Genomic DNA, 121,896 nt, shown 5'->3' on the forward strand with positions numbered 1-121,896 from the left:
TTCTAGCTGCTTGGATGAAGCACTACTCTCACAGAAACTGGAGATAAAAGCGGTGGATGGAGATGCTAGCTGGATTCTTGGGGTGCAGGATCGGTGGAGGAGAAGCTCTGTTGTGCCTACATCCGAGGAGCAAACATCAGATCTTTCTGAGATGTTGAAGAAAGACTGTTCAGATCATCAGATGCACGTGTCCTGGTTACGGTGAGGGCACAACAGGGCACGCAAGGTGTGGAGGGAGAGGAGACACCATGCCCTGGCTGCAGTCCCCCTGCAGGGCTGGTTTCTGCTACTCAGATGCTGGTCTTTTATGCGATACATGGTGATACATGCAGGTTTTAATCAGGAGATGTGTAACTGCATTTAATTAAGACCACTGCCTTCAGTAATAGAAAGCATGCAAACAGTAAATAGAGAAGTCAAGTGCAGATTGAACCTTGAGCTATTAAGTGGTGAAATGATTTAGTGGAGCACCAGCTTTAATAGGGATGCCTGCTGGATTTATAAGGCATTTAAAAGCAATTGTTTTCTGGCAGGGTAGGGGTGGGGGTTTAATGAGCTGCTCCTCAGCTGGAGCAGAGGCATCTCCACCTGCTTAGCGGTGTGGGTGATGGAGGTGCAGGTGCTGATTGGTGCTGTGATGGTACAAGTGCTGCAGCAGGAGCCTGCAGGCTTGATGAAAAGTGCTCCTCACGGGGGGCTGTGATTCAGCAGTTTGGGGGGGAGAGGCTGCCGCCGAGCGCTGGCATGGCTGGGGACGATTGCAGGCTTCAGCTTGCAGAATAAGAGCGTGCCTCGGGAAATCTCAGGTATGGCTTTATGTTTCTGTGTGTAAATTATCCTTCCTCTGCAGGGCTCCGCCTTTTGTGCCCAGTGAGAAGGAATCAAGGCAAAGGGAGGAAGGTCCCCGCCTCTGTAGCAGCGGGTGGGAGCTTTTGATAGTGCAGCAGCTGAGGAAATCCCCCAGCCTCTGGGAATGGGATCTCGCCTAGGAAGACAAATACTGAATGGTCCAGAAGGTACTGATAGCAGCGGACACACCATGTTGTGTGGTCGGAGACGGGATGCTGGGGAAGGAAGTGGTGGAGTATCTGTAACCCCTACAGAGCTCCCCTTGTGAAGAAGCCCCAGAAAAGGCTTTAGAAAAAATACCACCTTGCTTGCGCCCTTCCCCCTTGGTAAAGAAAAGACCCTGCCAGGAGCTGTGGAACTGGCTTTCCCTGAGGCTCCTGGCAGGAGAGATGTGCAGGGCACCCACAGGACCACCCTGCTGGGGGTCATGGCTCTGCCATGTGCCCGTGTGTGGGCAGGATCCTGCCTGTCCAGCCTTGCCTGAAGTGCTTAGTTGAAACAGTTTGTAACTTCACAGGCAGCGCATCTCGTGAGAGATTAAATGTGAAAGTGCCTTTGAAATCTGTGCTAGTAACTGGCATGCAATGGGGCCGAACCATGTGATTACCCTCCAGCCCCGGTGTGGGCTCTTGGGATCTGATGCACTGGGAGTAGGGGGAGAAATGGTAACTCTACTGAATTTTTCTATTTTCATGTGTACAACACTCTGATGTTAAGCAAATACTCTCCCGGTAATGATATGGAAGCCTTCTGAGGAAGCCCTAAAAGTTCCCTCTGGCACAGCAGTTCATATCTGTATTGCTTTTTTTTTTTTTTTTTTTAAGAAGATCTCTCTCAAAGGCTTTAAAACTTCAAATGTAACAGCACAAGTCCTGCAATTTGGGGGTAAAAGAAGTAGTGACAAGTGCCAAACCTGTCTTTAACCTGAAAGATTAAGTCCTTGGGGAAGAGATTATACTAGCACAAGTGGAACTGATAACACAAGGACTATATTTGTGCCTCAAAGAGGCACAAAACAACAGTTATACCAAACTCCCTCTTTGTCTATACTCTCAAAATGTCTTTTCTCACAGTGACAACTGGAAGCTAAGGCAGAACGAGCTTCAGTATTTTAGTGAAGTCTTGTGTGATGCGAACCTGCATGTTGCTTTCTTGAGTAGCTTGTCTTTCTGATAGGCGTAATGAAGACAATTAAGCCTGTTTTCTCCTTTTTTTGTTGTTGTTGTTGTTGCTCACAGTGTGGTGAGAGCATTTGAGCGGCTCCTGCAAACAAGCTCTTCAATCATGTTTATTGTTCCTTGACATTCTTTACAACATCTTAAAACTCGCAGCTGTGTAGCAATGCGGCTGCCCTGCATGTTGAGTCTCTAACGTGCATCAAGGGCTTTATGATGCTTGTATTAGAGCTCAGTGAGTTAATTACCACCATTAGCTGGGGACTTAAAACAGGCAAACAGCATAGCATGGTGGGTGGAGATGGGTGGTGATGCATGGGGAAAGATGGGGCAGAGAAAAGCATATGTGGGGTTTGGGGGCTAAAGATGGAGATCTGCAGTCAGACCTTCCCATCTGACCTAGCGCTGTGTCCCACCAGGCTGAACACCATCCCTGTGCCTTCCCTGGGGGTCCGTGTGACTCTGCTCCCCCGGCCCATGGTGGCAAAGCTGGTGGCTATGCACTTTGATGGGCAAAGGGGTCCATCTGCAAGTGGCTGTTGAGCAGGTTCTTCTGTGACTTAACAGACTTTGGAAAAACTGACTGCAGGGATATTTTTTTAACCTATTGTCAGCATTTGGCCTCAAGCAGAACTGCAAGGAGCTTGTCTGTACCTTTCTTTGCCTGACTTTATCACGGCTTCAAGTTCATGGTCCTCTGTACCAGCCATTTCTCGCGGGGATGCAAATGAAAACTTCAGAAAACTTTTGAAAACCTTGTTGTTGGCTATGACACTTCTATAAATTTTCTAATGCATTAAGTTGTTAGTGCTTTTACTGTGTATACCTTGAAGATGTATTTTAACAATGACTGTAAATCTCTGGAGCAGGTCAATGTTATTTTGAAATCTGGTGTCTTTGATGTATCGCTGTGTGATGGCATGGATGTTCCTTACAATACTAATGCACCGGCGTATCTAAGCGTGTTGCTCTTATTGAAGTTGATGAAAAATGACCTGTTGGTTGCAGTGGTGAAAGATACAGTCCCTAGAAAAGCAGACATTCTGGGGGGGAAATCTCCTTATTTCTGTGTTATAGTAGATGTCTAATATTTTATATACATATGAAAGAAACCTTGAATAGTTATTTACCCACACATGGCAACTGTGGGCAGGTATGTGGAGGTTCATTAAGCACAGCCTAATTACCTGTGTCTGAACCTGAAGAATCAACACACGCTGTGCCCTGTCCTGACACCCCCAGTGCCCCAGGCCTCTCAAACTGGAGAAAAGCATATGCACTCTTACCTACGGATCATCAGTTTTAGACCACAACAGATGTTATTTAAGAGAATTCTCAATGACAACATATGTAGATGTGACTGTGCAGGAAGTGTCTGCTGTAAAGAAGACCCAGCAATATATCTAGTGGGGGAAATAATGTAAAAACTTTACTAGTAAAATACCATATTCGGGCTTATAAATTCTTATAGTTTGAAGATCAGTGTTTAAACAATGGTTGTTACGTACACACTGAACAAGATGTACAGCATTGTGCAGCTTGGAACGGTACAGAGATGAAATAAGCGATGCTAAACAGTCTGCTGCTGCTCTTAAAAGATCTTTACTGTTCATTAAATTATCCGATGCTGTCATCTAATGTTTTGGGATCAATTGCATTCTGAACTGCATTTGTGCTGCTATTAGTTTTTGTTAGTGTTTCCTGTGAGTGAAATTTATACTTGTGCTACGTTAACACCATTCTGCCTGCTGCCCAGGGGCTTGGATCAATCAAATGAGAGCAGCCTTTGCTAGCCCATTGACTTTCATTTATCCAAGCCCATCTGTTTACTCTGTGGCCAGGTATGGGACTAGCACATGTTCAAGGTGTCCATGCTATAGGCTTGCTACTGTGACCAGGTACTAGCAATGTATATGTGATGGAAAATAAAAGCCCATAGAGTTTGTTTGGGTTCTTCTTAAAAAAAGAAAGTAAAAAATAATCAGGGTTACCCCAATTAAGAACTTGAGGGTTCAGTTTGGATCTCTTCATGCTGCGGGTTAGTCTGATGTGGCTGGCACCAAAGCTGTGTGCTCTGCAGCCCTGGTCTCCACCACCTTGCTCAGCACTTCAGCTTGGTGACCTGAAATGCAGGCAATAACCCAATCACAAAGCAGTTATTGTTGCTTAAAAAAAAAAAAAAAAACCAAAAAAAAAAAACCTGACCAAACCCACCATTGTCAAAGGAGGGTATTGTTTTCTTTCAGCTGGGTTGCATCTGTCCTTGGGCAGAAGCACTTTGAGACCAGGACTGGCCCTCTGTTGTAGAGCAAAGTGACTTTCTGGGTGCTGCGATGTCCCTCAGGAAACGCAGGACAGCTTCTCCAGTACAGGGTGTTGGACCCTTTTTTGGGGAGATGATGTGCATAGTCCAGGAGCTCCCTGGTGTGCAGACAGTTGCTCTCCCACCTCATTTGAAAGCTGCTTTACAGGGGAGCAGGGATGATGCTGAACCTGGTGTCATCTGGGGCCGTGAAGAGCTGTCTGTGCACGTCAGGGCAAGTGGGAGCCCTCTGGCTGGCTGTGCGGTTTGTGTGTCTGATAAGGAGCACTTGAACCATGGCTACCAAACCAGACCAAACTCCTCTCCCGTGAGGTGGTATTTCTGTAATTACTTGGTTCATCTCCCCTTCGATACAGATGTATTTATTATATGGGGCTTGGTTGTTTGATTGGGGTATTTTTTTTATATCCTTGAAAAGCTAGTAGTATGTATCTCTGGTCATAATATAAACTCAGATTTGGTGTAAGTGTCTGGCATCTCTGCAAGGGAGGAAATGAAATCGGGTCCCTCTAAAAGCAGAAAGAGCATCTGGTGACCTCCAGCCCACAACCATCATGCAAAGCAATCAAACTCGGAGAGCTAGCTGTGGCCTTCTGCCACTTTGCAGCTGCCCAGTATTTATTCACAGTATCTGTTCCACTGAAGTCTGTTGTTAATGTTGCGTTGATGGGGTTAGGGACCTCATCAGGGGACCCAGATTGTGTTAGCCTGTCTGGGGAAGCTGGACAGGTCTGTAACAGTGTGGGGTCTCTTCTTTTAAATGCACCATGATGCTTTTTCCTCCAAAGTATCGAACGCCATTTGACTTTCAGGGGCACCAACCTGGGTTTCTTGGGTCTAGATTACTCTGGATTCAAACCACCATGGGGGACCACAGCCTCTGCTCAGTGCTGGGCAAGTTCTCCCTCCCCAAAAAGACTTTTCTGATGCTAGGAGAGAGTTAGTGGCCATAGGTGCAAGTAGCTTGCCATGCAAAAGGTTCTGGAGCAAGTAAATGGAGGTCAGACAGGATAAATTCTCCATCAGATGTTTTAGTAACTTCTGCCCATCTCCGCAGGGTGAGGAGGTCTTGTGGGATCCTGTTGAGCAGGCAGTTATGTTGCTCCTGCCCTTCATCTTGGGGTCAGGATGCAGGGGCATTGGGCAAATGCCAGAGCCTGGCAAGCCAGTTGGAAAAGCCGGGAGAGCATCAGGCAGTGAGGTCTGACCTGTTGTGGGTGATCCTTGTAGGAAAAACCCTGCTTAGGTTGAACCCTGGCCTCATTTGGGGTCACCCCTGCAGTCTGGAGGAAGACATCCAAGTGTATCGTGTCTAAAATATCTGCTGGGGAGGGAAAGTTGGGGAAAGTACCTGGCTTAGATCATTGAAATAACCACTTATTTCAGGTAGTTTTAACAAAGAGATTTCACGTGTAATGTGGGCAGTGGGGCTCATGCAAGCTATAAACCTGCTAAAATGCTTTTCTGCCAGGTCTATGTCTGTCCCTGCCCGAGAGTGTGGCAGGGAACCGCTGGCATCACACCTGGCACCACAGGCTGGGCTGGATCACCAGCCATGGGCAGTGCCGGCCAAAGCACACTTGGCAGAAGACACTGGGAAAACTGGCCTTTCCCTCCCTGTGCTCTTATTGTGGGGTGTAATTACACAGTGAGCATGTGATTTGGAGGCTACGTTTCCCTGCAGTAAAAGGCTGTTGAAAGGTGGAAATTGAATAAAAGAAACTTTAGCCACACTGGGCTACATCTGCCCTTTCAACACAGCAATTTGGATTTGGGAGCTTTCATGGATTCTTTGGGAAGTCTGATCCATAACTTGCACATGTGTATTATGGATTGAGTCTAGAAAACGTACTTTATACCCTTTGATGGCTGCAGGATTCCAGTTCTTGAAGTCTGCACGTACTCGGTATTAGCTCACCTAGCTTTTTGTACTGTTATTTTTTTTCTTTCCCCTTGAACGTGGGAGTTTTAGGTACCTCCCAGGGATTAAAGCTTGCTTATTGCCATTCTTCAGAGCCCTCCGTGTTTAGGGGAAGTATGCACAAGGGAGGGTTGCACTCAGTGCCGCCAGGTACCCGTGCTGCCCACAGCTGGTAACTCAACCCAGAGCTGAAATCTCTCTATAGCTGTTCAGTCTTATCAATGGCACACTTGGCTTATTTTTGCCGTTCTTTATTACTAATACCTCTAGAAGAAAAATAATGATTGCAGCAAATTATAATTTTTATACCTCAGTTGCACTGAGATTTTATTAGGGCAAAGCCCTGTCCCTGCACCTTTCACGGGGCCATGTAACACAGCAGTCCTCTGCACAGCTCTTGGTGAGGGACTGCCAGGACAAGGATAAACATTGCCACAAGGTCTGATCTTAGTACCTGCTTTTTTTTGGCTTTCTTTAAAATAAAAAAAAAATAATAGAGCAGGTCTTGCTGAAGTAATTAGCATGCCTGTGATAGGCTCCGCTGCTGTTCTCGGTGCTCCCACGATGCTAGGGCTCATCTTGAATAAAAAAGCAATTTGGGGCTCAACTGTGTGTCTCAAGGGTGCCTTTTTGTACATGCTTATTACACTAGCTCAACAATTATGAATTTGGGCAACATTTTAATTGCATTCACTTCTCTGTAAGGAGTGTAGAATAAGCCATACCACTGATTAATTTTACAGTTTGATTAAACTGTGAAAATGCAACATTTTTATTTTAATCATGCTGCACATATATTTACATACATTCCTTTGGACCTTGCAGTAGGATTTCAGTAAAAATCCAACAAGAGAATGGCTTTTGAGGCTTCATATTTGTGATTAAAGAGGCTTAAAAAGGAGGTGATGGTGTAGAGATGTAGCTGAAAGTCAAAAGTGTCATAAGATTGTCATTACTGATAGTTCACCAAAGAATATGTGTTATAATTCATACCATGGGCATTGGGTAGTGTGCACTGAGGCGAGCTGCGTGCCATGGGATGTGGCCAGCTCCTTGCATCTTGCTTCTGAGCAGCACCAGGATCAGCTCAAGCCTTTGAGGATTTGGGGCACTGGCTGGGAGCAGGCATAGCTCCCTCGGATGAGAAACCCCAAGCTGAGGAATTAGGTGTCTGCACATCAGGTTTGCAGAACCCATAGCAATTAAGGAACCTACTTGAAAAGCACATTTTTAACCATTTTCCTCTTTTTTTTTTAAAACACAGCTATAGCTGTGTGAAGTGATGCTCTGCTATGAGGATCAGCAAGGTGGGGGAGCTATAAGCCCCAGCTCTGGGGCTGTCACACAACAGTTTCAACAGGATTTTTAATATCTCTGAAAAATCCTGCTAAAGCATTTTTGCAGCAGGGGAAGGGCATGCTACAGGTTTGCTTATTCACCATTCAGGTGGGGATGGCTGCAGTCTCTCCTGCATGCCCAGAAGTGCCCGCTCACCTGCACTAACAGAATTATGCCTGCAGAGAGGGGTAAAAATGTCTCTACATGTTGAAATTACTGACATCACACTGATGGATATGCCTTTAAAGGGAAAAAAAAAGAATGGTTCCAGAAGTTCAACTTGTTTTAAATTAGATCTACATAAGCAGATCAAGCAATTAGCTCTGTCTGCAGCTTCTCCGACACTGGCATTTTCTCACTTGCATCTCAAAATTTGCCTCGGGTAATTATTCCAAAGTAACAGGGAAAGCAAACCAGAGGCAATTAGCTTGCTCTCGGGTGTATTGTGGGGGATAGCACATGGAGAGGACAAAATACTGTTGTAGGACTGGGAATGAGAAACCAAGAAGGACAGCCAGTTCAGTGGTGGCTCCAGACGCAGGGGGTTGTCTCAAAAAGCAGGGGCTTACATGGGCAGAAAGGACTGAAGTCTTGATGGGCTGTTTAGTATTTCTCCTAAAAACAAAACACACACGAAAACATGCTGCCTGGATAACATAAGTAAAAATGCTACAGTAATTTGCATGGTCACTTTATTTCTGGCAAAGCCAGGAGAATTCCACAAAATCTGGCTGGTGGTGTTTATTGAAGCAGTCCATTTGCAGTTACAGTACTGGTTTTACCAGGATCTCCACTGAAAGGAGGATGTGTGGGTGGGGTGGTGGGTTTGGTTTTGGTGGTTTGTTTTTTTGTGATGGTGGGGTTGTTCAGGGGGTTTTGGGGTGGGGTTTTTTTGTTGTTGTTTGTTTGGGGATTTTTTACACCAATGTGTTCCCTGTTTTTCAGCTTTTCTATTCCCATGGGTGTGCTAACAGCCCTCTCCCCACCACGGTGGGTGTCACAGTGCCCAGTCCCCTCTGGGACTGGGGATGGCTGGCAGGATGCCTCACTGGGACCCTCCTGTCTCCAAGAGAGATGACAGGGATATCCCTGTCCCTCCCCTCCCCTGCAGAGCCAGCAGTGGGGAGCAGACCCTGGTCCCCCATGTGTGGCGTGAGGTTGAGGGGTGGTCTGTTAACCTGGCACATGTTTATTTTGCATGACTGATTTCTGCCTTGGAAATCAGCTGGATGGCAGCTGTGGTACCTGGTTACCTCCTTGAGCAACACCTTATGGCTGGTTCTGCTTCCCACCGTTAAGAGAAATCCCACCTGGGATGGACTCAGAGCTTTCCCTTAGCTCCAGGGTCTTTCAGCCGGACCCACCATCATTCCCATCGGACTCCTGCACGTTACAGCAGCTGCACAAGACACACTACAGTGAGTGTGGGTAGCACCATCCATACCAAGCACAGTACTATAGCTTGCCGTGACGAGTTCTCCAAGACTCGTGAATAAAACCGTAGGCTTGCTTTGTCAGTGCTGCTGAGTAATGTTGCCTGAAAAATGCAAATTAATGCATCTGCTGACTCTACTTTTTATAGTTGACTTGAGCTCACTGATCACCTGAGTTCACCAGCAAACTCAATATATCTATTTGCCTAAATCTAAGAATAGGTTGTTGTAGCATGAGGACAGAAGGGAATATGTGTTTACAGTAGGTATTTCTTTTGTACCTTACAGTGTGATAATTTAATATACTAGATGATAATCTCCTTGATTAGACTTGCATCATCTAAAATCAGTTGTTTCTTTCTGATTAAGTATCCTGATAAACACAAGATAGGTTGTAGAATAAATTAGGTTTAGGATCAGAATTTTATTGCCTTTAAATATTCAGTAGTCCTCCAGGTGCAAGCTGAATTTATCCTGCCTGTACGAAGTCGATGCCTGTATAAAATCACTGTGTATTTAAACATTATTTTTGTTGTCAACTAATTATTGTGAAGCAGGTTTTTGTGTTTTTTAAGTTGCTCTGTTTTGATCATGGGGGGGGGAAGGGTTCTGCTCCTAAAATTATATGAGAGAATTTAATAAGGCATGCATCAGTAGCAGAAAAATCACACAGCTACATGCTGCTTAGATAAGTTAGAGGTTTTGTTATGTTAATAACCTAGAAACTCCATAAAGGGTTTTCCTTTGCAGCACGTATCTTGCCTGAGCATCCACAGCCAGGTCCTGCTCCACAGGGATGTAGGTTATTACCAGCCTAAATGGCCTTTTCATGACTTGAATGGTTTTTCATGTACTCGTTAGCTGCAAGATAGAAATAATATGAGTCTCAGAGGCTCTTGCTTTGCCGGCATGCTGTTCTTCTCCAGGCACTGCCCAGAGCCTGCTGTGGAGACTGGATGTGGGTGGAAGGAGCAGCACTGATAGCTCTGGCAGGAGGCATGGCTGTCTCCTTGGCTCAATGTGAAGGTGACAGCTGTGGCTCAGTAAAAACACCTCCTGCGCCCCACTAACACATAACCAAGACAGTCTTCTGGGTGCATTATTCTTCCTTTTGAAGTTGGCCGTCGTATGCAGTGCTCAGGTAAACGGCTCCCAGTTCACCCTGTTTTCTGCTGGCCACCACTGTCCTGGCACTGGCCATGGCTCACCACTGCCCAGGACTGGGACCTCCCCTGAACCGGAGGCATTGCTGGCAAGCAGCCCAAGGGAGGCACGGTGTAGGCTCACGTGGGACTGAGCAGATGCAGCTTGTAACTCCCTTCCCTCCCAAGAGCTTGTCAGCCCTTTCAGAAAGGCAGTGACAGTTAGCTCTGTGGCGGTTTTCTATCCCTGCTTCCCAAGCAGGTGACCGGGCAGGTTAGAGGAAAGCCACGGAGCAGGAGGATTAGCTGAAGAGCTCCACACAAAGCTTTCACCTTTCTGAAGCTGGGCTACAGCAGTTCGTGGAGAACTGGACCCAGATCAGCAGAAAGTCTTCCTCTGTACCCGTTCCTCTGAAGACTTAACGCCTCTTTTTACATCCCTTGAGCCTTGCCTTGTGCTGTGCTAGCTCAGGCGTCTTGTGCCCCCCGTGCGTTCCCATGTAGCATCCCTGGCTGCTGTGCAACAGGGAACGGGCTGAACCCGCAAGCCCTGAGCTCCCAGAGCTGTGACAAAAACCAGTGTGCAAGTCACATCACTGGTGCTTCTGAAAAAATGGTCTCAAGGACTTGGATTAACTACTTGCAACATAAAATCATGTCACGATAGCATCTTCTTGCCAGGAGTTTTGCTAGGAGGGAAAACCAGAGTTTCAGAAAGCCTAATGCAATTAGGCTTTTTTCTTCCTTTATCCCACGGGTGCTGCAAATAAGGCAGGAAAAAAATAAAACTATGTCCTTCTAGACCAGAGGGACCATTAATTTTGAGTTGCACCAGTCTGAGGAAAGGGCAGAACAGCATCATGGAAGATGTAATTGAGAAATTTTCTAGCAGACCTGCCTGTGGTGGCTCTAACAGCCATGCCACTGGAGCTGTTGGCTCTTCTCAAAACTAGAGCAAAAACAAACAACTCCAACAATTTCTTGCAAACAGACCTAATTGCACTGACATACCTCGTAGCAGCAGTAAAAATCAATGTCATAAAGACAGTGAATTCAGACAGTCTGCCTCATAGGTGTGGCTCAAGATGGATTCTTTCTTCTTTTTTTCTCCCCCCCTGCAGTATTAATACCTATTAATTATCATCTTATGAGAAAAATGGTTTTCTAATCACTGAAGTTAGAGATTTTTAATTAAACATTCTGCTGGTCCAAGTGAATAGGATATATACCTCATGTGAGGGGATTAATGCAATACTTTATAGTGATCTACATACAAAAATTTCAAGTCTTGTATATATGAGGCTTTCTCTTATACTCAAAAATTTACTGAAAAAAACCCCAAACACAAACAACTGAGGTGTGAGTTTGGTTGTTTGCTTTTCCTTTCTTTTTTTTTTTTTCCTCAATTAAGTTACAAGCTCTAGGCATGCTTAGCAATTTGCATTTTTAAGGAAAGATAGACAATTAAGCCCAATATATCTTTGCAATTTGCCTATGGAAGCATTAGTGTGAATGCTACTAGGCAAGAAAGGATTTAGCAGATGGATATAGCCATGCATGGCGGTGGGATCCTGCCCAGTGGCTGCAGGTGTATGGCTTTGTGAAAGGAACCAGGACGTGCGCTGCTTCCTAGAACTGAGGTGGCTTCCTAAAATACACATTAAGAATTCATGTATAGGAAAAATCGGAGATACAAGGAAGTTTGGCAGGCAGGCAACCTGTTCTCTCCTCACACCTCCATTGACTCATGTGGTAAGGAAAGGAACATAATATAATTGGTCATTTAAATTCTTAAATGAACATATAAATAACCAACTTAAAATATCTGGGTCTTCGAAATTTTATGTCATATTTTCAGTGATTTTGGACAACAAAGCAGAGTTATAAACCCAGTGGCTGACATGCTGCTGTTTCCCTCCTGACCCCCCATGGTAAGATAACACTCTGTAGGAGTCGTACAGCTATGCCGAAACCCAGTTGTTTTAGATCAGTCTCAGTGTGTTTTGTTCAGCAAATGAAAAGTTGGATGGGAGCTGTCATTCAAAGAAACATCTTGGTTCATAAAGATAAAAGTTGAAGTGCAGAAAGTGTGAGCGAGCTGGATGCGATGACAGCGGCTCCGGTGCAAACACAAGCCGAGTGACGAGGCATCCACCTCGTAGGGAGAGAGACAAGGAGGACGTGGGCTTTGCTTTGGGTGGGTTTTAACCTTTTCAATGATTGCTGTCACATCCCTCGCTGCCGCATTGCTCCCTGGCACCCTGTTGCTTACAACTGGTGGCAAAGACTGTATGATATTCTGTCATCAAGTACTGCTGTGACAAATGAGTTCAAATGGGTTTTTCAGGTTCCCAAAGACAGTAGAGGTAGAGACCTCAGAAGATACTGTTTCCAAACTCTGTCTTAAAGTAAAGATAAAATTCCGATTTCCATATGCACTGTAAGCCGTGTTGACTGGGGAAGCATCACAGCAGGCTGCTGGGCAGTCCCAGGCACCTCCCCAGCAAAAAGGCTGGTGATCTGCTTCACCCGTTACTGAGCAGAGCAGGGAAAAAAATTATTCTGCCTCATGTCCACATTTCAAATGCAAAAGATGAATCTTCCAAGGGCTTTCATACGTGTTGTTTTTTCATCTGCATGTGTTCAGCAATAGAAGTCCAAGTCTACTTGCTGCTCTGAACAGATTTAATTTGATCACCAGGGAAGGTTAGAAGAGATTATTTTTTTGTTTAAGGGTACAAAGTGAATTGTGCTCGTTAAAACTCCAGCTGGTGTTTCCTCAGTCTGCATCTACCTTGTGGTCACCCTGGCAGAGGACAGAGCGATTCAGTGCGGTGGTGTGGCTGGGCTGGGCAGTCCTTGCGTGGCATCCCTAGGGATGCTGCCCTTGCAGGCAGGCTCTCTGCCAGTCCCGCTCCGGTCCCAGCAGCTGAATAGCTCTGGAGCAGTAAACACCAGCGTGCAGAAGGATGTTTGAACGCTGCGGCTGGAGTAGGTGCCTGCTGGTCCATCCTAACCTTACCCCTGCGCAAGCGGGTTCTGTGGAAGGGGCGCGGGTTGGTGTGGGGCTGCAACAGGGTACATCGGTAATGGAACAGTTCTCTAGGCAGGGCAGGCTTTTGAGTGACAGCAAGCAGCACACAGCAGTGCCGCGGGGTGCTGGAGGCGAAGTAGCCGTGAGACAGGAGGGGCACAGAGGCTGCTGACTGCCCTCCTGCTGCGGAGCCTCATCCAGGCTCCGAAAACTTGGGATGAGGAGCGGGCCAACGGCATCTGCAGTGGAACAGGGAGAGACAGCCGGAATCAAGCTTCTCCTCCTTACCAGAGGGTGAGTTCAGAGGAGATTTACATGGAATTAGCAGTTACCAGCTCTAAATATTAAAGCTTAATAGCAGAAACGGTGGGTAGTATTACTGCATGTGTGTAGTATTGCTACGTGTGGTAGTACTGCTGCATTCAAGTGATGCAGAGCACAAACCCAAAATAATTTACCTCTCGAGACAAATTATAAACTTTATCATTTTAGTGACCTACTCACATGCTGCTGTGGATCAAGGGAGATTATCCACATTACTGTGCAAACAAATTAGGGATTCATCTTCAGAAGAAAACTTAGGAAAGCACAACAGATAACTTATAATCAGAGGCATTAATATTAAAAGCTTTCTTTGATTTTTAGAAAAGGGGAAAATCTGTCATATCAGAACAACTGCTTTACCGAGATGGATTTGGGCCAGGCCCAGGTTTTGTCAGGAATGGAAGATCGGGATTTTTTCATTTGTGCAATCCCTGAGGTAGGTGCCCAGAGCAGTGTACGGGCAGAGCTTCTGTGGATGTGTCAACCACAGCTTCCCACAGCTCTTGGTTTGTTTCACTCCCTTTAAGTGCTTTGTTTTATCAGCTCTTGCTCAATAGTGTAGAAAATAGACCTGTTTGGAAGCTGTACCTGGGAGTTACTGTAACACACACTGACGCCATTTCATCTGTGGAAGCCACAATTTATTGCACTGAGCATGTAGCGTTGACAAAGAAGCGACGATGCATTTAACAACTCCACGCTTGATTATATCAGGGAATTACTGTGGGAACACGGAGTGCGGCGCTGCCTGCTGCTACTTCCCTGTGTGTGCTCTTGGGGTCTTGTTGTATGAACATGTCAGTGGAGCAGCCTCTGTCCCTGGATAGTAGTATAGTTCTGGTCTGGAAAAATTGGTCTCCCGGTATTAGTGTAAAACATTTTTATCCTGGTTAGAGAATTAAGCTGTTTGCATTTCCCATTTGAGATGTTCTCTGCTTACCAAGAGGGAGGTGGCTCCAAACAGTCTGTCTGCTGGGGCTGACTCGCATGCCCAGGTGGGCCTGTTTGCCCTGTTTTATAGCTGCGCTATCAAAACAAAAGTTAAAAAAATAAAAATCAATTAAATGCAAACACAAATGGAGGTAAATCCTTAGCTGAGGCTTATGCATTTTGAACAAATGCTGGTGGAAACTTTCTAGTGATTCCCTGGGATCTGCTTGTTTGGAAAGTGCCCATCAGATGATGGAAATGGCTCCTAAAAAACCTCCTCTCCTCTCTCCCCATTTGGTTTCACGTTCCCACAGGCTGTGATAAGTTACAGTAACGGAGCAGGTCTGCAGGAGCCAGGTCCCTGCCCCTTAAGGACTCGGTCCGAGCGCTGGTTTACTCCTCACGCAGTGCCGCGGGCCGGGCAGCCCCCACAGCCGCGGGATGCAGGGCTGAAGCCATCCCCGCCGGATGCTCCCCGGACCCGAGTGCTGCCACCCCCCTCTTCCCTCGGGATCCTTGGACTTCCCTGTCCCTAAGATTTATTCCTGCCTCGTGCACATCGAGCAGGGCTCAAGCTGATGCAATTAGAGTAGATTTAATGAAGGAGCCATCTGCACAAAGACGACTGGCATGTCATTTCTTTTGCCTGGAAGGATCTGTGCTGTGCGTTCACCTTTCTGGCCTCACCTGTCCACCGCCGGCGACCTGTGTCCTCCCTCTGCGCTGCCCCAGCCGTCAGGGTGCTGGGACGAGCAGCACCCCTGCCGTAAGGAGTGCTGCCTCGTTACAGCTGGGCGCTTAATTGCAAATAGAGCAGTGGTCCAGGGGATCCGTGTGGGTGCCCCTTTATCTCCCACCCACCATGCCCAACCGTGAGCTAGTGGCACAGCCCTGCAAGCTGTGGTTTGTCACATGAGCCGCTGTCTCACACCTGCGATGCAGGTGACGAGTGCTTTAAGAAAAAAAAGGGAGGGGGAGGGGGATATAACTTGTATAAACATTTGCATTTTAATTTTCTTTTAATTTCATGAGGCCCGTTATGTGTTTATCAAGGCATGTAACAGCTTTGTGTTAACAACGCAACAATGCACCATTAAACATGTACCAGCTGCTCCTACCCTGGTTTCCGTTACCGACAGCCCTCAACAGCTCCTGTCAAGGGGAGAAAAAAATACATGCTTTGCTTTAATAACTAACACTAACACTGCAAAACAAGAAGCAATAACAGAAAGGCCCTGACATGTTTCTTTGATGAAATACTGCCTGGGAACTCATTAGCTGAGCGTGCGGAGGATGCAGAGGAGCGCCTGATCCAGAGCACATGGCAATTTGGAAAGAAAGGTTAATCCCAGGGATCAAATTATGGATGTTATTTCTGATGACAAGTTTATTGATGTCTTACAAATCCCAGCTCCAAAGAAAGTAATTTGCATTATAGTGAACGCTTTCTGCAAAAAAAAAAAAAAAAAAAAAAAAACCCACAAAGGTTTAGCAAACCTGTGCTAGGTACCGGGATACCACTGGGAGCTGGGAGAGACCCTGAGGCAGCTGCAGGGAGGCTGTGTGCTCCAGTGTCACCTGGGCGGGGGGGGGGGGGGGGAGCCCAGGTCTTGGCTGCAGGAGTTGACTCCAAGGTGGCCTCAGGACCACCTCTGTAAGAGATCTGCTTGGCGAATCTGGGCTCTGCTGGCACATGATACTTCATTCCTGCTTGTTTTGGTTTTTTAAGCTAAAAAAAAAAAAAAAGCACCTATTTTTATGGTATACCTCTGAATTTGTTGAAGAGCACAAAACCACATTTTTATGTCAACATCGGTTTGCTAGTTTGCACGCATCAATGCTGTAACAAAGTGGGCAGGTCTCTGAGCAGAAATCTGTCTTTCCTCGTGCTCTCAAAGCGCAGAGAAAGCAGGCTGTGCCCTGGCACACCTCTTGTACCCACCTGTGGGCTGGGGGAAGGTCACGCTGCCCACCCCTGGCTGAGGACCACCAGGTGCACCAGGGAAGCACCGCCTGAAGCCATGAGCCCCTCTCTGGGTGGCAGCCCCATGCCAGCACCTGCCCAGGGGGCTGGTGGGTGCTGGCTCCTCCCAGGGCTCCCTTACAGCAGATGCTGAATATTTGCCTCTTCCCTGTGGGCTTTCCCGTGTGGTCCAAGAGCTAAGTGGGCTTGAACTCTTGCAAGAAGCTGACATAGGAGATTTGTTGGGGATATTAAGGAGCCTTACCTCTGTTTGATGCCAGCCTCTGCTGACAGGAAGGCTCTAGCCCATTTATTTGGGGTGGCATCAGGCAACCAGATGATGCTAAATTAACAGGTAGGAAAAATTACCTTGTTGTCATGGTCCCTTAAGGGATTAATTAGCTTGTGTATCATTGACAAGATAGAGTATCACGAGCTGCTGTGAGTCACATACCTATTTTTGTTGCAATTTTTGCAGTGCAATAACTAAGCTGGGGGTGGCACCCCAGGGTGATGGGGAGAGGAATGGTGGGTGGCCGAGTCCACAGCACTGGTGGCTGCTGAGCCCAGGCTCTCTGTGAAGCCAGCTCCGACACATTTATGCTGTTTTCTTACATGCTGCTAGTGCAAGGCATCCTTATAAGAGATTCAAACAGACTTTTTACTATCTTATGAAAAAGAATTGGATGTAATGATTCAGAACTTCGTGAATGACAGCAATTTGCATTTGCCCAAAACACAAGAATATCTCATATTTACTCTAATATACAATTATGGTGTATTTTAAATATAGCTTATACACCAGCACCTGTTTTTTGTAGGGATGGACACTAAGTAATCACTGGAGGGCAGTGTAAAATTGTGCATTTTGTCTGTGATTAGGCTCAACAAATGAGCAATGGGCTTAAATTTATACTCAGAGGGAGAGATTATAGTAGCTATAGTTTGAGTTTCATCACTTTCTGATATACTAATACATATATATTGTTCTGCAATTCAAGGTTATCATATGAAGTTAGAAACTTTGCTGTGAAGAGTGTCACAGAAGGTTACTCTGGACCGTCTCCTCTAATGGATGGGAAGTGGCTGTGTAACCCTGAGGCTGGCGTTTCTGTCCCTAGGTTTAGCTGTGTGAGAGCAGGCTGCCTGCCTGGAGGCTACCCGCAGAAGGAGCCCAGGTGGCTGGTGTACACCAGTCATTACTGTTCGTATGAAGGACAACAGCAAGAGCATCATCATTACTAGCCAGTAGGCAAGACTAGTTTAGGAGTTTAGTGTTTTATTTCTCTATCGTTTTCTCTTGTTTGGGTGAACATGTTAGGTTTCTTATCTTTTTTTTTCTTTTGTCAGTCATCTCAGTCCTTCAAAAGCTTAAATCAGGCCTCCTAAATCTGTACAGAAGCTGGTGAGAAGGCTTGCTGCCTACCCTAGCTCATATTTTGCATTGTAGCTGTGGCAGAGGAGGAGAGGAAAACACAACTTAAAAAGGGATGGCAGATAGGGAAGACTCCAGCAGAGCAATAATACCATGTGTTTGTTCAACTGGATGCATATGCTTGTCCTGACGGTGCTGCCAAGGTGTTCCAAGGGTAGGATGACAAGGGCTATGTGCGCATGTGCCTTGCTTATGCTTTTCAAGCACATCTACCACCCAAGGGAGGGAAAGCCCACCAGCTGCAAGTGCTGGTTTCAGTGCTGCACCAGTTACACTTCTCCCAGCAACACTGAATGTATGTTGAAAATGGCCCCCATGGGCGGCAGCCAGCGGCTGTCGGAGTTCTGAGGCTGCCAAGGCCAGAGCTGAGGAGCTCTCAGCCCTTGGTGCATTGGCTCGGAGAGGGTCCATGTGGCTGGGCCACCAGCATAGGAAACGTCATTCCCAAGGCATCAACCCAGGCTTTTATAGTGGCAATTCTCTGCCTTGTTTTATTGTAACCTGATCATGGGATTTTTTTACAGACGCAGCCTTTGGTCCAGATGCTTTTGAAGCTCATGTGCTCACTCAACACACGTAATTTAGTAGCTGGTACTTGTTTGTCATGGAGTAAATAAAAGATCTGCAAAACTGTACAATATCTATAAAAACATTTTAATGAAGCTTAAACCTCTTATAAAATAGGCATGGCATTAACCACAGACAGTGTAAAAGTTGGCATTGCTGGAAGTAATTATGCAGTGCTATTGGGCTTGTGCAACGCTTGCTCCAAAACTCCAGTCACCTTTCCCTTAAATTCCCCATTGATTTAAAGAACTTACTTTATTACCTGACAAGCTTCCTTATTCTCTGCATTTATTTTGATTTTGTAGAGCTTTCAGCCGTGCCTTTATTGCTGCTGAGGAGTAAAATATCTGTTATAGCCAGAGCCATAAATCTCCCCTCTACCCAGGGACTAGATCTTCATGACTATAGATCACTTTAGTTATTGCCAAAAAGTGCCATCATATCACATTGCAAATTAGGGGGCTGAAAGACAGGGCTTTGCTGATTATGCCGATTATGTGAGTCTGAGGAAAATCCTTTAGTCCCCAAACTCAGTTTAGACAGTTGGACAAAGTTCAGGGACAAAATTAGAAATTGATGGTCAGTGGCTGCTCTCTCCGTGGTCTTATTGAAGATAAATCCTGGGAGGGGAAGGGTGGCTGCCCACGCATCCCTTTGGGCGCAGGAGCAGGAGGTCAGGACCCGTGCCACCCCGTGGTGCGGGTGTTTGGTACTGACAAACACTAGCTGAGACCTCATGCCACAGAGGGGGCATGAGAGCTCCTCCAAATGATGGGCAAGTAATGCCCAAGGCTGATTGACACCCTTTTAATCACTGAAAATAGGACAAGTACCCCGCCCGTGTCCCCAGTGTGATGGTACACACCAGCAGCAGCACCGGGGATGCTCCATCCCCATCCTGAACCCAGCTACATCCTGGGGACCTGCTTGCACCCTGCTGTGCTCCTGGATCACCTGAAACAGGGAGAGCCCAGAGCTCTTCAAAATGCTTCTCTCCTGATGATACAGAGCCACGAGCCCGGAGCAGGGGCACGGGAATGCTCCTGTCGGGCCTGAGACGCTGTGACAGGCGCGCCTCAGCTGTCCCCTTACATGCAAGGAATAGCTTAATTAACAATGGCTTTTAACAGGGTTGGGTTTTAGACACCTCACTGATATAAATGGAGATCAAAGTACACTTTTAATGTAAAAACTGTACTGAAATATGTGTCTTCTGTAACGCTGGAAGTGCAGGAGAGGAAAAGCTGCTGTGCTACAGGTGGCCAGAGCTTTGTGGGGCTTTCCTGGGATCCCCACCTTCCCTCCCCTCTCCTGTGACTACAGTTGCACAGCCTCATCCTTTAAGCCCTTCTTTTCTCTCTGGAACATTAGTAAAGTAAAGAAATATGAATAAATTAAATGCAATATTAATTATTTACCAATCTGAAGCATCTCTTCCTGCTTTTTCAGAACCCAGCATCCCCCTCTGCAGCACAGCTCTACTTTATTTTTTAAATTATCTAACATTTCTTTCAATTTTTAATTCTCCCCCACTATTTAATTATTAATGGACTAACTTTCTCTGTAATATCTTTTTCCAAGCAGTGCTGCAGGGCTTAGAGAGAGGCCTCAGAGACAGGCAGAGTGGGTGAGGCAATAGCTCAGCGTCCCGCAGCTCTTGGTCTGATCCTGCCCCTGCTGCAGGCATCCCCTGCACCCTCAGCTGCAAAATAACATTGGGGTTTTACCCTGTTGATGTGTTTTCTTCTGGTCACTCTGCTACCGTGTGGACCTCTCCCAGTCTTTTTTTCTGTTGGTCCAATTTCTTCCCTTTCTTTTATTTTATTTTTCTGGGCTTTTCTCTCATACTGTCTTCTGTACCACTGCCAGCCCACATTGATTTTTCTCTGGTTTTATTTTTCCTTTTTTACATTAAGACCCTTTCACCCTGTTTTTTACTGTTGACTCTACTCTTTCAGTATGGTTTTCACTCTTGCTTTTCTGGGTGGTGTTTCCCACTAGCTGGCCATGCTGGCGATACTTTGCAGCCGATATACTTTCATGATATTTCCATATTTTCAACAGCAGATGGACCTAGAATGCCAAACTCTGTTTTTTCTTTGCTTCAGTGTGGCTTATTTTGGTTTGATAAGGGTGTAGTTTGATTCTTCAAAATGCAAAATTCTCTGAATGACATTCCCCACACCTTCTCTTAAAGGAATTTCTCATCCTGTATCTCTTCCCAGAAGGAATCCCCTGAAGCTTTAGTACATGCCTCAGCAACTGCAATGGCGAAAGATAATGCAGAGCAAATATCTTTTAATATAACTTTTTTTTTTCCTGAAGGAGGCTTGCAGGTAGTGGTTTGTGTACAGTTTTCAGATGCACATCTAACACCGTGTTTTACATATACCTACCTGAAAGACTCGAAGCGGGGCATTGAGGACACCTTTCCTGGGATTCTCTCTCTCCGAGTGTCAGCCTGAATTTCCTGTAAGGAAGCAGAGGATCCCGACGTCTGCGGTTGGAACTTTTAACAGCTTCCTATTAGTCCATTAGGAAAAAGGATTTTGGCATTCAAAACAGGATTACCATTATCTAAGAGAATATTTTCCCCTGAACAGGATTAAGATTTCCAAGCTTCGTTAGGGAGGAAGTGGATCGTGACAACTCAAACCATACCAAGGTGGCCGGCAGTGCGGTGTTAGGGGTCGGAAACAAATTAGCCTGTGAACATTTTGTAGTGGGTTGGCTTGGAAAAGTGGGCACCCGTTCCTGCTCCCCGTGTCCAGTGTCTACGGAGCCTATAGAGGGAGGTGAGGAGAGTGACTGATGTGCAAACTCTGTCCAGTACTGGTGCTTTTAAATTAATCCCTATTTCTGATCTTTCTGCAATTTGGTCATTGCTAGCACGGCTTCCATTTTTTTCTCAGATGATTTATAGTACCAGGGGTGGGTGGTGCAGAGGATGACCTGCGCCATGGGGTGAGGATGCAGCGGGGCTGCCTGATCCCCCGCCATGGCTGTGCCTGGGCTGGTTTGGGTTGTGCAGGAGGAGAGTGAGCAGGGCTTGGGCTGCTGCTGACCATCAGAAAACTGGGTGGTTTTGGGGGGTTTTGTTGGTTTTGTTCGGGTTTAGGCTTTCTTTTTTCACTCGGCTGGATTGTAATATAATAAGGAAGTACCTTGGTGTCAACACTGTGCAATCACAAATAATCAAAACTGTATACGAGCTACAGAAAAAGAGAAAGCCACAATCATATAGAACCACAGACTGGCTTGTGTTGGCAGGGCCCTTAAAGCCCACCTAGCTCCAGCCCCCTGCCCCGGGCAGGGCCACCTCCCCCCAGCCCAGGTTGCCCAGAGCCCCGTCCAGCCTGGCCTTGAGCCCTGCCAGGGACGGGGCACCCACAGCTGCTCTGGGCAGCCTGGGCCAGCACCTTGAAATTTTGAGTGCAATGTATTAGCAGGGCAATTTTGCCTTTGAGAACCAATTTTCCCATTTGTTTTTATAGCTCGGGTACCACAACACTTCCTGGGGCGTAGCTGGTAGCTGAAGAGAGGGTAGGGACCCGCTGGGAGGTTTCGAAGGGTAGCACCAGCCCTATCCATCCCCCGGGAGCCCTCAGGGCTCCAAAAAAAACGTAACCCCTGGAGGACAGTCCCTGCCATAATGCAAACATTTAAACCGACTGCAATTAATCCCCTGCCAGCCCCAGTGCTCTGTAATACCTGCACAATTGAATGGGCTGTGCACTTTAGCCATATTAGAAGTATACTTTATTCATAAATCCAAATTATAGCCATTTGCATACCAGATAACCCGTAATTGCTGTTTAATGCTTTTACATCCTAATACTGTTACAAAGGACAAAGACTTATTAGGATCTTTCTCCAGTGATCTCTTTTGATGAAGAAAATATTAGCTGGGAGTTCTTGGCATTAATTCTGAATGGCTGATATTGATGGCTTACTGTAAGCTCAGCTTCAGCTGGCAAAGAAGATATTTCAAAGCCCAAAGCAATACAAAGATGTGAAAATGGAATGACACGTATGTTTTGAAACCAGCTTGAGAACAGCTCAGAGAAATAAAACATGGCTTTATAAGTTAAATCTCCCAAGGCCTGGAAACGCTTAACCCCAGCCCATTTGTATTCAGCATCCCTGGGATGCTGTTGCACTTTGCTTGTGATCAGATAAGCAGGTGGGGTTTTGCTAGCAGAAGATTACATTAGTTTGGGATTGTTTTTTATTGCTGTTTTAGCAGAAAGCCTAACTTCATCTTTGTAAGTAAACAGAAGCAGTGATTTAGTCTGAGTGCTTGGAGTATCCCCCCTCCCGCAGGAGGCGATGCCGCTGCCCTGCGTGTCAGGTGTGGTTTCTGCACCGCTGCCGCCCGCCTGCGGGCAGAGGTTGAGAAGGAGGTAACACGAAAATAAATGGGAGAAGTACAGTTCAGGGGCTGGGTTCCCCACGGCAGCACCGGCACCTCTGCATGACCTGTGCCTTCCCCTCCTCCTGGTATCACAGGCTGTCTTCTGATGCTCGGTCCTCTCTATGCCACCCCTCGTGCCCGCTCTGAAGGCGCGTTACAGGCAGCAGTGCAGCACCTAGCAACCCCGAAGCACAGAGATTTTGACCTAAAATGTTGATTGTTGCCCAATGAGGTGGTCAGAGCCTCACTGCTTGCTGCAGATGACTGGGCAAGGGTGGAGCTGTAAGGAACAAGTGGGTTGTATCCTTGCTACGGGTTGTATCTTTGCTATAGGTTACACCCTATGAAATGTGTATATTCGCATACATATCTTCACTTCTGGGCCTTACCGATGACAGCTAAGCTGTGGCACAAATTTTAAAGCTGGCAATTAAGCGGATTCAAGAGTAGCTAATTACCAACACCAAGTAGAGCGTTTTATGGGTTTTGTTCACTCTAGCTGCACTTTCCACCCAAGTCCCTTCAGGGCTGGTATTTTACCAGGTGCTTCTCTGGTGTGATTCCTTGATAAGGCATGGTGAAGAAAGACAAAAACTCCACCTCCTGCACAGACTGATGAAAATACTGAGTTTTTGTTTCCCCAGCCTTGGACGGTGCCCTCCCACCCCAGCCCAGGGGTGGGCTTGGGGCTCCTGCAGCCCTGGTCTGGGGTCTGCCACACTGTCACTTCAGCTTTTTCACTTTCTTTGAAGAAGAAACGTTGTTTCATATGATTGTATTTCTCCCTGAGAAGACATTTAAAATCGAATTTCTGATTAATTGCAGTCTGGCATGCCAAGGTTTGAATATGTTCCTAAAATATTTGATGCTTGAGGAATTAGACTGATCTCTTTAAGTCTAACCTCAGGGAAGGCAATTTTGAAGAGGGGTTATGAAGCGATACCCATCTTTCAGAGGTGACTGCTGTCTATCAACCTCCTCGAGTTTAATTAAAATGAATGATCGAGCTGTTCTTGCCTGAATAGTCATGCTGGCGCTGTATTCCTCTGGAATTGCTTTATCCCAGTCTCTGTTGTTTCATGGACTTGGGGCCGGTGAATGGGACATGCATTGAAAGGCACTAGCTGGTACTGGGGGACCATGTCCAGTCCTGGCCAGCCAAGGCAGCCCCAGCGGAGCAGGAGGAGGAGGAGGAGAAGGCGAAGGCAGCACGAGAAGCTCTGCAGGCTGAGCAGCCCACTTCAAACACCACACAATTCTGCATGCATAGCAACTGGCACTGTCTATCAGGTTAATGAACCACAGAGAGGATTTATAAAGGAGCCATTACTCTACCAGGTCAAAGCATTTTTTTTTAAATGCCTTAATATTAGTTTTCATAACAAGCCATTATCGCCAGCTAATAACTTGAGCAAATAATTGATCTGTCTTTTGAGGAGCTTTTCTTCAGGCATCTTGGGATGCTGTGTTAAACTCAAGCTAGAAACCTCAAACAGGGTCCATGGCCACAGCAACACCATCTTAAGATAAGAGGTGAAGGAAATGTGGCAGAGGAAGGGTGTGAGTGATGGGTGCCCTGGGTATGAGTGGGTGAGTGATGGGTGCCCCGCAGCAGCACAGCCTCGGACAGAGTGGGTGTGAACTGAGGCACTGCCCAGCGCTGCACCGATGCTTTTTGTTACTGGGACCCATGTCTGGTTAGAGTGGTTTGGCGTCTGCTGAAATAGAGGGGCAGGCTTTGTGTTGTGCGGGATCCCTGTTGCAGGCTGGGTTTTGTTCTGCGTGCACGTCGGCTCCTGAGAACACCTCTCGACGGACGGGAGCCGGGTGCTAGCTCCTGCCCAGCAGGTCTTTGGCTGGAAACACGCTGCTGCTCTCCCTTCTCATTCCTTCTGCTGGTGCCTGCCTGCAGGCTGCACAGCACGAGGGAGGGGCTTCTCTGGGGATGCTTCGGTTTGTCACAGTCCTTGTTGCCACTGAATTTCCCGGGAGTGAGAGCTGCTCCCACCCAGAATTGCAGGAACAGGCTAGCTAGACCTGGACAGCCCCGAGCGCATCGCAGCTGTGTCTGGTACCCGTTTGCAGAACCTCATCTTAAAACTGCAAGCCTGTCTGCAGCCCTAAAGCTACCCATGCCTCTTTGAATTCAGCGGGTTTTCTTTTAGATCAGGCCTGTTAAGTAAATGTCTCTTTCAAATATGCATCAAGGAAATAAACAAAGCCCCACTATAGTGGCATATTTAAAAGGCTGCCGTGCTAAAAACAACATGCTACTGCCAGCCACAGTCACCCAGAAATAAATGGAAGCATATAAACAGAGCTTGCAATAAATGTTAATGCATTTTAATCTGCTCTACTACCTACCTGCCAATTAATTTTCACAATACACTTGTAATAATGAAATAAAACATGGCTTTAAAAGTATACAGCAGAGTTAACGCTTGAATGTCTGACAGATGGAAATGTGGGAAGAACCTGCCCCTCACCACTGACCTGGGAAAGATTTAACAGTGTTGAGCTTCTGGCTGCGTAAGGAGGCAGCTGTGCTGAACTACGCATTCCGAGCAAATGATATATTTTTAATTACAAAATTGTTATTACTGGATTCTAAAAACCTAAAATGCATGAAAAAAATCTGCCAACTTTGAAAACTCTGGGGAGCTACATAATGACTGGTGCTAATTATATAGTTACAACACGAGCTGAGCAAGCAGACTGAGAAGGCAAAATTTTAAGTAAATAAAAATGACAGTGGGATTTAATTAAAACAGAAGGAACTGCGTGAAACCTGTGAACTTTATGTAGCTGCTTGTTCTTGCCAATACCACGTGTGACAGAGAGAGGCTGGGAAGGCAGCAATAGCAAGAGATGAGGTTTTGTCTGTCTTCTGTTCCCCCGTTCCCTTAAACATGAGCAGCAAAGGCTGGGAAGCACGTTCAGGCGGCGCTTGGTGTGCAGAACAGCAGGGTCTGCTCTGCCTTACGCACCCTGGGGAGGCTGGGCTTGGGGCGGCTGCCGGTGGGAGCCCTGGAGCAGGTGCTGCTGGTACCCAGGTCCTCAGCAGTGGGATGGGAGCAGATGCTGCTGCTGGAGATGCGGTGGCTTCAACCACCCATCTTTAACTTGGTTGCACTGTGGGAAGGGGAAAGCAGCCAGTGCCCTCTCATTTGGGTAGGGATGACAGTGATTCAAATGGTTTCTAACAAAAATAACAGCTTATTTCTGGGTGACTATTTAATTCTCTAACAGAAGGTTTCTGTAGCTCTGGGGATAACGTGTGAAATGCCCCTGGGGTAAATACAGTCCCAACTATTGTTACCCCTTGAGCTGTGCTGCCTTTCCCCTGCAGCTCAGGGGATGCCACGTGTACTGGTCCCCACAGCAAAGGAGCCCAGACCACAGGTGCCCCTTGCAGCCCTCCCCTTGGCTCAGCAGTTTTAAACGTGACTTGATGAAATATGTATGCAGATTATTTCAGGGCGAGTCCTCCAAGCTATTAGTTTTTGCCAGGTTGACTTAGCACAGCCCTTTGATTAAAGACAACTGAAATACAGTGCGGGTTTCCTTCAGTGATCATCCCCTGAACGATGGCATGGGATTTGGGTTTCTGTTGCCAGAGATGCCTGTGCTCATGTGGTGGCAGATGTGGGTGTACGCGGTCCTGGATCCACGGTGCCCGGTCCTGGTGATGGCTCACAGTCCACGCCTTTCTGCTGCCTCCTGCCATCCTTTTTTCCCTGCTTCTGCAGGTGGATGGCACGGGAGACTGGCCCTGTGGAGCAGATGGTCTGTGCGTGGCTCTGTATCCTTCAAGCTAACCTCAGGAAGCCCATGTCCTCTTTGGTGAACAGCAACAAGCAGAGAGATGGCGAGAGGCAGTGACCACCCAAATGGCACGCTGCAGAGATGAGTAGCTTCTTGCAGAGGCCAGGCCAAATGTATTGTCCAGGTGTCTTCTAGATGACAGCCAGACCTTTTTTTTTTCCTGCCTTTCTCTGAAGCCTTGGTGATGGGTGAGAGTGAGGACTGTAACCTCAGTTTCTGGGACCACAGGGTGAGGGATGATGGGGAAGTTTTGGGTTGTGTTTGAGCTGGCGTGAAGGAGGGAGGCAAAGAACTGCCACCTGGGGCCTGAGGAGGAGTATTTCCTGGGTGAGGGCGAGGGCAGCAGCAGGGAGAGGGGACTGGGGAGGGCTGAAGCAGCACCTCCCTGTGTGCGGGGCACAGCATCCCAGCATCTAACCCACCCTGCCAGCTTTAACGCAGGAGCCTAGGGGTGAGAAGATTGCATTAGCGCTGCAGAAGAGAACATATGCTATCCCACATTGGCCTCTAGCTCTCTGAAGAGATTCCCACCTCTCCCATGCCCCTCTACTTCCCCAGCCCCAGGCACCTGCTGATGCTCAGGCAAAGGATGCTGTTGGCTCCTCCCCAATGCATCTTCCCGAGCTGCAGCTCTCCCAGCCCTAAACTACTTCCCCGCCTGAACATTTTGCTGATGGGGAATTGTGTTGGTACAGCACTGCCTCGCTCCCAGCAAGCGGCATCAGCCACAAATGCAGCACTTCCCAGCCAGGCGTAATCAAGGCATTCACAGCCTTTCTTTGGGTTACTTTTATCTTCCACTATTCCAAATTTTGCGCAGGCCCCTTGTTACCCTGGTGGTTAATAGCAGCTTCAAATGCAAATCCAACAACACAAGGGTGGTGAAATTGTGGTACACAAAGGAGCCGAGCTCCTGCGCCTGCCTTCAGTGCCTCGTCCCATGGCTGCAGAGGCAGGAGCAGCCCCAGCAAAGCACGAGCACAGCCCTGCAGCTGCCAGCAAAAGGGGGGCGTAGGGAGTCTCTCCGTGGGGGAGCTGCATTTCAGGGATGCACTGAAGCCAAAACTCAGGCTTTCTTGCTTTGTTAGAAGTTTACCTGTTTTTTTAATTTTTGGGGGGAGGGTAGTTATTGCCCAAAATAGCCTTTGTAATTGAGGCGCTTGTGAGCACAGCAGCATTTGGATTTGCAGGATCTACTATATGGAGCCCAGCAAATATGGGAGCTTCCCTGGCACCCAAGGGGGAAACAAGGGGCCCAGGGGCTTCACACTGCTGAATCCACATGATTATTGCTTGATTATTTTTTTTTAATCCATTACCTTGAGTATCTCCTTAGTCCCCAATCTCCAGAACATCATCCCAACACCCAGCTGCTCTGTACCACAGCACCGCACAGCTGCCGCTGCTCTGCAGTGTGCCATGCTCCCCAACCATACTCGATAGCTTCTTCAGGACTCAGGCTATGAAAATAATCTGTGGCCTCCCGCAAGGCAGTGGTATGTTATTTGCGTGATGAGATTAGCTCAGGAGCCTGCAGCATCCCAGAGGAGGTGGATGTGGTATTGCGGACCCAACAAGGAGTGCTGCACCCAGCACCAGGCTGGGAGGGGTGCTGGGTGCTCATCCTTTCTGATGGAGGTCACGCAACCCCGTGGGGGAAGCGTACCAGATCTGGGCTGGACTTCTGTACAGCTTCTTCTCCAGCTATGGCTTTCCTGCCTGCAGCCCCCGCCCAGCCCGGCACTCCCTCCTTGCTTTAGGCACTGCGATGCGCTTGCAGGCAGCGTAGGCTTTGTGGTCTGTGCCGGCAGCAAGGGAGGCAATGTGTTTGCAGCAGCTTCAGAGCAATTATCTGGGGAAACGTGAGCATTTGCTGTGATGTATTCAAAGTCTGGGCTTGGGAAAAAGATATCAGCACCAGCATCAAGAAAAACTTAGCTGCAGAGTTTCCATTGTTTGTGGTCCACACTTTTAAGTAATTAGAAGAAATCTATTATAGAAAATCCTAATCCTACATTGGAAAAGGGGTGATTAAGAGACCCAAAGGATCGTTACCATTGGGGCTGGCCATGCCCATTGCCCCGGGCGGCCATGGCATGGGGCAGCCCCAGCAGCTCTGCACCTCGGCAGCAGGCATGGAGCCTCCACTTCGTACCCTGATCCCTCCTCTCCCCGCCGCCGAGGCAGCTGCCAGCCCAGGGAAGGACCTTGCTACTACTTTACCTGTAGGCCACTGTAATTTCCTGGGAGTATTCAGTACAAGGTGCTAACTGCATGCTAGAAAATACCGAGATATGTAATATCTTAGTGGATCCAGTGCCAGAGAGAGAGAAATGAGCCAGCACAACTACCACCGAATTTAGATGGAGGGTTCAAGTTTAAAACTCTTTAGAAGGGGGAACAAGCTTTGCAGTTTGCATGTGCCTAACGCTTGAAGCTCTTTGTCATTTCTACCTCGAGCCCAAATACAGTAGGTTATGCACCATAATGGTTTGTATTTTATAGTATCTTTTGTTTTGAATGTATAGGACATTATGGACAGTTCATTAATTACCGCTCACAGCGCCAAGCGAGTCAGGGACAAAACTGTCCTGCCTAAAGGGATGGAAGATCCGAAGCAAGAAAAACAAATTTTTATGAGCACACGTGAGCAGAAAAAAGACAGGGTCCTCCTCCCCACATCCCACCTTTAATCACCTTCAGTAAAATTAGGATGCAACTCCCAGCCATGCTGGTTAGAAGTTACCTCTCGGTTCACAATCAGTGATTTCAAAAATCCCACTAACTCTGAGAAATAGTTTCCCAGAGTTTTTGATCCCAGAGCTATCCGCTGCTTGAGCCAAGGACAGCCCACCCCAAAGTGCAGCTTCACACTCTCAGCTGTAGTATCAGTCAGGGTAAATATTTACAATATTCACTTCTTTGCAGAAAAAAACCCCATGATAATTTAGTTGTTGGGAAATGTGCAGTAATTTGCCATATAATTATGGGTTGGAGCAGGCAGCCAACACTTGCATAGCTTAAGTGAAATGTGAAATGCTGGTATTGGCACGGTGACGAGCAGTCCCGGCTCGAGGTCAGGCATGGTGCCGCAGGGAGGACGGGCACTCGCCCGGCCCAGGCCACCCACCTCGCTCCCCCCAGGCCGCTGCCTCTGGCTGCACAAACTCAGCTGTTGGTGGATTATTAGCTAGAAGATCAGACGTGGTTGCAATAAATTGGGAGTGTAGAAAAGCTCCACAAACCCATCTGTGGAGCAGGAGCCTGCAAGTGTGCATGTGTCCATCTGTCCTGGGCACCGCGATGATGAATAGTTCAGGATCCCACCGTATTCCTGTTATTAAACCAGGTTTGATTCCTATGTAAAATGCATAAACAAGGATATTCCGTTGAAATTGGTGGGTTATATTTCTATTAACCCCTAAGAGTGGGTTATATGTTCCTATTTCAGCTAGATAGGAGCTGCAGCAGTCCATGCATCTCACGCTGAGGGTGGCTGGGGCTGGGGCAGCAGCTGGGTGCCCTTCACCCTTCTTCTTCCATGTACACAGCCCAGCCTTAGCAATAACCCCACATCAAGTACAGAAAATAATTTAAGGGATAATGAAAGCAATGAGTTCAGGCTGCAATTTTATTGGCAGGAGTCCCCCGCTGCTGAAATGTCATTTCACTCTTCAGATAACGGGACAGAAATTTCAGCTCTTCCAGCCCTGAGTCGAGCAGCGGGAGCTGAGAGAAGCATTAGCCTCCTGGCGACGGGCTAATTGCTCCATCCGACTTTCTATTAATAAGTGTTGTCCGTGGGAGAGAGTGGACCTGAAAGGAGCAGGGGGCTCAGCTGCTGCGGCGAAGCTTCAGGCATCCAGGGTCCCAGCTGGGCCCCATGCAGGAGGGGTGAGGATCCTCCGGGCAGTTTAATTCATTTCCAGGCTCCAGGTCACGTCTGGGATTGCCTCAAACCGTATCACCGGGCAAAGCTTCAGGGACGGGTCCTGGTGCAAGCCAGAGCGATGCACCTGCCCGGCAGCACCGTGGGGAGCAGAGCCTGGCCCGGCCACCGTCATCAAGAATGCCATAATTTGCCATCAGCTTTAATTAAAAAGAGAACGAGCTCTTTTATGGAGTTCACAGCACGGTTACCTTCCTCGGGTTTTTTTCTTATGATGCTGGAAACCTACCCTGCCTTCCATCACCAGACAGGCTTGCAAGCTGGGAAATGCTGCCAAAAGCGTGAGCTCCAAACATGGCTTGCACTGCTTTAGCTAGAACCAGCCGGTGCTGTCCCTGTTCCCAGAGCTGTTCAAGTGGCATTTCCCACCAGGAAGGGCGTGCATTAGGATGGAGACATATTTTTGTTTAGTAAATCAGATGAATGCTAATTAATATAGCCACAACGGTGTTACTTTGAAAGCGGCAAGTCATATAGGAGGAAAGATAGAAGTCCAAAAGGATAAAAAGTCATGACATATTAATGATTGAAAATGTATGCTGGAGCTGGCAGAACAGAAAGTATTATGAATAATTCAAATGAGACAGGATTTCCCTTGCAAGGTCGAGGCATGTGAAAGGGAAGGCTTTTGGAAAGAGCAGCATTATATTCTCCTGGCGTTGCGGAGAGATCTCCATCCATCCAGAGGGTTAAGACAAGTTCAAGCATCTTCTAGTTGTTCGGAGAGGAGATTATATTGGAAACGATTGGCACCACGGCTCTTTTGGCGGGACATGACAGCTGCTGGGAAGAGTTAAGCCGGAATCTTTGATGCCAAGTGAATTAAAAGTCTATTTTTCAACTCAGCTGACAAGTCCCGGAGGAATGGCCACCGGCAGGCAGGGGAAGGAGGGAACGGAGCTGTAGGCAGCCGGTGCAGGGTTCTGCCTGGCCCAACAAGTGCCTGGGATCTCTCGCAAAATGGCTTGAAAGAGGAGCCCGGCGCAGAAGATGAATGTGAGTACACTGCAAATTGGATGCTTTGGGGCTATGCTCTGCCTTCAGGCTGGCTGGTCTCTGGGGTTTTTAGCCACCTCCCTAGAAACACAGTTCAGGAGACAGATCCTTCAAATAAAGCCCGATCTGAATGCCCAAAAGCGCGACTGCCCGCCTGATTGCCACCTTACAGGCAGTGTTGCAAACTGTAATGCAGTAGGAAAACCTGAGCCTTTTTGGTACAACGCGGGTAGAAGTGGGGAAAAAAAAATCCTGTACCTTGTCCGAAGGAGCTCGGACACAGCAGAATTCCTATAGGCACTGGGGAAAAAGCTAAAGGATAGTAAAGAACTTGTGTTTCTGATTTCAGAGCTCCAGCTCTGCCTGAGCCCACCTCTTGCTGCTTTTCAGCAGCTTGCACAGACAACAGGGGAGATGCAGCAAAATGTATTAGCCTAGTGCTCTGCATAATCAAGTGTATTGCACCTTCCAGTCTGCCGTTCAGCAGCCTGAAATGTTCGTGGGTGCATCTTATATTAATCTGCAGTAGCAACAGCTACAACGGCAAATCTACTGGATCCTTGAGAGAGATTCTAATTAATCCTAAATTAATATTTTTAATCTTAATTTGATTTATTTGATGAATTTTGCATGGACTGCTTTTTTCTTGAGGAGTATATCAAGGGCAGTTGAAAGGTTTCTTGGTGTGACCTTAAGCTAGCTTTTGTGTCTGGAAATTTTAAAGGAAATTATTCCAGCACCATTTTTAAGGTGTGGGTGTAAGTGAGGTGCTGCAAGTATCTAACTGCCTCACAGGAGCCTTTTGGGACTTGGATATCTCATTGCAGCACATTCTGCTCGGGACAGGCGAAGATCTACCTGCGATCCCCAAGCGCGAGAGGCTGCAGATGTTATATTTGGTGTTTGGCTGGGATTGTGACTCAGCATCTTGAAACAAGCTGCCTCCCCGGGGGGGCTGTGCAGTGAGGGGCCGGAGGCAGGTGGGAGCCCACGGTCGGGTCCGTGGGGCGCTCTGGGGGCTGGTGGGGTGTGCAGCCCCAGCTCCGGGGGTCCCTCCCTTGTCTTTTGCAGCAGGCTCTGGCTCCAGATGCTGCTCTGCACCAGGGGAACCCCTGTTTCCCCACAGCAGGAGGGAAGGGGCCGTTCAGTGCAGATACAATGGCGACAGGGTGGCAGCAGAGAAACCACCTGGGGATGGGCAGAGCAACAAGCTGTGCCCAGGAGAGGGGGTGTCCAGCCCAGGCTGGGGGGTGCTGGGCAGGCAGCCCCCCACCTGCTCTGCTTTGAGTCCCTTTGTTTTGACAAGGTGTGTATTTGGCTCCGTTCAGCAGGGTATCAATGCTCAGGGCTCTTAAAAATGAGTAAATTGGGTCTTTAGTGTCTCAGAGGGGCTTCAGAGCAGCTGAGGTCCCATGGGAAAACCCAGTGTACAGGTGCTGCTGGCCACTCTGCCGTGAGCCATAGGAGTGATATTTAATTTGTTTTAATGACTCGGACAAGACATGTTCACATAACCATGCTCTCAGTAGCAGCTGGACCATTCTGAGTGAAATTCATTGATCGGAAAATGTGGCTCCAATCTCACTCATGGCAAAAATGATTTTGCCTGTGCTGCGCACCGCTGGCTTCTCCAGCCAGGGAAATCCAGTGGCAGCCCCTGGCATGGCCAGCCCTCCATGACCAGGAAAATTAGAATAACTTTTACAGGGAGGGGAGGAAACAGCCCTGTGAGACTGAGCCCTGGCAGAACTGTACATGGAGGAGAAGCCACGCCAGAGGAGAAGTGATGCTGTACATGGAGGAGAAGCCATGCCAGAGGAGAAGTGCTGCTGTACATGATGCTGTACTTGCCTACTGCCTGGAAAAATCATGTGTACCCTCAGGGAGCAGCCTGCACATCACTCCTCTCCATGTGTGATCCCTGGAAAGCTACATGCACACAACCTGCAGAAACATGGGAGCTCCCGGGCTGTATTTCAGCAAAAACCTGAGGGGTGAAGGCTGCAAAACTGAGCTCTGGTCCTGAGTCTCTGCAAACCTGCTGTGTAGTCTGGGGAAATGGCATTTCTCAGGCTCCTGACAGCATGACTTGTCCCTGCTCCTGCTTTGTCCCCAGTTCCTCTGTGCTCTTACCCCTGGAACAGACAATCCTCAAGCATTTTCTAGAGCAGGTGAGCTGCAGAAAGGGACAGCTGTTGCTCCCCAGTAATGGTTAGCGTCCCTCGGAAATGGGCTGGAGATGCCCCGGGGCAGAACAGCAGTGCCACTGTCTGGGGTATCATGCCTAGGGTGGAGAGGGAGAAGATGTGATGCTCCCTCTGCCCAAGCCGAGAGACAGCCCTGAGGGAGCTGTGGGAGGAGGTGGGCAATGCTCCTCCATCTGCCCCAGCCCCACACACCAGGTCTGTCCGGAGTTGTTAATGACAGCAAAAAGGCAAAGGAGCCGGCTGGGAAAGTCATTCCTAATTGGATCTGTAGGCAGCTATCACTGTCCGCCTCTGCCTCTGACCTCCTTAAACAGGATCCCGAGGAGCACTGAGCACACAACCACACTAATAAGCTTATAATCTTGAAAAGGGAAGAGCCGGTGCGGTGTGCTGTCTGTCGGTCCTGCCTCAGCCTTGAAGGTGTTTTTCCTCCCAACCCCGCAAGAATTATTTTAATTCTTTCTAAACCCCAGCATCCAAGAGCTGCGCACTTATTAATTCCCATTCAATTAATAGCTCCTCTAATCTCATTCTGAGGCTAATCTCTTTCCAATTGTGTTGCAACATAAGAATTACACGCTTTTTGTTCCGACGAATGTGATAAGGGGAGGAAGCTGCCTGCATGAGGAGCTGCAGGCAGACCTGCCTGGGCACACGTGCCTGCCCACACTCCTGCCTTGTCCAGTTTTTCCCACAGAGCCTCCAGGCACAGGAAATATGGGAAAAGCAGCTTCTGGAAAGAAGTGCTTTCTTCAGCCATCCTTGTAAGGCATCCATGTCTTCAGAGCTGGGTAGCCTGAGCAATCCTTTTCACTGCAGCAAACCCTGGGCTGTCAGAATTGCACCTTCTTGGGTGCCAGCAATATTCCTGTTTCCCTCCGCCCAAAGAGTTACAAAAAAACCAAAGCAGAATTGGGGAATATCTCCTTCTGCAGTATGTAACAATCTTGAGCAATTTTAAAAGCATTTGGGACAAAGCAGATTATTTTTAAGCATCGTGTCCCTTTAGAGCCACACACAATTTTATCTGGCAGTCCTGTGGAAAAGCGCTGGTTTGTGCCTGCTGAAGCAATTCTCTATTTAATGTAGCCAGCCTCTTTTATCTTAACCACGTTCTCATTACTTATGGGGTTTCACTGTTAAATGGAAAAGCTATCAAGTGTGCTAAAACATAGGAGTTATTCAAGAAGCAGCAAGACAGGAGTGCCGAGGTGCAGGGCAGGGTAGGACCAGCTGGGTGGCAGCCAGGGTGGGTGCAATGGGTCCCTCTCCCCGGCTGGGCTGGGGGGAGGCAGCAGGGGATGCTGCAGCGGCAGTCCCGTCTTGTCTTGTACGTTTGGCAGGGGGTGGTTCTTCTTGCATTTTCCCAGAGGAAAATCTTTGAAAAATACCAAATTCTGTGTTTCAAACAAGACTTTCCTTTGAGGGCCATGCAACTTTGACACTCCAGAAATTGCATTCACACAAACCAAGGTACTCCGCATCCCTCTGTTTGAAAGAATCAGGTGTAGATTAAGTGTTGGCTTGGAAAAGTGGCAAGGGTTAGCTTCCCACTTAAAAATCATGTTGATGTAGAAGCAATACTTGAGCTGTATTTTGTGGAGGGTTTGACACTTATAGATGGGAAAGGGGTTCGGTTTGGGGGGCAAAGTGAAAGCTCAGCTCCAATCACACCACCAGCTCTCAGAGAAGACACCTTGGGGCCATTTCCAGACCTGCCGCCTCCAGGGAAAAGCAGCTTTGGGCTTTCAGGAGCATGTCCCAAGCCCTGGTTTTACGGGGGTGTCTGTGGTGAGCCCCAGCACAAGCAGAGGCACTGGGGACTGGTCCTCACCACACTGGGGTGGCCGTTGGGGTCTGTCCTCCATCACAAGGATAGTGCTGATTCAGTGCTGCTTTCAAGGCATTAATTTTTTTTTTTTTCCCTGTGAGTTATTTTAGGACATCTCCTTTCTCCCAGCCCAAGCAGCCATGCACTAAGCAAGCTCAATCCTCCCTCACGTAATTAATAACAAAACCTCCAGCAAGGCTTAGCCACTGGTGTTAATTGGAGCGCAGCACGGGTGATGGCAGCCGGCGCCAGCCCCGCTAAGAGGATTATTCACTTTCTGTTTCACCGACTTCCAGTTCCAGTGGGAAAACTGGCAGCATGAGGCCACTGCCGAAGCCCGGGCTGCAGTATGAGCCTTGGGGACCTAAACATCCACAGCAGTGATGTGCTATGCTGCCCTACCATGTATATAGTCTGGGGCGGTCCTGGGAGTTAACTTTAGGTTTTTTCTTCTCTACCTTAGCTCTACTACCCGGCTTTCTTGCAGAGAAATGCAAATGTTGGTCCCACACTTTCTTGCAGCACAGTCAGAAATACCCAGCCCGCCCACTTTGCAGCTTAGGAATAGCTGAAGATGGAGTTGCTGCCTTGTGAGGGTCCTGTGAAATAAACAGATAAAGCTCACACGAGCTAGATTAAACCTACCACTTCAGAACTCCTGCGCTCAGTATGGTCATTATTAAGGCATTTAAACAGATTCAGTTGGTTTGTTCAAGATATTATCCTGGAATGACCGTAGGGAACTGAATCTGCTGTCGGGGAGCCAGCCTCTCAGATGCAGCGTAACCCTGATGCCAATTGCTGAGCCAAAATAGCAGCACCTCGAGCTCAGTTTTCTGTCTACATCTTGAAGCCTTGCTGGGAACAGGACTAGGGGGAGATGCCTTCAGCAATAACATCTCTCTCCATCACACTGAGTGATTTTCTTCTTTGCTGCATCACAGGGCTCAGGTCGGGGAATACGGAGAGCTTGTCAGTGATAATCCTCTTTGTGGCTGCAGGCAGGAGACCTCTTGCCCCACGGACTCAGATGAAGTTAAAGGACTATATCGCCTGTCACCATACCTTATGCGAAAGGCAGCATGCTGTTGAGTTTACATAGCACATGTTGGCCGAGGCAGTGTCCCTGGCACATCTTGCAGCCTCCAGCTCCCTGTCCCCAGGACTGGAGAGGATCTGCTTTCCCATCCCAGCACGGGGAAGCTCGGAGCTCAGGCTAATGGCCCACACCCTGCCAAAGCTGTAGTCTAAAGACCTGGAAATTACCCCTGTGCACCAATAATCCAGCCTTTTAATACGTACCATGTTGTTCCCTCTGTGATAGCATAGATCGGTCTTGTTCTGTGCTGCTGCGTCTGCCAGGGTATCGCTGGTGAATAAGCAGCCAGGAGCTGGCAATGACATTGCTTTGTGCCTGAAGCTTTGCCTAAGTGGGTTACAGCCTGCGACTAGCGATACCTCTGTTTAAACAGCGCACATATCAGAAATAGATCTTTTCTCTAGAGTAATAGGTCGTGGCAATTTGCTTTCTATTTTTTGCTGTCCTACCCTGGCATTTGTGCGCCAAGTTTGGCAGCATCCCTCTGACCTGCTGCTCGATAGCGGGAGCTTCCAGAAACAGAGCTTTTCGATTTTTGATTTTTTCATTGGGGATGGAGGGTGTGAGAGGGGGAAATGCATGTTTCTCTGTCCCTGCAAATGGTGGGGTCCTTCTGCCATGGAAAGGGCTTTGGCCTGATGCCACAGGCAAAGGGAGAGGTTGGGAAGATGCCGCACCCAGGCAGGGCAGCAGAGCCACGGATGCCTGGGACCCTCCAGAGTGCCCCAGCCTTCAGCTCCACCTGCGAGAACTTACGGTTCCCTAACCTTATTTAAATGCACTTTGACAAGGGTTTCTGCACCCGTTCTCTGCGATGGAAAATGGCTTTATGGGACCAGTGGGAGCGGGGACTGTTGGTACCCTTGTCCTTTCCGCTGTCACCAGTGCCAGTGACTTCCCTGCGTGCTTTCCTGCGCCCCTTAGCTGCCTGTAGGCAATGCTTTCACCCTGCAAAATTGTGATGGTTTGTTTCAGTTGTTAAATTCAGCCTCAAAGACATCCCTCATTTCACCTGGCTTTTACCTGAGCACCCACCCAGTGAGCCCTTGGCAGGGATGGAGCTGCCTTCCCTCCCACCAGACACCAGTAAAGGGGATTATCCCTGAGCCTTCCCCAGGGCAGGGGACAGGCTCTGGGTCAGCAGGAGCTCCTTAGGCTGGCAAGCACAGGTAGGATCCTGGGAAGGAGCAAAACAAGCCAGGCTCTTGCTTACGAGGGTAAGGTTGCTCACCGTGGCTGTAGGACAAGGCTGTGCCCATTATTTTGTTTACTTGCTTCATCGCTTCAATTTCCAGTGCACAGATATTAAATAAGACTCCTTTGAGGAGAGGAAAATAAATTCTCTTGGAGAATTATGTTCCAGGAGATCCTATAGAGAAAACAATAAATTCATCAGATACATTTTGTAAAAACAATTAAAAATAATTTAACTTGACACCAGTAGTGTTAAACAAGATTAAGAAAAGCTGAAAACATGGGCTCACAGTTTAATAAGATAATTATATTCAATACCTATCCTTTTCACCTTTTCTGGCTGAGATTGCAGAATATTCCTACTACTACCTGCACCCCATGCATGCTCCCACTTCCATCTTTTCTTAGGGAATAAGGCTCCTGGGGTGAACCCACTGCCCATCTGCACTGGGGATTTGCTGCCAGCCCAGCTGCAGCTGCAGTACGCCAACAGCCATCTCACTGGTCATCCCAGCTCCAGGGAAGCTGTCTGGTTGGCATCACGCAATAAATTATAGATGATATAAATTGAATTGCAGAACAGGAGCTGTGGTTCTTGCAGCAGCTCCTGTCTCTGGCACTGGGTCATGCAGGCACAGCACCCACCCTAGCTTGTTCCTCCATGCTTCCTTGGGTGCTACCTCTGCCCATGGCTCGGGGCTGGGGAGGTGCCATCTCCCTTGGCAGAAACCAATGGCCAGCAGAAGAAAGATCATGAGCTCCACCATGCATGCAGCAAATGTTCGCCTGCTCCCTCGTTGTGATTTTGGGGCTGGAAAAGCCACAAAACGGGGCCGTTTGCCAGAGCAAAGCCCCGCACTCAAAGGCAATCAGCTGAAAAGAGCAGTGAGTGATGGAACCAAGGCAAGACAAAGCACGTACAGTTGCTTTCAGGCTAATATGTAGATTTATGCAGAAAACAAATATAAAGAGCTGCATCTGTTGCAAGCAAAGTATAATTCATCATCAGGCAAGAGGGCTTGTTTCCTCACAGCTACATTTGCTGTAGTTACATATTTTATTTTCCCTGGTTTTGCGTGTCATGTGGGAGGTTTTGGGTTTTTTGAAGTTACCTTTCTTTCTTTGAATACAGATGAGTACCAAAATACTTCCCAGTGCTGGGTGACCAGATTGCTAATGTGGTACATTAGAAATCTATGGCCATCAGCTCTTTGGTATGTTTTGCAAAACCAAGCAGGTAAAAAGCCAGTGATCAGCCTTTGAATGAGTGCAGAGCTGTTAGGTGTGATAACAGATAAGGTTTTCCTGGCCTTTCCATATTTGCAATCTGTTTAGTCTTCTGCAACCCAAGGGATGACGGAGGGAAAGCTTTCAAACTGAAATTTGCCCTCTAACAGGCGGCTGTTAAGCATGCACATATATTTTGGAAAGCAATTCTCCTTTGGTGCTTGAAAGGAATCTGTGACCGTGCAGCTGCAGGTTCTGACACCCTTTGCTGCCTTTTTGGGCTCTGCCATTGTCCCTGCTGCTATGGGGCTGCCCCACGGGCGCAGCATCCCGAGCCAGGTTTTGGGGATAACTGCAGGGAGATGCTTGGGGAGGCTGCTGGCTCTGTCCCAGGCCACAAGAAATGGGTCGGTGGTCTCAGCGATGCCCTTGCGAAGATGAGATGGCTCACTCTGTCATCAGCTGAAGCAGAAAGGGAGAGCAAAGAGGGGAGACACGGACACACACACCCCCAGTGCACACTGCGGGCATCCCACTGACCAGCCCATGCCACCTGGCACCGTGCTGCCTCTAGCAAAATAAATGCTAGGAAAAGCTGTGGAGGAGAAGGCCGTGCAGGGAGTTTGGTCTCATCCCTGAAACTGAGAGGAAAGGGAAAAAAAAGCAAACTCAAAACAGTTCATCCTTAGCCTGTTTATTGAACTGTTATGTTAATATTGCATTGCTGCGAATGGCTGTATTAAGCATATCATAAATCACTAGAGAAAAGCAAAGCAGCGGTATGTACTGCTGTAAACCTGAACTGCATCTAAATGTATATGGGCTCGTAAAGATGCAGAGACAAAGAAATAACAAAAGATAATTGCCCTTGACTGGAAACTGGGAATCAGCAACAGTTGTAGGCTCAAAATTAAATGGTAATTGAGCAGATTGATGGAACCAGATCCCACCCTTTGAAGGGCACCTGCAGCAATATCTCTTTCAGTGGTAATTAACTGCACCTTCCCCTCTCCTGGTGCAGAGGTTCCCTCCATGTCCCCAGCTGTGGCTGCTTTAGGCTGGGTTTATTTATGTGTAGCCTGCATCCGCCCCTGAGCTGAGCTGAGCAGTGAAGGGATGGTAAAACTCCTTGGTATGTATTAGTCTTGGGAAGAAATTGCGTGACTGTGCAAGGACTAGCCTAACTATTTCTCCAAACCATTTTCTGGGACTCTCATTTAATAGGGTTGGGCAAGAAATGATTCACTGTAAGATATTTACAGTCCCAGAAAAAAATTCTCAGCCCTAAATCAGGCAGTGGGCTGGATCATCTGGGGTGCACAAAAAGTTGGGAGAAATTCCTGAATGTTGGTTCTTGCTCTAAACGTGACCAGTCCCAGCTCAGCCAGCTGGGATGAAATCTGCTGCGATACTGACCGAGCGCAGTCCTCCCTGGTTTTGTTAATAATTACTTTCCAGCCCCAGCTGTGATACCCAAAGGCTCCTGAGGCAGATATCGCTCTCCTCATTGAAAATTAATTAAGGGGCTGATTCCATCCCCCTGGTCCCATAGCCCTTGCCCCACACATCTGTGGGGCAGCAGCAGTTCTGCCCAAAGGATCGTGGGCAGGAGGGGTTTCTGTGCAGAAACACTGCATAAACCTTCTCCGCACATGTTAAAATCTGTGAGTTAATGCATTTAGTAACCAACATAAATATTAAGATGCAGCAGCACTGTTGTGGACTCGTGCATTTGAAGTATTTCAGCTATTTCCCTACCCGCATTCCTTACCCACATGCCTGTGAAACCAGTTTATAAAAGGGCATTTTTTTTCCCCTACAGCTTGATGATTGCACCGAATTCCAGAGGCCTTTTGACAGATAAGGAGGATCCCTGTTGACCTTGCTTTTTGTTTACCAGCCCTCCTGTGCCTGCCGGAGGGGAACTGGCACAGGGAAGCAGCCCTGGCAGGCTGGATAACAGAAGGAAAGAGGAATTCCTAACCTCACGAGTGTCAGTCAACCCCAGCCACGTGTCCTTGTTGGAAAAATAGGGGATAGCAGACATAATTCTGGCTTGGCTGAGACGAGGAGGAGAAGGAGGGATGATGATCAGGTTTCTAAGGTACCAAGCACATCTGCATCAACCCGTCTCAGCTTCCCAGTCCCCAAGATGGCACATGCTTCACCCGAGGACAGCGGGACAGTCAGATGCGTCAGATGCGTTGGGTGGTGTCGTGCTGGAGGGGATGGGCATGGCCAGGGCAGGCTGGAGGAGATGGACATCCACACCAGGAGGAGTTGAAGGAGAAGGGATAATCAGAACTCTTCACCTGGAGATAACCATTATCCAAGCAGTCCTTGGGGAATGCTGGCACCGGACTGGTAATAACTTAATTGCAACCCATTTACTCCTTGAAGGGTATTTTTGGTAATTGCCTTTAAATGCACCTTTGTTAAAGCAATGAGGCAGAATTCACTTCCTACTGATTTCAGCATAATTTCAGTTTAAACATATTCAGGTGGTAATCCTCGCCTTGCTGAAGCAGTGATAAACCCTCTGGTGTGTGTATCAGCACATTTCACAGTATTTGGGAATAAAATTAGTTATCCTGGCTGGCGCCGCTTTGGTCTCCTGAATGACAGATCTCAAGAGATTTCATCCCTTTTCTGTTCTACTATACTAAAATGGTCAAGAAATAATTTTAATTTAAGGGGATTTTTTTCCTTCCTTGCTTTCTCCTTCATAATCCACTGAGAAGCAGAAAGGCATGGTGAGTGCTGCTGAAAACGGAGGCGTGCCCTTTCTTCTTCCTTCCCCACCGTTACCTTTTTGAGTATTCCCCAGACGTCAGACTGTGAATTTGTCGTTGAGTTTGGTCAGAGATGCATATAAAAAGAGTTAAATTAGATATGTAAGAGAGGCTGTTTGAAAAGCTCGCCCCTTTTCATCCACTTGGTTCATTCATCCTCCATCCTGCAGCAAATTATTTAGAGGAAAACCAGTTTGGGCAGGACCATCTTCTTTATTCTCCAATTTGTACAAAGGGTGGGAGGCGAGGTGGTCTTCGCAGGTGTGTTAGGACACCAGTAATGGCCATTTGTGCAGCCTTTATACTGTCACAGCAGCATTGGTGTGGCCATCGTAGACAGCGGCAGCCACAGTCCCCGTGCTGCGAGCCCAGTGGGGTGGAGAAGAGCTACGGGGGGTCTGGGGTCCTCTGGGCCTCGGCGAGGGAAGCCCTGGCAGAGGATGAGCCATCCCGGCAGCTTTTCTTGCTGCAAGAATTGAATACCGGTATGGGGAACTGGTGCCTGACAGAGCCAAAAAAGATGAAAACAACCTAAGAGGGCATTAGATCTGAGACACTGCCGTTATCCCTCTCCTCCGCCTCTGTTACCTCCTCTGACAGCAGAGGAGCTTTAATGAGAGCGTAATCACTCAGACTCTTGCTGCCTCGTGTGATTTCCCTCCCCCCTTATCCCCCCTCTAAATTAAGCAAAGGATTAATTTGCTAAATTTAAATAGTTAAACCTGCAAATCCAAACGGCAATGCACAAAAACAATTGCCGCAAAGGTTTTGCTGGCAGCCGCGTACACTGCGCTGTGCCGTGGCCCCCAGCTCCCCCAGGGAGGCTGCAGCTGCCCAGGGAGGGATGGAGCTGGCCAGCCCCCATCTCCATGCCCCACCAGGCTGCCGGTGAGTGCCTCATCCTGTTAGTTTTTAAAGGAAATGGCATTATTTTATGTGTTTTGTGTGTTTCGTTTGTTGCTGGAGTCTCGTTGCAGAGTTGCACAGGGCTGGCTGGGAAACATGGAGCCATGCAGCATCCTTGTGCTTCTAAGTCCCAAAGCCAAACCATCAGGGTTTTCTGGCCTATGATAGGGATAACCCGAGTGTGCAGGGACTGCGGGATGTTATCTGTGATTTTTGGAGGGGAGACACCCTTTGATGTATGAATAAGCATTTAGTAAAATCAGTAAAAAAATGTTTGAAATACGAGTTGCAGTGCCAGTTTATCTCAAATGCGGCGAGTCAGCAGCACACAAGGGCATTTGGTTGCTCGAGGTTTTAAAAGTTTGTGAAGGTGCTGAGGACCACACTGCACAGGGCTGGAGCTGTAGCAGCGGTCTGGATGTGCACCCACTCTTCTGAAATATTTATCCCTCTGAAGGGATCACAGAATTTCTGTTCTGATCTGTAGACTGCTTTCAAGCATTTTCATCACGAGGCTCTTCCCCTGCTACTCTCAAGCCAAAGCAATCTCGTTTTCTTCCTTTTCTGGTTTTATTTACTGGTTGTGGATGTATGCTGCCAGCCCCAGGAGTCACGCAGCACTTAAACAGGGCTCAAATGCTCCCTATAACCAAAGCACTGAGCAAAACCCCATACCAGGCTGCTCCCAGAACAGCAGAAATCCCATGAGGTGGGAAAATCTTACGGGTGAGAACTTGTGGTCAGTAGAATAACAGATAGGGCAGGTAAAAAATAATACAAGGCATTGGTGCCTGGCTGCATGGCTGAGCAAGGGACAGCAGAGGCGCGGGTCCTGCCTGCAGCAGTGAGGACAGCTGATGGAGGGAATAGCACCTCTGCCACGGGTGTATTTATAAATGCATTATAGTCATCACTTCTGTATGAGTGATACATCCCTTTTCCCAGCAGCATTTGAACTTAAATTTGACCTTTTTTCATTCTGCCGCCTACTCTGATGTCTGTGGGAATTATTTTAGAGGCACCAGTCTGCCAAATCGGTTGTATCTGGGACTCTCAGCATCACCTGGGCAAATAGTTAAATAACACCAGCTGCAGCTGAACACAACGAGAGGAATAGTCCAACGTCCCCAAGTCGTGCTTCCATCCTCCTGCAGTTGTCTCTGGCACCTCTGGTAGCTAGTGGTGGGACCTTGGTGCAGCTTGTCCTGTGCTCTGCCATGTGCTGCAAGACATCCATGGGAGGCTGGCAGGGCACGACACGGCATGGCCCATCTCGGGCAGGCAGCAAGCCAGGGCTGTCTTGCACAGGAGTTTGCTAAACCTCTCCAGTAGAGCTCAGAAAGCGTGAGTGGTTCCTCCCAGCACCAACTGGGGGCTAGGCTGGCTGCAGGGGATTAATCAAGCAAAGGGTACTAATAGGAAACAGTGACAGATGTCAAGTGTGTATTGCTCCTATATATAATTTGGCCTTAAAACACAAATTCATGAGTTCCTGTTTGCTTTCGTAATCTTGGAAGGTGTCTGTCACCATGGTATCTGTGTGCTGCAGGCAGGACAGAACAAGGATCCTCTTCACACCAAAAAAAGCAGGGGTTTTTTTCCTTGGAAATGGTGTAATGCCCATCCTGAGCTGTGGGCAGAAAATGGGGGGGTACACGGGCTGGTGCTGCCGAGGGACACCCTGGATGGAGGCAGCTTGCAGGCTCCCTTCCCTCCTCCTCCTCCCTAGACAGTGCCAGCAAGCTGGGCCATGGCCAGCTGGGTACAGCTGTGGTTCCTGGAACAGGGAACATTTACCAGGGCAGATGTTTTAAAGATGCCTGAGAATTAAGGCGGTGGCGTGAATGAAGCCAGGGACCCTTCTGGCTCCTGCAGGCTTAGGAAGAATAAACCACAGCTATTGCACTTGGCTTACGCTTTAAGCAAAAGTTGGCAGATGCATTATTTGTAATGAAAGATTAGAATACCTCCACAGCATGTTCAGCAGCAACAGACCCACAAAATGTGTGGAAGAAAACTTCTATAGGAGAGGAGGAATGGGTAAAAAAAAAAGGTCCTGAATATAAATGGCCAGTTCAGGGACCAAGGAATATATTGGCTCTCTGATTTTTGGGGGCCTATGCTCACTTAGGTGTGTGTTGGGGTCCAACACGGACTCCAGGCAAATGCTGACAGCCTTTCTGCTGCCCGTGGGATGACAAAAACCAGAAATACTTACAGAGTGGTTGTCCTATGAAAAGGAAATGTGCATTGATCTCAGTGCAGTTCTTTTCCTCTTTAGGGGTAGTGGGAAGCATAAATTCTTTGTGTTCAAAGGAAACGATGCTTTCCTGTGCTATCTTGGGGCAGGTGGGTCCGCGACATTTCCCCAGCAAGTCCCTGCCTGCATAATGACAGCAGTCAGCTCTGCGTGGAAGTCAATTAAAGAGAAATCCCCTCAGAAACCCCAGCCAGACTTTTACACACAGTTTCTTTGGACTGGTTCTGAGTCTAACCTCGGGCTCTCAGTAGGCTCCACGTTGCACAAGTATGAGCAGCAAACCCATTCACTATGAGGAACACCATCCAGTTTCAGCTGAAAGTACCCAGAGGCTGCAGCTCTGTCCTTTTCCCTTGAAACACAGCCCAAACTGAACTAGCCCACCTGGAGAGCATCTGGCTGGGGCTGCTCTAGGAGAGGGGAGACTAAATGGACAAGCTGGCAGGAAAGCCAGACTTTCAAAGCTGGGAAAAATCCAAACTTTTTGAAAAGTCACAATCCAAAAGCATTTGGTTAAGAAAATATCAGATCAAATGTCATCATTCGCTACTGACTGTGCTCAAAGCCATCACTAGCTGGCCGCCTTGGGTATCCGAGGACTGACTGATGCCAGGGACTCACCGGTTTTCTGGTGGGGCAGGTGGGCTTTGTGGCCCTCTGCTCCCATCTCACTGCCTGCATCGGGCAGCACGTCCTGTGCGGGGCTGCTTAGGGTTCAGGAGCTCAGGAGGGTGCTGAGCGGTGGGGGAGGTGAGGACCCAGCCAGAGGAGGTGTTCTCATACTTAGGGAGTTGTATGATGTCTGTGAAGGCCAGGAGGAGGAGGCAGCTTCAGGGTGGTTGTGACTTCCCTGCTTGCCTGCCTTCCTTCCCTGACCCAAAAGCTTCTGCAATTTAGCACAAGAGAAAGAGAAAGAACATAAAATGCATTTTAGAATGGGGTTAGTGTAGTGCCGGAATGGTAAAACGAAATAAATCTAATAGCTTATGATAATATGCAAACTGGCTTTTAAAACAGCACTGCATTCATCCCATGAAAGTAATAAGTATCTTATTTTTGATATATTTCTGTTTCAGAATAAACTCAACATGCCTTACTTGTACTAAAACCTTCTTTGCACTGAATAAAATAACTGTAAAGCATGTTCTTTCATCTACAAGGGCTTGTGTTCACACTCTTCACCCTTAAAAATTCAAATGAATTTCAAGTTTTTCATTGCATTGGAGAAGCAACCTATTTGATGTGGGCTTGTAAATGAGATAAATTACATATGTGTTTTGAATAACAATATCTGGTTTCTTCTTGTGAATGGTCGAGTGCAAATATACTCTCCACATATAATTAGAAATGTAGAGGGCTTAGTACAAGATTAAAAATGATCGTATCTGTCTGCTATGAAGAAAAGTAAAAAAAAAAAAAAAAGAGAGAGAGAAACTTAGAAAATCATCAGACACGTGTATTCTTGTTAACCTCATGAGAGAACACCATCGTTTGAAGACAGGGCAGCAGGCAGGCTGTTGCAAGGTCTGGCAGTGTGGAGAAGCAGTGCCGGGGAGGCAACCGAGCCAGCCGCGTTGGCTGAACGGTGCTCACCGTGGCTGGAAAAGCCTTGTTGCACCCAGAACCGGCACGTTTGTAGTGGGAGGTGGCTGCCACCCACAACGTGCCCCTCTGGGCATCACGGGCTGGTGCTGCACTGGGAAATTTGATGTACTACACAGGAGAGGAGCTCTCATCTTCCACAAGATGTTATCAGTGCTCTCCTTGCATCGAAGAAATCTTCCGAATCAATCAGGTTGTCGTGGTGTATCCCCGGCTGGCAACTCGGCCCCGCTCAGCCGCTCGCTCGCTCCCCCGCAGTGGGATGGGGGAGAGAATCGGGAGGGTAACAGTGAGAAAACTGGTGGCTGAGATAAAGGCAGTTCGATAGCTGAAGCAAAGGCCGAGTGCGCAAGCAAAGCAACCCAAGGAATTCTGTCGCCGCTTCCCACGGGTGGGCAGGTCTTTATGTACAGCCCCAGCAGAGCCGGGCTCTGCGTGTAACGGGCGCTGGGAAGGCAAAGGCCATCGCTCCCAGCGTCCCCCCTTCCTCCTTCTCCCCCAGCTGTACGTGCTGAGCGTGACGCCATATGGTCTGGGGTACCCTGGGGTCAGGGGGGTCAGCTGTCCCGGCCGGGTCCCCCCGGCTCCCGGGTCCCCCCAGCTCCCGGTGCCCCCCAGCCCGCTCGCCGTGGGGTGGGGTGAGGAGCAGCAGAGCCCTGGGCTCTGTGTGAGCGCTGCTCAGCAGGGACTGAGCATCCCGGGGTTATCGACGCTGTGCCCGCCACAAACCCCAGACACGGCCAGTGCCGGCCGCCGTGAAGAAAATTAACTGTACCCCAGCCCAAAGCAGCACACAGGCACACCATGAGCTCCTATAAATAAAGCTTTCCACAGCCTGTGACTGCCAGACTGGAGACAATAAGGCAGCTCCTCCGCTTTGCTCAGCAGATATTTGCTTTTTAGGGTGGTGGCGACACTAAAATAGACTCAAATAAAGAATTGCGCCCTGCAAAGTATGTCAAATGCCATCCTCCTCCTAAACTTATAGGTGTGCAACTGGTAAAAACTTTTGCCAATATAATCCTTTTCCAGCATCGAGGCTTAACTCTTTGCTTCCTGTCATTTGTTGGAATTATCTTTAAAACTGCATTTTACACGGTAACTGATTTTGTAAGTCCCAACCACAAGTGCCAGGAGCCTGGGAAGCAAGCAGGGACCGAGCGGGGAGGAGGGATGCAGCCCTGAACATGGATGCTCTTGGTTAACACGAGAGTAACTTGGGATAATCTGTGCTGGTAACCTGGAGAGCACCTGGTAGAGACACTTAACCAGAGAGGTTAATATCACCTTGGCCAAATAAGCTGTACTGCTGTTCACCGTGTGTCATACTCCTGTTTTATCCTTCCAAGCTGTGGATAGGAGCCAGGGTCACTGGCCCCACGCGGCACGCTTAGCTGGACAAAAAGCAGGTGTCTCCATGACACCTAAACCAGTTCAGCCCAAGTCTGCCCCAGCTCCCGGCAGGTTACACAAATCTCCTTTCTGTCTGCGTTGTGCCGTTGCGTTTTTGGTACCCTGCATGGGTTCCTGGGAGTGAAGCCATGGCCCTCCATGGCACTCGGGCACTGCTACCAAAGAGATGGGGGTTAAATAAGACTCGCAGGTCGGCAGCGTAGGCATGGCCTCCAGTGCGGCTCTGCCACTCCTTGGGATGAACAGCTGCGTAGCGAGGAGTTCAAAAGCCACGGGAGTTAACTGGCTGCAGATGTTCCCTCCTTCCTCCCTTTACCCCCTTTGGGTGAAGCGACAAACCAGGCTGGACCACCGGCATGCAGACATGTTATGGAGCAGGAAACCGTAGAGGAGGGGACCCCCAGTACTGCCACACCAGACCCCTGCCCCCCCCCCCCCCCCCCCCCCCGGGTGTCTGTGCCACAGACAGGCTCTGGCGTGTGTACCACTGCTTGGTATCACCCCACCACCCCACCCCACCGGACAGCTCTAAACCCCGCGCAACCTTAAGGATGTGTTTCTTACATAGTTTTCCTATTTCTGCCAAAAAATAAACTCTCGATCCAATTAAATGGTTGAATTTAATTAAGACTAGTTGCTGGCTCTCCCTCTGCCAGACCCCAGGGCTGCAGGAATACATCCCCAACATTCTCCCTACTCCCTGTATCTGCTGGTCTGGGTCTGTAGGGACCTGCCAGAGCTGGATGCTGCCGTGTCTCCCAAAGACCGTTCCGGGGGTGCTCTGCCACATGATTAATGTTCCCCATTTCGGCCACGCAGCCTGGAAAGCTCTTCTTCAAATGGATTTGGGAATGGGAACATTTGTACGTTAAATATGGCTTCAGTGACCCAGAATATATCAAGTAAATTAGGGTTTTTAGCTTTTTTTTTTTTTTAGCAGTTATTTATAGGCCCCTCTTAACTAGTTATTTGAAATTACTGCCAAAAAAGAAAAGGAAAGAAACGGGAGAGTGCGGGAAGCGGCGATGCGCCACGCGTGCCCGTGTGCACCCTGGGGGTGGCACTGGTGGTGGCACTGGTGGTGGCACTGGTAACGAGTGACCGAGCCCACGCGAAGCCCCACGCGAAGCCGGGCCCCCCGAGCCCGGCGCAGAGCGATGGCGCAAGGCGCCCTCCCGGCCACCGGCGCTTCTCCCGGCAGAGCCACGCGGGGAGCCCGGGGCAGGCGCTGCGCACCCTGCCCGCAGGCAGCGGGGCGGGGGCTGCGGGCGCCACGGCGGCGGTTCCCGGCCCCCCCCGAGCGCCGCCCCCCGCCCGCTCCTCCCGCTGCCGCCCGCGGAGGGCGCTGCGCGCGCGGGGCCGCCTCCTCCCCGCCCCGGCCCGGGGCCGCCCCGCGGCGGCTGCAGCGGCGGCTCCGGTGCTGCGGGGGCGGCCCCGGCGAGGCGGGCGGCCCGCCCCGGGCCGGCGGTTCCCGTGCCCGGCGGGCAGGGCCGGGTCCCGGTTTGTCTGACGGGCGCCTCTCGCTTCTCTCCGGCAGGACTCCCGGGAGGATGGGATGGATTTAGGGAGCGACGCCGGCAGCAGCCGCTCCAGCTCGGAGTCCAACTCCAGCAAAGCCACGCCGTGCTCGGAGGGCAAGTCCTCGCCGTCCCCCAGCAGCCTGGACCTGGCGGCGCTGGAGGACTCGGAGGAGGAGGAGGAGGAGGAGGACGGGGGCTACCTGCCCTCCCCGCCGGCGCGCCGGCCGCCGCCGCGCTGCCCCGCCGGCGATGCCCGCTGCCGCGCCGCGCCCGCCCGCCGGAGCGGCTCCCCCGCCGCCGCCGCGCCCCGCCGCCCCGCCGCCTCCCGCCCGCGGCCGCCCCAGCCCCAGCGCCCGCCGCCGGTACCCCCGCAGGAGCGGCGGGCGGCGGGCGGGCGGCGGGGCGGCGGGGCGCAGCCCCCTCGGGAGCCGCAGCCGCCGGCTATGGACTGGGCGGCCCTGGAGAGGCACCTGGCCGGGCTGCAGTGCCGGGAGCAGGAGCGGGGCCAGCGGGCCAGCCCCGCCTCGGTGAGTCCCGGGGCCGGGAGGGCGGAGGAGCGGGCGGGCGGGCGGCGGGTGCGGCTGCCCCCGGGGCGGTGACTCGCTGCTCGGCCGCGGCCATGCCGGGGGAGCCGGCCTCGGCGCTGGGGGGTCGCGGTGGGGATGCCCCCCCCACCTCCCGGGACCGGCACCCGGTGGCGCTGGGGCGGCGTGGGGTCGCGCTGAGGAGGGGTACGCGTCCCCCAGCCCGGTGCGGCGGTGCCTGCGGGAAGCGGGGGGCCGGAGGAGGTACAACTTTCCCGGGGCATCTCCGGGGGGCGGCAGCGGGGACGGGCAGCGGCTGGTGCCGGCGCCCGGTGGGGGCGAGGTGCCTCCGCCAGCGCTGAGCCGGCTCCAGGGGTGGTTTTCCCTGCAAAAACTGAGGAAGAGCCGCCTTCCCGCTGGCTGGGGACACTGGCGGCGCAGTGGGGGGTGTTCCCCTTGCGGAAGGGAGGATGACAACCTGCTGTCGGCCAAGACGAAGCCTCAAAACGTGTTTTTACAGAAAACCCTGTAAATTGTTACGCGGCTGCATCATTTGCAGAGTGTTTTAGGAATTGCCCGTAACTTCGGAGATGCCAGGCGCAGCCATGGGCAGCTGAGCAGGCGCTGCACGCGTGACACCATGCCGGCGGAGACTTCCATCACATATGAATTAAAAGGAATCTACAAAATCTCCCAAAACCGCTGCAGGAGCCCTCGGATGTGATGACACACATGATGAGAGATGTGTGCTTCGCCACCATGCCCTGCGGCCTTGCTGCTGGAGCACTTCATGTTTTTTAAATTATTTTTTTTCCCTTTTTTTTAAGGCATTCCATCCCTTGACTTCCTGTGAAGTCATCTGGCTCAGGGAGGTGGGGATTTCCCCCTAAATCCTCAAGTTACACCTAATCTGAGAGAAATCTCGGTGGGTGCTGGATATGATAAATAAACTGATAGAGGAGTGGGGCAGCTGCTGTGCAGGAGGCTTTTTCCAAAGCCTGAACACTGTAGCCTCAGTGCCCTGAGGAACCAACAGGTAACATCCCTAATTACAGTCATTTGTGCAGAAACTCAGCTTAAAAAAAAAAAGGGGGGGGGGGGGGGAAGCAACTCATTTTTGTGGTTTGGGAGCTCATTGCTTCAGCGTTATCTGATAAACTCCTGCTGCCCAAGCTGCTGGCAGCATCAGCAGTGCTGGAAACTCTTTGCCTCCAGGTGTGTGCTTAACGAGGTGAGGTATCACCAAAGGAATTTTGCCTCTTCACCTCTGTAAGGATTTTCCTCCTCCATCCTTCTGTTCCCTCGTGCAAGCACGAAGGCACTGGAAGGCATTCACGGCTGCTTCACGCCCTGGCTTGTCCTGCCCAGAGTCAAGGTTTACAGCGTGTGCTTGCAGCCTGAGCACTCCTCAGCAGCATGTGGAGCCAGCCAGAACCGCGATGGCCACCCAGATCTGGGCATCAGGGAGCCCAGTGCCTTCTGAGCATCTCCCCATGGGTAGGGCTGAGCTGCCAGTCCTCTTATGCTCACCAGCAACTGGAGTTTTCCGCTCTGCAAACATGAGTTTTTCAGTGTATGTGGCCCTGGAGAGACCTTCCTCAGCCCTTCACCCAGCCAGTGGTCCCAGAGGCACCTGAACAAGGAGCTTTCCCAGTCTCGTCTTTGCTGCTTCGATGCCCGGATTCCCCTTCCCCTGGCGCAGAGGGAGGAGGAGGAGAAGGTGTTCCAGCTCTGCTCCCTCCATTGCCTGCCTGGGGCAGAGGGAAGGGGCTGTTGGCAGCAGCCCAGGCCCTGCTGGGCAGGGGCATTGCCCCCCCCCCCCCCCCACACACACCCCCTGCCAGCTAGGAGGTGGTTTGATGTGGCTGTAGCACCCAGGCTTATGCCCCATCAGCTGCGGGGACTCAGTACCTTGAAGGCTAACTAAAACCAGATTGAAGAGAAGAATCTCCTTTTATGTTCGGGTTTGTTTTTTTCCTCCTGCCCTTGACATTTTCCTGTGGTTTGGTATCTTGTTATTTATAACAAAACCTTGCCTTGCCCTACTGGAAGCTCAAGTGTTTGTAAACATGAAAATCATTAAGTGAAACCATCCAGGAAGTAACTACAGAGAAACGGACTAGCTTGCTCCAACTGCTAGCAGAATATGTTAGAAAAAGGAGAATTTCAGTGCTATAGGCCTTGACTGGTGTAGTCTAAAATGATCTTGTCACCAGGGATGTGGTGTGATAGCAGCTGTTGCTGTGAGGGGAAGCATTTCTTGGGCTGGTTTGCGTTATCAGGAATCCAGTGTAGATGTTCTATTAAAGAATATAAAATCCTGAGCGAATGCTGTGAGATTAGAGGAACAGAGAGTTCTTTCTGCTGTTGGTACCTGTATTTAATTGCTTTTTATCGTGCTGCAAGAGAAGGCAGGAGAGAGGCCACTGCTCTGGGGTCTGCTCGCCGTCGGGTCAGATGTGCTGGGAGAAGAACCCTGCCCACTCCATCCCTGCCTCCTGTCCCTGGCTGGCAGCATCTGAAGCTGGTTTCAGGAGTTTCTGGTGATTGCAAGCCAGCAGTGACCTGTGCCGAGTCTTTGCAAGCCAGCAGTGACCTGTGCTGAATCCCTGCAGAGGGATGTTGGTCAGGCTGGAGTCCCAGGAGAAGAGGAAATTCACGGTTCTAAGGAAATACTCACGTGGGTTTAGGAGGTTTTCTAGGCAAGGAACATCTGGGCTGAAATGCAAGGAGTGCTCAGGAGGGCTGCAGCTGGGCTAAGAATATTTAAGCTGAAGAGGGACCTTCGGTCACCTCTGTACATGCAGAGATCTGCCCCAGGTTGCTGGGAAGGTTGGAAAAAGAGAATATTAATTACATGGGAATGGCTGTTATCTCGCTTCCCGATGTGATTGCACAACACAAAGGAGACATGAGGGGCAAGGCTGGTTCCTCAGGTTGCATACAGGGTTGAGAAGCTCCTACCGGGGGAGCGTTTGGAAGAGGCTGGTGACTTCTGCTCAGCATCAGCAGCCCTGTTAAGTGATGCTGGTGAGAGAGCACAGGACCAGCCGGGCTGGGTGGTGCTGGGCTGCAGGTCTGTCTGTCCTGGCCATGCCGTGGCCATGGGCAGGTTGTTCTCAAGGTGTGGGCTTGCTGTAATACCACCCAGGTCCCTAATGCCGCATCAGCATGGTGGCTCTGCGAGGGCTCACATGGGCCAGGTACCCATGGGAAGATGATGTCTAGAAATGCAGGCTGTTTCCTCCTTTCTTCCCCAAATGAGGGTGAAATGACTGTTTCTGGAGCTGCGGGTCAGCCGAGCTGCCTGCAAGCCTGCTCTGGCACGCACAGACCCAATGAGTTGCGTTACATGGCTCTTGAGTCTGCCCGGCATCTACTTAAGAGAAGAAATGACATCTTTTCTGAAGGCAGTTGATGCTTAAAAGGTTCATTTAAAAGGTGGTTGGACCAATCTCATCACCCAGCTGCATGAAGCCTGCCCCCTCCCCTCTCTTTTTTTTCCCCCCCTTTGCTCAACTCCTGGCTGTATCCAAAGCGGTAACAAATGTGCCGTGAGATGATTTATGGTGCTTAGGAGCTGCTGAGGTGCTTGGGAAGCAACGGTGCTCTGCTTGCCTTTTCACTAATGGCTCTAATAAAATCCAAATCACCATTAATGGTTTTAATATTCTTTCCATTGCATCTCCGAGGATGGTAATTACAATCAATAGGATGTATTTTCTGAAAATAATATCTGCAAATTCCGTCGTCAATTAAAAAAAAAACAAAAAACACTTGCAGGAGAGGAAATGGCACAGCCAGCCGACTCACCCTCGCAAAGAGACTTGGGTGCCTGTGACAGTCTGGAGATGAATGACACTACCGAATGAATTTTGCTGTCCACAAAGCAGGCTTATCGCAGGCAGTGGTGATAAAAGCTCATCCCTGCGGCCTCCAGGACTTCCGCAGAAGCCTTCTGCATGGGTAAGGGTGTGCTGGAGTCTGGATTTTCCCTTCTCATTGCTAAAATATTCCTGCATACACTGTGGAGACAGACAGACACCGGTTAGCTGGTGCCTTTGGCAGGACCTGTAACACATCGCGTATCAGCACCGTCTGCCCAGGCACGTCACAGCCTCAGGCATGGGGGCTCGTGTGTTTACAGTGTGTTAGGAAGTTAAATTTGTTTCCTTCTGACTTGTTTGATCCTTGAGGCTGTCTTGACTTAGTGGAGGTGGGCAGGGTGCTCCAGCTTTGCTCAGAGCTGTGTTTGATGGGCGGCCAGCTGCCCACAGGGGTCTGCAGACCCCTTTGGGGGGGACCTGGAAAGGTGGCGAAGAAGAGCCGGAGGCAGTGGTGGCAGTCCTAAACCTGCTGTGTGTAGGTTGGAAAAGTTTCAGGTCTGCATTTGAAAACGGCTGGAAAACCCTGCAAAGGGCTTAAAGGGCTAACAGGAGGTGCCAAAAGCTGTAGGATGGAAGTTATCGCAGACCGTGTTAATACCTGTTTCTTCTGCCTGTGGCTTTATAGGTGTCTCCTCTCACGGCTGCTGAAAATTTGAAATAAATTCAAAGTATATATTGCAGTGTGGGGTGGAATCTTTAAACAATGTAATAATTGGCCATGGGCAGGGGTCTGGTATTGACCGAGCAGTAGGGCAGCTCTGGAGAGAGAGCTGGGTCAGAGCAGCTGTGGTGGAAGGAGAAATGTGTAGACCGGTCTGGCAAGAGGGAATAGAGAAATGGAGTGAGCAGCGGTGCTTCTGCACCCAACGGGCACTTCTTAAAGCCCTGCGAGAGTGTGGGTGTAGCAGGGCTGTCGGGAACAGGGGCCGGGACCAAGCGCAGAGCCCTGGTGTTGCGGCGTGTTGTCCCTACAGGCATTTAGGGAGCAAATATTTGCTTGAAGATTGACAGCGAGTTTGTTCTCGCTTAAAATAAGTAATAATTGCCTGATTGAGCTTGCTTAAAGTGTTACGTTCTTCATCCCTAGATGATGTTCAATCTTGTCTTGGCTGCAAGTGTTGGGAGAGAGAAGTAACAGCCAGGGGTTTAATGCCTGAAAGCAATTTTCCCCAGACAAGAACTGTCAGTGCATTAACTTCTGGCACACTGATTTTCAAAATCAAACTTCTACCTTGCAGGAAATTGTATTTCTGTCATTCCTGCAGCGCAGAGGTCCAGCAAGACCTTCTCTCTCCACCTGACAGCTCTTTTACCTATTCGATTTGACCATTTAACTCTTCAGCAGGCTACTGAAGAAAGTCAAGTCATGATGAGAGAGGTTCTTTGGGGCAGTTCATTTGTTTTAAGGCTTAGCTGACATGAAAATCAAACCTTTTAGCTGTGGAAAATCACTGCAGTTTCAGTCAAACCGGGGGTCTGTGCCTGCTTTGTGCCGGTGTCCCTGGGTGTGCGGGACCTGCGGGGAATATTGCAGCGGGCGATGCATCACTGCCGCATTCTGCTGTGGGTGAATCAAAGCAGCACCGTACTTTGGCCGTTTTCCACCCAGCTCAAAGGTTAGATGAGGCTGGCAAGATATTAATGATTCTGCCAAAGTGTGCAATGTCATTAAGCTAAGAAAACATCTATAGGTACTCTAAAGTGCTTGTTGCTTGAAGAGCGTTGGTAGTTATATGGATTGGAAAGATGTATGTTTGCTGCTTCTGAAACTCGGCCAGGCAAAATGCTCGCAATTAATAATCTGGAGCAAAAACTTTATCTCCATTGCTGCTGCAGAGCCTTTCATTAAACAGAGTGCTAAATACATGGGGTGACAGCATACGGATTCTTTTTTGATGAATGATTCTCCTTTATTCGAGTATTACTATTCTGTGAACACCTCTGTGTGATGGACCCGGGCGAGCTGGCAGTGCTTCCCAGTCGATTGGTGAGTGGTTTGTATGGGGTGTGGAAATTGCCAAAAAAAGCTGAGAACGCTGGGTGGTTCTAACACTAATTGTGTTGCAGGCAACGGTAAATCTCCCTTGACTGTACTTGTGTGCAGTACTGAAGGGCGCTATTCGTGATTGCTGACTGTATAAGGCCAATAAGTATGTTTTAAAAGAGTATTCTTGGTACTGGCTATCTTAAGTAGCAAATGCTAAGGGTTTCTGAAACGAGAGGTGAGCCTATATGCAAGTCAAAATTTTTATTGTCTCAGAACATCATTTTGCTTGTGTGATCTTGAAATGATGGGATTCTGCAGTCTGGAGCCCTGTACCCCTCTCCTGCTGCACCTTGACTAATACCTTTAAATTCCCACTTAAGCCTAAGTGAGTATCTGGGGTTGAAATCGCAGTGGGCAGCAGGAACGCTTATTTGACAGGATAATAATTATGTACTTATGTATCTGTTGCTTGCACGTTGGGTGTGATAAACGCAAGGTAGTGGGTTTTTAATTCTCAGAATTGACCTGTGCTGTGTAAAACCTGTTATTTTTGCCGCTGTTATGTTGGACAGACAGCAGTTACTGCGGTTGCGCTCTGCCTGGCAGTGGAGTAGGATGGGGTGTCTGTAACACCTGGCGCTATGGCAAATAACGGTGTATGCGGAGAGAGAAATTATAGGCAGAGGGTGTTTAAAAACCATGTGAAAAGTGTTTCTTCAGTGCAACTCAAACCACGTTACAGATCTACTGAGGAGCACTTGAAAGCCAGGCTAGCTCCATCCCAGCAGCGACTGCCAGAGCTGCTGCTGACAAAGCTTTTCAGGAATGAGTATTAAACTCACCAGGCCCTCAAACTCTCGCGGGCACTTAGAAAGGTAATAAAATGCAGCAAGCAGAAAGCGATAGGGTTGAAGTCTAACCAGGCGGAGGTTGCCGGAGGAGCTGGGATGGCCAGCAGGGATTTGCTAAGCATGGAGCAGCCCCTGCTGCCCCGCCGGCGTCAGCCCCTGCACGGCAGACGGGTGGGCGAGTGGTCCTGGGTCTGGCACGGAGCGATCCCTGCCTTTTCAGGGATCCTGCATCTGTAGGGCAGGGCTGCCCTCAGCTGCAAAGGTAATGGTCACGGTCGTTCCACAGGGACCTCAGGCACGTCTGCTGAAGCTCCTTATTTAAATGTTTTAAATAATACTCCAAATACTCCCAAAACCTTACCAAGTGTGTTTAGGTGCACAGCAGAATTGGCTTAGCAGTGATATGGACAGCAAGAATTGTTGAGATTTATTTCCTTATTTCTCTCTGCCTGGATTTAAAGCGGTTTTGCCCTAATGGCTGCGAGTTGGAAAACCAAGTGCAACACTTGTTTATTTTTTTTAAAGTTTGTGTAGAAACTGGAAAGGCAAGAACTGGGTTTTGGCTGCATTCAGGGCGTCATTTTTCCTACTCCTAACAGAAAAAAAAAAAAAAATCCGTAAAATGAATGTCCGTGGTGGAAAACTGGGTCCCTGCCTCCTGCAGAGGTAGGTGGGCTTGGAGCACCTAAGCCAGGCAGTGCTCCTGCAATAACTTGGTATTGTAAACAGCATCTAGAGAGAGATTTTCCAGGCAAAACCAATCTGCTTCATGCTGTGCTTTAGATAACTCCTCAGTGCTCATGTACCATCGATACAAGTCGCTCCGGAGCAGCGATGCTGCCTGAGGCTGGTGTGCACCAGAGCCCGGTCCTGCCCTCCCCGCGCATTTTGAGCACTGCTGCATCTCCTCCTGTAGTGAAGATAGGTGTGCTGTTCTCCAGCATAACTTGTGCTGTCGGGGCAAGGAGCACCCCAACTGTCAGTGCCTGTAGGACAGGGAGCGGTAGGAGCGAGCGGGGGATGCTCACTGGGGTGGGCAGGCAGAGCCATGGTGCTCTTGCACCGCTGTGCTGGGGCGTGGGCGGGCAGCTTGGGGTGTATCAGCACACCCCTGCGTGGGTTTGGTTCGGAAGGGATACTTGAGATTTATTGTCTCATCTCAAGAAAGCAGAGGATAAAGGCAAAGCCAAAGGGAGCTTCCCTGTGCTGTGTGATCTAGTTTGTAAGCGCTTACATGGGAGATAAACCATTTACCAATATTTTGGCTAAGCTGCCTTTGAGAAGGTAAAATAAGCTCGCTGAACTCCAGAGCAGCTTGTGTTTGGAGGCAGTACGACTTCCCCTACTGAAATAAAATGTCTCCTTTCTTGTGTCGGGAGGCTTGTCTTTGGGAACTGATGTAGCTGATAAGCTGATACACTCGGCTGTGCAAGTTGCTGTATTGACAGCGTGGCCAGGATGCAGTGGTGCAGCCCAAAGGAGGTTTACAGGGACCACCATTTCATATTTAGAAGGGAAAATGGACTTTTATGATGCTTTTTGTGGGGGAAAGCCTATTGTGAGGTTGTATAAAATTCCCATGTTAAGTTACGAAAGTTAGGTATTATTGCCACTGGAAGGACATCTAATTTCCTAATTTTCCCCGGTGCCCCTCAGTATAGGTATTTCTTTTTTCTAAACCAAATAGCTGTTTTAAAAAATGGCATCATCTGATCAGTTGAGTGCTTTCCAAGGTTTCCCACTGTGGACTGCAGGTTAACATGGCCAGGGGCTGCTCCCCCAGCAAGGCATCCCCCAGCCGAGCATCGCAGGTGCAGGGCAGAATAGCGCTGCTAAGGAGGGCTGCAACATCTCCAGCAGCAGGGTTTGGTCTGTTTTGGCTGTTAAATCTGCAAATAATTCAACTTTTGTATGAGAAGTTTCCTTAGCTATAACTAAAAAGATGTGAAAATATTTCTTCCATCTTGCCCACTAACCTGGATCTGAAATCAATCCTGCTTCTGTAAGCAAAGCACTGATGGCTTCGGTGGAAAATGAGTTTCACTCGTACAATTATCTGCAGTTGTTGCCTTAGACCTGAGGTGCTACATAATCGCTCTTCCCCTCAAGGGTTTCCAGCTTTTTCAAGTACTCGTATCATTTTGGGGTGCTTTGTCTTTCCCTGTCGCGCCTGTGGAGTCATTTGCGTCACAGAAGTGGTAGATCTTATTTATATCAGCAATCTGGGTTTCCTGCTCAGTGGTCTATAGATCTCCTTTAAATGAGAAAATCGCGCTAAGGCCATTTATTTCAGCTGGTCCGTGATTTGTTAAAATGAAATCCGAGCGTGGCTGGGCGGGAGGAAATAGCTGCAATTCGGAGGGGCTGGGAAGGAAAGGGAAGTGCCGGGCTGAGATTTAATCCTCTCTCGGCTGGTAGATGGCAACACTAAAAAAAGAGAACTATATTAAAGTGCTTAATTCTTTATGCATACAAAAGCTGCTAGTATGTACGGTCTGTAGGGAATCGAAGTGCTTTTAGTGAGTTATTAAAAATTTAATCTAAACTTTTTATTTAATGTAATTCCTATATTGAATTTATTAAAGAGGGACTTGGGGAACTATCAGAATTCTGCACCTGAATCATGTATGACCATCCTCTTCTCTATCTCCTTTGCCTGGTAGGAGTTTGATGATAAACTATTCGTAGTAGTTAAAAATAATAAAAATCTGTGAATCATTTCTTCTTACTGAACTGTCTGTATACTGTGCATTTGCATTAATGCATAATATCCAGTCACTTGTTATGTAGCCTGGCACAATCTAGCTGGCCTTCTCTTTCTTCTGCTTTCTCATCTATTGTTTCTCAGGTTGAAAATCACCAAGCCAGCTTCTCGCTGTGCCTTGCAAGGATGGAGGAGGCCTTTTCTTAGGAGGAAGACTCCCAGCTTGTTACTCCTGTAGGCTGGCCTGGGTGCTGTTGGGAGCGGAGGGGAAACATCCCGTAGCATTGGAAAAAACCATCTCTGGGACCTTTTCCAGTTGTCTGCTTCTGAGAAGGGCAAAGTAGGTGAAAATGAGGGCATGTGCCTGCAAACAGACCTCCGTACGGCCCCGTCTTGGCGTGGGTCTTTGGTCACTTACGTATTTTTAAAATGGCTAATATTTCCATACCTTGATAATATTTAAATTGCACAAAAAAGTTGCTTGGGAACTTATCCAGTCCTCTTCCCCGCACAAAGGCTGGATGAACTATACCTGTTTCCCAAGAAATATCAGTCCAGGCTGTCCACAAGCCGTGTGGATTAGGGTTTCTCGCATTTGACTGTCCCTATATGCCGTGTTGCCAGGTATAGCTATATGTGTGTGTGTGTGCGTGATATATATGTTTCACTCGATGTAAAGATGCGAGATGAGTTTTTGCAGTGCTGGTCCTGGGCCATTCACCATCCCAGCCCTCTGCATGGCTCAGTCCGATGCGAGGCAGCAAGCTCTGTTATCCCTAGGGAGCTGTGCTGCCATTCCAGGCTCTGAGCTCCCACCCTCTCCAGCACTTCATTTGCAGTCCCTCCTGCCTTGTTATCAACACGCTCTTGTACCCAGGAAATGATTTGGACGCAGAATTAGCTGAAGGTTAATATCAGTGAAATTGCTGATACTAATAGTGGATGCCGGAGGGCTTCTGCAGTGTCCAAAAACTCTTCTGAGGGCTTCAGCAGCCGGCTGGGGCTGAGCCTGTAGGAAGGCACGTGCTAACGAGGCTGGAGCTTGCAGCCAGTGTCATCTGTTGAATGTAACACGCTGCTTAAGGCATGCCTGTTAATTGCTCTTATTTTCGGGTTTTGCGCTGGACCAAACAAAACTGGAATCAAGGCTGAAGTAGTTTGAAGGTCTGGATCCAGCCCTGCAGATGTCCCTGCCTGGGTCCCCAAGGGACGGCATTTCATCCCAGAGATGAAGCGCCAGCTAGCTTGATGTAGTAGCTGCAGCTTTATGAAGTTTTTTTGCTTGTTAATGTACATGGAGGAAAACCAGTAAACATGTAACATAGCACATGCCTGATGGAGAAATAACAGCTTCTAGTAAAATAAACTTTCCACGGTGAAGGCCACCAGAGGTATCTCCGTGCCTTGGACGTGCTGCTGCTGTTTCCAACGTGGCGATGAGTGTTCCCTGGGGCAATGCCCGCTGCAGCAAAGCGGAGCACTCCTCTGCTCCCTGAAGCAGTGCCCTGAGAGCTGGGGAAACCCATGTTGTAACAGTAAGCTGTAATTGCTTTGCTGTAGCGGCTAGCATTCTCATCACCGTCTCTTTTTCCTCCCACGACTCAGGTATTTGGTATCCCCCATTCCCTTTCTCCTGCATCCCCTGAAAATCAAGCTGTGCCAGGGTCTTCAGGCCAGACCTAGGCTCTGCTCCCGAGGTGGGGTGTGGGTGTGAGTGCCAGCACAGCCCATGCCACCCCAGATGACTTCCTACAGCCCACACATGAGATGCAGGAACGTGGCCCCAGGCAAGGACAAACAGAATGTCAAGGAATCGTAGTTATTCTAAAGAGCTTTGCTTTGCTCTCTCTGGGCGGCTGCACCAGTGGTTCTGAGCGAGCAGTGACCCGTCAGGTGCCAAAACCGACTTCTCTAGAGCAGCCAGTCACTGCGAAGAGCGAGGATGGAGCATGTGGCTTTCTCTGACCTCCAGCAGTAGCTCTTTGGGCTCAAAGACATTTTACCGATGCTTAGTAAGAGAACTGGTTGAGGGGCAGCCCCGGCCAGCCGAGAGGAAGCCGTGGGGAGGCTGTGCAGGCGTGAGCTGCTTTCTGCAGATGTGCTCCTCACTGTGGGGATGCCAGTGGAGGGGTGACTGCGATTCCCTGGTTTGCAAACCAGGGCTCCTGCCTGGCTGTTGCTCTACTTTCATGTTAAAAGGCCTTTCATTATCCCTCCGCTTGGCTTGCGGCTCCCGGCAGAGGTGATGGAGGGAGAAGCTGTGCAGCAGAAAGGAAACACCTTACCTGAGCACTTTCTTTCTGTGAGCAGCTTTTCCCCAGCTCCTTTTGCACTGATAGTTTATATTTTTGGATTTTGTCATACTGAAATTTCTCTGTAGAGGAAGTCTAAGGCCCAGAAACAGCTTCTGCTTAATGGGATATCGACAGGTTGTGCTGATACCCGATTCCTTGGAAGTTCCTGAAGCTTTGCAAAAATATCACTGGGCTTGTTTGCAGAAGGTAGGGCTTACTCCTAGAGCCACCTCAGCCTACCCCGGTGGGGCAGGGGTGTAACGGTGAGTTTACCGTCCCTGACATGGAATGCAGAAGTCCAATATACCATAAAGCGCAGAGGCTGTGGCAGGGCACAGGGTGGGGCGAGTACTGCTGTTCCCCTGGCCAGCTGCAAGGCCTGAAATCGGGCCAAGGCAGGGGTTTTATTTGCAGCACTGCTCTCTTTTCTTCTTTATATCTGATTTCTTGTTTGTCTTCACGAGTGTTGAAGTACTAAAGACTTATTTCACTGCTTAATTATCATTGTTCCGTTTAAACTTGAAAATTATATTGGAGTGGTGCGTGGAGCCTGATTGCATTGTGTGGGCATTAGTTCTGCTGGGAAAGAGGCTCGGAGAGATGAATGGTGTTTCAGATAAATGTGGTGCTTCGAGAAGCTCAGAAGACAGCCCCTATCATGAGAACAAATGGTAATTCTCTGCATTTTGGCCTCGTGAACAAGGAGCCACTGTGTGCAAATGCAGCCCCGCTGCGCAGGGATGACGCGCTGCTCTCTGCTCCCAGGTATTTTGAGCCCTTCCAGGGATTTTCACATCTGAGGTGCTGGAAAGCTGCAGGCAGCCGCTGGGCTGGGGTGGCCAAGCGGTGCCAAGGCGTGACTTTGGGTGAGGTGGCCCTGGGACAGACCCTCAGAAGGCTCCAGCAAAGCCTGGGCAGCAAGGGCACAGGGCAGCAACACGTCTGCTGGGCTGAGAGGCTGGACAGTGCCACCTGGGTCCCCTTGGCACAGCGGTGGCCCTGCTTGTTTTGGTGCCGGCGGGGTGGAGCGTGGCGGAACCAGGGTGATGCTGTGATGATAAGTAGCACCAAGGGAGCAGATGGGGAGAATGGGGCTGCTGGAGCAGCCTTGGAGGAGGTTCCCACCCAGCTAAGCTGTGCTTGGTTATTGATCCCTCTGTTGTCCTATGGCTTCATCCCAAGGTGAAACAGCAAGTTGCACCTTGCCCCTTCTGATTATCCAAATTAATCCTCCAGGGCCAAGCGCTGCCTTTGCTGGGCACTCCTCCCATCAAGGGGCATGATCATCACTCAACCCAAAGGCTCAGTTTTGACACAAAGATGGTGTAAGTAAAAAACCGCAAACCTTTAAGAAACCCCTCGCATGCCTGTCTGTCAATATTGATCCGATTCCAGCAGACACCCTAAAATGAATCACTTGTGATCTTTATTCTGTTTAAAGACTCTCAGAAAGCAATACACCACATTATTAGTAGAAACTGGAGGCTGCCGGAGCTCGTCTGCTTGGAGGAAAAGAGTGCCTGAGGCAGAACAGGAGAGGGGGAAAAAATGTGATTTAAGAGACAAGAGTGTTCTCTTGCTCTTATTTGGTGCTGCTCTGCCACCCGGCAGCAGCCCAGCGTGGCTGCCTCGCTCCATGACTAATAAGGCTCAGCTGGGATCCACCCTTGCTTATCCTGTTATTTTTAGCTTTTTCCAGCCTCATACTCAGTGTGCCTGCCCTACCGAGGGGTATAGCCTCACGTCTTATTTTAAATACTGGGTTTGCACCCTGGCAGTCTCCCACAGAGGGCTGTGCAGGGATGTGCAGAGGAGTGGGCAGGGATGGGGTTTCTTTTCCTTGATGGTATTGTTTTTGGAGCTCATAACTGATATCCATTGCAAAATGTGCCATGTCTTTTAATTGTAATCAGCTTTCTGACCACGAGACAATGTGTTTTTTTTCTTTCTCAAGTGACAATGGGGTTGGGTGTCAAACTCAGAAAATCATCTTTGTGTCCATTTTCTTAAAGGCTGAAAATGTGAAGCAAACCTAAAGCAAGAGCCCGGCTTTGCTCGCGTGGACCTGCGTTTGTTCCCACACAGTAATCACATCCTTCCAAAAAACACTGATCTCGACAGCATAGGGGTTGGAGCCTCTCTGAAGGCTCACTGATTTTTCAGAGTTGTGTGCATAGTGTAAGTAGACCCCCCTTCAAAAAAAAAAAAAAAAAGTAGATTTCTGCCAGGCTGTGCTTGGAGCTGTGGATATCAGAGCTGTGTGAAAAAAACCCTTCTGTCTATTTTTGTCCTAGCCATGACTCAGAGGGAGGTTTGTCTCTGTAAACTCACACTTTTATTGAGGAAGCATTTAAAGGACGCTGCTGTTACCTGTTTGTATTAGTATAGTCATATTTAGGGTATTTGGCTCTGTTTGAAGATAACTTTTAATTTCAGAGTGAGTTTGTAGTATGGTTTGTTTACTTCAGCCTGCAAGTCTCTGTTCTGTGCTTTTTACCATCCATTTTGCAATTGAAATGAGTTGAAAAATAAAGCCAGCCCATAAATAAGCCCTCTCAACCATTCCCTGCAGAAACCCAAGGGAATGGAAAGGGATAGAAGGGCTCAAGGCGACTGGTAGCAGGATAATCCCGTCCCCGTCCACAGATGTTGCCCTCTGACTCCTGTGGGGTCAGTGGCTTAATTTATAATTAATAACTCTGCACCTAATTTTTGTTGTCGAATAAACATAGGTGCAGCCTGTTGGTACATGCCATGCTAAAACCTAACTAATCGCCCATATTTAAATGCAGGTTATACTGCTGTCTGCCTGCCTGCATGGCCAGAATGGCGTTTCTGGGATTTTGCTGCAATTAAAAGGGCTTAATATTTCATCCAGAAATTGCTTTTGGCCCCAGACCAGTAGCTTAATGTTTGCTATGTGTTGAGCATGGGACATGGGATTTGTGTACGTGCTACCCACTCATCAATGTTTCCATGTAATTCCTGTCGTCCCCAGTCAGAGGAAGCCGAAGGCCACCCTGTCCTTCATCCTCCCAGGGAAAATCCCTCTTTTCTTCCTCATCTCATGCTGGTTTTTTTCCCCTGCTCTCTCTTCATTGTCAGAAAACACGTGAATTCCTCTCCCTGCCTGCTGTTAAAATGCAAGGGTGTTTAGTGGAGGCCCAATGCAACTTTATTTTTTTCAAATATAACAAATTTATGTTTGAAAAATGAAAACGAAAAATATAAATAGGAGGAGGGGTAGGCAAGCCCGCCTGCAAGCTGCACACAGCAAGCCTGAAACATGCTGCACAGTGAATTTGAAAATGCATGACTGGGGTATTAGCTTTGTTAAAAACTTCTACCAAATTTGATATCAAAGAGATCTGCTGAAGACATTACTCAGGGCTCATGCTTTTAATGATTTTCAGTTATTCTGTATCAATATTTATACAGCTGCAACTCTGGGAATCTTTTATGTGAGATTCCAGATGTTTTGAGGAGCTGTTGGGTGCCTCCCGCTGATGCCAGCATCCCCTCACCCAGGCGCAGCTTGGGGCAGAAAAGGGGCTTTTGAGCCCAAGTCAGGGGTGCAGGCTGCTGGCGGGTGCCCCCCTGTCGCAGCTGGCAGAGTGGCTGTGCCGGGCACGGGTGCCGCGGTGGCCAGTGCCTGGCTGCTCCTGGCCGAGGCAGGGGATGAGGTCGGGCACAGCTGGTCCAGGCGCGCTGGCAGGGGCACGTCCTGGTGCATCGGCCAACCAGGGATGCTGCTGGGGTGGCTGCCCTGGGGCTGGTTGGCACGGCGGCAGCGGGGAGAGCTGCTGGCCGAGGTTTGGCTTTGGGTCGGTTGAGGCAATGTAAAAATAATAGGCTGTGACTGGGTGACGTGTGGGTTATGCCAGCTAGCCCAACCCCTCTGCTTTCACATCGGGTCTCCTGTATGGCACTGTCTGTGTGTACAGGGCAAAAAGTGCTGGAAATGGTTTGTAGCTGATGGGATTTGCTATAAATCCTCTCCCAAATGGGACAGAAATAGCGCTGCGGAGCGAGGTGGATTGCAACATTATAATTTATTGATGCTGATGCAAAGACTTACAGGTTTGCCTCATCCTGCTGAAAAGTTCATGTTCCCCATAGCATTTTGCATACCATGAATATTGCATTTCCAAAAGTATGGTTTATTCTTAAGAATATAAATAAAATTGCAAGGAGGCAGCTGTAGCTTTCCTGTTGCTATCTCCCCACACTACTTAGGAGCTGGTAGATGAAACTGTTCTCTGTTCATTAGCAGTAAATACTTGGTGGGCTATCGTACCTGCTCATCATCAGACCGCTTGTAAATTCTCTGTTATGCATGTGTGATCCAGCTTATAAATTGTGCCATTGAAAATTAAGCCTGTGCAATGGTATCAGTGAGTCTTTCTAGATGGGTTTCATGGAAAAGTCTGGTTGTTTACTGTATGTTTTGTCACTTTTATGTCACCAGAAAGTTATAAATACTCAAGTGACTTAAATTATTCACTCCAATTCCCTGCAAAGCATTTGACATCCTGCGCATCAGAGGTATCGGAATGTGAAATTACTGTAACCTTCTGTTCCATGTTTTTGAGGGGAGAGAAAATCGTGGGTTTATTATGTAATGGCAAGGATGCTGGCTGTGGGACGTGTAGAAAATTGACAATTTTGGATGAATTCCTTACTGCTAAAAATGGAGCAGGAGGCTCTTAAAAGTGCAAGATGTGCACTGCAGCATCAAAATAAAAATGCAACAGGTACCCTTCCTGATGCTCCTTAATTCCCTGGTCACATAGGAATTCCAAAATAATAGTAACTCAGAGTAGGGTTTTTTTCCTGTGTTTCCCCAATAGCATATTTGGTCCTCAGAGGACCACAAAGAGTTTTATTCTAATGTTTCAGTGCACTTTTTATCCTAATAAATTGATCAGTTGGTACCCCCGTAATTCACGAGGGGTTTGTAAAGCTGCTGCTACTGAAGGACTCCAGAAAGGTCCGTGAAAGTAAAAGGGGCAGGGAAGATGGAAGGACACTGTTTGGATTCTTAAACCATTATAAGTTTATCCCCTTGTAGAGAAGAGTAACACATCCAAAATGATGGAAAATGCCTCGACATCATCTTCCTTAAATAAAAAATAATAGTCTAAAGCATTATATATGCATGTAATCCAAACAAATACTCCCTTTTCCAAGCAGATGTCTGGTATTAACTGATTAAAAAATAATCTTTTTTTTTTTTCTTGCTGGATTTAAACCCTGGAAAAGCTTTAGCTTGGCTTAAAGGGGGGCTAAATCCATCACTCCTAGTAAATTGTCGGCAAATAAAGCTGAAATCCCATTTTTAATTCCTGGTTCCCTGCAAGCTTGGTGTGCTTGGGCAAGTGCACGGGCTCGGGTTGAGCAGGAGCATCCCGGAGGGGCTGGTGGGGCTCGCTCGTGGTGGGCTCCCTGCCTCTCCCTCTGCTAGTCGTGCAGTGTTCACCTCTGCTGATCCAGCTGCATCCTTATTTTGAGATCTGAAGAAAAAGCGTAGTAATTTAGACTAGCTTTTTGCATCAACAAAATAGGTTGACCAATACCAACCTGAAAAATAAACTTTCCCAGCTCTCAACCTTTAAAGCCCCTCGAGGAACGACTGTGGGCTGGATAGTGTTTCTGGTGGTTTTATCGGAGATAAGGAAGCCCATCGCTAGCCTGCCTGGTTGAACGAGCACTGCTCCTGCCCTTTGCTTTCCCCTTACTAAGCTCTTAGCCTGTGTAAGTCCTCGCAGCTGGTGGGGTTCAGGCACACAGCGTGGGACATGTGTGTGTAAAAATAAATCTGTGGGACAGTGAGAAATGACAAACATGTAAGGAAAAGGGCTGTCTGTGGCTTTGGTGTGAGTAATACGTCCGGGCTCCTTCCCTTCCCTCCCACGGCAGCGGGAACCTGCCTCGCTCAGCTGCCCTCCGCTCCCAGGCAGCATGAATGGGAGGGTTTGGCTTTACTGCACAGCTACCTTTTTTTTTTTTTTAAGGAATGTTTTCCCCGAGTAGGAACCATGATGAGAGAGTTGATAACCTCTGCTTATTACTCCCTCTCCCCGGTTAATGATTTCCTTGGTCCTGGGGCAGAAGTGCAGCAGCCAAGGGAAGGCACGAGGCAGCGATGGGGCCGGCAGAACCAGCCTGCCTGGAGGAATGGTGCTGCTGGTGTTTGCCACTTCATGCTGCTGGAGAGGGACAGGGTTTGAGATGTGCTGTGGGACGTGGCCAGGGGGCTTTCTCTAAGTTTAAAAAGAAAAAAAAATATGAAAAAGCAACAAAAAGATGTGCACAGAATCAGAAATTGTACGTTTTCCCCCAGAACTGTGGATACCAGGTGTTTTCTCCTTCTGTAGATGGATAATTAATGAAATCCTGTTGTTTCACGACAAGAATCTGCGTGTCTGGTAAAGCTGCGTTACCTTTCTCTGCGGGACAGCTGCCGCCGTGGCATGTCCACAGAGAGTAGGTGGAGGGGTGCTGCTGCCTGCGCCGTGGGGTTGAACTCCTTGTGTCCTCACCCCTGCAAGCTTCTAGAGCATCGGGTTTGGGCTGCTCCTGGTGGCCCAGCTTAACTGCAACGCAGGGCCAGGCAGGGGCTGCTCAGCCAAGCAGCAGCTGAGCAGCATCTTCCCAGACCTTCTCGAGGAGACCCGGAGCCAGGGTTTTGAAAGGAAGTGTTTCATGCTAGTGTCCCCAGCTTGGTACCGGACCCCCTGGAGAAGTTCTCCAGGCCTTTCTGAACCACACATTTCTAGTTCAGCGCTGGTTTGGGGGAAAGCTGCAGGAAAGCTTGTCTAGGTCATCTCATAAGTGGTATAAAATGCTGTTAAGTTAGAGCGTGTCTTGATAAGAAAGGCCAAAGGAGGCAGTGCAGGTACTCCCCAGGCTTCTCTTCCCAGCTCAGTTGGGGGCTGTTGGGGGTCCCCAGGGATTTCCTGGGGCTTTCCACTGGGTTGTGCCTCCAGGGAGATCAGCAGCACATGTTCACTGCCTTCATCCAGGAGCATAGTTTCCCATTGACCCACCTGGACGACAGCCAGAAGCCTTCCACTCAATTTAATCACTCATTGCTTCAATTATTACCTGCCTGCTCGCCTCGTTTCTGAACAGGTAATCGCAAATGGATACAGAACACAGGAGCAAATCCAGAGGTTGGGGATGATGCCTGGCCCTTTCCGCCTGCGCCCGAGGCTCATGCGGGGCTCCCTGCCCCGGAGGAAGAGCCTTGCTGCAAACGTGGCTTTTCTGCAGCAGATGCCATGCTAAGCCCAACGTAGCACGCTCGCGGGTCATTTTGCAAAAGGAACAAGCTGTTACATAGGCTGGTGGGGTGGTGGAGGTGTGTGTGTCACCCTGTGCCACGCCATACCTGGATGCAGGGAAGCTGGTGCAGTCCCCGCTGTGGATCTGCTGCGCAAGGAGCAGCTCTGAGTCACCACCGTTATAGATAGACCCGCACGTGGGAAGGGGGGCGTGGGGGGGTGATTTCAGGAGTTTTCCTTGTGATGCACGTAATAAATGGCATTAGAGATTATGTAATGTGTGGAGCTGCTTTTAGCTTGCCACAGATACTTTTCCAAAGCAAGCCCAAGATTTATGCAGTATACTGAAAACTAGGGATTGTTTTGTTGTCGTTATTTTGATGTTTGGAAATAGCTGCTTAGTTGAATGGGATTCTCTGCAGATCCAGTAAAAAATACAACATCATCCTCTCTTAAAAACTTAGCAGAATATTTTTTTTTCTTTTTAAATGAAAGCTTTATTTTTTTAAAGTTCTGTTCCTGCAGAGAAGGCCTCAGGGAGGAGGGTTGGAGCTGAGGCAGGGCTAGGGGTTTCTCTACACCTGTGCCGCCCAGCTGCACAGGGGCTCGAGGGACTTCTCATCCGCCCACGGCTGCTCCAGCCTGTTTGTGCGGGTGAGAAGCTGGGAAAGCTGGGGCAGAGAGATGATCCTACAAAGGCCTTTTTTTCTAGAGGCACATCTGGTGCAGGGAATCAAATCTGAGATGCCCTGTAAGCAAGTGTGTGTGTTTCGGTGTCACGTGCATTTCTGCACTTAGCCACAGCTAGCTGCGAGGAGCAGCAGAGTAAAGTCCTCTTTGCCTAACGAAGATGGAGTTTCTTTTAGCTGCGAGCCCAAGCGCTTGGGTCGGAATGCCCAGCACATGGTGCGAGCCCAGCCTGTGGCACCGCCGTTGCTTTCTGCGTGGGTTTGTGCCTCTTGGATGGGTAGTGTCAGCTGAAAACACGGCTGGAACGTGAGGCTTGCTGTGTCCTCCCTCCCAGCTGTGGCCAGGGCCAGCCCAGCCCCAAAACCAAGCCCAGCTGAGGCTATCAGGGTATGTGTTACCCCCTGGAAAATGAGCTGTGCAGTCAAACTGGAGCTAAGAACCCAGCACGTAGCAGGTTGCAAACACAGATCGCGTCCCACCATTCTTCCAAGTCTCTGCTGTTAAGGACTTTTAAAATAGAAAACAAAATAAGGGTTTGGTTCCCTCCACATGTCAGGCCTCCAACCTGAGCTTGCAAACAGGGAGGAAAGTTTGATAATCTCACAGTGCTATTTTGGGGTAGCAATGGAGTAGTCTGCCTGCTGGGTGGCCAGTGATGGGTGTGTGGCAGAGGGACTTCCCAGCCCTGGGATTCCAGGGGGGTAGAGCGGGGGTGTGGGGGGGTGGGCTTCCCAGCCCTTGGGCTGTGAGCACCGGTTCAGCCCACCTGGCTGTCGCCCTGCAGAGCCAGCACTGGATGTATGCTTGATCTTCACGGGCTTTTTCTTTGGAGAAATTTGTTTAAAGCAGGGCCTGTTGTGGTGGGAGAAGGGCACTGGGATGGGCACAGGTGTTTCAGGTGCAGTGTCCAAACTCGGGTGGCGCCCGAGGCCAGAGCCCAGCCCAAGGAGTGCTGTGGTGGAGGGCTCAGCATTCACCCTGGCTGCAAGGTGGAGGTATAATTAGCTAGAAATGTAGGGCAGAGCCTTTTCTAGAAAAGATTGTGCTGTATTTCTGCAGCAGAGGGGAACAGGCAGGTGTCTCTTGGCTCGCATGTAACAGCTGGGTGTCTCGCAGCCTTTCGGGGAGGTGGCTCAGGTAGCTGTGTGCCTCGGGCCTGGGGTCCTGCAGCATCCTGTCGGTGCTGGGGTCCAGCATCCCACCGGGGGTCCCGCACCCGCCGAGACCAGGCGCTGCCGCAGGCGCGGGGGGGCTGGAGCTGCGGCTGCCGCAGCGTCGCCCCGGGACCGGGGCGGGGGTCTCCCAGCTATACCGCAGTGTCTGGTGGAGGGGTTTGTATGTTTTTTTAATTTTTTTTTTTCCTTCCCCCGCGGAGCAGCGCGGCTACCAGCAGCCCTGCGCGGAGCCCCCCCGCTCTTTGTGGCGGCCGGGCGGGCGGGGGCGGGACCAGCCCCCCCTCCGTGCTCCGCCGGGGCCGCCGCTGCGCAGGCGGAGCTGCGCCGCAGCATCCATCTTACCGGCGGGCGGCTGGCCCGGGCTCCCCGCCTCCTCCTCCTCCTCCTCCTCCTCCTCCGCCTCCCCCTCCCCCGCCGGGGCCGGAGACCCCCCGGGGCGGCGCGGCGCGGCGCGGTGGCTGCGGCGGATGATGCACGGAGATGGTACACCAGGAAAACTGCTCCTACCAGGTAAGGGGCGAGCGCGGCCTGGCCCCCCGCCCCGAGCCGCGGAGGGGCTGCGGGCAGGCTGGGGTTGAACGGCGGGTTCCCGGCCCCAGGCACCCCCGTCCGGTGCGGGGCCAAGCCGTCGCGGGGGGGAGAAGTCGGTTGCCCGCGGGGCTTTTGTGCTCGCCATGTGATGCTCGCAGGCGCGGCGGGCGCCGGGGATGCGCTGGCCCGGGGGAGCGGCGGGGGGCGGGTTTGTCAGGCAGCCGCCCGCACCCCGCCGCACCCCTGCCAGGATGAAACCCCTCGGTGTAAGCGAGCGAGCTGTGCTTTCCCACTTCGAGAGTTGCCGTTGGAGCGCGACGTACATTTGACAATAGAATAAATGGAATATTTCTCTGCCCTTTCCCGATTTACCGAAACGTGAGAGCAGACCCGCGTGATCAATTTATTTTCCGATGCAGCCACGTCGTGGTTTGTGGCGTTCAGCTAAATCACCCGGGCGAGAGCTGGCGGTGGGTTAGGGGTGAGCGCTTCCCTCTCAGCATCCATCACGGCCGCCCGTCCCCGGGGCCCTGGGCCTGGCAGCGGAGCTTAGAGCCGCGGCTGCTGGGCCCCCACAGAGGGGTTTAGTGGGGCGAGCAAGAGCTTGGGGTGGGCTGCTGGCTGCCGTGGCTTCATTCCCCGCTAAGGACAGAGTTGGGTGCCTTTGGGTGCACCTGCATGGGAAATGGCCTGTTCAGGGCTCCGTGGTACAGATGGATTATGAAATGCACAAATGCCTGTCCATCTGCTCCGGCGATGCCGAGAAATGCGTTTGCGGACGTGCGGTGGAGTGTGTTTTGCAAAATACCCAACAGGCATTCCCAGCAGCAGAGCTGGACCCTGGGGAGACGGGGTTTTGCCCAGGACGGCGGCTCATCCTCCTTTCCCCCCACCACCATGTTTAATTCTGACTTCAATCTGTTTTAAGGCAAAATAACTCATATTGCAAAATATATCATGATGGAAAAAGATAGCAAAGCATACGCACATAAGAGAGAGAGAGAAGTGTTGAAAAGATTTTTTGCTAAATGTTTTCAGTCTAGCAAATGCTTCTGGAAATAAATTTCTATTTTTAGCGCCTTTGGAAAAAAAATATCCTGGTGGGTTTTTTTTTCTAGCCTCGCTTTTAGGGGATCTAATTTTTCTGCTGCTTTGAGCCTGTTGCTCTCTGCTGCCTTAATAAATGATGCCATTGTTTCCTTTCAGCGGATGTTTTCCCAGCATACTTGTAGGAACGCAAGGGTTAAAGGTTGCGCATTGTTTCCCGGGTGGAAGCTGGTCCATGGTGGTGGGCGAGCGGAGCTGCAGCGAAGGCCTGGCCAGCATCCCTGCGTGTTAATGCACTGGGCTTGCTGCGATGGCAGCGCTGCTGCCTTTCATCTGCTTTAATCTACTTGCTTGTTTATGAATTGGTTCCTCTCCTTCAAACCAATAAACAGTAGCATGAAAACAGCCAGAAAGCATCCAAATTGTAGATAAAAGTCCAGAGGAATGATTTCTCTAATGAAATCTGTTTTAAAACCTTCCTACAACGCTGCAGATTAGGAGCAACCCCAGCCCCCTCCCAAACCCATTAACCCAAAGGCCAAGTTTTAATCCTTTTGTGGCCCGCAATCCCGGGTTTTGGATCAGACTGGAGCCAGCAATGATAGGATTTTGGTGGCTGCCCAGAGTGCCCTGGGGGAGGAGGGTGGCAGCGTGTAACTGCTCTCCTTCCTCCTTGCACCCTTTTTGTCAGAGCTGCTAAATTGACTAAAAATAAACCAAACAGAGGAACAAGCCAACGCGTGGGGAATACTTGAAAACATGTTTGTTTCAGAGAAATTCAGCAGAAGAACTCTGAGGTGACTGTTTCATGGCTGGGGTATAAGCTCCGTGGCAGGGAGGGTGCTGGGGATGGGGTGCTGAGGAAGAGGAGGGTATTTCTGTTGTACTCTGTGCCTTGCCTCAAAAGTCCTGTTTCACAGCATAACTGAGCTGTCACTGCTGCTCTCTGAAAGGCAGGTGGCCGTGGGTCCTCCTGGGGTTTTGGATGTGGCTTAAGTCAGATTCATCACTGTGAATTTAGGCTGGGTCCTCCATGGTCAGGAGGTCCCAACATCTGACATCTTTCCTGTGGCTGCATCCTGCAGTCACGCAGACTGCTGCTGCTTATCGTGCCATGTGTTTTCCTCTTAGTTATTTCTCTTTTCCTATTTTATACTGATTTATTTCTCTATGTCAAACGTTTTATTGAAGGCTCTGTATATCTCCTACAGTCTGACAGGAAAAACATCAGCTTGGATTTGTTGGGTAGTGTTTTGTGGGGTCCAGAGCTTGCACGGAATAAAAAGCCAGCATGCAAATCCAGGCCTTAACACAGGAATAAAGGTTTTATTCTGGCGTGTGTATTAGCGGTGCTTTACTGGCCTGCAGCCTGAGCCAGTGTTTCAGTTTGCTCTGTAAATGCGTGTTTCCAGCGCTGCCCAACAGGTCCACCTTTGCATGGAGCAAAACAGGACTCCTCGGGCTGCTGCCGCCTTCATCTGTGTTTCTGTGCCACTGCTGTACAAGTGGACAATACATTTACATCATCTCCTTGGGTTGATTTCTAATGTGCCTTTAAAACCCCCGGCACCCGTTACCCTGCCTGAGGCTGGAGCCTCCAAACAGGCAGTTGCCCGTGGGAACAGGGTTTGGCTCCGTGCGCTGGCATCAGTCACGGTCTGAGCTATCTGCTGGCAGGAGAGTCGCTCTGGAGATGTTACTGGGCATTACACGTGCAAAGAAAATTAAAAAGAAAAAGAAATCTGATGTAAAAAATGAGATTTCTTTGCTTAGAAAGAATTTCTTAGCTGGGTCGTCCCCTGCGTTCTCCTGGGACCCACTCTGCCTGCGTGCCTGTGGTGGGCTCGACCCTCTGCTGCTCTGGTGATGCCAGGTTTGTGCGTGTACCTTCAGAGAGGTCTGTTAGAAAGACCCCTGCAACAGGGAGGTGCTGGTGTGGCTGTGGGTCAGGCTGGCTGCCTCAGGGATGGACCAGGCGCGGCTGGCCGGCACCCACCACTCCCAGGATCTCACCAAGCACTGAACCGTAGTAGTCCATAAAAGCCACAAGCTTAAAATATGAAGTGCTCATTTAACTGATTTAACAAAAAACCCAAACAAACAAACAAAAAAAAAAACCAAGCAAAAAAAGGATTTTTTTATGTGTTTTCTTTTGTTTGATATCTTGGGGTTTTGTAGGCTTTTGTGGCATGTAGAAATACCAGACTGTCATCGTCTTTTTCATTAAAGTGAATACAAATTCTTATGGCAGAATATAACCCCAAGAGACAGGCCTTGGAGAAAACCTCAAACGCCATGAAACCCACCATGGAGCACTGGCAAAGTTGGAGAGCTGCTGGCCTGGCCTCTTGCCTGTGACTGTCCCACTGGAGGGATGCTACCTCGTGGTACAGTGGAGGAACCTCGGTTCATGTGGCCGAGCACGCTGACCCTGCATCTCAAACCAATTACAATAAAGTAAAATAAAGCCTGTGTTATAGAGAGCTGAGGATGAAAGCCGCTTTGTTTAGACAGAGATCAAAACAAAAGCTCTGTGAAGTAGGTGGAAAGTACTTGGTGTGCTCAAGCTCAGGGAAGCATCGTGAGAGGGAAGGCAAGGTCCGTCGCACCCCCAAATTTGCAGGGACTTGTCGTTAAGTGCCTTGTACTGGCTGCTTTGTGCCGGAAGGATGCTGTGCTGCAAAGGGACTCTTCAGCAGAGATTTATTCCAACCTTTATTTATAATGAAGTAAATGTCTTGTGAAATAGCTCCGGCAACTTGAGATTTCTACGAAGTCACCTCGATACTCTGGCCTGAGCGTGGCCGGGAGCGCCAGTTTGGCAGGGAGGGCACTCGGAGTGCTTTCACTGACCTGTGCAGGGCATTTAGGGGCTTTTTCTACCAACCGGCAGTGCCTGGGAGCTGGGCCCCAACAGAAAGGAGGGAGGTGGCTCCCCCCCCACTGGAGAGTGCCCCAACAGTGTCAAGGGAGTTTTTCATTGACTCAAGCAAGCATTACGTATGCACAAGAGTTTCATTTAGCTGCGTGCTTGTCCACAAGCAATCGGTGCATGTCTAAAGCACATAAACCCTGATGTGTCCTACTTCCTCACCTTGCTGCAGGATGAGCTGAGTGCTGCCGTCCCCGGCCCGTGTGTTCCCCACGGCACTGGGTCCATGCCTGTGTGCTCACACCGTGGGGACATCCCACGTGGGGAGCAGCTGACCTGCCCCAAATATGCCCATTCTGAGCTTTCCCTTCGTGCTATAAAAAGAAAATCAGGTTCAGGCTCGCTGTCCCCGCCGCCAGCATCCCCAGTGGCTGCTGAAGGAGCTGTGGTGGCTGTGGCCATGGAGGCCACATTCCTACTGACACAGTCTGATGCGCAAGGAGTCCTTGGGTAGCGATGCCAACATCGAGCGTACCTGGCGGCAGAGTTGCTTTTTTATTTGTTTAAACCCTCCACACAATAGATGGAGGGGCTTGTTTCAAGCGGGGGCTGGTTGCCAGAGGAGCAGTAGCAGGGCTTTGTCGGGCAGTCCAGCACAGGCAGCGGGGCTGCTCATCTGCCCGCAGTGGCCTTTTGCATCAGGTGGGGAAGGGGTGGAACACCAAAGGGTTTGGTCCCTGTGCTGAGACAACAACAAATTCATTTGTTTTGTGGTTTTGATATCCAGGGTTTAAATTGGCCTCTGTGCTGGTGGGGAGATGCCCCTCCCAGGAGCGCAGAGCTGGGTCTGGTGCTGGCTGCCGAGGGGGGCACCCAAAAATGGTTATGGGGGCTTCCAGCTACACTTCTTAACCAGGTTTGGTTTTTTCCTGTTGCCTTGAATGGGGCAGCTGCTGGAAGCGGGGTTTTCACTGGAGACTGAGACCAACTCTGTGGGATCCGCTCAGGGGATGCTCCACCACGAGACTGGTCCTGGAGCATCCCAGCTCAGAGCGCAGGGCAGAGGTGAGCTGGTCTGAAACCTGGAAGCAGGGATAAAACATTTTTAAAGTGTGGGCAAAAATTGCTAATATATTTTCAGCAGGCTGTGTCGCTTCCTACCCTTATTTGATGTCGGGTTGCAGAGGGGTGGGTTGCACATCGTGTGCGTTCCTGCCGTTTCCTTGCCCTGCATCTTGGGTACCACAGGCACAGCAGGACCAGGCGGGGGCTCACCATCTCAGCCAGCCAGAGAGGAGACCTGGGGACATCCTCCTCCAATGCATGAGGGCAAGGTGATGCAGGGAGTTGTCGCAAATTGTGGGGAAGCATGTGGCAGACTGCAGTCTCAGCCCCCAGCCCAGTGGTCCTGGCCACCACATCCTTCCTCTTGGGCTATGGGATTTTTTTAAATTATTTTTTTTCAGATTTATTGTGTCAGGATCTGTCCCCTGCGGTCAGGAGAGGAAGTTAATTTAGCAACAGCAGGAAGGGACACAATGAGTCAGTGGTGGAGAGGAACTAAAAATAATGAAATATCCAGAGAATTACTTTGTTTCATTTGGGAATTACAGTTACAAAGCACCGTTCTGGTACAAGAATGGAATTAAACAATCCTGTTTATTATTACTGTTTTTTCCTGAAACTTCAGAGCAGAGTGATGCCATGATGCATAATTTGTAAGTTCTCAGAGCTGGTAATCAAATAGGATATGCATTTTGGGTGAAATGATGTCAGCATGACTTGGATATACCATTTAAGCACGTATACAGGGCTATTAAAATTATTCATCTTGCATGCAGCATAGATGTGTCACACTAGAAATCAGCACTTTTGTTGCTGGTGTGCCACACTTCGAGGATCACTGAGAAATTGTGGCATCAATTCCATCTTTCTAAGGATTGATTTCCTATAGAAATGCCTACCCCGAGCATGTGATCTCTGCCTCTTGCTGCCCACCCAGAGTAAACGTTTCCCACTGTGATGGGTGCCATGCAGGTGGGACCTCCGCAAGGACCAAGCAGGATTTGAGCAGGGCCGGGGGGCAGCGGCTGTGTTGTGAAGCCTGGATCTCTGGGCAGGACTGCTGGAGGCATGAGCTGGAGCTGTAAGCGGTGCAGGTTTGGGAGCTGCAGAGCCCCCTGGAAGCTGGGGCTGGGGTGCTCGCCCACCCTGAGCAGGCACCAGGCAGTGCGGGGGTCCCCAGGCTCTGCAAGCCCACAAGTTGGGTGGCAGGTTAAGGCTGGACACCTTTTTGAGCTCTGTCAGTTAATTCCTGGAAACTTTTTTTTTTTTTTTTTTTTTTCCCCCACTTGAAAAAGCTAGTTTAGCTGAGAAACAGTTCCCTGGGGTCCTTTCTGGTGTTTTTTCATGTTGAGTGAAAAATTCACCTCATGGTTGATGTTGCTGTGGCTGCCCATCCTTGAGCAGCGCTGGGAGGCCTGAGGACCGCTCCAGCTCTGCCCAGACTTACAGCCCCAGCCGCGGGCAGCATCTCCGACCACTGGGAATTCATTAGGATAACTTCACCGTGAAAGCCCCTGGAGAAAACCCCTTCCTCCCGTCCCCTCTGGCCATGGCTATACTGCCAGGCTTGAGTTTTGACATCAGACACCGGGTTTTTTCCTGCCCTTGTGTAGCCGTTGAGGACTCGGGGCTATTTTTATCCAGCGCTGGCAGTGGCTGGAGGAGGACACGGCTTCCCTGGCCCGGCACAGCCTTCGCCTCCCTCTCTTCAGCTGGCGGGGGCTCCAGCGCTGCCGTTGACTTTATTAGGGAAAAGCAAGGTGCTCCGGAGCGGCCAGGAGGCGAGAGGGGCCAGGGAAGCGTCCCAGCCAGGGGACGGTGGTCTGCTGCAGGTCTTGGCTGCGGGGGCGAGCGCTTGATCCCATGGTGCTAACCCAAGAGTGGAGGAAGGGCTGAGATGCCCCGGTGGGAGCGTTTCACCGGCCACGTGAGGACCCGGGAGCGAAGGCGATGAGTCGGGAGGGTGATGGCATGGGTGACGTCATCAGGAAAGCAGCCGAGCCGCCCGGGGAGGGGAGTTATAAAAAGGTAAGGGACAAAAAGGAGCCTTTTGTCTGCCAACAGTTACTCTCTTGGCAGGAGGGGGACCTGCCAAAGCACTGCCCAACACCCTCCCGGGCACTGGGTTTCAGGTGCCAGAGCAGGGAGGCGCTCGGTGATGTTTAATGCACCAGCACAGGGCAGCAAACCTTCCTCCTCCTGCATTTCCATATCGCTTTATGATAAATAAAATGTAAAGAGAGGTTTCTAAACGCGTCCTCGTACCCTGAGTGCCCTGGGTTTTAAGGCAATTTGCTACGTGGCTTGATAATGTGAGTTTGACTCGGTTTCGCATTTACCAGCAAATCCCCTGTGCAAAAAAAAAGGAGATAAAAACAAATGTTCTGCAGTTGCAAGTTCTGTTTTTAAAACCAATAATAGCCCTTGTACTTTGCAGAGATAAAATAAGGCACTGCCTATGGGTCTGGAACTTTAAATATAGTAATTGTCCGTGGCTGGTAATGACAAACCCTGGCAAAAATAGCCTCGGTGGCCCAGCCATGGCCCAGCGCTGCTGGCTGGCCGGGGCCAGGCACGGGCTGTGCAGCCTGTTTGGTGCTGGTGGATGGTCCTGGCATCCAGCCTCACAGCATTTTAACCCCTCGCATCACAGTGGCACTGCCCCGCTGGGGCAGGATCCTGCCAAAGTGTTGCTGGTACCCGTTAAACTGTAATTTACTGTGTAATTAGACTTTTTCCCTCTCCAAGCAGGCAGTAGCTTAGCAAAGCACACCTGGTATTCCATCCAGGTTTGGTACTGATCGGTACAAGTCCAGAAGCGCCGTCACCAGGCGAGGGGCCTGGCAAATCACTGTTACACCTCAATGCCAAATAAATCTTCCATGTGCGATGTTATATGCTATGTCGGGCGATGCTGGTAATGAGTAAAGGCTGCTAGTACAGGTGCCTGCATGCGGAATAGTGTGGAGGGGTGCCTGGTGGAAAGCGCAGCCCAGCTACTGCTGCCTAAGTGCCACAAATAACAGTATGGGCTTTGCTCCGTTTCCCAGAAAACTGCAGAAATCTTGTGACTGCTGCCATGGGTGGCCACTCTGCATCCAGCATCAGGTCGGTCAGGGACAGCCTCCAGCATCAGCGGGAGCTCTATGTGGCCCCGGGGATGGGTTTATGGGAAAAAGGCATATATTGTATAATGAATGTATGCTCTCAACAAAACATGTAGGGGTTTTCGGTGCTGAGGTGGCACAGCGTGCCGGGGATGGGCTGGGTGCCGGCGTGGGTTGGAGGTGAGCGGTGTAAGAGCACATATGGTCGTGTATCATCTGCAAGCACAAGAGAGGTGATTGCAATAGCTTTATAAGCAGCAGTAATTACAGCAGGCGGTAGGACTGGGAAACGGTGCTGGGTGTGCTGTGGGGAAAGGCTGAACCTCTGCTGGCAATTTGCCTTTACTGGAACGGTTGTGTAAAGCGTCTTACGTGTAGGCAGTCACAGCCATAACCTGACATTGTGTTTTTAGTCATGTGCTTAAACAAAGGTAGCTGCTGACCTTCTGAACTGGAAGGTCAATGGTAAGAAGGAAAACATCCGCCCCAAACTGTTTTGCCTATAAAATAGAAAGCAGCCTTTTGTTTAAAATAATTGTCTAAACTAGGCTTTAGCTTCACACCAGACCCCTCTTTCAGAAATACATTTTTTGATTCAGTGTCAAAATACACACTTAAATAACTTTTTTATGTTTTTCTTGCTAGTACCTTTGCATGTGGAGTATTTGATCCATTATTTTTTATATACCGAGTAAGTGTATCTGATAGTCAAAAAACCGCTTGCAATATTCCTTGTCGATTTATAGTTTTCAGTCCCAGCTCAGGAAGCATGCTGCAGCTGTTGGGTAATTCATCTAAGGCCCAAAGTCCAGTTCCCTTAGGTATATTCTATTTCTTAGTAACTGTTCCCTGTTTTATAATAACAAATGGGACTCTTGATTTCTTTATGGTCATTAGCCTGTGTCTGGTTTATAAAAGGGGATATTCTGAGCTCAGTCCTGGGAGCGGTGTTATTTAGTATCCTCAGTAATGACCTGGTGGAGAAAACAAATTGCACATTGATTAAATGTACAGATGTCGAACTGGGAGCTGTTGCGTCTCGGTGGGAAATGGAGCAAAATTTAAAAAGATCCGGAGAGACAGCCCCATCTGAAAGGGGTAAATATGTGAAAGCGTGCCTGTGTTGATGTGTATTTTAATGCCCAGAAGAGTTTTCAGCACACACAGAGTGGGTGGGTGTGCTGCAGGGGTGGGGGAGGAGCGGTCCCAGCTGGCGTGGAGGCTGGGATGTGCCCTCCCGGTTGGGCAGGAGGAGGTGGAGATGTGCTCTGGGCTCCTGATTTCTGTTGAAACACAAGGGAAAATCAGATGTAGATGGGAAGATGTGGGAGAGGATCATCTGAGCTGGGAAAACGGGGAGGCTAAGTATCCGTGACTTCATGAAATATTGATGCACTGAGGGATGCAGCTGGCACTCACGGGGAGACACCCACATGCATCGCGAGATGGGCAGCACGAGGAACCGGCACGGGCAGCCCTGTCTCTCTCTACTTTCAGCCCATTAAAAAAATATTGCTTGCTCATTTTTACTTAGTTTTTTCACTGTACTGCCTTCACCAGCAAGGCTGGCTAATTTTCCTTCGAAATCTAGCTGCCTCCGTGTGATTGAGGCATCAGTTATTGAAACCTGAAAAAACAAAGTAGAAAAACATAGCTGGCCAGCCTGGGTAGAACCTTGGAAAGTGGGAGCTGAACCCAAAATCTTGATACCACTTGATGCCATGGGGATTATTTTTAACACCTTAAATGTTTTAAATAAAAGGGGTTAGGTTTTGTAAGTATGTATTTTGATAAGAGATTGACGATATATGGGCAGTATGATAATGTAATGTATGTAGTCAGCACTGGAGATGGAATTAAATTATTAGCTATTGTAAGTTAATAACTTGCATTTTGTTACATCTTAACGTCCTTGTATCAAAAAAGGTGCTTTATTTTTACTTAAGTGAAGTATAAGAAGCACAGTTACATTGATTAACACTGTGGAAGCAGCTCATGCTTGCCTGCTCTGTTTTCTTTTGCTGTGTATTCGTGATCGGGTATTATGTGTTATTTTAAAATGAAACGTTTGATGGCTTCAGAATGTTCCTGCTATCAATAACTTGCCACCTTGTATGAATTTGTTGTCAGTGTTGGCATATAATCCATTAGTGACAGACACTGGGATAGTAATGGTGCTAATTTTGAACCTAGATCTGTGATTTTCATTTATTGCACATTGATTACACAGTCTGTTGGTGATTAATTTCAAATCACTTTGTAGTTTGTCCTTATTCAAAAAAACTTATGTATATATAAACCCACATTTTTACAACTGTGGATAATTTGATGGCAATAGTTAAAAATACATCTCTAAGCACGCTGGCAGAAGGATTGTGTGGTTTTGGAGGCTGCTCAGGGAAGTGGAAGATGTTAATGGTGCAAGCGTGGCCTCGGTGGCTGTATATAGATGTAGGGGTATAGATACATACACACGCACATACATAGTACCTATATTAGGTATATGTACTAATGTGTGTGCATAACCAGATGTGTGTGTAGATATAGATCTGTTTCTATCAGCATGTGGAGAGAGATGCAGATGGGCTTCCCTGCTGGCATGGGTTATGCGGGCCACCCAGGCGTGGGGGGGATGCTGGGCATCACGAGAGTGGCAGTGGGGAGGTGGGACAGCTCTCCTTCCTGCACACTGGTGTGACTGGCAGCTTCATCCTTTCTTGTTGCCCTTTGCTTTCAGGCCCAGAAGAATGAGCGGGAGTCCATCAGGCAGAAGTTGGCTCTGGGCAGTTTCTTCGACGATGGCCCGGGACTCTATACCAGCTGCAGCAAGAGTGGCAAGCCGAGCCTCTCCTCCCGGTAAGCCGAGCCGAGCCTCCCAGTAAGCCAGGCGGTCTTGCAGCCCAAAGCCCCTTTGGAGGCTGAAAAGTGTGAGATGCCTCCAGTGGGACATCCTGAGACCTGCCCTTCAGTGGATCCCGTGGTTTTTGCTTGCAGCCATAGTCTTGAATTTTCCTTGTTATAGAACAGTATCTTACGCTCAAAACACAGTAATTATATGTTACATAAATAAATATAGATAATATGCTAAAATATTAGTTTTAGACTGTATTAGAAGAGGTATGTGAATGCTCAGGGGATAAAGCAAATGAGCTGAAGCTTCCCGAGTTAGGTTTCCTTCAGGTTTTCATTTAGATCTCAGCCCTGAACTGGGCATTGCTTTTGGACTTGGGCAGACCAAGAACGGTGGTGGAAGTATCATGAATGCACAACTGGACTTACTGTCAGGAAAACAGTTGACTAATTTATTTTTTTTTTCCCAATAAGTTCTTTGTTGAGTTGCAAAATGCTGAGGATTTTGATGTCTGAATGCCTGGTTTAACGCCAGACGTGTATGTCTGAAGGCACGCAGGGCGTGGGGATGGTCCCCTGGTCCCACCAGTCCTGGCTCAGGCAGTGTGGTGACAGATGATGAAAAACCAGTGGCTTGTGAAAGCGCATCTTCCTTTGGTGGCTCAGGAGGTGGCAGCCCCTTGGAAATGGATCTGATAGCTAGCTCTGGTGACAGCAGGGCAGCGGAGAGCAATTGATCTCACGCACAGAAAACCCTAGAGAATAGAAAAAATGAGGTTTAACGGGGTTTCCTGCCTCCCCACCATGTCCTCATGCTCCACACAGGCTCTGCTTGCTGGACGTGGCTCCATCCCTGGGGCTGGCACATTGCATAGCATGGAACCTCACTTATTCTGATTTTTAAAGTTTCTACATCAAATATACTCCAGAAAAGCTTGTTTATATTCAGCTGCCGGAGAGTAACCCATGGCACTTGGAAAGCATTGAACACCTCCCTCATTGGGAGTGAAAATCTACCTGTTGCCATGGTGTGGGAGAAGAAAGAAGTCTTAGAGAGGCATAAACCCAGGAGGAATACTGTTATTACACCAGAGAGGTACAATTGTGAAATTAAATTGAACTGCAAGTCATTTGAAAGGGAAAACAGTTTTGCTCTGTGTAGTTACAGCTAAACCAGGAGCTGCTATCTTGTAATTATAGCGCCGGTCTAATTAACGCTGCACGGCAGGGTTTGGCAGCTGTGCCACGAGAAATTACCAGCTGTACCTGAACGCTTTGGCGTTTCATTAATATTTATAGGCCAGGCAAAGCATTAATATTGCACGGTGCCTGTTACAGGACCTACGGGAACCTTTGCAGGACCGTTGCTCTCGTGCTTGCATATGAAATAAAAGAGCATAAATGGCTGGGCATGAGGCGTTGGGGTCTTGCTCTTGATGGCCACATGAGTCACAGACCCACGTTTTGCACTGGCTCTGCCTTTTCTGTGCGATGCAGTTTTAAGCTGAGCCAAGGGTGCATCTGGCTCCCTGGCCTGGGTACCCGTGTCTGTCCGTCATGGCTTGAAAGCTGGTGCAGAATTATAGAACAGAATTGTAGAATGGTTTGGGTTGGAAGGGACCTTTAAAGGTCACCTAGTCCAATCCTCTTGCAATGAGCAGGGACGTCTTCAACTAGCTGGGATTGCTCAGAGCCCTGTCCAACCTGACCTTGATGTTTCCAGCGATGGGGCATCTGCCACCTCTCTGGGCAACCTGGGCCAGTGTCACCCCACCATAATTTCAATTATCAATGCTCTCTATTTAATGGTAATAGTGACTAGGAAATTGCACTACAATAAATGGAAAGTAAGAGTTTGCTGTCTGTAAGTACCAATACAAGACTTCTCACGTTGGGAATGAGGAATGAGAGGCAGCAGAATGTCTGGGGGGTTTGCTCTGTTGTCAGCAGGTAGTGATGGAGTACGATGCACCAAGAAGGCTGATGGAGTTGACCCCAAAATCTGTAGTTTCTGGGGTTAATTTATAATGAATTTGGAAGATGTGCAAAGCCTGACCCTGGTGTCAGGTGGGCAAATTGTCCTGGAGAGCCCAAGTACAGTGGCTCAGGTGGTGGCTGCAGAGCTGCTCCACAATACAAGCATCAATGGGGCTTTCACAGACACCCTTTTGTCCAAAAAATCTGTTCCCTTGTTCACTCTCCAAGGCTGCTTTGAGCAGAGGGAGCTGTGAAGTCCACCTGGAGCTTGCTGTGCCATGCTTTTCTGGGGGCATCAGACAGCACCGGTAAAACATGTTACCTGGCTGATGTCCTGCTTGGCAGCAGCTGCAGGGGGATAACTGTTGTGTGAGTCAAAAATGGGGCACTTTCCACTGTAGAAGTGCTTTTTCTTTTTCCCAGCCTGCGTTGGGATGCCCCTGCCCTGAGCCACTGCATCCAGAGAAAAATCATTCCCAGGGAGGCGAATTTAAATGATCTTAACCTGTCCAAATCAAGTGATGGAGCAGAGGGTCCAGAAAACACAGTAATAACCTCTTGCGGTGCAGTAGCACCTCTTGGTGACAAACAGGCTTATTACCCTTCTGAATAAATCGTTTCAATTGTTAACACATTATTTTATGTCATATAATATTATTATAAGAAATATATATTTCCTATCTTAATGTTTTCTGTATTTTATATATATACTTTGTATACAGTATTTTATTTAATGTAATGATACAACCACCCATGATGACAAAAGCTCTGCAGTGTCTCGGTAATTCTGAAGTTCATCAACAGATGGTGGTAGAAGCATTGTCACTGCCGTGCCGCTGGGTTTCCAATCCCAGTAACTGACGTCCAGACATGGCAGCACTGGGCAGGAGCAGGAGCTTGCCCCTGTCCTGCCCTGCCACCGCGAGCTGGTGGTCCTGGCTCTGTGCTTTTGGGTGGGGGATGACCATCTTCTTGGAAAAAAAGTTAAAATGGTTATATTTTCCTGAGGGCAATACAAAATCAGGACAGAGCATCACTTTCAAAGTGAACGATGCTGCAACACCTTGCCCGTGTAACCCATCAGTGCGGTGGGAGAGCCATGGGCTGCTGGTGACAGCGGTGTCACCTCTTCCTTTCCCCCTGCCACAGATTGCAAAGCGGGATGAACCTGCAGATTTGCTTTGTGAATGACAGCAGCAGTGACAAAGACAGCGACGCCGATGACAGCAAGACAGAAACCAGCCTGGACACGCCACTGTCACCCATGGTAAGTCTGGGAACCCATCCTGCAGATGCACTTGGTTTGGAAACCATAGGGCATCCGTAATGGAAGCTGATAAAGAGCTGATCCTATTGAAATAGCCGTGCTAAACCCCAGAACAGCATCTTCAGCCATCGATAAAAAAACGGCAAGATGCTGAGGGGCAGATAGCAGCTTGCCCCTGGCTAGCACACAGCTGTTGTAGAGCAGAGACCTTTCCTTCTTCCTTCCTTCCTTCCTCCTTTTCATTCTGGCTCTGATAATTATCAGGGCAGTAATGGATACGAAGTGGTATCAGCTCCCACCAGCTTTCCTCTCCTCTCTTTTCCGTTGTGTATATAACTCCACAGCCCCAGATGTTTTCCTCCAGCTTAACCAGCCTGTCCCTTCAACGCCTATTGATCTGCTTGGCTCCTCTTTCCCTTTAAAGTGCTCAAGTTGCTGTTGATAGTCACGCGGGCTTATCTGGGAATTGATTTTTAAAGATAATCATGGGGATTAAAATAAATAAAAAAATCTGTGCTCTTCACCGTTTCTCTAGAAATGATACCACTTGTAAGTGCACAAAAATATGTTAAGCCAGCAGCAGGCTTTGCTGTGGCGTGGCTGGGGCAGCGGTAACGGCTGCATCTCTGCCTCCCTAGAGCAAGCAGAGCTCGTCCTACTCTGACAGAGACACGACAGAGGAAGAGTCGGAATCCCTTGATGACATGGATTTCCTCACCAGGCAAAAGAAACTCCAAGCTGAAGCCAAAATGGCCTTGGCTATGGCTAAGCCCATGGCCAAAATGCAGGTGGAGGTGGAAAAGCAGAACAGGAAGAAATCGCCGGTAGCAGATCTTGTAAGTGGGGGCTGTGGGATGGTGCGGTGGGGTAACACCAGCCCTTCTGCTGTTTGATTTTGCTTGTCAAGACACACTCAGCAGCTGGCGGTGTTTCCCCACAGTGCTTGCAGACATGCAGAGGTCCAGAAGAGATAGGAACGGGCTGTCAGGAGTGGAAGGAGCAGCATGGGACACCTTATCGAGGCGTTACGGGAGTGGGATGGATGCAGGGAATGAGATGATGAAGCATCAGGGTTGTTACTGCCTCGAGGCCAGCGTGATGGTGCTCATCCTCTAAGGTGTATTCTGCTCATCCCATCCCATCCCAGAGCACTCCTGCCTTGGCACAGCGCTGCTCACCATAGCCTCACCTCCCTTGGCATCAGTATATTGCTGATGCTGGTAGATTTGAAAATGGGTCAAACGTGTAGATGTTTCAGTTCAATCTGTTAGTCCTGGTGGAGTTGTTGATGCATGCTTGTGAGAGGGGGATGCAAGCAATGTAAACTGCCACTGCTCAGAAATACAAGTAATTCAAAGAAGACAGTAAAAAATTGGAAATTTCTTTTCAGCTGCCACATATGCCTCATATAAGTGAATGCCTGATGAAGAGAAGTTTAAAACCCACTGATCTAAGAGACATGACTATTGGGCAGCTACAAGTGATAGTCAATGATCTCCACTCACAGATAGAAAGTAAGTGATACTTGTTTAATTATTCTTTGGTATGTCCCATTTATTTAAGACCGGTTCTCCAGGATACACATAGAAATGTTAATGTACATGTACGTGAAATGTTAATGTAAATGTACAATAACACAAGTGTATGAGTCTCTCCAGATTTGGCTCCTTTGGCTTTCTCATTTGCTTTTTGAAGTTTCTCCTAAAGCACTCATTTGGCTCCATAAGGGAGGGGGGTCATAGCATTGTGCCAGCACCAAATGCCCCACTTGCAACTCAAAACCTGGTCAGGTAAAAATAGTCTTGGGAAATCTGCCAGTTCTGGAAGCACCTGCCATTCATGGGGTTGTGGCTGCGTCTTCACGTGATGCTATGCCATGGCATCAAAACCATTCATCAGTGGAGAAACCCTCCAGTTTAGCAAACATCCCAGGGTAAACCCATTCCCAGTTAACATGACTGTGGGTGCCCAGCCCCTGGCAGGGCTCAAGGCCAGGCTGGACGGGGCTCTGGGCAACCTGGGCTGGTGGAGGTGGCCCTGCCCGGGGCAGGGGGTCGGAACTAGATGATCTTTAAGGTCCCTCCCAACCCAAACCCTTCTGTGGTTCTGTGATGCTGTGCAGCCCCTTAACACATTTCATGGGTCCTTGCCTTTGCCTGCCGGGGCAGTGCCACACCTCACCTTTGCTCTCTCCAAAAGATCCAGGGTTTTCTTTCCCCAAGGGCTCTTCATCTTCCATTCAATTAATTAATGAACCAGACTTCTCTGGTGGCTGTAGGTCAAAAAAAAAAAAGGCTGGCTGGGGGCTGCTGTGCTGCTCCTCCCCTACCCGTCTTGGTTAATTGGCATCCCTTCTGCAAGCAGCCCTGCTGAGGATGCAGAGCTGTGCCGTGGAGTCATGATTTGTTATTCTGTGCTGGAAAGGCAAAAAATAAATGCTTATTAATTAGCCTCACTTTAGAAAGCACCCAAGTATGGGAGCTTAAGTGTTAATGTCATTAATACCGGGCTTGCTTCCCAAACTGAAGAGGCGTGAAACCAGTGTAGCTGTATAGAAGCAAACTGTGAATGCCAGCTGTGGCAGGGAGTGATGGGCAGGTGCAGCCCTCAGGGGAGCCCAGCCTGGCAGGTCAGTTTTTCACATGGTCCTTTTTGTTTTCTTCCCCTTTGCTGCTCTTTGACACAACCCCCAGCAAGAAACCGATGTCGCGAACACCGCTCTTGAGCAGAGGGGCTGGCCTCGACAGTCACAACCCAGGATGGGTGGGCAGCATGTTCTGTATCGCTGCAGTATTGTATTAAAAAGCTAAACTGCGGCCTCGGCCACTCCCTGCAGCCTGCTTCTTGCTCAGGGTTATTGCCCATAAGTGAGCAAAAGCTGAACCAGCAGGACTCCAGGCACCAAGAAATTAATCTTGTATTTCTGCTGCTGTGTTAAGCCGTTTCAAGAGAGGAAGGGCTGGCACGCAGTGGCGAGGTGCTTGCAGTTCATCCCAGAAAACATGCATCCTCTGGGGAGCTCCCTCCTGGTTCTGCGCACCAGCTCCTGTGTGACCATGGTGGGGAAGCATGAGGTACGGGGCCCATGCCTGGGTTCCCCAGGACATCGGCAACTCACCCCCTTTCTCCCCGCCTCCAGGCTTGAACGAGGAGCTGGTGCAGCTGCTGCTCATTCGGGACGAGCTGCACACAGAGCAGGATGCCATGCTGGTGGACATCGAGGACCTGACCAGGTAAAGGAGGCTCCTCGGGATATTTCTCTCTCCTCACAGGTCCCAGATTGCTGTTGGCAGCACGTAGGTGTTCTAGCAGAATTTTGGTACTAAAGCTTTTGCCATCAAAGGGCTGAGTAGGGTGCTGCTCTCTCCCCGGGGACAAGCAGGCAGGTTGTCACATCCGAGTCTTGCAAGACGCCATCGCTGCTTCCCTTAACGAAGAGCAAGTGATGGAGGGGGGGATCTGGGATGGGAGGTGGAGGTGGGTCAGTAGGCAAACGCCAGCACCACCTTGCATCTGTTTCTCCTGTGCTTCAGGGAATACTTTGCTTCCTAAACGCAATTAATGGCAGCTCAGGAAATTAATTTCATTTAGAAGCTGCGGTCAGCACGGTGGGGACTTCAGTGCACGGCGAGGGGCACCGACTGTCCCCATCCCAGCATTGCCTGGGGGTGAAGGGCTGGCTGGCCCTGCGGGAGGGGAGGGAACATCCCAGCTGGCCCCAGACCCCTCCGGAGAAGGGTTTCCTCTCCCCTTCGCCCACCTCCTGTCCCCTCCTGCCGGGAAGGAGCCCAGGCAGACACCTTACCTCGGGATGCTGGCTTGGAGACAGCCCTGCGCGTGGTTTGGGCTTCCACCTCTCCTCAGCACAGCCACTCATGCAGCTTCTTTCCTCCCCCCAGACACGCTGAAAGTCAGCAGAAGCACATGGCAGAGAAGATGCCGGCAAAATGAAGCCCGGAGCCCCGGGAGCAGAGCTGGACGAGACTTCATTTTGCTTCTGTGTGTCCCAGCGCCGACGTCCACAGTGGCACGCAAGAAAACCAGTGTTAGTCATTGACCATGTCTGAAGCTTTATGTCCGGTGATTGGCCTCTGCTTCTTAATTTATTTTAATTTTTTTACTCGTGCCACTAAATATCAGGCATTTTAATAATATTATTACAAAAAATGTACAGTACTTATAACATTATAAATCATGGGTGAGAAGAGAGGGTAGTTTAACTTTATTTTTGTCTGTTTAGAGATTTTCAGTTGAACGATATTTTACCATTGACTACTTTTTTATTCTTCACTGTAGTTTTAAAATAAAGGAACTGTACTTGAAGGTGCTATACAAGTCAAAAAAATACATGCCTGCCTCGTAGTGAAGTTGTAGCTTTCAGTAATATGTATATTTTAATCAGTTTTCAACATTTTGTGAATGTTGACTACCTGACATTCATTTTTAGATGTGCTATTAACATTCGGTTGGATTCAGAGAGTTACCTTGAAAGTTTTATGTATAAATATGTAAAATAAAAATTTAAAAAATTGTTTCATATGATACGTCTTTTTGTTGCCTAGTGGTTGACTTCGGTGATGCACCAGTAATGTATTCCTCGAACTAAATGTGCAATTCCTGATTTGTCATCACCAGAAAGAGTCTTTTTTTTTTTATAATTTTTTTTTTTTGCCAGTCACATGAAATTATGGAGAGAAGACAGGATTTTTGTAGAGTTATTTATTTGTCAGTTCATAATGTATGTATGACATGGACTTCAGAGATTCTTCTATAATAACATTCAGTGGGCCCTAATATTGTGACTATTGTTAAGAATCAGCAGGCACATACCGTAGATGGTTTTTTTATATATATTTTATTGTCTGGGCTAAATATTTAAATGACTCGCCAATGTCAGAAATAAAAGAAAAATCTATGTTAAAAATCTAAGCAGCATATTAAATGTATTATATATGGTAATTACTCACCTCTGCCTTTGGGCTGGGCTCCCGTGCTGTGTGCTGGATGTGCCCTCCTCTGCGGTACGGGAGGAGGAGGGACACTGGGAGACTAATAGGTCTGTCTCCATCCCTCATTTATTTGATTTAATGCTGAAAACAGCTCGGCCACCCCCTTCCTAAGGCTGCCTGGCCGTAGCCAGCAGCAGACGTGCATGTCGCGCACACCAGCTTTTTACATTTTAATTCTTTTTTCCTTGGGGGGGGGCGGGGGGGGGGAATTCATCTTAGCGAAGGGTCTGGCTAATGACTTATTCAGGGTGTTTTCAGAAAAGCATGAGCTGCATTAAAATTTGATCCCCACGAAGAATGTATTTTATAAAATGACTTCCCCACCCCCACCCCACCCTTTTTTTTTTTTTTTTTTTTTTTTTCAGAAAGGGCAGGTTCTGGAAGCACCGGCCCTTGCTGGGGTTTGGTGGGGCTGGGTGGGGGGTGTTGGTTTAACTTACGGGTTTTTTTCCTTTCCCAGGAGTTGCTCCGGGGGGTTTCCAGTGGACAGTCCCTGTCCTGCAACCCTTTGGGCAGTGTCCCCTGACCAGGGAGCACGGCCTGCCCCAGGCAGGTGGCTTCTGCAGAAAGATGCTGGGCTGGTTTAGGCAGGAGAGCCCTCACCTGCAGACCAGGGATGATGTAAACTCTTGTTTTGCTTTTCTTTGAATCTATGCAGAGAAAAAATAATATATATATATATATTGGGGTGTTTGTTTCCCTGTAGCTCTTGGTTGGCTTAATGCTGTTGCCTGCACATGGGGAGACCTGCCAGGTTTTATATTTCTGCTCTGTAAAATGCATTTGCAGTGCTCTGAGGCCAGCATCATCCCCACAGGGCACAGAGTTGGTGCCTCCATCAGAAGTGGCTGTTCAGGTGTCAGCAAGGAGGTGCCTGCTGCTGGATTTAAAGCATGAACAGCAAAAGCCCCAAATAGAAAAGATTTGCTCTCAGCTTTAAAAAAAAAAAAAAAAAAAAAAAAAAAAAGCCCCCTGGTGCTCCTGGGGAACCCCATGCCCTCCACAGCCGCCCCCAGCATCATCCCCGGCATCATCCCTGCCAGGGTCCAGCTTGTGGGGCACCAGGGTGAGGCAGCCTGGTCAGGCTGGAGTTTCGTTCCCTTGCTAAGTGCCTTTAACTTGCTGAAGAGAACTAGTTATTCCGGTCACCTACCGCTGGTTTCCCCCCTGACATCCTTAGGGGGTTGGATTTTTTTAAGAAAAAAGCGTGTTTCTGGGTAACTGCATCTCCTTGGCTCTGTGTCCCATGTACTGAGGCGTCGTGCTGGTGTGTATGATGGCAATGCTGTGGAATTGATGGATTAAATGACATTTTTAAAAGAGAAAGGTGTTGCGTGGTTTCTGAGCTGCTGTTGCTGCTGCTGCACTGTCACAGGCAATATGTATTCTGCCACATCTTTCTGGGCATTGGTCCCACTTTCTGTCCCTTCTGTATCCTCCTGGGTGGGTTTTTGGTTCCTCCTCCCCTTGTCCTCACCAAACAAAAAACATCTGCCACAGGATGCCAAACTTCACGGTGTTCTGGAGGCTGCCTGCAGCTCACTCCGTGCAATAGGAAAAGCACATCACGAGGCTAGAAGTCACCAAAAACAGCCTGATGCAGTCAACAAAAACACCTTTCCACCCTGCACACGGACACAGGGCTATGGGGGTGGGGGTCCCACAAGCTCCCCACATCGCCCAGCCTGCTCCTCAGTATACCAGCCACACTTGGCTGTAGCTAATTCTCTATATCCATGGGGAATAGCTGCTCCTCACAGCATGGGATTTTTGGGAATCCCACCCTTGGCAATGATTTGGGGGTTTTGTTCTGACTTACCTCTTTTTTTTTTTTTTTTTTGTTTTTTTTTGGATGCTTTTCTTCCATGAATGGGGCATTTACCGGTTCCACTTGGGACTCCCAGTATCAGTACTGTAACCCTGGAGCCGAATTCCCCAAAGGAGACTCCAAGGGCTTTCAGTCAGAAAGTTGCTTTCACGGGGTGAGCTCAGCAAGGACAGTAATAAGTAGCTTCTGTTATGACAGCGGCCGCCTCTCCACCCTGGGAACTGGGATTCGGCATCCAGCCATTGGGTTCCTGAAGCAGCCTCCATGCTCAGTGCCCCTTGCCTGTAATTGGGAGGGGTTTACAAAAAAAAAAAAAAAAAAATGTTCATTTAGAGAAATCAGTCAAATGACTAAAAACCTGACAGAAAGCGCAGGGGTATGTTGGATGGGCTGCAGCAGGAAAATATCCACCAACGTTAGCTGCTGCCTGCGGTGATGCTGCCTCCAGAGACCAGCGGGCCCCCAGCAAATACATATATAATATATATCACAGGACGGGGGGGGGGGGGGGGGAAATGAAGGAAGGCTGCAGAGCTGTGATAAATGGCTGCAAAGAGATGTCATCCTCTCCAGCTGGCATTGCCAGCTGGGGCCAAGGGAGCATGGGGCAACACGTGCGTGAAATCTGTATAATGGTCCCTCTCCCTGCCCCGCACGGCACAATGAGCCCATCGCACCCAGCCTGCGGGCACGGCCCATCACCGGCGTCCAGGCGGGGTGCCGAAACCACAGGGTGCTGCCAGCTCACCACCCATGTCACCCACCGTGGTTCCTCGCCCAGCGGAAACTGGGCACAGCCATGCCTTACCGCCCACGGAGGCAAGGGCAGGCACAGAGCTTCGTGCAGCTTGGAAACAATTATGAAGCTTGTTTTTTTAGCAGTTGCACATTATTATTATTTATAATTAATATTATTATTACTACTACTATTATTACTATTTTGCTGCCTGAATAGCTAGGCAGTAAAGGACCTGCTCTACAGTGTGCCATGCCCTGTCCCCATCGTGCTCCCCTCCAACACCCCTTTCTTCAGCTACTCCTGGACATCAAGGAGAAATTCTGCTTGCTTTTCCTTGCCTGTCTCCAGCTGATCTCACAACATGATGTTTCTTAATTTTTTAAGTCTGTCTCTTGGTCCTAAACTTACCTGTACTTGAAAAGCATGAAATGATGCATTAAAAAAGAAATCATTCTGATGCCTGACATAATATCCCGCTGACATTAAATCAGCCCTTGGAAGTAGAGACATGCTTTTTGAGCCCGACGCTTCCTCTCAAACAAACCTTGCAGCTTGGCGGGGGGGTGTCTCCATTTATTTTTTTTTCTCCCTTTCTTTGCGAACCCACCCAGCAGCTCCCTGCTGCGGAGGAGCAGTGCTCGCTGTGCGTGGGGCACACTGCACACCATCCAGCTGGGCACTGCCACGGGCTGTGAGCATGTAAAACCGTGGCAGAGCATACACAGAGCCTTTTACTTTTCTTATTTCACCCTTCAAAGGAGAAGCACTAACAAACGAGGACCAGGTCACGCGCTGATTCAGACGAGAAGAGTTGGGGCAGTGGGACACGACCCTGTGCGTGCTGCCTGCAAGGTCCCTGCTCCCAGCCCCACCAAGGACAGTCCCCATTGCTTTGCACTGCTGCTAGGGAAGGCGATTAGCAACGAGGAGCTGGTTTTTTACCTCTTCAAAGCAAATCCATCCTTGCGCAGCCCCAAAGGAGGCTCTGCTTTGCAGAGGGCATCCCCAAGGAAACACCGTCGGGGGGGTGGGGGTGGGGGGGTGGGCTTACAGTTCGCACTGGCTTCCCTGCAGAAGCCTACGTCTGCTCCCGGGGAGTTTCTCTTCCTTCTTATTGTAAAGCAAAGTGAAACCCATGTGTGCGGAACCCTTCATCCTCCGCTTGTTGCCCCAGAGGTGACTGGGGACATCCTGCACTCTGGGCAGGGCCACCAGCAGCAAAGCTGGTTGCTTTGCCAGCGAGTACCAACTCTTGTGCTAAAGCAGCTTTCCTCAGTCACTCAGTAGAGTTAGACCTTCCCTCTCCACTTATATCAGCCACCAGCTCTTTCTCAGTGCTAAAATATTATATTTTAAAGTCTCTTCACTGTGGAGGGGAAAAAAGGATCGATGCGAAATAAATGATCCCAGTTCCCAGTGGTGCAAAAGGCTCTGACCCATCACAGCCTCTTCTAGTTCATAACTTGGTATTTGATGCCAGTTGGGATGCTGGCTCTATTGCTGATGGAGCAATGCCATGAAAGACTGGCAGCAGAGCCCGGCCACCACACTGAGCACTGCCGTAGCCACCTACGCCTTGGCTTCCTAACAACACCAGGTTTGGGGAAGAAACATGCCTTCAAAAGAAAAGTGAAATAGCTACGGCTATATGAAAAAAGGGAATTGCAGGGTTTTGCGTGCATCTCCTGAGCTAACAGCCCTCGGGCAGCGGCTTTTCCCAGGCAGCCAGTTCAGCACTCCTCTGCTGCCCGTCAGTGAAGTTGCTGGCAGAGCCGTGGGAGGAGAATTTACCCAGGTGTTGGCCTCAGCCCACCGTGGAGGCAGACCTGACACCCCCAGGCAGGCACGACTTCGGAAAACTCCCATTGGATACTCAGGGAGTTTTGCTGGAGTGACCAGTGCTCATGGCTGAAGGGGACTGACCTCCTCAAGGCACAAATAAGAGTTGGCAAGGGTTCCTGCAGCTCTAAAAATCACCCAGAAATCTGGTTTTGGAAGTAGGGAAGGGATCCACATCACTGTGTCGGACCACTCATCCTGCACGTTCCCACTGCCTTGGAACATGAGCTCTGGGGAGCAAAGGGACACCAGCCCCGTGTCCATGCACAAGTCAAGAGCCTGCAGCAGATGCGTTGGGTTGGGAGATGTGACTAGAGGCTGTGCAGTCGTATTTGGGCTGCCTTTGAGTTCAACATGACACCAGGAGCCTGCAGCTTAGCGCAGCCTGCTTGGAAATGGTTTGGGTCTCCTACAGAGCCCTTGCAGGGTCAGCAGCTGGGTGTAGCCATGTATATATAGATTCTTTATATATACACATTATACAGTTTCAAAGAGTTTAAATGTGATGTTTCTTCCATGCTCTAATCAAACCAAATCCAGAGGTTTCTCTTTTTTTGATTGTTTTAAAATTAAGTCAAGATTTGTTGCATCTAAATTAAAAATAATTTCAAAATTAAACCTGTTAAGTCTTTGTTCTGTGACCAATACCTTTTTTCCCCACTGGCCACTTGCAGTTAGCAGAGCCATCGCCACAGCCCACCTCACCCACAGCACAGACACAGACGCCAGACTCCGGACCCTCACCTTTCCTTTGCTGAAGCTGAAAGATGCAGCCAGATGGGAAATGAAGCGCTAACACACCACCGAGCCCCTCGTGCGTATCTAGTGGAAGTCAGCCGAAGAAAACCAGCACTCAGGCTTCCGTCACCCGGGCTGTGTCAGGAGCTCGCCCCTGCGCAGATGCTGATGCTCCAGGCGAAGGCAAGCCCTGTCCCCAACCTGGCCTGGTCCTCTCCTGGCTGTGCTGGCCTGCAGGATAGAGAGCAGCTTTGCCATCCCTCCCAGGAGAGGTGACTTCACACAGGAAAAAAACTGAGGTAATACAGATTTGTAACAATTCTCATTCAGAACAACCTGGAAGGCTGAATAAAAAAAAATATTTTTGTTTGAAACACAAGTCACGATTGCCCTGTGCGTTACTGTTATCATTCAGTAAGGTGTTTTTCTTGTGGCTTAGTCTAAGCTGGTGACAGTGGCTCTGCCACAAGCACAGAGCTGTGTCTGGTTCCTGCCAGCTGCCCCAGCCCACAGCAGGTGAAAGCCATGCCCGGAGAGATGCACATCGCAGCTGGCAGTGGTTAAACAACTGACGCAGACATTAAGAGCTTTACATGGCATTGTTAGGATCCAAACCTGTCCAATGCTTCCCAACCTTTTCACAGGGGTACGGCAAAGCCCCGCTTCCCCGCACGCTGGGAGAGCAGCTGCCCCACGCCCTGAGCCCCTGACTCACACGCTTCAGCAACCCTTCCCCTTTCGTTCTTGAGGATGAGGCAATCTGTAATCCAAAATCAGAGCAGCTGCTGCAGACAGCTTTAATGTTCTCATTTAAAAGCGGAAGGTTGCTCTGCCTGTGAGGCCGTCATCATCCCCATGGGTTCTGTCAATGGAGCAAGCAAGTTAGACCATGTACTTCTATAAAGTATTTTCAGGAATTACTGCTCACACGAGTATCATGTATCCTGAGAACCGACAAGCATGCATAAACTGGGTGCTCCCTCAACTAACTATGCAAAAAGCTTCTATTTTCCAGTACCTGTTACCAGCTGGGTCTGCCCTTACCTGCCCTGCTGGGAATTAACCTCCAGGAACAGCTAAATATCATTAATCTTTGACCTAATAAGGATAATACATACTCAACATATTTGTAGTACTGAAAATTGGAAGTCAAATGGCACTTACTCACACATATAAGCTGTACTTTACTCACACTCTACACATACGTGTAATCCTTACTCCTGCAAGCACATCGGCTGCTCCAGTCCCTCCTAGTGAGCACTGCAAGGTCCAGGCCATCCCTGCCCATCCCTCCAGCACACGCTGCCTGGGCCTGGCAGACAAAACACCACCCTGCGATGCCAGAAGGGCTGGTTTCACCCCTGAAGAGACATTATTTACTTCAAATAATTGCTTTAGGGGAAAGGACTGGTCCCTAGCCCACCTTTCCCACTAAGATCTAGGGGTTATAACCTCCTTTCAGTCAGGGCTTCATTTCACTAAGACTGATGTATTTATTTTTTTATGCTTATCAAGGAATAATAATTTAAAAAATTAAACGTGTCCCTCTAATAGAAATTATCTGCCAGGAGAGTGCCTGACCCGGAGGAGGAGCAACGTGGAGAGCCAGCAGTGGCTCCCTTTCACCCATACAGCATGTCACAGCGCGCTTTGACCTGTGCAAAATCCTGGGCACAGCATTCCCGGGGGAATGGGTGCTTGAATAACTCCTGCCAAATACATGCTCTTGGGACTGGAGCTCGGTTCCCTCTCTCACGAGGGAATGCTCTAACCGTGAGTCACACCAGCAGCTCTCCGGGTATCCCCAAGCACTCGAGACTCTGACCTTGCATCTCGGTAAGCCTTCTCAGGTTTGAGTCATCGGCTGGCTCAGCCCCAAGAGTGCGAACACTCTCCTCATCCTGCTGCTTCAGGATGGGGTGAAGGGTTGCATCCATCATTAATGTGATTCAGGCAATCATGCTGCATCAAAGAAACGCAAAAAAAAATCACACTGGTGCTTCTCCTGTTAACCAGTATCAACTCTCCTTTTTTTCCCCTCAAGTGCAAAACCACTGCCAGATGAAAAGACAAATACAAAACCAGCAAGAAACGAGCAAAACTGCAGCCGCCCCTCTGCCCCACCACAGCCGCCCTCCTGCCTGCCCATCAGGTCAGCCACAGCATCTGAACCTGCCAGAGCTTCTGCACAGGAGATAAAAGGGACAGAAGAACAAATTAAAAAAGCACCCAGTGATGAGAAACGTTGCAGCGGGTGAAAACAGAAAGCGAGAGTGAAAGAGGGACCATCAAAAGTGCTGGCAAGCCGGCAGCACTCCCCTCGGCGGGGGCCCACGCTCCCTCCCCACACACGAAACCACAGGCACCGCTACCACTGGTTGCATTACTCACCCGGGTGTTTTCGGTGCTGGGAGGGGCAGGGATGACAAGGGGACAAAGGAGGATCCCATGAGGGTCCTGAGGTCCCAGGGTGACAGGCAGGAGAGGGACCACTGCTCCGAGATCTGATGCAGGCACCTGGGGATGAATGTGGTGCCCCAGCCCATGGCACCCCCCTCTCCCTGCCCCGCTGTACCGCAGCATCGTCCAGCCCTGTCAAGGTCCTCACAGGAGCTTTTTCTTTCTGTTAATGTCATAAAACTTCAAAACAAAACCCACAGGGCTGAGGGAGAGTTTTCCCCACATCACCAACCCTGTTTCTGTGGGTGAGGGTTTCTAGAGCTTGCCCACATCTTTTGTTTTCTGTAAGGCATCATGAGCTAAGTACAGCAGCCCCTTGGAGTGACAGTGCTGAAACTGGTGTTAATGCTCCTTTAGCAGAGAGCTTTGCAGTTGACCTTCACTAAATGCAGCCACTTGACAACAGGGAAAAAAATCAGGTCCTACATCCAATTGAAAAAGCTGCTGAAAAAACATTGGGATAAAAAAAAAGTGTAACTCCTGGCTTATCTCAGGCATACATTGACTCAGAAAATACCTTCCTTCCCCCCACGTTCTAGGGTGCTCTTCAAACAATCCTCCCATTTCAGTGTGAGAAGTTACCTGCCCAAAGTGTAACCATCAGAATACCCGTGTGTTTTTCAGGGAGCCACAGCACCCATCCAGCCGTCACCCCAGTGCCATCCCTTTCCCGGAACAGGCTGTACACTGGCATGCAGATTCCAGCTTGGGAGTGGAGTCTGCAAATAACACCCACTAAACTGGGGGATGCCCGGTCCACCTGGCCACTGAAGGACCCCAGGCTGTACCTGCCTGGCACCAGAAAGCCAATGGCCAGAAAACCACAGTGAAGAGCAGAGATGCTGCAGTACAGGGCAGGACTGTGGGGAAAACTGCATGAACTCCAGTGATGGCTGTAAGAGAGAAGAGCCAAGAGATGCAGGTGATGACTGACACAGGATTTTATGGGTTCCAGCACCCTGACTGCCAGTGCAGAAAAGCCACTTCCACTCAGAAACAGCATTTAATTAGGTATCAACCAAATATCAGCATAAGCCCATACTTAGAGTTATGTATTTCAGGGGATTCTTCAATTAATAAGCACCAACAGTCAAAAAACCACCAGGAAAGCTTATTTCGAGTCTTTGCTTTCCCATTTTGTGGAGCCATTGGTTCCCAACATAGACCAGAAGCAATGCTTCTGTCAATGACAGCATTCTGGTGAGATATCTGACCCCAGATCTTCTGAAAAAAATTTCCAGGACCAAAAAAATTATCCTTGACCATATGTTCTGAGAGCAGTGAAGAGTACAAAAATTAGTTTTATTTACCGAAGCATCCAGAAATCTTATTCCACACAACATTTTGCAGTTCTTTTTATGTAGCAACTATCTACAATTAACTGTCAGCCTAGCTGGGATATAATCATACTGCAGCTTTAATTTCTATATGTATATAATTATTGCATAATTATATCTGTATAGAATTATAGTTACAAGGAATAGGATCTCCTACAATTAACCCATCTCTTCCCATTGAAGATGTGTTACAGGTTGCTACATGACCTTCGCTAAGGGTTTGGTATCTGGCCTGTTAATGCAGAAAATTCACCTAATTTTACACATTACAGGAGAAATAACATTACGCAACCAGAGACCCAGCTCAGAAACATCGCTAACCACCATTCCACCGCAGCACACGGCTGACGATGCAGCGGCCGGCGCATGCTGTCCGTGGCTCTTCACCCACAGCTTCCTCTGAAAGCAGGGTGGGCTTCATTTAGCTTGGACTTAGACAGCAATCATGGAGATAAAACTTAGCCTGCTGTTTGTAAGAGGGGAGAGAAGGCAAGCCAAGACCGAAACACGAGGTTAGCACCACAGCGTCTCGTGTCAGCACACGTTTCCAGGAACCTCCCATTTTTTTAGAACAGTGTGGCTGGAGAAGATCCCATTTCTCATTACTTGCCTATGTCCTCAAAACTAAACTGAACTGAGGGGCTTGGGGGGCTGGGTTTTTTCTAATTGGGTTTCTTTATTATTATTGTTTTTCCTTTCTTTTTCAAATAGGATTTTTAACTATTGTTTTGATTGAGTGCAGCATAGCCAAGAACAGAGTTTCACCTAATTCTGACTGCAATACAGTCAAAATACAGTTTTATAGCAAGATCCACAATGGTTCTTGTTTTTCTCTGGAGGTTAATTTCAGCCAGAGCAGTTTATAGTTGAAATAAACCCAGTGGAATTACATTTTCTCATGTAGAATCATACATCTTCTAACATTTTAAATAGATTCTGGTATGCAATTACTGCACTGTATCTCTAAATGCGCACATGATATACCCCTATCTTTGTTGTTTTAATAACAAATGTATCGCTCTACCTTTATAATCCTTTGTTTGCCTGATGAGATGGGAACCCGAGATCAAGCCACCATATGCAATAAAAAGGGCATGGATTTTTGAGTTTCAAAAGAACTTGCTTTCCGGTTTTGGATGCTGCTGACATAGAAAATATTATTACATCTAATTATGTCTAACTCCCCAAAATAACATTACTGTGAGATGTCAAGCTGTATATAAGCACTAAGGACCATCAAAGCCCAGCCCGTAGATCTTTCTGCCGAGGCAGAAAGACCTTCATGCCTGGGACCAGGGCAACCAGGGGCCTACAACACCAGCCCTGATGCTGAGAGGCATTGCTTCCCTCTCCTCCGGGCTGGCCGCGAGACCACACTTGCCCCGAGCAAAGCAGACAGGCCCAGAGCTGCTCCGAGAGCAGACCATGGGCAGCAGTTATCGAGATGCTTCATTCAGACTCCAGACTGGTCAAATATAGGATGCTTTGAGGTGAAGGAGGCAGACAGATGGATGAGGCTAGGAATGAAAAACCATATAAGTCTACCCAAAATAAACATATCAGTAAGACTTTATTACCTCGTGGCTAGGACCCAGCAGTTAGTATCTTATACATCACTTTGAGAAAACCTCAATAGAAAGTGCCCTACACTGGAGTGCACTTGCCTTCAGTCCACGGCCAAAACACAAGTGCGGTCAAGCAGAGAATACAGATACAGTATAAATGGGGTGAAAGGAGCAGAGACTGGCCAAGCTCAGCTCGCCACCCATCCAAACCAGCACAACCACTGTGTTAACACCATGCCCAGCACCTGTCCTAGGGACTCTCACCACAGTACCTGTGGGATTGCTGCTCCGCTGGGATTTGGGTCTGCAGCGTGTGATCACAAGTGCTGGAGCCTCGGTGGGTCTCTGGATGTATCACCTCTGATCCTGCAACACGTGTACACGGGTCTTCAGCAGCCCGGCATGGCAAGGGCTTGGGTTTCAGATGCTATCAGGAAAATAAACAAATGGTGACAATGGTATCATTGGAGCATGGTTCTTTATAGATAATAGAGAAAAACCTTCCTATTTGTAACACAGCAGATATAGCAACATTCAATTATTTCTTCTTCTACCAGGAAAAAAAATCCCTCATCAGTATTAGGATATGTTCCATTTTATCAGTGAATTAAACCCACCCTGTGTTTCAGGAATACATTACAAACAGTTGGGCTGAGGAAGCACTCACCAAGATAGGATTTCTACTTTGGAAACACCTGTGCCACAACAGGACATTCCTTGTAAACTTGCAAATTCCTTGCAAAAAATTGCAAATACCAGCAGCACACATTGGACACCGTCTAGCCCCAGTGTTTCCCACCACATAGCTGCCTCAGCTCACAAAGGAATCCCTCTGGGAGCTGGCACTCAGCAGCAGGAAGGAAAGCCCTCTCTCCTGGCCCATGAGACCATTGAGGAGAGGCACCTCCACGCACAGCTTCCCCTGAGATAATTGTTCTGTACACAATGCCCATTCAATAGCAGCCTCATTCAGAGACCTCTGAAGGTACCTGAGCTAAATATTCCTCTTTTTGGACAGAGAACTCAAACTGATAGCCCAGTACGTGGCCTAAGTGCAGTGCAGGAATGCCCTGAACAAGAAGCTGTGTGTCGGTGCCCCACCAGAAGAGAAACCTCATGCCCTGCTGCTGAGGGCAACGCTATGACTGAATGCTGGGCAAAGAAACCTGGAAAGCCAAAGTGATGCCTTTTCAAGAACACACATGCAAGTATATCCCAAAGGTCTCTTTCACTTCTGTGTCAGAGAAAAAAAGTCTCCTACACAAGATTAAAACCACAGCCCACAGCCTAATGACTAGCACAGAAGTGGAAAACACACAGTGAAATTGGAAAATTATGCGATGCTGGTATTCTAGCAAAGTCAGTCTCTCAACACACCGCAACCTTCTTATGGGAAACAAGCGTCAATTAAAACAAAAAGAATCTGAAAATGCAATATAAAACTCTTGATCTATCCCACTCCTTTCCAAGTTGATAGCAAAGCTCCCATTGAGTTCACAGCAGGCCTGATGGATGGATGTTTCCTACAGGCTTTTAGCCAGGCTAAGAATGGCCATGCGTTATATGAAGTAGCACTGGAATATTTGGTGATGTATATCAGCAAAAAGCAAGGTTCCAGGCAGGTTTTCATGAATATTCACTAATGACATCTCATCGGGATAGTTTTAAATAGTAAAGAATGGACTGAGGAAAGCTTATCTACGTGTCATACACACACTTTAAGTCATTCTCATTGTTCCACAGGCTCGCTGCATGCTGTGTGCACAATGACCAGCCCTCCGCACAGCTCCCCCAGCCTCCGATGCGCCACGCAGCATCCCTCCTGCGGCATCCCCCGCCGGGCGCGGGCAGCCAGCAGGAGCAGGGGCCGCGCCCCCAGCCTCCCCCCAACACACACACCCAACCCCCCCGCGGGGCCGGGATTCCCGGGATGAGCGAGGGCTGCCCCCGGCCCGGCTGCCAGCCTCACCGAGCCGCTGCTGGAAAGGAAAGCCAGGAGGGGGGAACTCCCGCCCGCCGCCCCTATAAGATGCTGCGCGGCCCCGGCAGCGCTCCCGTGGCAGCGGCATGGCACGGCGCGGGGACCTCAGCAGCGCGGGCAGCGCGGGCAGCAGCGGGCAGGCAGCGCCGCGTAGCGCCGCGGCCCGGGGCTGCAGGCAGCGGGCAGGGCCCTGGGTGCTGCTGCCCGCGCTCTGCCTGGCACTGGCCCTGCCGCCCCCCGCCCGGGCGCTGCCGGCCCCCGGCCGCCCCCGCCTCGCCGAGGGGCTGAGCCGCTCCCTGGAGCTGCTGGCGGCTGTCAACGCCTCCCTCCACCGGCTGAAGGTCTGACAGGGGCCGGCGGGACACGGGCTGGGCGGGCTGGGCAGGCAGCGAGGGGGAGGTCGTGGTACCCAGGCGGGCGGTGATGGGTTGGCGATGACACCCAGGTGGGCGGTGATGCGGCAGCGGTGGTACCCAAGCAGGCAGTGATGCGGCAGCAGTGGTACCCAAGCGGTACCCAAGTGGGCAGTGATGCGGCAGTGGTGGCACCCAGGCAGGCAGCGATGAGGCAGTGGTGGCACCCAGGCAGGCGGTGATGTTACCCAGATGGGCAGTGATGTGGCGTGGTCATACCCAGGCTGGCAGTGATAGTACCCAGCTGGGCAGTGATGGGTTGCTGAGGATACCTGGGAGGATGGATGTTCTCTGTTGATTCACTTTAAAAATCTATAACTGGCTGTTGCTTTCATGCCTCCCTTGATCAGCCCTTTAAAATGGGCATTTGCTCAGGTCTCTTTCTCAGCCCTGATTCACCTCAGCCCCACAGAAACACACACACCATTAGCAGTGCCAGAAACACATCAACAGCTGATTTGAATGCTCTCTGTTTTGGACATGCTCTTTCTCTAAGGCCCCTGCAAAGCTGGCTCAGGAAACACTTGCTCCTGACCTTGTCTTTATATTTGCATGTTGCTGGTGTCATTGGTTTGGTGCAGTAGCATCTTCCCATGCTAAAGCCCACTGGCAGTAGTGCCAAGGGGATTTTTTTGGCTAAAATTCCCTGCTATTGTTGCAAGCTTCATCTCAGAAAACTGCAAAAAACCCCACCACTAAATAGGTGTGCTGTTCCACACTTACGGTGGGTCAGCAGGCACTGTTAAAGGTCTATGTGGATGGTATTTGCTGTTTTTCACTTTCTAAGAGATAGTTTACATTTGAAACTGTAGCAACATAAAGTTCTCAATAGATTTGGTGCCTGAGAGAATAATCTAAATTAACAGAGGCAGTACAACTTGCAACAACATATAAACCAAACTGTGAAAAGTCTGCGCTTATTCCCATTAAACACAACCACCACAGCATTGCAGTCTCTTGGTCTATTTGCTATCTTTCATATTTAACTGCAGTCTTCACACAGCCTCATTCCTAGAATTCAGCTAAGCACAGAGAGCCATGATGCATCACAAAGAATTGTGTGTATTTACACACGCACATATATATATATGTATACAGTACCGTGAAGCTGAGTCAGTGACACATTTTTATTCCCTTCTTAACACAGGAGCTCGGCACCCTGGGATTTGAATGTAACCTTGAAGAGGTTGATCTTGAAGATATCACTAAGAATCGAATCAATACAATAAAAGCTTGCACATCTGAGGATCCAGGGGTAAAAAAAAAATAATAATTTAAAATTATATAAAGTTTCAGCATCATATTTCCATAGAACAGCTAGCTGTATAATTCACACTTCCACAAAATCACCATGTCTCATTTCTTCTTTAATTTGCAGACTGGAAACTGTCCAACACTGGAAAGATCTACTTTTGATACGGTAAATTGCAAGTTTCCCCAAAGAACCCCTTCTTTTGCTTGTACGTGTAAAGCATTTAACAACAGATTCCCACATTTCCTAATAATTCTGACTTGTGCAGAGTAAATGCCTGTGGGGAATCTATGAGGACCTGAATGCCTACAGGGCAGAGCTGAAGAGCTTCAATGATCAAAAGGTGATGGAAACCATTGATGAAATGATGAAAGTAAGTGTTTCTGTCTGTCTCCTTCCTTTCTGCTATTTCAGTCTTAAACCAGAGTTTGCTCCATTCTACAGTCAGTCAAATAGTGATATTTCTTTAATCTGTTAATTTAAAAAATGGTCTGTTACTGTTTTTCCTAGAAGGGACTGGATTTTTTATGAACTGTGTGTCGCACCATGTTTTTGCCTTGCTGGTATGGCCAATGCATCAGGACTCGGGCGCGTGGCTCCTGAGCAGCCCTCCTTCCTTCGCTCTGCTCCACTCTCACAAGGAGATGGGCTACAGGCTCTTCTGCCAGCTCCTCGGGGAACTCAAAAATAGAGTAAAAGATAACGGGGACATCGCTCTATTTCTCTTCCAAATACCAAATAACAGTACTCCCAGTACACTGAATACGACATAGGATGTACTGAACTTTGATAAATATTATTAGTGAGTAGAGGGAACAGATGTTAAAAGCTGTTTAACAAAAGCTAATTAAAAAAAAAAAAGTTAATTGTCTTTGTATTGACACAGTATCTCCCAATAGCCTGGGGATTCTGAGCCTGGTCTAAAGGGTCACTGGACAAAGCCGGCCATAGGCTTAGTATTAAAAAAGCACCTTTATTCCTGGGCAGAAAGAGCCTCTGTGCACAAATGGACATTTTTGTCTTGAGGAAAGTACAGCCGTGCATCCTAAGGCTATTAATTATATCATTAAATATTTCAAACTTTATCCTAAGCCTATTAATTGTTTCATTAAAATTTCAGATTTTTCTTTTATGAGAATACATTCCTATTTCTAAATCTTGTCATTTATCACTCAGGGGGTGAAAAACCTAAAGAGTTTTTTTTTGTTTTAGCCACTTTCTGGTGAGTTTTTAACACCCCTACCTCTTCCCAGGCCCTGAAGGGCAGCAGCAGGAGCATGCTGCAGCCGGCGGCAGGCGCGGGGCTGGCCTCCTTCAAGGAGCGGATGAAGCTCTGCAGCATCCTTCACGCCTTCCGGATCCGCGCCTTCACCATCACCAGGACGATGAACTACCTGACCTCCCTGGAGAGCTTGCTGTGAGCGCCCAGCACTCCGCGTGTCGGGGGACCTGAGGGTGCCTTGGAGAAAAAACAGTGTCAATACCCTGCGAGGTGTTGGGGGCTTTTAAAGAATCTAGCACATAATATTTCACAGCATTTCTTATAAATCATGTTTTAGCAAGCTCTTATAAGTGCCTTTTAAGCTATCATATTAAACTTCTAGATTTCTAGAAAATAAGCTACACTGTAGTACCAAAATGTTCTTAAACCATCACTCAACAGTAATTTGTCTTAACTATTCTATTTATTTAGCTGTAATTTTTAGAAATTGAAACATGCTTATAGAAATCTATTTATGATTATATTCCTTATTTATTCTATTTATTACCTAGTAAAACTATAGTTTGCATAAAAATGGTGGTGTCTTTTCTTTTTTTCTTCCTTGAGCTATAACATGAATACTTCTAAAATATTTTGAATATTGCTGGCATGTAAAGGTATACCTTGGTAACTTTTAGCACTGGTATCATATTTTAAAATCCTATTTCTGTCTTCTTACTTACATCAGTTTCTCATGGGTTTTCCCTCAGACTGGGCACCCAAAGCAACCCGTGGGCTTTCATCCTCATTTACTGTGATTTTCCAACCGGTTACATGGGAGGAGCCCTGGCCCCACCAAAAATCAATGGCTAAATTGCTTGTTTCAGGGAGGCAAGGATTTATCCATGGAGGCCAGGAGGGATGCAGGAGGATGACCTTCCCCCATTCCTGCCCACGGTACATGAGCCAGCCCAGGTGAAGTCCCCCCTCCAGCAGCCAAGCAGCAGCTTTGGCCACGTCCCAGCCAGCTCCCACACTGCCTCTGCTGCCCCTCATCTCTTGGTTTTCAGCTCTTTCCCCTTGCTTGGTTTCTCCAAGCTCTGCCCTCCCAACTCCTTGGGGACCCCCAAGCAGCACCCTTTGATGCTGAAGGATTGGTGGGATCCTCAGTTCTTCTAGATGCTGAGGGGGCCACTGCCACCCTCCATCCCCTCCCCTCTTCCCCAAGCACTGGCATTACCCACCCACCACACCAGCCCTTAAAATGCAATCTTACAAACTCCCCCCGCCTGGACTAGAGCCGTGGTCCCTACTCCCACAGACCACCCCCAACACAGACCAAGTTGTAAGGTAAGAGCAACCTCACACTTCAGTGCTGTGATGCACCTGTAACGTCCAAATCCCTTCTGCCTGCGAGAACTGGACAAAGCCAAACTGAAGACCGCAGAAATACAACATACTCTTTTCTTTTTTTTTTTTTAACAGCTTCTTGATTTTGATTTAAAGAAGCTGAAGGTTGAAGACCTTCTCTCTTTTGACCATCTGCTACGCAACCCGGTTACCCTCATCATTACTAATCAGCACCTTTTTTCCAGCTTTGATCGATTTCTGCTTTTGACCAGAGGGTCCTATTAGATCTTTGAGTTTTACCTGGTATCTTAAAGATCCCCCTGATGGCAATTTCCCTTGGCTTCTCCCAGAGAAAAGAGCCCAGGGCTGCTGTGCTGGGGATGGACAGCCCCACACAAGCATCCCTGCCTTCCACAGCTTTTTTTCCCCCCTAAATGCCTCACTGGAAGAAGAGCCCACAAAGTCCTGGGCACCGACACAGCCCTTCCCGTCAGCGCTCAGCTGTATGCAGCATTGGAGCATCAAGGGCTGAAAAGGCGGCCCATAACACAACCACCTTGCCACATTTCATCCAACGGCTAAAATAAAGAGAAAATAATCAAAAATCATACGTAAATCGCGTACATGTTTCTTTTTTAATCCTTATTTTTCAAAAGTATGCTTTTCCTTTCATAAACATATGCAGAGGAAGATGATCAAAAGAATCACTTGTCTTTAAAACCAAGACAATCTCCTGTATCACGTTACCACCCTCTTCTGCAAATAAGGTTCTTTCCAAATCTTTTCCAGTTCTGTAGTATGTGCATTGCTGAGCAACAGCCTCTGCCAAGATTTTGGCTTCTTCCATTTTAGTTTAAGCACCTAATTCTATTCCATTTAAAATTATCAAGCAAAAAAAAGTATAAAAAGTTTCTAATAAAAAAAAATATGTACAACATAAAAAAAATCTCATAAAAATTGAGACAGACTATACAGAAAAGAGTGAAGAAGAAATTCCCAGGGAAAATTTAAAGTTGCCTGGAGTTATTAAGTGGTGTTCCCGTGAAACCAGTCTTCGGGTTTTTAGAAAACAGAACCACAGCTTAACAAGGACTGATTGTACACAAGTATATACAGTGATTATGTATATGTACAGTGATTATGCAAAGGAATTTATCTGCAAGTTTAGGATTATTCTTCCCTGATTCTGGGCATCTGTGAGAAATACAGTGTACCTCATGATTTTGGCAGTTCAATATTTTTTTTAAGGGGATGAAAATTTCCGCATAACTTTCCTCCCTGTCTTTCCCTGATAGAAATAAAAATGTTTCCTGATAACAACCATGTACCTGAACAAGGTAAAGTGGTTTCTTCCAGTGTTCACGTCTTTTAGGACCGGCTCAAACATGACAAAGCTGGGTGGCAGCGCTGGGTTTCCCCAAGCACGAAGCCCTGCGCTGCCAGCCACAATGCCGGGATCCGCTGCAAGACTGATTGCTCCTGAAAGTCTTAGAAGTGCTCATAGCCACGCAAAATTTCATTCACATTTCTTGTGGAGACACTGCCTAAACTTTCCACTGAGTGATGATGCCTTGCATCTTCCTCCCCGGATCCCAGCGCAATGCCGGGGGAGTGGCTGGAGAAGCTCCCGCCGTGCTCCTTCCAGCTGCAGCTCCACAGCTCAGCACCGAGCCCAGAAACCTGAGGAAAGGAACATGCACAAACACACACGGGTTAGCTGACCTCTAGAAGTTACTGCAATATTGAAGTTGAATAATAAATGTATTATAATAAACGCTATGTGAGAGCACAGGGCTCTGGCACAGGCAGGTTTGGGAGGGTCAGATGAGCAAGGGAGCTCCCCCCACCCTTTGCAGCAACATTGCTTCTGGGGAGAATTAAGAAAGAACAAAGTTTTGCCTGTATCAGAAAAAAAAAAAAATTGTTTCTGAGAAAGGTTCCCCATGGCTGGCTGAGTTCTCAGCTCGCTGCACAGCTCTGGCTTGCAGAGGATGGACCGAACGTGAGGAGCCGCACAGAAATAAGCGGGAGCACCCATGGGCAGTGAGGGAATACATACACACACACGGGTCTGCAGGACCCAGCCGCTAAGTCATCCATCAGGGGAAGGTGTTAATTAACCGTTCCTAAAACAGATAAGAGTAAAGACCCAAACATCTCTTCTCAGGACTTCCAGAGAAGACCCAGCATTGGCTTGGGTCTATAGCACCGATTTGCTTGACCATGACAGCCAGGTCATGCTGGGAGCACTATTAACACAGTCAGTGCAGAAATATTATTCATTTTATAGCAGTTTCTGAAGGGAAGTATAAAAATGCCACAAGAAAGAAAGAAAGTCATTGCTGACATCAAAGGGAGACAATTTTGACCTATGTAGTAAAACATGTACTAGGCATTTGGTAAACTCTCTGATGTGAATTCTTAAAATACATCTGAAACACACTGATGTAATTAAATAAATATAACGGGAAGGCGATACCTTGCAGGGCTTGCAGTATCTCATAGGACACTTTTTCACGGAGACTTCTGTACAAGGCTTCTGCAGTTCCGTTGCTTTGTTCTCTGTCTCTCCACTTGCTCAACACCAGAAATTTTTGCATATTAACTTCTTCTTCTGTTGCCTGAATCTGCTCGATGTCTTTCATTTCCATCTGAAGACACTCAATGGCAATTTCTCGCCACTGCCTACCAAACAACTTTGCGATCACCATCAGCTGTTGATCAGTTAGGTTTTTTGTTTCAATTCCATCTGAAAAGACACAGAACAAAAGCCAGATTTAACATTGCTCTCTCATTAAACTTGTAACTAAATTACACTACTAGTTCCACGTGTGGCCAGGGGACATACGATGAAGGTAATCTTATTCAGATTATCTAGCAAGGTCAGAGCCGAGTGCTGGAGAAAAGGACTAAGAAGCTGAAGCTCACGAAGATGACAACACCTGATGGCATGCTGGCTGCTGTACATCAGTGGGTTGCTCCCCATTTATAAGCAGCCGTGCATCCAGCAGAAGAACTCCCTTGGTACATTAAGTTACCAAGCACCCAGAAATTTTGAGATGTATAAAATTAAGGCCATGCTAAGCACTCTCTCTCTCCCATGCCTGCTGTTCTCAAAACCTCTGGCTGCTCTGGAGAGGTGATGTTTGTTTTTCCTTTAATTACAATGGCTCAGAAGCCTCAGCCCTGCTGTTACACAGCCTGAGCCGCTTTCCTTCTTTGCTTTCCTTCTCCCCGTCATCACTCACACATCAAACCGAGGTTCTGAGGGATGGAAGCTCTCCCTCTGGTGGCTACAGGCACCCATAAACAAACACCTTCTTGGCTACTTTTGCTGATGGGTTTTTTATTTATTTATTTATTTACTTGTTAAACTCACATTATTTCTTCTTTTTTTTTTTCCAGGTAACTGTTAATAAATGAGGAGTTTCTGGGTGGGAGCTCCCAGACACCATCAGGGCATCACATGTCAAAAATAAATATGAGCTGCTTTTGGTTTTTAATTACTATTTTGTCTAGCCTGTTATCGCTCAGGAGATATCCCAAGCACAAAGTCTAAGACATGTAGTGGAAACCTCTTTCAAAAATAGCCACTATTGCTCAGTCTTAAAAGACAATATCATTTTACCTGAAGCTTTTAAAGCAAATTGCCTAGCTGCTTCCCCCCATTTATTTACCAAATGCATGACAGTGTAGCAAAGCGCACAAACGTAGGTAAAAAATTCTGCACCTACAAAAGCAGCGCTTTCTCCTCCTATATTTCATGCTCTGATTTGTGTAAGTCTTTAAAAAAGCAAGCTCAGGTTCAATTCAAAGGATAAAAAACCCCTCCAAAACCAAAAAAGAAACAAAACCAAACATGTTGTTTTAAATGACACAGAAATGCTTTACCTGCAGGATTGCTGCTCTTTTGCTTTTTGCCACAGATCTCGTCTTCTTTCAAAATGCTGAGGGCTAGTTTCCGTTTTTTGACACCTAAGAAGAAAGCAAGAGGTGATGTTGTTTCTTTAGTATCACCTGAGCTACAAAAGCAAGCCAGGTACCAGCCCTGACTTGTCTTCAAACTGACTTACTGACTGCGCTTCTTTTCTGCTCGTTTTTATTCTGATCGTAATGTATCCAGTCACCTGGGAAACAGTTTGTAGAGGAAACAAAATGTGAGGCAGGAATTCCCACTGCTATGCCTTACATCCAACAATTCTTGGGCACAAAACCAAGCTATTGGGTGGATTCTGGCTGCTGAGCTAAGATTTTATAGAACGAGACGACTATCCCCTTTTCGCCCACGTGCTGCAGCACGCCACCGATAACATGCAGTAGAGATTGTGCATTATCCCCCGTAAGTAACACGAGAGCGGAGCATCCTCCCGCGGCCCCGCAGCCTTCACCCCTTTGCTCCCGAGGGATCCGGCAGGTCACTGCAACCTCCTGGGGTGCTCCTCTACATTTTATCACTTCCAGCCCCAAACCCGGTGGTTTTAACAGTAGGAATTTAGGTGTACCCAAGGGCCGAGTTATACTCCAGCTCCTGCACCTTTTCAGCAGGAACCAACTAGTCGCGGGAAGACCAAAGACTCACTCTCCCTTAGTTTTGCTTTCCAGACGGTCGCTTCGGACTCTAGCTCAACCAAAGACAAGGTGAAGTCATCAGGTTTCTCCAAATAGACTTCAATGTAACTTTTTAGTTTCAAGAGAGATCCGTCAACAAATTCAATTTCCTATACAATGGAAATATGTTAAAAATAAATATTTATCCAAAACATATAAACTAAAGAGGAGGTATTTGGCTACTGACACAGATCTGAGCCCAACCCCTATCTCCCCAGAGTTTTGCTGTTGACTTCAGTGTCAGGATTTCATCCCAGAGCTTTAGGGCTCTAAGAGGAAAATGCTTTCTGCAGCAATGGCAAATGAACGTGAAAAATGCCCTTAATGCCAGTGCAGGAGCGCAGAGGCAAAGCCACTTTGTGGCACGTTTCTAATGAAGCTGCAGTGCACGAAATGGGGGTTGTGTAAGGGACTCACCTCTGGAGTTATTTCAGCTTCTGGCTCACAAATTAATCTATACTTCTTTCCTTTCTGTAGTAACTTCTGGCATACAGGGGGCTTGTCAATTTTAATGAATTTCTTATTAGAATGTTTTACAGCTTTTGAGATATCCTAAAATTTAAAAATATGATTTAAAGGTTACTCACATCAGTAAAGGAATTACCATTTAAAACTTAGTTAATGTGGCTCTCTGGGCTTTTCTCTGGCCACAGCTCTATAGAACGGCCACGACCCGTTCCACAGGGCAAACATTACAGAAAGCTGCACACGAAACACCACACTCAAAAACACCCGAGGAACCTCTGCAGCTATCATGCTACAGGGGTGAAAATAGATAAAAGAGGTTGCAACCTGAATAAAAGGAAGGTCATTTGCTGCTGTCATCTTCTAGTGTTTGCCTGTGTGTTGTTGGGGGGAATGGGTGAGAGGACAAGAAGCTCCTCCAGGTATAAATCCTGAGCTCTGTGGATTTTAGTGGCAAATGGGTTTCTTTTCTACAGCAGCTTGTGAGCTGCTACTTCAATATAATATCCTAACTTGGCTGGCAGACCTTTCTGGTACGAAGTCTCATTATAGACAGACATACACGTATAGCTCTGCATGCAATTGCTGGGGCGAGAGAAGAGCATCTCACTGCCGCACCCCATCCTCCGTGCAGCGTCCCCAGCACCAGCCCTGCTGGTATTTCTACACCACGCCACACTACACCCCCGACACCAGCCATACCTTTATAAAGGAGTCATTGTTTGTAGCCACGTAGACCCGAAAGGACAAGGAGGGGTGCTCATCAATGACTTTGTAGAGGATGACGGCACCGTGGTACTGCACGGGCTCCTGGCTCTGGATGAGTGGTCCCACCGGTGACAGCGAGCTCACCAGCCACTTCACGTGCGAGGCCGAGTAGTCGGCGGAGGGCTCGATGGCTGCTCCCTCGCCCTTGATGTGCAAAACCTTGAAGGCCATGCCAGCACCATGATCTGCGGGGACACGGGGCTGCCTCAGCACCTCCTGCTCCAGCAGCCCCCCGCAGCCACCGGGCCGGCCACCAGCACTCACCGCCCAGGCAGAGGGAGTGGGGAAACTGGATGGAGGTGAGAGCAGGGGCTGAGTCGCAGCGCACGTCGAAGAGGGGGCCGCCCACGATCCACGGCTTTTCCACCAGGCTGGCGTATTTGCTCCAGGATAAGAGGGAATATGTGATTTTGACGGGCCCCGTTACTTCAAAAATCAAGCCTGTGAGGCTGCACTGGTAAGTCCCCTCTGCATCCAGCCGTGCCCTGCCGTGGGCAAGAACAACCTGGTTAGTTTAGTTTCCCCTGCCTAGCAAATACTATAGAAATGTGGTTTGCAAGGGATAACAAAATCCCCTCCCAACCAGCCAAGAGCACTTTATCTAAATAGCACAGAAGCCACAACAATTTTTTTTCTCTCTAGTCCCTACGTTTAAACTGTCACTGGACTGTTAAAAACTGGCCAGGCCAATGCACGCAAAATAGCTGGAATGAACATTTTGCATAACGCTTCCTGCAAACGAGGCAGCTGCTTGTACACAAAAGGCTCAGCGCAGCTCCCATCAACATCAAAGCCAACATCATGCACGCACGGACACCACCAACATCACGCACTGATGACAACTTCCAAGCCAGAAAGAGGTAGAACAAGGCTAGCGTCCAAAATAAAATGCAGGGTCAGTGCAAACAGGGAGGATGACTATTCCTGTGAAGCAGGCCAAGACCCTTCGTGTGTGTCCAGACTAAAACAAGCACGTAAAAATGTACCTGACATTAATTACTGCAGCAAGACAAGGCAGGCAGGAAACCTTCCTAAGAACTTTCTTGGACCGGGATCTGGAGGCAGCATAGGCAGCTGCTCTAAATTGCTTATTTTTAAGGATTTGGGGGTATCTTCTGGTATTACTCCAAATGTATTTGTGCAGCAAATTAGTTTTTTTCCCCACTCAAACTGAAGAGAGAAGTATCTTGATGACAACAGTGTAAATGTATACCCATTGTATTAAAAAAAAAATCCATACACATATTGTCCTCCAGACAGTCTCCTAGGGGTCACTTGCTCCTTCTGGTCCTATAAACAGATTTTAAAAATACATATTTTAAGAAGTCTATAAGACAGCAGAATTATAATTTGCAAATTATCTCATGCAAAATATGTGGGTTGGTTTTTTTGATAAACGTACATTTTCATTTCTGCAGTGCTCACAGGGTAGCAGACAGTTTGCTCCTAGTGAGAAAACAGGAAGATCAGCTCATTAAAAGCAAAGTAATTAAACACTTGGGGGAAAAAAAAAAAACAAACCACTGGCCCTTGAGAGATCCGTTACTACCTGATTCATCGCAGCACGGTAGCAACTCCTTCTCCTCCTGTTCTTCATCTAAAAAAGAAGTTTGCAGCAAATACCTCAGCCTCCAGCAGGTTTCTGCTCCCATGTGCAGCAAGGACAACCCACCAACCTAATTCGCTTACATTCACCAAAACCTCCGGAGAATATTCCTGAGACCCAAGCTGTTGCATGCACACCTGCACGTGCAGGCTGTGCACAGCGTGGGAGTGAAGCCGAACTCCAGGAAACAGCTTTTGTCAAAACTTCATAACTTACCCAAACTAGTGGAAATTTTCAAAGGGTTAAAAAAAGATTCAACCCCAGGAAGAGTCGCAAGGTGCCAAGTACAAAGTTCAGCCACCTGGCACAGAAGCTGGCAACAGGGCTTCCCAGTGAGCAGGCAGCCACGCTGTTTGCAGTGTATTTGCCCTTAAAATTATTTAAAAGTGCCCGAACGCTCCTTAGTGACCCACAACATGGCAGAAAGCGAGCAGAGCTGACGCATCGAGGAAACGCCTTTACCCCAAGGGGTGGATTTTGCAGAAGCCAAGCAGCAGAGCTGTTGTGACAAGGCGTGAGGAAGGGCTGGCTGCCGGCGTGCCGCCCGCTCCTGCTCCCCGTCCCACCAACACCCCTCCCTGCAAGCAGGGACTCCAGCCAGCCTGTCCCAAAGTCATCCTGGGACTTCACCGCCCTCCTGGCCAGGCAGATGTGGGAGAGGCAGAAAATGTATTGCTACAGCGAACAGCCTGGAAAACATCAGGCAAACTCCAGCGAGTGCGCTGGCACCCTTCCTGCAGTGATGCTATTTCAGTCCCCGAGCCACAGCGGGGTTGTCGTGACCTGGGGCCACCCACAGCACGTGGAAGCTCAGCTCGGCTCCATCCTGCACCTCCCCACGGCCACAGCCCTGCTCCGGCTCCGTGTGCAAGCAGGGGCAGCCGTGTCCCCACGCAGGCACCCCACACACCCCCTTCCTGGGCACGCACTGCAGCAAGCCGTCCTCCCCAAGGGCTCGCAGGCGACGCTGGGCAGCTCTAAATCCCTCTTCTGCCATCAGCTGTCGCTACCCACGCACATCACTTATCTGGGCTGGCTCCCCCTCGCCATGCAAGACATATAAGGAACAAAATAAAAGTGCACTCACGTGACCGTCTTCCATCCGACTCCTCTGCATCTGATGAGAAAAAGCTTCGTAATTATTTAACTAAAGACTATCAATCTTGCATGAAACCAGAATAAACTGCTGGTGGTGTAACCTGCCTAAGAGCAAAGCCGCAGGCTTTTCATCAGCAGAAAACGCTTCCTTTAATTCTTTTCCTGTCCATCCTGTTTTGCCACTTTTGCTGCCAACTTTTAAGCAGATTTATAGCCTCTTGGTGTGTCGCGTGTTATGTCTACAAGGCTACAGCAACATTAGGTGCTGCTCTTCTATTATTGCTCTGCTCTAAACCGAGTGGCTAGAAAACCATGTGCTCACAGAGAGATCATTCTGCTTTTCAGCATGCGACCACTGAATTAACAGTCTGGCACAAGAACCTTGGGACCACTCCCACGCAAAGCAGCTGTTTTCAACCAGGTGGACATCTTCAAAAGAGAGAGAATAAATCACAACACGATGCTCACCTGACTCTTCTTCCGAGCTACTGCTGGAGCTGGTTTTGGAACCCTCCTCTCCTGAACAAGATTACACCCCGTTAGTCACAGGCAGAATGAAATAAGGCAATGCCACAGGGAAGTAAAAGGATAGATCCAAAGTTTAAATACATCAGGTTGGTCAGCCAGTTAGCTAGCAGAAAAAAAATACTGAGGTAGAGAGGAACATCAGAGCATCAAATCACAGCAGCAGAGGAGACCTAGGGGTCACCCAGGCCCTTCTGAAAGGTATGTGCGATGTTCAAAGAGCTTAATTTTCCTGTTTTACACAACCTGGGACTGCTCTGGAGCTTCACCTGTGGCACGTCCCAGTACACCCAGTTAAAGTATGGGTTTCTGTGGCATGCAAGTGAGGTGGGAGAAGCACTGGTGGGAGCTGGTGTGTCCCACCAGTGATGCAACTCACATGGATGCACCAGACGTGGCTTTAATAAATTATTCTTACAAACATAAGTTGAAGAGAATCCAGTATTGCAAAGCAAGTGACTGGAGGAGTCACAGCAGTGTCTACACAGGGGTTTTATCATGTTGTGGGGAACCGGCAGGCGCAAGGCCAGCCACGCCATCCCACGTGCAGGGCAAGCCTGCAGCCACGTGTGTGCTCACCCACTGGGTGCTCCTCGGCCGAGCCCTCTCCCTCCGTGCTGCCAGCTGCCACCTCTGCAAGAGAAAAGCAGTCAGGGGACATAAGCTTCAAAAAGATTAACTCCTCTCTTGGTGTTTTTGTACTATGCAGGTTGGAGGAAGGGAATAAATAGCAAAGGAATATGAATTTTAAAAAACAGTATAAAAAAAATCAAAACTCTTATACATGAAACCAAGGCATTGCACCGAGGTGTTTTAAAGTCAGCAGTTACAATAATTGTCATTTCCATTCCAAAGGCTGGGCATTTCTCATAACAAGCCCATTTGAAGTGCAGTTATTTCATGAAATTACTGTACCTTTTTCATCTGAAGAGAGGGACTCAGCTCTGCTGGAAGACAAAATGGGAAATACATGAGCAGATCCACCAGTCCTCTCCCACCTTCCACACAAGCAGCATCTACCCACCTCCCTGCCCGCTGGCATCGCTCCCTGGCTTTGGCCAGGGAACCAGAGGTTGCAAGGGGACTGGGGAGGGGGGCTTGGTGTTTAAAAATTAATTTTCTTTAACATGACCTACGGCCCTAGCTCTTGTCCTAGCCCTGCCAGGGATGCCTGACTGCTGCATGTGCACTGGCACAAACCCTGGGCCCTGGCCCCCTTTGCCAGGTGCCCGTTGGCTCTATAGCAATCCAGGCGGAATCCCCAAGCAAGGCACAAAGCTCAGATAAACATGGTGGCTCGGCCACAGCAGATGACTCCAACAGACCTCATCACCCATTTGTGGCCTGTGGCAAATTCAGACCAACCTCCGGTCTCATTCACTCTTGAAAAGGGGAAATATGCTGGTTTTGTCATTTAAAGATAAAGATCAGGTCTGGAAACCTTTCTGTGGAGCTCCACAGCGTCTTTCCTGCAGCCCCACCAAATAACCACCATAAAAGCTGCTGCTGAGGAAGGGAATCGCCATGGGCACAGTCACCATAAACCAGCAGGCGATATCCAGCTCGCTCTCACTCTGGTGGCACCAGCAAATATCTCAGCCCTTCTGCCCTGCCAGCAGCCTGCTGGAATAGCCGCCGTATGCCATGTGGGCAGGGAAAAGCATCTATCCCCTCGCTTCTCGTCTATCCCCTCGCTTCTCGGAGGCAGGAGAGGGATTTCAGTGCTGCCCTGGTGATGCTGAGGGATGCTGGCAACGGCAAAGCTGAGCCACTGCAGTTGCTCTTTGGCAGCTCAGTTCAGGAGGTTGATTTTGACCATCCTGGGCCACCGCTGTGCACCCACAGCCCACCTGCTCCCCGGGGTGCACCCGGCAGACAGGGGGTGCCACTGGACGAGCGGGCATCATCGCAAGGGACAGAGCCTCAGCCGCCACTGCACTGGGGCAGCTCAAATTAAGATTTAAATTAAATTTTAAGCTCATAAAATTAAAGCTCAAATTAAAAAATAGAAAATGGATAGGTGGTAATGGTAGAGGCAAGAGAAGAACTCCACGAAGGTATGGCTGAGGCACTAGGTGAAACAGCGCAGGCAAGGGGGGCCCGGGTGCAGCACGGCAGGGCGGGTGGCTGCACTGGGATGCTCCCACACAGCCTGGAGCTGCCAGTTTGCTAGCCCAGGGCAGGGGAAACAGTGCTGCAACCAGCGAGGCACGCGGGAGAAACTGGGGAAGGGTTTTACCGCGGGTGCGAATGGGAAATTACACAACAGCGAGTTTGCTTCCAAACTGTATCTTAAGAAAAAAAACCAATAAATAATGACACAGTATCTGCAAGGGTTGGACGAAGCCCGGACATACCCCAGAGACGGTGCCTGAGCCAAGCGCCGTTTGTGCAACCCCTCCACCGAGCGCTGCCTTCTGCACCAGCCCTGCCAGCAGCGGTACGACCCCCGCGCCGCGGCGCCCCCCCCTCCCTTATAAACCGAAAAACAGGCTCGAGAGGGGAGAAGCTGGGGGCAAAGCCCCCACCGACCCCTTTCGGTGTCAGCAACCCGCCCGCCGCTCATGCCCCCAGGGGCGACAGCACGGGCGGCCGCGGCCCCCGCTGAAGCCAAACAGCGATCGCGGCTTCGCAGGCAGCAGGTGAACGGGCGGCGCTCGCGGCGGGCCCGGCGGCGGGCCCGGGGGTGCGGGGCCCGGAGTGGAGCCGGTGGTGGAGCGGGAGCGCGGGGCGGAGCGGGCCCGGGGCGGAGCGGGCCCGGCGGAGCGGGAGCGCGGGGCGGAGCGGGGCCGGGGCGGAGCGGGCACGCCGCTGGCTCGCCGAGCGCTTTTGTTTGCCGGAGGGGGGGTGCCGAGCGGGGCGGGGGGCAGCGGGCGACCCGGGCAGCGGATGCGGGGAGCTGGGGAGGCTCGGGGAGCCCCCGCTGCAGGTGCAAGGCCGGGCCGTGGGCCCCAAAACCGCTGTGGGGTTTTGTTGTTTGTGTTTGTTTGGGGTTGTTTGTTTTTTTTGGGGGGGGGGGGGGGGGGCGGAACCGGACGCGGAGGGGGTGCAGAAGGACCGTCTGGGCTCCGTGCTAGCGCGGGCCGGGGACCCTCCGCTGGGGTTCGGCAAGGGGGGGCGGATGGGGCGGCGGAAGGGAACGGGGGGGGGTGATGCTGCGGCGGGTGGAAGGGGGGCTGGGGGTGGAGGAAACAGGAGGATGCTGGGGGGATGGGGACGGTTCTGGAAGGATGCAGGGGGGATGGGGAGGATGCTGGGGGGGCGGGGAGGGGCTGGGAAAGCGGGGGGGGCGGGAGGGGGGTAAGCTGTGGCAGCGGGAGGACGGCGGAGAATGGAGGGGGGGTGAGAGGAGCAGGGGATGCCGGGGGGAGGCGCGGGGCAGCCAGGACCCCCGCTCCCCCCAGCCCCGCTCACCTGCCGGGCTCCTGCCCGCGGCGGGACATCGCGGCAGCAGGCGGGAGCGCGCGGGGCTCCGGCGGGAAGCACCGTATCGCCGCCGGGGGGCGTGTCCCAGCGGCCCCGCCCCTGCTGCCCGGCCCCGCCCTCAGCCCCCTCCCCGCCCCCCGCCTGGTTGTATACATATACATATACCCATACACACGGCAGGGCACAGAGCCACTCGGGACTTGCTAATGTATGCCGGATGCATTTGTGTATACATCTGGTGTGTGCATACACATGCACGCCCCAGGTGCTGCACAGGCATACTAGATACACCGTTATGTCAGATAGATACTGTATGGATATGCATGTATACACACTGTATGTGTGCACTGGGTACACTAGTATACTCAGGTACTAGATATACGCTATATAGATACATACCTATATATACACACATATAAGTCTCACACACACATGCTGTCTCAGTATAGATACAGATATGGTATACCTTCATAAATATATATATGGTATGCCTTTATAAATATATACAACTATATATATACTTCATAAATACATATACTATTCATATACTAGACATATTATCTATTATATGTTAGAGTATTAGAATAAAATAGAGGTATATACATAGTAGAAACATAATGTCTATTATATATATATTGTATATTATAATATATACTTATATATTATAGCGTGTATATATAGTATATAAGTATAATAATACTTTTATAATATATATAAAAGTATATATTCTATGTAACATATAGTGTGCACATATACGCACTATATATAATATATTATCCATAGTATAATATATATTATAGATAATACATACATTCTATACAATATAATACCTGGCCCCTGCCCGCACAGGGTGCCCAGGTCCGGCCCTTGCACCGAGCTACCAGCATGCGGCTGCGGGCTCACACGCTGGCAGTGACAGGGCTGGGGTCCACACCGCCAGGGGACAGCGGGTGGTGGCCCTGCTCAGCCCCATGGGCACGTCCCGAGGCTGGCACCAGCATGGGGACTGCCAGCACCCACGGCCACCCGGGCATCACCCACACCCCTGCGCGGGAAACACCGCGGGCAGCTCTGCACACTGCCAGGGAGGTCGGGAGGGGGAAATGCCAGATCCTCACAGCTGGCGTGTCAGGATCTGCCTCGGAGATGCTGGCAGAGCTGCTTAAAAAAAAAAAAAAAAAAGAAAAAAAAGAAAAAAAACAGCCCAAACCTGCAGCAGCACAGAAGTATTTTTTTTTTAAAAGGGACTAAAATAAACTTTTTAAAAGCTTCTCCAGCAGAAGTGTTTGGGTAGTAAAGTGCTCCTGGAGCATCCAAGGTGCTCCTAGCAAAGCAGCAAACTGGCAGAGCCAGCAGCCCCTCTGCCCTGGGGGTACCGGTGTTCTGCGGGCAGCTGAGCATCCCAGCTGAGCATCCCACTGAGAGCTGCCCAGCCCCGCAAGGACAAGGACAGGGATTTGCAGGCCCCCAGGCAGACTCCGGTCAAGGAAACCCTTGCACACCCTTCCAGACCCTCACTCATGTCGCCTCCCAGCCGAGCACACCAGGCTGAAAACATCCAAAGTCATCTCGGTTTGTTCCTGGACAAGCTAAGCCCTTCTGAACGAGGGTGCCCCAGATGCTCCTGTTAAAGCTCTACCGCTCGTACCCAAAAGCTCACCCAGCCCCAGCCCGTATCTCAGCATCCTCCTCCCCCCTTGGACCAACCACAGCCCAGCTCCCAGGTGCAGGCGGGGGGCGGCGTCACCCTGTGTGTGTTTGCCCACGGCACACACCAGGAAAAAGATAAGCTTTATAAATAAACATAAGTATATATGTAAACATAGTCTCAAAATGCTGTTCCAGGTGCGTTTGGAGTGCTCAGCTCCCCTTGCGCAGGGTATGAGCGAGCTGGATGTGGCATGG

The 121,896-nt window shown here is 49.1% G+C and overlaps 3 protein-coding genes and 2 long non-coding RNA genes across 10 annotated transcripts; 3 read left to right on the forward strand and 2 right to left on the reverse strand.

Moving 5' to 3' along the window:
• Positions 1–31,506: 31,506 nt before the first annotated feature.
• On the forward strand, positions 31,507–90,320 carry SCHIP1 (schwannomin interacting protein 1). Of its 3 annotated transcripts, XM_056358737.1 has the most exons (8): positions 31,507–31,618; positions 49,687–50,196; positions 82,427–82,545; positions 85,666–85,783; positions 86,422–86,619; positions 87,174–87,297; positions 88,923–89,016; positions 89,683–90,320. In XM_056358737.1, the coding sequence occupies exons 1-8, from the start codon at positions 31,613–31,615 to the stop codon at positions 89,732–89,734; spliced, it is 1,221 nt and encodes a 406-aa protein (XP_056214712.1). In that variant the 5' UTR covers positions 31,507–31,612; the 3' UTR covers positions 89,735–90,320. The 3 variants fall into 3 exon arrangements, with proteins under 3 accessions (XP_056214712.1, XP_056214714.1, XP_056214713.1); XM_056358739.1 differs by lacking the exons at positions 31,507–31,618; positions 49,687–50,196 and adding an exon at positions 71,395–71,577; XM_056358738.1 differs by lacking the exons at positions 31,507–31,618; positions 49,687–50,196 and adding an exon at positions 78,373–78,610.
• On the forward strand, positions 55,042–59,646 carry LOC130158191 (uncharacterized). The gene is made up of 2 exons (XR_008825200.1): positions 55,042–57,282; positions 57,318–59,646. It is a non-coding gene; the product is annotated as an uncharacterized LOC130158191 (long non-coding RNA).
• A 1,155-nt stretch (positions 90,321–91,475) lies between the features above and the next one.
• LOC130158190 (uncharacterized) lies at positions 91,476–97,959 on the reverse strand. The gene is made up of 4 exons (XR_008825199.1): positions 97,762–97,959; positions 96,652–96,798; positions 95,943–96,167; positions 91,476–92,902 (listed from the first exon to the last, which is right to left on the reverse strand). It is a non-coding gene; the product is annotated as an uncharacterized LOC130158190 (long non-coding RNA).
• Positions 97,960–103,479: 5,520 nt separating this feature from the next.
• IL12A (interleukin 12A) lies at positions 103,480–107,415 on the forward strand (the record flags this gene model as incomplete). The annotated part of the gene is made up of 5 exons (XM_056358850.1): positions 103,480–103,620; positions 104,840–104,947; positions 105,071–105,112; positions 105,213–105,399; positions 106,172–107,415. Coding segments are annotated over 5 exons (672 nt in total), but the record flags the coding sequence as incomplete, so codon positions are not given.
• Positions 107,416–108,113: 698 nt separating this feature from the next.
• LOC130158259 (caspase recruitment domain-containing protein 8-like) lies at positions 108,114–120,073 on the reverse strand. 4 transcript variants are annotated; one of them, XR_008825227.1, is made up of 17 exons: positions 118,923–119,552; positions 117,481–117,512; positions 117,145–117,198; positions 116,509–116,559; positions 116,030–116,059; positions 114,886–114,933; positions 114,739–114,782; positions 114,577–114,626; positions 113,601–113,821; positions 113,271–113,521; positions 112,521–112,655; positions 112,075–112,213; positions 111,569–111,622; positions 111,387–111,470; positions 109,975–110,244; positions 109,555–109,621; positions 108,114–109,175 (listed from the first exon to the last, which is right to left on the reverse strand). XR_008825227.1 is itself a non-coding variant. In XM_056358856.1 (16 exons), exons 1-16 carry the CDS (start codon positions 119,129–119,131, stop codon positions 109,156–109,158), a joined length of 1,692 nt encoding a protein of 563 aa, XP_056214831.1. In that variant the 5' UTR covers positions 119,132–119,550; the 3' UTR covers positions 108,114–109,155. The 4 variants fall into 4 exon arrangements, 1 of the variants encoding a protein (XP_056214831.1); XR_008825228.1 differs by lacking the exon at positions 118,923–119,552 and adding an exon at positions 119,980–120,073 and having other exon boundaries at positions 109,555–110,244; XR_008825226.1 differs by having other exon boundaries at positions 109,555–110,244.
• Between the last annotated feature and the right edge of the window lie 1,823 nt (positions 120,074–121,896).

The sequence above is a fragment of the Falco biarmicus genome, chromosome 13 (genome assembly GCF_023638135.1).
Source record: "Falco biarmicus isolate bFalBia1 chromosome 13, bFalBia1.pri, whole genome shotgun sequence".
Lineage (NCBI taxonomy): Eukaryota > Metazoa > Chordata > Aves > Falconiformes > Falconidae > Falco > Falco biarmicus.

Coding starts and splice junctions, on each gene's coding strand:
- SCHIP1 (XM_056358737.1), top strand. Junction 50,197..82,426: donor AGCGGGCCAGCCCCGCCTCG/GTGAGTCCCGGG, acceptor CTTTGCTTTCAG/GCCCAGAAGAATGAGCGGGA. Junction 82,546..85,665: donor AAGCCGAGCCTCTCCTCCCG/GTAAGCCGAGCC, acceptor CCCCTGCCACAG/ATTGCAAAGCGGGATGAACC.
- LOC130158259 (XM_056358856.1), bottom strand. CDS start 119,131: ATGAGCGGCGGGCGGGTTGCTGACACCGAAAGGGGTCGGTGGGGGCTT. Junction 113,522..113,600: donor CCACTCCCTCTGCCTGGGCG/GTGAGTGCTGGT, acceptor GTGTCCCCGCAG/ATCATGGTGCTGGCATGGCC. Junction 112,656..113,270: donor ACAATGACTCCTTTATAAAG/GTATGGCTGGTG, acceptor TTTAAATTTTAG/GATATCTCAAAAGCTGTAAA.